The sequence below is a fragment of the Mytilus californianus genome, unplaced genomic scaffold (genome assembly GCF_021869535.1).
Source record: "Mytilus californianus isolate M0D057914Y unplaced genomic scaffold, xbMytCali1.0.p SCAF_6, whole genome shotgun sequence".
NCBI lineage: Eukaryota > Metazoa > Mollusca > Bivalvia > Mytilida > Mytilidae > Mytilus > Mytilus californianus.
This window is the reverse complement of record NW_026262712.1, coordinates 113,096,320-113,213,507: the sequence shown is the minus strand read 5'-3', so window position 1 is coordinate 113,213,507 and position 117,188 is coordinate 113,096,320. Positions and strand designations below refer to the sequence as shown.

Below are 117,188 nucleotides of genomic sequence, written 5' to 3'. Positions count from 1 at the left end.
GAGTACCTATTATTGTCATATCACAGTCACGAAAAAAAGGTCTGTACGAATGAAATGTCTACCTCATTAGTCCGAAAGTATTAAAAGAGAGTTCAATTAACAATATTAAACAAACAAGGAGATGTATTATGATTGTCAATGAAAAAACTATCCACCATACCCCAAATGACGAGGGTGTTACCAACTGTAGGCCAACATACAACCTTCAGCAATGAACAAAACCCATACCGAATAGTTTTATAATACTTGAATGAGATCAGTCCTGTCGGGTTAAGAATTGTTTTCTGTTGACAATATTTCTTGCTTTTGATTTGATTCGATTTGAAACACGATAAACTTCAAATATATACACTTATCTTCCAAACTTTTACAAATATCGGATGGTCTTCAACAATGAAAGATACTATGTATATCAACGTTACCCTTAGTGTTGACTTTATAGCTAGTAAAAGCATATTATTAATCAAAATATCGGTATACACTTGTTAAACAGGTACCTTTCACTAACGGGTTGTAACACGACGGATGTTGCTAGTGGAGGATCAACGGGCACCTGACTGAAGCCCCGATTTTGTATTTGATAGTGACACTGATAGTTATGGCAAAACATAAAAAAAGGATTGTTATAAAACGACCAAAGTTCATTTGTATGAAGGGAAGTTAGAGGAAATACACCTATAAAAACGCATATATAAATAGAAAAAAAGTTTTCTATGTAAAATTTATCATAGCGTAGGAAGAAAAAGGACTTCAATATTTATGACATAACATGTAGAACAAACATCATGCCGGTCTGTATATTTGTTCACGATGCTGTTTGTCCTGTAAAGTATATGTATGGAATAGAACCAATACTGAACCTCAAAGCTGTTTGTCCTGTAAAGTATATATATGGAATAGAACCACTACTGAACCTCAAAGATTATGTGTTTGTTTTTAAAGATTATCGCGTAAGATTTCTGTGAAATGGGAAAGGTGTTACTGACTTTTCCCGATAAATAAGTAAAGGGACGATAGTTGCCAACAGTAATACTAAGGGAGTGTATCAGTGTTCGATAGAGATTATGTTTAGGTGCATAAACTTCTTACAATCAATGTTAAAAATTCAGGAACTTTATAAAGTCCCTTTAAAACAACAGTACTCTAGATCTGTATTGGAAAAAAAAGTATGTACTAAATCATATTTAACGGTTTTGAACCATTCAAATTCGAATGTACTTTTTACAAAGAAGGTAAAAGGATTCGGCATTGTGAAAATGGCTACTAACTCCTTGTATATATCTGTGACATTTCACAAAGACAACGAAAACTAATAATATCCTGTGTCAAGTATGTCCAATGTATCCATACTGAAGGACATTTACAACCTTGAACGTGACCATTAGAAGGTTGATTATGAAACGTTTATTCAGTGTGAATGTGAATATATAATTAAAGTATAAAGTGAATTATAGTGGATACGTGGGTCATCTGAATGACCAATGTTAGTCGGTCAGCTATTTTCGATTTGTGAACAAAGAGAGAGGCGAAAGATACCATAGGAATATTCAACTTTCTTGTGATTATAAAGTAACAATCGATGCTGACATTACATTAAACATTAGTGAGGCGTTGTCAGATTCAAAGAAGATTTTGTTTGTTTGATATAAATTAAATTTTAAGTAAAAAAAGTTTAAAACTTAACACCTAAATAATCGAAACGAAGAAAGCCATGCAAACTTGTCAATATTTTGCACTTTTTTAAATTTCTATATTGATAAAATTTGAAAATAATTTAATTGATTGATTGATAGTTACTCATTTGGCGCAAAAAAGCCAAATCGCGATTATTTGAACCATCAGTGATTAGCCTTTTCGGCATAGAATATGAAAGGAATAAAAATAATGAGATATGTCAGATTTTAAAACGTCAGCTAAATTCAAAACGTGTTTGCAAATATTTATGCCAATCTTAGTCCAAAATGTCTTACAGAATATTGCAATTATTTTATGACACTGTGTTAGAACTGGTTTCAAAACTTCGTAATAATTCCAGTAATATACGTCTATAGCTTACCACTGACCTTTGATGGAATAACTTGATTGACAAGTTGTGCTATGATACTCGCCTGCGGCTCGTTGTCATATCTATGAGATATCAGTCGTGATATGCTTATCCTAACGGTTATAACCTATAATTGATTTCAAACTTATGTTAAATGTCATGGAAATCTTTATTCGTTTGAAAAATGATCTTTTTGTGTAATATTAGTACGGACCGGGATATTTATTTAATTTCTGCTCAATCTATTTGTTTGTCTGCATTTTTTAAATTTCAATACCAGTAAAATAAATGAGCCAATCAAGTTAATTATATTCCAAAAATATAGTGTTAACCAAAAATATTATCATAAAAGGCTAACGAAAGGTGTAGAAAACTTGACTATAGAAGTTGACAAAACGATGTTCTTTGTCAGACAACGAAAACAAAATGTATAAGTAATAAATCGAGCAGAACATTGTACAACACACGAAATAAAACTAGCATATACATCATGAATTTCTGACGTAGAGAGACTTTTTATTATCAGGTGTATTTACATCTTGTTATTTTGTGTTTTGTTATTCTGACTTTTGTGTTGACGTTTCAGTCTGCTTGTGCTTGTTTTTATGGATAATAGATAGTATGGTACACTCAAGTTAATTTTTAAGAGTTTTGATAACAGATTTCGTGTGTTGGATGTGATAAACTTATTATATATATATATTTTTTAATTTTTATTTGTTTGATTTTAATTGAACAGTTTTTTAACTAGGTGTGGTACAATAAGCACAATGATAATTTTCAGTCAGGATTTGGTTGGAATTATGTGACACATGTACAACCATGTATGTTACATCTATAGTAGCCACACTCATATCCTCTTTTCCTCGATTGTGAGAATTATTACCGAATTTTTACTAACCATGAGCAACACCGACTGATGCTACCTCTGGAATATTTAGCAGGAACTAGGAACCGGGGGAGGGAGAGGTGGGTCATGGTGTTCTCTATTTGTCTTTGACTTACTTATTGCGTTGCCCTTGGGCAGCTTCTCCCTCTTTTGTTCAAGAACGTTTATTGTATGAAACATATATAAAAAAAGTCAGTAAAGATACTGGTCAGGCTTATAATTTTATACACACAAGACGTGCGTGTTTTTTTATAAAAGACTCATTAGGGACGCTCGAATCAAAAAGATGGAAGGCCAAATAAAGTACGAATTTGAGGACCTAGATTGTTTTTACAAAATGTAGTCATTCTCACAAACTACTCTTGTCAATAGAGTTCCGTTTGCTATGTTTGATGGATATCAGTGTCTGAGCAAACAATTAATGAGCCAGGGTTTCGTCAAAGAATGTCTCGTCCTTTTTCTCAATTATAGTTCATTGGAAATTACCAATACTTAAGAGATAAACATTCAGTGCCGACTTCACAAATAATACAAGATGGTCTTGAGTTATAGATTCTAAGTGTTGAAGTTATGTATCTTTTTATTTAATTTACAGTTTTCCCTTTATTTGTCTTCGTGCTATTATGTTTCTTTTGGTCATATGACTTTTGACGTGACTCGGTATTTATGCATCCCGTTGTCGGATGTTTGACTTTGAGCATTCCTGGTTCATATTGGTCCTGAAGTGCGATTCGGACACAAGAGATTTTTACAGTGTTGTTTCCATTTTGTTTACCCTTGTTTTTATATTTTACTTAATTTGTACTTTATTGAGAAAGTGTATACTATATACGGGACGTTCTTGTCAATTTACTGTACTATCACCTACAAAAACTGTTTTATTGGCGTCTTTGTCAAATTATCTATCAACTATATAACACATTTTTTGTTGGCGTCTTTGTTTGATTTATTTGTATGTTTGTTTGAAGTTTTGAGTCACTTTTGTTTTATATTTGTGATGTATCGTTACACAGGTTTGACTGCTGGATCCCAATTAATGTCACATTACTCTATAACGTCTGTTTGTGTTGCTCACCCAGTTTTATCAATATTAATGAACTATAAACATTTTTCATACAAGTGGGAGGTGCATCTAGACTTAAAACCAGGTTTAACCCACCATTTTCTTCGAAAATGCCTGTACGAAATCAGGAATATGACAGTTGTTTTTCACTGGTTCCGTTGGTTGATAACGTTTCATTTTATAAGCTCCCCTTTTTTAATTTACCGTGGAGTTCTGTATTTTTGTTATACTTTTTTAAAACGCAGCCTCGTAAGAACTGCATGATTTGCAAACGTTTACGTAAATGAAAGAGGATAAACTGGACTCTAAACACACCATGACCTTTCAGCTGCTCTGGCTTAGACACGGCTGTTTGTCTGTAAGAGGGATGTATAAATACACAGCCACACTCTATTGAACTCAATGATACGTTAACTGTCATTGCAGTGGGAATATTGGCGATCTACAAAATAGCCGTACTCAAGATACCTGTTCCAGATTAATAATAAGACAGTAAAGTTTTTTTTATCAACGGGGATCTTTAAAAGAGATTTTCTCAAAAATAGGCTGAAATTTTCTTTTTGTGAAATTGAACATGTAATTGTCGACTATGCGTTTGACTCCCTTTCTATACAAAATTCAACCAACTTCTGTTGACCTGTAAACGTAAAATGACCGGCTGGATTGACTTCCCGACTTTCTAGTGAACATCTGTGGACGACAAATGGTAAATGTTCGTTCTAGATCTATAAGACGAAAAGACATCACATATATGTATAAAGATTTGAACAGCACTCCTGAATAAAGATGTACATGATTGATTGTTTGTTGCTTCGCGTCCACTGGCAAATATTTCATGGCTGTTCAGAACGAGAACAAATTAACAATGAATACTATAGGTACGTCCTGTAATAGAGGCCATCCGAGATAAAGGTCGGTGAAATTCGGACTGCCACTGGAAAATGAGGGATTATTGGATAGGGACAGAAATTATGCCTTGCAACAGGTCACCTACAGACCCCTCAAAAAGTTCTTGCAAAGGTTCTTAACGTGCAGAGAGCGTGGCACCCTCTATACACGAGACATCGGATTTGACGTCCCCATTCTGACCAGACGTGGCTGCGTACTCGTACATCCCGCATAACCAAACGGACGTCCCATTTAGGCAAGAAGTTTACTGCCAGTAGGAAGAAGACCAAGAGTGACTATATTTCTATTCCCCAGTCACATTTGTGGGGTAGTTGAACACTACAAATATGAAATAATAGCGTAAAAAAGGCTAATACCTCGTCACAGCAAATGGCCTTCGTCAGTGTCGATCTTTCTTCATTGTTTGTTGCTGAATATTTGCGTTGTTTTGATTTTGCTATCAGCTGAATCTTTTAATACTTTGATCTATCTGTGAAATTATCAACATTTTCACCAAATATTAACTTTTTGGATAAAAAGGGGTAATAAATACAAACAAAATAACAACAATATTTGTAAATTACACACTCTGAATTGTATCCTGCAGGGTACATGTACATATAATTATATCAAAACATTTTTATACCAAATATTGTATCACATTTCAAACAATTATTCGTTAAATATTTAGTTCGGGCATAGAATTATTTGTTTAGCTGAAATAAGCACCATAAATTAAAAACATAAGATATCAAGGGGGCAATGGGGAAAATGGAAGATACCGAGGGCAACACAAAACAATAAGCCGAGGAAAGACACCAAATCGACAAACCAAAAAACAAAAACTAAAGACTAATCAACAAAATTACTTGTAAATAATATTGTGACCCTTGAGAAACCGTATTTACAAATAATTACAAAGAAAAAACCTAAGCAACACAAACATGAAGAACCATTTAAATGAAAACTACTTCCCGTAATTTTTAAAAGAAAAGATAAATATAACAACTGACAGTAGCGCTTCCTTAGTAACATCTTCTTCCTTAGTTACGTCAGCGAAAACCAGAAAAATAAACATATAGCATAATAATACAAATATTAAATTTAATTAATCAAAGCTGACTTCTAATCGTTTAACACTTCCCCATAAAACTATTCCAGAATGGTTATTTTTAGCACTGCACGGATATTGATACGTTATACTAATGCTGATTTGTTATCATTTTTATTGTAGTAATTTCTTTTAAATTGAGTTAGTTCAACTTCGATATCCAATGCATGTGCATGCTGCTATCAAAAAGGGGGGAGACATAAAGGGGGCAATTCAAAACCTAACGTCGAAGAAAAACAACAACATTGCTAAAAGAAAAACGAAGAAACGACAGACAACACAAAACAGCAAAAAAAAGATTGAGATACACAGAAAACAGCGAGCGAACTTCACGTGTAAGTATATGACCTTGTAAGACGGAAGTACAAGTCTTAAATTTGTGTACAATAAGCTTTTGGGTCGTGCGTATGCATTTTTATTCGGTTTAAAAACAAATGGAGCCAACATTATTTGAGAACAGATCACGTGTCTGGTATCTTATAATATAGATCATGGCTACATTTTGTACCCAAATGACTCATGTGATACAAAGACCACATTAAAAACACAAAATTTAACCATTAAATGTCTACTAATACCCAGCAGAATATGAATTTAGAGTGTGGTTAAAAAAATCTGTTCAAAATTAAATTTATCGATCGTTATTCTTATTCAGAGACATAAACCCAGAGGAAACCTGGTGTAGACAAATATGATCCAGCTTCTCTAGTTGAAGGTATGACTCCCTTTTACGTAAATGCCGCAACGGGTGTCTGTGGCTGTGCGAGATGTAAAAATTAAAAAACTGTCCTTTGGAAGGGATAACAGAGGGGAGTACTATGCTTTAATCACGAAAAAGACCACTCAAGCATAGCATCGTCAAGAGCAGACTCATTTGGACCCTTTTGTCAAAATTTTACCAATCCTGCCGTACTTTCGATATATTTTTGAGGCAGTCAAAATTCCGTTATCTTATATTTCCAATCACAAAAAACTATTATAATCAATTTTAATTTCATGCTCATTTTATATCATCGTTTTTACGTTTCTCCACAAGATATTCGGTTTGCTGTTGGACAGTAGAGCATCAACAATCAATAATTATATAAACCTAAAAGATATGGATAGCAGTTAGGGATAAATATACTAAAAGTACGCCATGTATTACTCCATGCTCCTGTCGTCTTCATCGGACGGTCAATATATCAGTTCATCATTATAGATTATCAGGCAAAGCACAGAAATACCAATAAAACGCCGTTTCTTTAAAATATATGTTCGAGCGTTTCAAAACATTCTTGTCACTTACCGATATCCTTCTCTTTTTACTTCGACCCATTTTACATAACTAATTATATATGTATAATCTTGAAGACCTATATTGACCATAATTAAGTAAGTCTAATATATCAAACTATCCATTGGTTTTAGGTGTAGTCCTATACAAAAGATATATTGGTAATACGAGAGAGAGAGAGAGAGAGAGAGAGAGAGAGAGAGGATTTATGTGTAGTCCTATACAAAAATTGTTTTCAATTTAGGCTTGTCCTATACAAAAAGATATATTGGTAATACATAATATATATATAGAGAGAGAGAGAGTTGCTGTAAGATATGAACTTTTAAGGTCAGAGTTGAAAACCTTCTAGCAATTACTTATAGGATGACAAGCAGCAAAACAAACTGTTGCTTTTTAATAAAGGTTAGTTCCTAGTATCTGATGAGGTTATTGTCCTTTGTATAACCCACTCATAACAATTACCATCGAACTTGACACGTATAACTAATTACAGATATAATCTGATACATAGTTGACGTAGGATTAGAAAAAATATCATACAAATTAATGGTAACGAAATGACATAGTTGAAGCAACATACGTTGTTCATCTAAATAAATTTCTTATTTTAAGTCCATTCATGCTTAAAGTGAGTTTAATTAATTGTTATGCTTATTGACAATTTTTATGTGTATATTTTATACTTATTCTCTAGAAGTATGATATAAGATAAATTTTTTTGAATATTGTTGAAGACGGTGTGTTTTCTTTCATATGTTTTTTCTTTTTCTTTTACTATTTAAGCGTTGGAATTTTATACAAACCCCACAACATCTTTTTATTCGTAAAAGCAATTAAAGCCTAAGTCTATTACCAACTACAAAAAATTCGGAGGGTAAGAATAATGTGCTTCACAAATATTCTGCTTTACATGCAAATCCACCCAATGTTTGACTGAGGTATATAATGTGTTTATTTAAATATTTCTCGTCATGTAGTAAAGCCCATGTGGGATGTATAAATGCGCAGTCACATCCAGTCAGAATGAGGGCGTTAAAGAAAAACATTCTGCTGGTTATTTTTTCCACTATATCATCTAATGTCTTGTTTTTCACCCCAAATGGAGATTGTTTGGTTGTTGTTAAATTGAATTTCAGATATTCCATTCATATTGAATCCATTAGCATAATTCTTTCTATGCGTTTAACGCAAAATTGTACCAATCGATTTAAGATTATAAATCATTATATCTGTTCTTACAGTAAGTTTTGGATCTTTAATTCATTATTGCCAATAATATGCAAACGTGAAAAAAAAACCATCTCCCTGCGATTTCTTCGTAGATTTTAGAAAATGGAAACCCTTTGTGTAAACGTTCAAATAAGACCAACAAAGTATATGTTATCAACCTTTTAAAGACTTCGTCAATAAACGTATTTACACTTTTGGTATTTAGTTATATTTTGCCTCTGAATGACCTTAGATCTACTCCGAATCACCTTTTGACGTCAGGCAACAATCACTTTTTAATTGTGACGTCAAATGTTTTGAATTATGATGTCAAAGTTTACGGGAACCTGTGTGATTTTACGTAATGGCGGACAAATTTGCATACAAGTGTAAATACGTCTATTACTTTTATGTTTTCTTGGATTCCCATAAAACTGAACGAAACGCACTTGACGAAGCCCAAAGCAAAAGAACAGCACTTCTATTGCTGTTCTTCATTTCAATGCTGGAAGACAAACACGCAACGCCAAGGCAAAAAATGAAAAGCCACGAAAAGACAAGAAAACAGTCTACCAAACACAACATAGAAAACTATAGACTGAGCAACACAAACCCATGAAAAAACAGAAAACTATAGACTGAGCAACACAAACCCATGAAAAAACAGAAAACTATAGACTGAGCAACCCAAACCCATTAAAAAACAGAAAACTATAGACCGAGCAACACAAACCCATTAAAAAACAGAAAACTATAGACCGAGCAACACAAACCCATTAAAAACCAGAAAACTATAGACTGAGCAACACAAACCCATTAAAAAACAGAAAACTAAAGACTGAGCAACATGAACCCATGAAAAAAACAGAAAACTATAGACTGAGCAACACAAACCCATTAAAAAACAGAAAACTAAAGACTGAGCAACACAAACCCAGGAAAAACCCGATAATTGAACATTTTATTCGCTTTTCGAACGACGTGTATAGAATAAATAATACACTGTAAAATATTGTTTTTCATGTTTAGGGAAAAGGTTAATATGATTAAACTAAAATATATATATAAATCAAAGTTTGAATAGAATGAAGTCTCAAAATATAGAAATGTCGAGTTTTTGCAATAAATATCTTGTTTCATTTTCAATCAAAATTTAATCTTATGTATAAATGTGTTGTGTACAATGCAGCTTTATACGGTATTATAAGTGTTAAACAGAGAAAGTCACTTTGTGAAATTAAGACTTGATGGCCGAAACATCATAAATACAAATATCACCATCTCTCAGTGTGCTTTGTTATATCTAAATTTCAAGTTTCAACAAAGATTAATTGGAGGCAACAGTAATTTACCGATGTTCAAATCTCATAAATCGATACACTTCAAGCTAAAAAAAAACAACAACAAAAACTGAGGAAATCGCATAAACTCCTAAAAGTGGCAGGACCAGGTGCGTCGGCAAGGTATGCATCACCCGACATGCAAATCCACGCTCAAAACTAATCGGTTTTCTAAATATCTAAGATCGCGAAAACATGTCGCTGTAGTGAGTTGAGACAAAGACATATCGTATCGGTCAACCAATATTCGTGGTGACAACTGTATAACTTATGTAATGTCGATTTCAGTGGTTTTCCTCATAACTCTGTTAGAGCATAGGTCGTTGGAGCAGTTATTGTGTCAGAAGCACAACCCTATAAATAAAGTACGTTTAGTGTGAACATGTACTAACGTAACGTATTATGTTAGAAGCACAGCCCTATAAATAAAGTAAGTAAAGTGTGAACATGCAATAGGGTAACGTATTAATTGAGATATCTATACACAATACGATTGGGCCCAGAATATCATATTGGTAGGAAATTGGTAGATGACAAAGTTGAAATCAAACTTCCAAGCAAGGACCGAGGCCCATAAACTCGGCAATTAATTAAATGCAGGACTTCGGGAAAGTTCGGAGAGCCGACAACCTTGCTTCGGAAGTTGAGTTAAAATCATCACATTTGTCTAGTTTGAGTCGTCTATCTTGGTCAATATCGATGAAAAGATCCCGATATCAAGTAGACATTCTTGTTTTGGTAGTATCCTTAATATAATGTTCACTGAGAGATACGAGATGCAAACATTCACTGAAATATATCAAAATAGTAAATTAAACACGTCTAAATTGTAACGTTTCCACACTTATTTAAAAAAAAAAGCCATTTAAACTGTATTCCATATAGTTTAAGTTTTCGATACTTTTTCCACGCCAAGAAAATAGGATACTTCATATTGTCAACATAATGTTTAATTGAATCACGTGGCTAGAATGAAATTTGAAAAAAGGGCAGGACAGGAGTTTTGAGTAAAAAAAAGGCAGGATGAGCAACTTGGCAAAAAAAAAGGCAGGATGACAATTTATGTAATAAAAGTCAGGATAAACTAATGAAAAAAAAAGGCAGGTACGAATAGAGTGAAAAATAAAAAGGCAGGACAGAGATTACAACTAAAAACAAATGCAGGACAAATATTTTCATCCCATTTGTACGTTTTTTTACAACTCCTGTACATCGCACTAACATATAACTTCATATTTTTTGTTATCGAATATATTGATTGATTGGTGTTTAACGCCACTTTCAGTACTATTGCGCTATTTCGTGGCGGTCAATTTTTATTGGTGGAGAAAGCCGGGGAGAACCACCAACCTTTGACAGGAAAACTGACATGGTTTGATTAAAATCTTGATGAAGGAAAGACAACTCAGAATGCAAATGAAATTAAGTAGAAATAGTTTCAGGACATAGTCACAATTTCAGCCAAACAATGTATTACTGTTATAGTAGTAATTTGCTTGTTTTTCAAAATAAGAACTTGTGCGGTTGTCCACAAGTCCTAATCAATTAATCCTTACTTTATTCATGCAAAGCATTTTTCGACATAAGGCAAATTTGTATGACTGCAAACAATTCTTAGGTTCTTGATAAATACTGTCACATATATATCCGATATCTCCTTAGAAATGACTATGTTATTGTTTTTGTAAATGAGATTATATAACAATTTACTCTCTTCGATAATCTATAAGTAGATAAAACAGTGTCAATAAATAGAGGTTATCTCTCCTGTTTTTAATCGATGTGGTTTATCAGACATGTAAAGGTACAGATAATTTATTCTGATAATAGTTTTAAAGTGCAGCTGCATTTTAAAAACGAAAAGATAAAGATTTATATGGAAATCAAATATCGTGTATTATCATCGACTAGTGGCTGCCAACCCTGATTAGAAACGGGACTAAGCTAGCTATCATAAGTATTCAAGTGCAGATACACAAACATGTATATCTATATTCTGATATTATCTAATAATTAAGTGCAGCTGCATTTTATAAATAACAGGATGAAATAAGTCGTCGTGTATTTGTACAAAAAGAGACAGAGATATTGTGAAGGATTTAATTTTTGTTTTATCTTCAAAGATAGTTACGACAATACAAGAAATAGAGATTTAGTGTGATCGAGTCATCCAAGTAACACATAAAAACAAACAAATGGCCCAATTTAGAGCTGACACATTGTGTTGACACATGTTTATTGTTGAAGACTGTCCAGATGTCTTATGACGTTTTGGTGTCGTTATGCTACTCTCTCCGGCGTTGTTCGCGTTGTCCGAAGCGCAGAATATACATTTTCCTCCTGCCTTTTGCAGTATTACTTATTTTTAGTTTTCATTTTGCAGGATATTTATTTCCAAAATTCTCCCTCCCTCCCCCGAAAAAATATATATCCTGATTACATGTATATCGGGAATGTCCAGCGAACATCCCAATCATTGACCATAACCCGGTTTGATCCGGGAATATCTTAGATCAGAACATTGAAAAAATATTGGCATCAGATTGGATCAATGAGACGATGTTCTTTACATGTTTTAAAGTAACTACTGATTTAGGATGTATTCGATACAGCCCGATGGGTGTATATAGTTAAGATATTATGGTTAATGCAAAATGGCAGATTTCAATAATTTAGGAGGGAGTCTCCCAGCAATTTGATCTTTTTATATGGTTAAGAATGATAAATTCAAGATAACCATTACATGTTGTAAATAAATTAATTCAATGTTTGTAGTTATATTTTCCAGAGGGTAGTCAACGTATGTACAAACATTGACATTTGTTTTCGTGTTGTTGGCTTGCTTGTCACATTTCCTATCATGATTTCCTTGATAGAGGGTTGCTTCTCACAAAGAGGCTTTTAAACCAAGAGTTCCAACTGATGAAGTTCAAATCATCCCTTTGTAAATTATACGGATCACAGATGTCAACGGATATGTTCCAATTGTCGTAACTACAATCCCATCCAGTTTACCCAAATGTGACTTACCGAATCACCGAGTTTGTATTAATTAACATGAGCAACACGACGGATGCCACATGTGGAGCAGGATCTGCTTACCCTTCCTGAGCACCTGAGATCACGACCAGTTTTTGGTGTGGTTCGTGTTGCTCAGTCTTTGGTTTTCTATGTTGTGTATTGTGTACTATTGTTTATCTGTTTGTGTGTTGGTCGTTTTCTTTTTTTAGCCATGGCGTTGTCAGTTTATTTTCGACTTATGAGTTTGAAAGTTCCTTTTGATATCTTTAGCCTTTCTTTTGCAGTTGTTCTATAAAAAATGTATTGTTTTTCATTTGTTTTCATTTTGTTTTAATCAGTTTTTAATTCTGCCTAGAAATTAAGCTTTGCTGATGTGACTTGATGAATTATAAATGAGACATTTATTTAAAACATTTGGTTAATCAACGATTGTTCGTTGTTGTTTTTCTTTTTAACTATTTTTCGGAGCGGCTGCTGGTAGATGATATTGTCGCATGTAATATCATGGGTTTTTTTCTAGTGTGAATCATGTTATCCCCGTTAGGTACTGTTTATTTTTAAATTTTTAACACATTTGATTTTTATCTTTTATTTCTTTACCCCTGTGAATGACGATATCATGGTCCTGCGAAAATTGACTAAATTCGTACGAAATTCTAGTTTGTTGTTATTAATGCAAACAAAACTTGATATCACATGTACATTATTTGTGTTATAGTTTTTTTATGTGCCATGATCCTTTCTTTTCTATTAAACACTACATGTCATGGACGTTATACAGAGTTTGTCGATTTTGACTTTCGTCGTAATAGAGTTACGGATCTTTGTTTATGAAAAAATACAGATATATTTGTTAACCCTTGTTATTTTTTTATTGTAAATATTGATAAGATAAGCTCATTGATGTTTAAGTTTCATATATTCAAAATAATAAGGACGCCACGAAGTAAAAAGATGAATAATGAATTTAATTCACCTGAAATAGATATACAATGTAAGAAGATGTGGTATGAGTGCCAAAGAGACAACTCTCCATCCAAGTCACAATTTATAAAAGTAAACCATTATAGGTCAAATTCTGATTGTGAAATTCAGATTCTAAATAGGTTTTGATTTCTCATAGATTTAAAATCCTTCAATGTTTTTCCGACGACTTCTCGATAGAATTTTTGTTAACAATAGACAAAGGTCCAATCGAGGGGAAACGTTTATGCCTATTGACCAGTTATCCGTATTTTTTTGTTTACCAAACTTTATAAATTTTTCATAAACATGCAAATGCTATGTTTACTTGGTTTATTGGATAAATACTAATAAGTCTATAGTGTGTAAACATGATGTCTTAAAACTACTTCTTTGTCTATTGGACGAAGCTACAACAAAAGTATCATTCTGCATGTGCCACTAATATTTTGCTATACGGTTTTTAAATGTCATTAAATCATTGAAATATTGCAAATACAAATCATAATTAAAAAATAAATCATGAGGTCTTTGAACACTCGTGCTGCATATATCTTACCCAATTGTTGCTATATTACATATCTTATATATACATATATCTGATGATTTTTGTTCCATGTTATAATCTTGACCAGATAAATTCAATTACAATTTAAAATATTAATTTATTTTATAAAAAATAAGGAGATGTTGTATGATTGCCAATGAGACAACTATCCACCAAAGTTCAAATGAAGTGGATGTAAGCAATTATAGGCAACCGTACACCCTTCAACAATGAGAAAAACCCATACCGTATAGTCGGCTATATAAAAGGCCCCGACATGACAAATATGTAATTTGTGACGAAACAATTTACGAAAAACAAATATGACATGAACCAACGACAACCAATGAAATGCAGGCTCCTGACTTGGGACAGGCACATGTAGAATGTTGGGGGTAAAACATGTTTGAAGACGCCAACCCTACCCTTTACCTGGGACATTGGTGCGATGGCACGACAGAAGAACAAACTATGCAAAACAATAAACGAAAAACAAACTATAAAAATCAGTTGAAAAGGGCTTAATACATCAGATCGATACAAAGCAGAAAAACATCTAACAAAACGCAGATCGGACGTGGCAGGGTATTTATACATCCCTACGAACAAAAACGACACAAAGTGCAGATCCGAGAGTACTCGCAGTTATTGACAGCTAGTTCAAAGCCAATAACAACTAATAAGAAAATCATGTATCTAAGACTAAAATATCAATCAGTACACATCCAACATCCAATGGATTTAATGTTAAGGCGTCATTACCAGTTAGATAAAAAACATGACTTGTTGCAATGCCAAAATATAGGTTTCGGTAAATTATAACTTTATTCATTAAAAAACAATTGACAACATAAGTGTTCCTTAACCAATTTATTCCATTCATAATCACCATTGTTTTACATTGTATTGTTTTCACTTTATGACAAATACGGTTTTGTTTCCTCAGACAAAGCCCTTAAAACGCGTTTTTATGTGCATGTAGATTACACTGATCTGTAAACTGCCTGATACATGTAAGAAGACAAGGTATTGAAAACTAATTTGGTAACCCACATATATCTGCGAACTCTTAGGACACTCACTAAAGAGGAAATCGTGTACAATTATAGGCCGGTCTTTTAATCCTTTTGAAATTATATCAAAGATGAAGAAATGGGTCTTCCCTCTCCATACTAGATACACTAATTACACAAACGTCCTTAAAAACAACACTTAATATTTTTGGGTCTGCCAAATTCTTCACGAAACCTCTTTCCAAAAATTTAAACGTCTATTTTATCAGCAATCAAAATCGGGATTCCTAGTTAACTCTATATAGTGACTTTTCCCAAACTTCAAAGATCTGGAAGAGTATATTCAATCTACGTACATAATCCAGTAGTATAAAAAAAAATTGACAAACGCAAAAACAAATATATTCTATTTGAAAGGGACAGTTCATATTTTGTAAAATAACCGCTTGGATTCCAGCAAAAAAGTTCTCTGTAATTGACATCATCAAGATGCTCGATTCTTTATGATTGATAACATAGTAGTTACCATTGGTGGAAATGAATTTAAACACCCAATCGGCATTCATATAGGAACCAACTGTGCTTCTTCTTCTCACCCACTTTATTGATATGATGCAGACTTCACACAGGGGTTATAAAAGAAGAATGAAAAGGAGCGCATTATCTTGTAACTGTACGCTAAATATATATGATGTCCTGTCACAGAATAATGGTGATTACGATAATTGAATCTATTCCGATGTTCTTAGGATAAAGGATACCATAGATTCAAATTAAGCATGCTTCATAACTTGACTCGCATCTTAAATTTACTAAATTGGTCGTTTGAGATATACATTTTTAAAGCTTACGCCAAAAGAGATGATTTATGATAAAAAGGGGTAGATCCCCTGCAGGGTCGAATCAAGGAATCGAAAATTGGAATTGATGGTTCTCTGCTCAGCATGCGGCACATAGGAATAAGAACGAAGGCAGGTTGAATCGCAGACAGAATAACATGTCGGGTAGGGTAACATGTCTTTCTATGAACCATATAATCTTATGAACTAGAAAGTTAAAAATCCAGCTCCGCGTATCATACAGTCTGTAGTACATAGCCGGGTCCATATTCATATCGCATTAACAAGTTCTCATTCTAATATGCATGTGATAATTCCCATTGGACGTTCAACGGACGTTAAACACCAATTAACCATCATCATAATCAATAACAAATCTTGATTCGTGAAGTAGGATCTGCTTACTCTCTCGAAGCATCTGAGATCATCCATGGTGTGTTTGTGTTGCTCAGTCTTTAGTTTTCTAGGTTATGTTTTATGGACTGTTGTTTGTCTTTTCGTCGTTTTTCGTTTTTTGCCATAAAATTGTCAGTTTGTTTTAGACTTATGAGTTTGAATGTCCCTTTTGTATATTTCGCCCCTCTTTTTCTTCTTGCCCATGGCGTTGTCTGTTTTTATTAGACTTATGAGTTTGAATGCCCTTTTTCATATTTCGCCTCTTTTTCTTCGTGCCCATGGCGTTGTCTGTTTTTATTGAACTTATGAGTTTGAATGTCCCTTTTGTATATTTTGCCTCACTTTTGTTCTTGCCCATGGCGTTTTCTGTTTTTATTAGACTTACGATATCTTCTTGCCCATGGCGTTTTCTGTTTTTATTAGACTTACGATTTATTCTTGCCCATGGCGTTTTCTGTTTTTATTAGACTTACGATTTTTGATTGCCTTCTTGTTATCTTCTTTCTATTGTCTTTTTTGCCTTTGTAGAAAATGTTTTGGATCTTATTGTTTTTCCTAAGTTATCAGATGTCTGGATATTTTACAATCGGAACTTTTCCAACTTGTGTTTTTATAATGCGCAAGAACTGTATCGTATGAAAGCTGTGTGGTCAATTGGATGGTGTGTTAGAATCTATATTAAATAGTACAGAATAAAAACAACTACGAGCAGAACAACTATGCTAACAAGGAGTTAGAATGATTTTGGTTTATGTAATAAGGTTCTTTATTTTAGAAAGTGGATTGTTTTCCTATGAAATCATATTCACTTAGGAAATGTAGGTAGGAACAGTTTTTTTAAATTATTTACTATAAATATAAAAAGGACGTAAGATGATACCAAGGGAGCAATCAAAAATCATACATCGAGAAATAAAGAATCACCAAAAAATACAACATTTTCTTAAACAAACGAAAAACAAAATTAAAGTCCAAAAAACACCTAAATACATACTTTTTTTTTTAAATAATCAGCACATAAAAATCTTTATGAAAATAACAATTATTTAAACTTAAATGGATTTATTGATTTAAATTTAAATCTCGAATCCATTAAATGAAGTCCATATCCCACTGTAGCAGTATCCGCTACCATTTCGTGCCATTCTTATCCAAATTTTGTCATGTTTCTTCAAAGAAAGGACAGCTGACTGTGTCGATGAATGGCTCCATTTACTACCTTCATTCCAAGTATGATTTGCGAACCCAGCAGGATTACCATTCTTTATAAGTTCAGTAGGACAGCTTCCACCAGGGTTTGTATACATCGTCCAGGAAAAGTAGAATGTACCATCACGTGGGCTTGTGAACACGCCAGTTGTTTTATCATAATTGGCCCCCATGTTTGTTATAACGGTGCCAAAAATAATTTTTGTATGCAGTGGCACCTTTGTCAGATGTTTGTGTAATTTGGCTGAGAAAGCTGACTTTACACGATCTATTAAAAGATAATCAGTGTATGCTTTAAAACATTTTAAAAACATGTAAATCCATATCAAAATAATGAAGACATTATATGAATTATACTGTAAAGTTCCGTGATCAATGGACTATCTTACTTATGATATAGGCATCTAGTGCAGGAAATAAAATTAAACATAATGCAAAGTATGTAAAATTGCATTGATTGTAAACAAATTTGTGATTATTCAACACACAAGTCTAATGCACATAATGTTAAAAATCAAAAGCAAAAAGAGGCTTCTTGGAGCAACATTTCTTCACATGCATAGCTTATTAATATATGGTTAAGTTAATCTTCTTAACCATTCTTTAATTACTATTGACTATTGAACATTTTTTTGAATGTAATCATTTGACTTTGTTCTGTACAGACCAATTCCGTAGTTAAAGAACAGAGAATCTGATGTTCAATAGTTGTCGTTTGTTGATGTGGTTCACAAGTGTTTCTCGTTTCTCGTTTTTTATATAGATTAAACCGTTGGTTTTCCCGTTTGAATTGTTTTACACTAGTAATTTTTGGGGCCCTTTATAGCTTGCTGTTCGGTGTGAGCCAAGGCTCCGTGTTGAAGACCGTACTTTGACCTATATTGGTTTACCTTTATAACTTTTGACTTGGATGGAGAGTTGTCTCATTGGCACTCATACCACATCTTCTTATATCTATAAAGAGTTCAAGTGGCTACCCGGTATCTGCCAATTGTGATAACATATTGGTTTTCTCGTTTAAATTGTTTTATCTTTTACAATATCTTAATATACGACATAGTTTTGCTTTAATACGCACCAATCCGCCTGTTACATTGTATCCATAAACATTTTTTTTAATTGTTTTGTTTCCTTTTTTAAAGTGTTCAAAATTGATGGTTTTAATGTTAAATAAAAGTGAGAATGGAAATGGGGAATATGTCAAAGAGACAACAACCCGACCAAAGAGCAAACAACAGCTGAAGGCCACCAATGGGTCTTCAATGCAGCGAGAATATCCCGCATCCGGAGGTGGTCCTCAGTTGGCCCCTACATAAAATTGTGTGCTAGTTAAGTGAAAATGGACATCACACTAAACTCCAAAATATATAAATGAACTAAAATTAAAAAACATACAAGACTAGCAAAGGCCAGAGGCTCCTGACTTGGGACAGGCGCAAAAATGCGGCGGGGTTAAACATGTTTTGTGAGATCTCAACCATCCCCCTATACCATTTGTCAATGTAGAAAAAAGAAACACATAGCAATACGCACAGTAAAACTCAGTTTAAAAGAGGTCCGAGTCCGATGTCAGAATAGGTAACAAAAGAAACTAAGCAAAATGACAATGATATCGATACAAAAACGAACAAAGGACTACTAGCAGTTACTGACATGCTAGCTCCAAACCCCAATTAAACTGAATGAAAGATTATGTCTTCATCATATGAAAATCAAGTACAATCCCTCCCGTTAGGGGTTTAGTAGACCCTATTACCTTAAAATATTGGATGTGAAATACCTGAACGTACAAGATGTCTGCATGTTGATTTATATTTACGAATGATGTCCTTGTACCGATGATAAAATTTAGTAAATGTTTTGACTAGTTTGTGATATTGAAAACCCTGGTGTAATAATTTTTCAGTAATACAGAGATTTCTTTAGTTGAAATCAAATACGTTGTTACATACACTAGCGAATCGAACAAGCTGAGATATATGAACACCATAAGATGGCGACAAGGGAACGTCACCATCTAAAAATGGATAATTAAAATTAGGAAATGAAAAATCATCTCTTTTATCATAAATTTTGGTATAAAGTTTCCCATTAAAGATAAAGATATCAAGATCCAGGAAAGGGCAGTGTTCATTGTTAGTATTAGTTTATTTAAAGTCAGTTCGGCAGGATAAATCTCTTTAGTGTACATACTGAAGTCGTCATTATTGAGAGCCAATATATCATCTAAATATCTAGAAGTGTTATTAAATTTTTGAATCAGATGTTGTTTCGATGGGTCTTTGCTGATTTTAGTCATAAATTGTAACTCATAACAATACAGAAACAGGTCCGCAATAAGTGGTACACAGTTAGTCCCCATGGGAATTCCGATAACCTGACGATATACGGAATCTCCATAGCGAACAAAAATGTTATCTAGTAAAAATTCAAGGGCAGTTATAGTATCAAAGTTAAATACCTCTTTTAACTGCATTGATTGTTTTTATGTTAAGCGCTTAGAGTAATTTTAATTAGATAATGCACTATATAAATATTGTAAATATATCTTACCGGCGCTTGTTTCACTCCCGCATTCATCAGGATTCATAAGATTAAACTGGTATTTTATACTTCTCATTAATTTGTTGTTACTGCAACAATCCTTTAATTGAACAGGGGACCAGAACAAAAGAAACAAGACAAGATACATCATGTATTTGTACCCCTGGAATAAAATATAATGTAATCATTAAGACTTGTAGATTTTCTTACAGATATATTTGCATTTCAAAGTAAAAAAGATTATCAGTGGACGTGGCTTTCGTACATAATGTCATTTTAATGTTTTAGCATTATCAACTTTAGAAACAAGTTCGTCAGTTCTCCGAACTGCGTTTGTTGTCGAGTTTTCGAGCTTCGGTCCTTGCTTTGAAGTTGATTCTATGATACAATTTGATTTTTTTCGTTTAAAGTACCTAAATTCATTGACTTTATAAATAGTATTATTATAAATAGGTGATCGCTGAATACTCCGTTGAATTAAATTCTTACAATTGAAAATATACTTCTGTGTGTGAAAATGTTTAATGTATAAAGCCACCCCATTGGCGAGAGAGATTTACGACTGAAACGTCAACTGCTTACCAATTCGCAGGATGCATGCCATCGCAAAGAGATTATCGCCAAATATTCAAAGTAAAAAAGTAATTGAATATATGTCGCATATGATTACACGTAATTGAATATATGTCGCATATGATGTATTGATCATTAAAATGTATTTGAATGTGTGCCGAAATGATGTTGGCAAAACTGTACTTTTACATTTATATATAAATATTATTTATTAAGTTTTCTATTATACATTACAACTTTACATGCACCCGTCTTACAATTAATACACAAATATTGTAACAATAAAATTTGTATTTTATAACGCTGTAAACAAATAAATATGATTTTACCTCCATATTGTTGACTTTGTTATTATTTGGATGTGTGCCAAAAAGATGTTGGCAAAACTGTACTTTTACATTTATATATAAATATTATTGCATGCAATCTAGTAATTACATGTAATTGAATATATGTCACATATGATGTATTGATCATACGTTTCTTAACTTATAAAAGAAGTCAGTCGTAACCACAATCACGTTCTCTTTTAATCGAATGTGACCTACTGAATTAGACTTATCAACTGTTTGTACTTACATGAGCAACACAAGTGCCACATGTAGAGCAAGATCTGCTTACCCTTCCGAAGTACCTGAGACCACCCCGGTTTTTTTGTTGTGGTTCGTGTTGCTCGGCCTTTTGTTTCGATATACTGTGTTTTGTATACTGTTGTTTGCCTTTTGGTTATTTTTTTCGTTTTTTGCCATGGCATTGTCAGTTTGTTTTCGACCAACATGTTTGAATGTCCTTTTGGTATCTTTCGCCTCTCTTTTCCAGTAATAAATGTAGGAGTCGTTATGTTGTTAACTAACACTGGTGTAACAATGTGATTGTTTTCTTTGCTTACATTAGCTCACTTGGTCAGCGAGACCAGATTGGACTGTTCCCATCACTTGACGCGTGTGGTTGTTTTCTTTGCTTACATAAGCTCACTAGGTCAGCGAGACCAGAATGGACTGTTCCCATCACTTGACGCGTGTGGTTGTTTTCTTTGCTTACATTAGCTCACTAGGTCAGCGAGACTAGAATGAACAGTTCCGATCACATGATGTCTGTGGTTGGTTTATGTTTTTTTCAATTTAATTTTCTCTTCTGAAAGACCATAAGAACAATAATTGGTTGAATTCGTTCTTGTGACTTTAGCATTACAATAATACAATGTCGTCTGCCAAGCAATATGGTCATAGTGTCTATAAATAAAACAAACAAAAAAGATAGATATATTGAAAGTAAAAAATCATCACAGAAACCGCTTTATCCCTTTCCTATTTAGTAAGGTTTTTGTTTTTAAAAGTTGTTTAATAAATTTCATAAAATTATGCGTTTCATTTCGTTAAAACCAACGTTTTACCTGATTGCGGCCATTTTGGAATGATACACTTCCATTAAAAATTGACAGTGTTGTCTGCCATATTGTCAGTTTCCTTGCAGATGGCAGATAGTTTGCTGATTTTTATGCCCAGACTACGATAGAAGTTTTCTGGACTGTCAGTCGGTATTTATGATGTGAACTCTTTACTACATTTACCAAATTACGGTTTTACCCAAATTTTGTGGTGCACTGAAAATAGAAATAGCGATGCATAGTGTTCTATATGATATTGTGAGCGAGGCATGATAGTCTCCTATTGACATATGTTCTTGTTTTATAGAGTGTAACGTCTAATAATATTACTGTATGGATATCATTCATGCTGTAAAAACACGTAAGTCTTGAATGTACTAGAACTATTTACCTTAATGCATGTAGTTTAAATGTTTCGTTGGCTTGCCTATTTTGTTTGTATAAATGTTTGCTCAAGCAATGTAATTAAGATTGACATCTGCAATCAATAGATAGGGTATAATGTATGCAAGCTGAAGTCCCGCCTATATATTGATTGTTGTTGTCAATCTTAATTACAATGCTTGAGCAAACATTTATACAAACAAATCAAGCCAGTCAACCAAACCTTTAAACTACATGCAGTAGGAAAATAGCTCTAAACTTCAAGAAATTAAGGAATGTGATGTCAATAAAATAAAAGAAAGACTGATTGAACATCGAGATGAAAATGGAAATGGAGCTATCACTGAGTTTTTTTAGCCGACCAAGAAATTTTCAAAGAAAAAAAAATTGTTAGCTGATTTACTATATATATGTAAAAAGTAGAGGGTGAAATACCAGTTTATCTAAAAATCTTCCAAGATATGAATCTATATATTTTGTATGCCCCCGTCGTAGGCAACGGGGCATAAAATTTTACCCTGGAACGTCCATCTGTCCGTCATTCCGTCCACATTTCTGTCCGCCCGTCCGTCATTCCGTCCGCCTTTCTATCCGTCCTTCCTAAGTTTGGTTTCCGCACTCGAACTTAAGTTTTTCTCATCCAAAATGTATGAAACACATACACAATGCTAAGAACCTTCACAGACGGAGTTCGGAAATCTTCTGAAACGGATTTTTTTAATTTAACACAATAAGAGTGTTGACCATAAGAGAAATAAGTTTAACAACTCGTGAGAATTGGATATCGCATGATATTAGCTCTCGGTTTTTAATTTAAATAGTAATAATAAACTAGTCTTATTGCTTTACATTTGGTTTATTTGGCCATTTATGGCTTACCTTACAGTAATTTTTTTATGTTATAGGCTGAAATAGGGCATTTTTTTTCTGTTTTTGATTTGCAACACGACGGGTGTCATGTGTTATACATAATCTGTTTATCCTTCCATAGCAACTGAGATCACTCCCTATTTTTGGTAGGTTCGTGTTGTTCACTTTATTTTTCTATGTAATTTTTTTTAGACTTGTTTCTTTTTTCGTCGTGTTTCCTTTTTCTGCCATGTCGTTTTCCGTTTTTCTTTGATTTATGAGTTTGTTATCTTCCATCTCTATTATATTTGATCATTTGATCGTTGAAATTAGGCCGTTGTTTGTCTCTAGATGTTTCACACATTTGGTTCACATTGAACCATGTATGTATTAAGACAAGGTGATGTTAAGTATAAGACAATGAGACAACAACCAAACATTTATTTAAAAAAAATTCCCAAATTACCTTCGGATTTCAACACGGTCAACAACATATTGTGTCTTTAAGATATGTCAGGCTCTTAAGCGAATTTGGACAGACTCATGAATAAATGAAAATATTGCTGTGTAATAATACTAATTAAAAAGACTAGACTTAACATTATGTTGTTTCAAATACGGCTAAGGCAATCTTTGCCAGGGGTAGTAGAAACCTTAGTGTTTCGAATCATTCAACATATAAAGACATTGAATTTAACTAAAAATGACCGCATCAATGATGTTGCATGTCAGCATAGAAGTTGACTTCTTCGCGAATGATAACATCGATCACGAACCTTCTATCAATAATGGCCTCGATCGAGTGGGTATAAAAACTCAAGAAAAACAAAAAAACCTTATTATTTAGTACACCAGACGCTCGTTTCGTCCACGTAAGATACACTAGTAGTTTTTGTATTACAACAGTTGAACCAGACGCTCGTTTCGTTCACGTCAGATACACTAGTAGTTTTTGTATTACAACAGTTGAACCAGACGCTCGTTTCGACCACGTAAGATACACTAGTAGTTTTTGTATTACAACAGTTGAAGCAGACGTATGTTTCGTTCACGTAAGATACACTAGTAGTTTTTGTATTACAACAGTTGAACCAGACGCACGTTTCGTTCACGTAAGATACACTAGTAGTTTTTGTATTACAACAGTTGAACCAGACGCACGTTTCGTTCACGTAAGATATACTTGTAGTTTTTGTATTACAACAGTTGAACCAGACGCTCGTTTCGTTCACGCAAGATACACTAGTAGTTTTTGTATTACAACAGTTGAACCAGACGCACGTTTCGTTCACGTAAGATACACTAGTAGTTTTTGTATTACAACAGTTGAACCAGACCACGTTTCGTCCGCGTCAGATACACTAGTAGTTTTTGTATTACAAGTTGAACCAGAAGCACGTTTCGTTCACGTACGATACTCTAGTAGTTTTTGTATTACAACAGTTGAACTAGACGCACGTTTCGTTCACGTAAGATACACTAGTAGTTTTTGTTTTACAACAGTTGAACCAGACGCTCGTTTCGTTCACGTAAGATACACTAGTAGTTTTTGTATTACAACAGTTGAACCAGACACACGTTTCGTTCACGTAAGATACACTAGTAGTTTTTGTTTTACAACAGTTGAACCAGACGCACGTTTCGTCCGCGTCAGATACACTAGTAGTTTTTGTATTACTGCAGTTGAACCAGACGCTCGTTTCGTCCACGTAAGATACACTAGTAGTTTTTGTATTACAACAGTTGAAGGCCAAATCAAATACGAATTTCAAGAGCACTGAAACCAACATTCCGAAAACATTTTAACCATCTAGTAATGGGGAGGGGAATGACAGCGGAGTAGCAAACGACAATAAATAAATGTACTACAAAAATCAGTACATAAACAATAAGTACAAGAAGGACGTTAAAGTAGATCTTGCGTCTTTTTCTGAGCATCCCTTCTGGACATGTTGCGAAAATACTTTTTTGGTATCAAAATATTTTACCAATTAAATGTGTGAAGTTTATTTTAAATTTAAAGAAAAATTCCGTTTAAAACCAAGGGTAGATAATTATATTGAATTTGATATGACAATTTGTGGGTTTTTTTTCAAGAAAATAAGGCCCCTGACTCCCCATGTTTATTTGATATTTCGGAAGTATTTATGGAAAGTAATTCTCTAATTGAATTTTTTCCAATTCTATCGTTTAATGTTTTCTCAATAAGAAAAAATTAAGTTACCATCCAATATATAATCTATTTAAAATAAGATAAACCATGATTTCACTAACTTCAATGTATCATAACGTAAAAACAAGGTCCGTGACCCCAGTTTTTATATTGGAATTTGACAGTACATTGATCAAGAAGTCGTTTACAGAAGTTTAAGAAAGATCTATCGTCGAACAATTATACACACCAGCTACCTTTATACATGTAAGCAGTATCGAACGATGCTGACAGTTACCGAAAGCAAGCTGAAATTACTAAGTGTGTACCGCTAATGAGAAATTCATTCGTCCTGCATTCTGTTAACGCTTTCCTTGCAAAAACGTTTTGATGGGGGAGTCTGAAATGAGGCAGTTATTTTTATAATTTTGTAATTGTTATCAAACCTACCAATACGCTGACTTTTCCATCAATTGTTTAAGGCCATTTAATGACATGTAGGTATTTGTTTATCTTACATTGGGTGTCTCCTTGACAGTTATATATTATATATGTATATACTAAAGATAAATTGTTTGAAGCAACACTTTTGAAGAATGTTACTCGAAATGTTTAATTTTGTTTAAATTAAAGGTGATAATTCCGGACATATTTTGACAGTGTGATAGTTGTATAAATACTCTGGATTATAAAACCTGTTAGACCCAAACTTTATCATCTTTGATGTTAAGACAACAGATTTATTTCAGTCACATAATATAAATGTTAAATTGTTTTACTTTATATTGGTATCTACAAGTTTTCCTGATTGGTTTTAACTAAAGGCACCTATTGACGAGGTTTCTGACGACTGAGGTCTTTGACTTTTAACAAACACAATGAGATGTGACAGATTGAAGTCTTTGATATATTATTGATAAGTTTTTTGGGAGTCACATGTTTGAGCAGGATCTTCCAACCTTTCGGGAGTACATGGGATCACCCCCGATTTGTGGTTTTTGGTGGAGTTCGTGTTGCTCCGTCTTTAGTTTTCTATTTTGTGTTTTCTGGACAGTTGTTAGTCTTTTGGTAGTTTTATATGGCCATGGCATTGTACGTTTGTCTTCGTCTTATGAGTTTGAATATCCCTTTTGTATCTTCCGCCTCATTTTTAAAACAAGCTTCTTGAATAATAGTCTCAGCGTCTAATACAAAGCAGGATTCAAGATGATATCCATACCACATTAACTAAACATGTTTAAGTTCTTATTTCTCTGATATAGTTGCCACAGGACGTTCATCCATCACCATGGATTCTCAACCATTTCTTTATCTCGGTCAGAGGAATAACAAAAAGTACAGGTAAAATGTATAATAAAATACACAGGTTTGAGATAAAAATTACTAAGTAATACCATATTAAACATTGCTTACTTTTCACTGAAGTTTTAATTTGAATATCATACCATCTTACACTAATAAACCGATCGATGTATACTTTTTTATTATTAACATAATGTCTGTCACAAATTTTGATATAGATTTCATTTCGAATGTAAGAATATTAACCAGTAGAACGGATATATATTTATTTGAAGTTAAAAACATTTTTGTCTGTGTTTTATTTAGGAAGCCAAGTACTTACGGGTCAAAAGTCAATGGTCACACATGACATTTACTTTTAATGTTGAACGTTATTTTTCAAATTACGCAAAATAAATAAAAGCTATGGAAAATCTGATGAATGGAAAATGTTGTTTTTCCATTTTCTATGTCAAGATACATCGAATGAAATTGTATGCGAGTCTCCAGTGGTCATCCTTACACCTGCCATTTGTGATTGTTTTCAAAAATCAGTCATGTTGATTTATTTTAGATTTTGTCTGACTGGTCATTTTTCTACTTAAAGTTTCTTACAACTAATAAAAATATTCAAAAATAATAGCCTTTATATCGATCTGATGAGTTAAACCTTTTTCAACTGATTTTTACAGTTTGTTCTTATGTTGTGCTGTTACACCACTGTCCTAGGTTAGGTGGAGGGTTGAGCGCTCACAAACATGTTTAACCCCGCCACATTCTTTATGTGCCTGTCCACAGTCAGGAGACTATAGTTCAGTGGTTGTCGTTGGTTCATGTCTGTCATATTTAATTTTCGTTAATTGTTTTGTTATAAATTAGGCCGTTAGTTTTCTCTATTGAATTGTTTCATATTTTTCATATCGAGCCGACTATACGGTATGGGGTTTTCTCATTGTTGAAGGCCGTACGGTTGCCTATAATTGCTTACATCCACTTTATTAGAACTTTGGTGGATAGTTGTCTCATTGGCAATCATACCTCATCTCCTTATTTTTATATTAAAATGTCAAATTTGCTAAAACTGGAAATTTCAGGGACGATTATCACACAACGGGTTTCCATTTTTTGTTGTTGTAAATTTTAGGGTAGATAGATCTTGACCTGCTGATTATATTAACCAATGTTATGGTTGCTTTAACTGCTATAGTTTATTTTAGATATACGCAAAAAAAACGAGGATCGTTTGTAGAAGACTTGTTGCCTGAGAACACAGTTATTTCGTAGTGCATTTCTTTGAGACAATGAATTAAAATTTAAAAAATCGCACCGTGGAAGAATTTTACAGTGTAGAGTTCTATTTTGGGACAAATCATATCAAAATTATAGAAAAGCCTATCAGCTGTAACTCAAAATATGGACAATTCTATGTGAAGGGGTCTATAATTCAGTTTGACAGCTTTATATATACATACTAATTGTTGACCTTTTAAAAAAAGAAATGGACAAAATCATTATTTTATACGGAAGCGTATTAGCGCCACACATTATTTCATACGGAAGCGTATTAGCGCCACACATTATTTTATACGGAAGCGTATTAGCGCCACACATTTTTTTTTATATTTCTTCCTTGTTAGCGTTATAACGGAAACCTTTGCTTATTTCTTATTTAAGTTTTAAGGGAATCAGCTGTTATAAATGGAGGAAGCATGTATTAAAATTTACTTATTGCAAAGAAAAATGCTTGAGTGTTTAATACATATCATGGCATAATAATGAGGAGGAGAATACATGTATATATATATTACAAAGAAAATTGAGCAGATTGAAGTTATGCCAAAAAAAAAACCCTGCTAATGTAGCCGAATTTATATATACTTCCAAAGTAAGCGCTCGTTTGAGCATTGTGTAGGATTAGTTAGATTCAAACAAGCTACCCTATTGAAATAAATGTATAAAATGATTTTGTTTTATTATAGTTCTTTACTCTACATTCAAATTGCTACCCAAGCATCTTAAATAGCTACCTCACTAGATTGAAATTTAAAACCCTATGATTTTTACTTAAAGAATTTTTATCATATACTGAGATTTCAACAAACGATTTCTTACATCATAACTCTTTTTTTTTCCTTCAAATTCATTTTGAAGCCGAAAGATCATTTTGCATATTGGACTTTAGAATTTCCAACTGTATGAAATTTGTTTTGCTCTTCTCTACTTTGCCACTTCCCGTAAATCAAAATTATCAAAACATTGGCCCTTCAATTCAAATTTTCCTATACCATATATATTATATTTTCACGTTAAATTTATATAATTTTCTGATACAAAAATCTTTTTTAATTTGTGTATAATTTCGATACAAGTATTCCCTTATTCCTATGTATATTTATTATCATGATTTGGCCTTGTGTTCATGGTCCTTCTCTTAACTAAATCACAACCAAATTTGATGACAGACAGACATGCAAATGCCGACATTTACAAAACACTGCTTTCAAATTATATAATAAACATAAAATGTAAATTTAATATAATAGTTTTTGATTATTAAATATTCAAAACTTAATGAATAATTAAAATCAAAATGTTTGCGTTATTTCACAAAGGTTACTAATACGCTTCCGTAATTTTACCTTAAAATTCATCATCCAAATTTGTTTAACATGTCATTTCACCCCCTTCTTACATTGTAATATTTTATACATAATTTATAAAGAAATAAAATTACAAGGTGTTTGAAAACAATTTGCAAGTTATACATACGCTGTCCACACAATGGACTGTATTTACGAAAATCAAAAGACGATAACTGTGTCCTCTGACCATGCAGGGACTTTCTATACTACATGTAGTTAGTATAGACTGTCCCTGGACCATGTATTACACCATTTTGCCAAATTTCAAAACATTTCGCTTCTTTGTGTTGAAAGGTAACGATTTGTTTTAAAATACTACGGATGATTTCGACGGACGCCAAGTGATGAAATAAGCTCACCTGACCTTTTATCGGCAAAGCCATATTAGGAGTCAATTGGCAAGTTCATCACTTGATGTATTGTCTTGTCGATACATTTTGCTGTGAAGTTTCTCTCTATGTATATTAGTTTAAAAAAAATGCCAAGTGATGACTAAAACTCACATGGACCGTTTGGTGCCACACCCATTGACAAATTACGGTGCACTCAAGCAAAATTGAAAAATAAATACAGTTTATTTATTAATATTGATAATTACCTGATAGTATTCAACAGATTTTTTAATACATGATTATTTTTTAATTTTTTTTTATAAAACAGATTATGAAAGGTACTCATTACTTTTTTTTATATTTTGCTGTCATGAATACAATTTTGCTGTCATGAATACAATTCAGTATTGTATGCATGTTAAAGAAAATCTAAAATATGAAAATATTATTATAAACTGAGGAATTTAAACGAACATATTTAATACGTTGATTTCTACTTTTAACTAAAGGTTTTGTCAGATTTCTATTCTTCGTTATTAAATGCTCTTAACATTGAGAATGTGTTCTTAAAGAAAGATTTAAAACCCATTAATGAACAGTTTTTTTTTTTGAAGAAAAAAATTCCACCGACGTTTCAAGGTTAACTTCTTCTATTGACCGAAAATCATTATATTCAATTCCAAACCCTGACCGATTTAAATCCATTTTATTTATTTTTGCATTTGTATCACATTGAATAGTTACTGCATCAAATGTGAGAATCATAAACAATTGTTCCATCAGTAGACATGCTGATATATCTATATAAACAATTGTTCCATCAGTAGACATGCTGATATATCTATATAAACAATTGTTCCATCAGCAGACATCCTGATATATCTATATAAACAATTGTTCCATCAGTAGACATGCTGATATATCTATATAAACAATTGTTCCATCAGTAGACATGCTGATGTATCTATATAAACAATTGTTCCATCAGTATATAAACAATTGTTCCATCAGTAGACATGCTGATATATCTATATAAACAATTGTTCCATCAGCAGACATGCTGATGTATCTATATAAACAATTGTTCCATCAGTAGACATGCTGATATATCTATATAAACAATTGTTCCATCAGTAGACATGCTGATGTATCTATATAAACAATTGTTCCATCAGCAGACATGCTGATGTATCTATATAAACAATTGTTCCACCAGTAGACATGCTGATATATCTATATAAACAATTGTTCCATCAGAAGACATGCTGATATATCTATATAAACAATTGTTCCATCAGTAGACATGCTGATATATCTATATAAACAATTGTTCCATCAGCAGACATGCTGATATTATACAATTATAGCCTTTGTATGAGGTCGATACGAGGTTATGTCGACCTTAGAGAAGCATATGGACTGAGGACGAAGTCCGAGGTCGATATGCTTCTCTGGGTCGATATAACATCGTATTGACCTCAACCAAAGGCTACAATTGTTATATTATTAATCAACAACTATTGCATGAACAATGTAAAATTGGGGATTTCTAGAATCTATTTTTAGTAACATGCTGTATGCCCTGTGCAATATGCTGTTTTTGACCTACGAAAAGCTAAACACAACAGTATTGGCGTGCAAACTGAGCAAATACAAATGTACATGTGATCAAGTTTTAACGAATCACAAATCCTTAAAAATATTCGATTAATAATATATCTATATAAACAATTGCTCCATCAGCAGACATGCTGATGTATCTATATAAACAATTGTTCCATCAGTAGACATGCTGATATATCTATATAAACAATTGTTCCATCAGAAGACATGCTGATATATCTATATAAACAATTGTTCCATCAGCAGACATGCTGATGTATCTATATAAACAATTGTTCCACCAGTAGACATGCTGATATATCTATATAAACAATTGTTCCATCAGTAGACATGCTGATATATCTATATAAACAATTGTTCCATCAGCAGACATGCTGATATATCTATATAAACAATTGTTCCATCAGTAGACATGCTGATATATCTATATAAACAATTGTTCCATCAGTAGACATGCTGATATCAATTGTTCCATCAGTAGACATGCTGATATATCTATATAAACAATTGTTCCATCAGTAGACATGCTGATATATCTATATAAAAGACAGCTTTATGTATCAAAATATCATAACCATAGCTTTGTAAGATTGAATGATTGGTTGATTGATTCGTTGGTGTATAACGCCACTTTCACCACTATCGTGCTATTTCGTGGTTGTCAGTTTTAATTGATGGAGGAAGCCAGAGTGCCCGGAGAGAACCACCGACCTTCGGTATGAAATCTGACAATCCTAGTCAATTAAAATCGGAGTTGAGCGCATATCAGTGTTGACATGCTAGTGATACAGTAGTTCGACTACTTAGACCACTCAGACAACGAGGCCCTAGCTTTGTAAGAAAAGAAAAAGTGCTATTTCTTAGCCTAACCTACTAGTACTTTCACGTATAGACTGCGTTGATCTTTTGAAACGTCAATCGTATCGTATCTTAAAATGTGTTAATCTTTAACATGAATTAATCAATAACAATCAACGGGTGTCACAATGAGAGCAGAAACTACAGAACCTTCCGCAGCACCGGCGTTCACACCAGGTGTTTGGTTGGGTTCGTGAGAACCGGCGTTCACACCAGGTATTTGATTGGGTTCGTGAAAACCGGCGGTCACACCAGGTGTTTGGTTTGGTTAGTGAGAAACGGCGTTCACACCAGATGTATGGTTAGGTTCGTGTTGCTCAATCTTTAATTTCCTATGTAGTGTTTTTTCTGGAATGATGCCAGTCTGTTTTTTCAGACAATGAAAATATACCCAATTAAACATATTACTTTCCAAACGCGTTCATGCTACATAAAGCTAACAGTCGTGTTCACAATGACAGATGAAGGTATATTGTTTATTACATATTTGAATTGACCAGGTAAAAAATAGCTTGTATGCAAATTTTCGTAAAAAAGTCACCGTGGGATCGAAACTGTATCGTAAGCCCTTAGAGTATGGTATGATGGCATATTTAAACCGTTAGAAGAGACTTAGCTATGCATCGTTGTTTGTAAGAAGACTCGACTGTAAACACTTTATAATTTCATAATATGGATGTTGGGTCATCACTGTCGTCCCTTTTTTTTAAATTAAATTTAATAGACTTAAATCTTTTGTTGTTTTTTTAATGTTATACTAACTTAAGATCAGAATAATTTAGTATTTTTGATAGGGTTGGGACTATATAAAACGGTCTTTAAGATTCCTTGTTGTGTAATTTTACTTAGAATGGCACACCTTTACAAACAGACATGAATACACACCCTACCTGCTATCTTCTTCAGCTTTCTCTTTTCAGACCTCTGTCGTTTTTTTTTTCATTTTTTTTTAATTCTCTCAACTAATTATTTTGTATATTTGTTTCAATTTTTCATCGTGTAATGTATAAGAATGTTCAAGTATAATATTGTTAATAGTATTCAGGAGAATAGTGTCATGAGTACATTGACGTTGTGTCTGGTCCATTTTGTTGCTTTCAACAAATAAAATATGTTTAAACTAAATGACGGAAATGTCATAGGAAACATAGATAGATTTGTAATCCATACATAACTCCTCCTTGTGTGACCATTTAGCGTTTGGTTTCCAACTGTACTGTCAGTACATTAAACAATAAACATGGAGTCAGTATACATGTAACTGAAATTTTGTTGAGAATCAGGTAAAAGTGGGCTGATTAATCAAATAAGTCGTCGAATTAGGTCCAATATCAACAATCTTACGGAGTCCTCTGTTTGAAACTTTCCCTTTTTATATTAGCTGACATATTCCTCAATTAAAACTACCCACAACTTTATATTGTGTTTCCACTTGATGTGTTGTGTTTAAGGATATTAGGGACATTTGACTTAATTGCTAGGCAGCTAGACATTGTTGTTTATTTGCGAGTCCCCAGTAATATCATGACCAGATATAATTTATGTAAATGAAGTTCACGTTTTTAATATAAAATTGCAACTTAATAGAATTTGTCTTAATATTCACAAAATCTTTATAAAAGACTTCTAAGTCTAAATTCAAATGATTGATAAGAATATGAAAAGTGGTTCGTAGTGGGGAAGTGGTTTGGTTTCTTTTTTTCTTTTTTTTTGGGGGGGGGGGGGGGGTGCACCAATCTAACCGACTTAAGAAAATGTTGAGATTTCCAGATATTGAAAAATATATATTGGTTAAAGTAAAACATATACCTGTACACATATCATAATTCATATCGTCTTACACTTCCGGGTAAATACAATTTAAAAACCTTGAAAGATAAAATTAAACTATTGTTATATAATAAATAAGTTCTAGTGTTTTTAAAAAGTTAAACATATTATGCAGACATAAATTAAGGAGTGTTTTTTTATTCTTTTTCCTGGAGAAATTCATGAGCTATAGTGTTTGTGCAAAAAAATATGAAAACATTACTGAAAGGATTGCAAATTTTGGAGGAAAATCTTCATTGAAATAGTGTTTTGCTGATGTCATCATGTTTTACAGGTAGGTGCACATTTGCACATTTTTGTTAATATCTCAGCGTATTATAGCTTCTTATTAGAAAACAAATATATCATGTATATATAATTATGACATGGTGACAAAATGTACCATATCACAATTGAATCTTAAAAATCGTGCAGATGGTACAATCCTACTTTCGGTTTTAAGTTACGGTGGGTGATGCAGTTATTTTCAGTAAAAGAATAAGGGTTTGATAGATTATGTTTGTAATTAAAACATTTGTTTACTTTCATGTCCCCCCTCCAATTTCACGAAAGAAAAAAAACAACATTCAGCAACAAATTAATTCAAAACAAAAAGTAAAGCACGACCAAATTTCATTGAAGAATTTTCAAAAAGTATAGATAATGCATCCTGAAATATACGTCTCACGAGCTTTGAACTACTTTCATTTTCAGGAGACGTGAATTAATATTTTTAGAAAACATGCAATTCTTGTATAATGATACAACTAATGCACTTAAATTTTCCTTGAAATGCTGACTGGGTTTCTTAAGAAATGTAATCCGATCATGTTACCTTTAACTTGTGAAACATTCCTTGAGCTAGTCTCAAGTTAAATTGTTAGTGTTGCTACATATGGTTACGTCAAAAAAAACAAAACAAAACAAAATAAAAGAAGTATATGTTGGTTAAGTTAAATCTAAAGGGTAATATATTGAGTTAAAGTTGATATCAATAGTCCAGTCCAGTGCATGTTCTGATTTTTTGTCATGGATGGATACCCCATATCCTTAGTTTTTCTGTTATACAACAGACCGAATACGGGATTGGAACCAACCAGAACATGCAGAATCTCCTACGGAGCGAGATTCGGTGCTTAGACAAATTATACACATCGCATAGTCCGACATGTGATCACCCAGTCCAGTTGTTAGAATATATCAAAAACGGTATCAATATCAGATAGACATGTCTTTGGCAAATAGATAAAACTGAAATCGATATACTATAATGATCAGTCAAGTCATAATGGCAACCTTAAAATCCGCCATGTTACCTTCCTTATAATCATTCTGAAGAAAAGTGTTTCAGTCATGTTTATGTTATCTGTATTACCATACATTAACTAAACACGAAGTGACCCATTGAATAATTGTATAATCCTTCTGTTGAACACTTATTGATCTTTAATTAAATTATTATTTAAGGTCATCAACTGTCTTTATCGTTACTAATATTGATTTTATTTTTAATAATTTAATGTATATAACTAATCATGTATTTCTATTCGGTAATGGTCCGAATCCCTGCCATTATCTACAAAGTCGTGCTTTTCCCAGACTGTATTAGACGTCTTTACACTAAACTCGTTGGGTTTGTACTGATTGATACTTTTGCCTGGGAGGACATAGTTTGTTTATAAGTTGTAATTGGCTACGAACTATAGCTTCCAGTAACTGCGAGTACTATTAGATATTTTTTTGCGCAAAATACCAATCTACTGAGTCAATATAGAAATAAGAAGATGTGGCTTTTTCAATTGATTTTGCAGTTAGGCCTCATTGTGTTTTGTTATGCCAATACCCCAGGTTAGGGGAGAATTTAGCGATCGCAAAAAGTTTTATCCTCGCTTGATTCTTTGTGTGCCTGTCCAAAACCAGGAGCCTGTAATCCAGTAATTCGTTGATTGTTGTCTGCCATAATTGTTTTTCGTTTATAGTTTTAGCATGAAACTGGCCGTTGGATTTTTCTTTTGAATTGTCTCCCGGGATCTTTTATAGCTTACTATAGCTAACGCTCAGGATAAAATTCGAATATCACGGCCGAGGCCATGTGTAAATTTCCAACAAATCTATGGCTTCCATGAATTATTTCTTAAACATACCACGTATCCTTATTTTATGATAATATACCTATATGATGTTGATACAAATCTACAATTTTGTTTATCTTCAGTTTATAATTCTGGATTTTCTACCGAAACTACGGTTGTAAATTCGTCAAGTGGAGATAACTTACGAAGGATTTGGTTGTTCTGTTAGGCTGTTTGGTTCGAAACCTAAGTCTTATGTTTTTGTATGTAAGGTTGAAAATTTCCACAAGGGGTTTATTTTTTTTATAATTTCGCGTTTGAATTAAAATCGCTTAAATAAATTTGATTTATAAGAAAGAAAAATCCCAAAAAGAAACCCGCGAACATTCAAACCCTGCCAACAGGATTGACTCTAAACTCCTAACCCGCAAGGAAAAACCAACTAACAGTATTATGCATCCTAATGTTTGTACATGATGAATAACATTAAATTCATTCAGCAATAATTGAATAAATCTGTCGAGGTGAAATTATTCATATCAAAGCCGATCAAAGTTCTATGAATAAATATGGTGAATTCCTACTTCTATGCGTTTAATACTACTACTTTGTTGAATTTAAATACAAACCAATTTTTCAATACAGTCACCAATTATGCTTTTTTCCGATAAAATGTATGGTTTAAATGGTTTGATGACACAGTGTAAATTATGTCATACTGTTAATTATCTGATAATGGAATGTCAACCAAATGCTCTTGACTTAAACAGTTTCACAAACGATTCATGCTCAGTCTCGCATTCACATCCAACTTCAGAAATTCCTTAAACAGCAACTTCGATTCCTGGAAACAAGACGTAGTTTTTTTGTGTATTTCCTTTGGCACCTGACAATACTCCTAAGTAATTTGGTTCTGTACTTAATATAACACATGTGTCGGTAGTGATGAATTTTAAGTGGGAGGCAGTTGGAAGCTTTCTTTTTTGTTTTGTAATTTGATGATGATTTTTAAATGTTTTTTGTCTTTGCTTTTTTTCTTTTTAGTTTTGTTTATTTGCTGTTTTTTTTTTTTTTTCTTTTTGGGGATTTTTTATGTACTCAAAGAGAAGCGAAAGTTAGCAAAGGGACAATCAAAATTCAGAAGTCGAAAATAAATCGACAAAACCATCATGATGACAAAAAACGAAAAACTACATAGAAAGGCAAACAAACTACATAGAAAGGCAAAAACCACTCTACAAACTACATAGAAAGGCAAAAACCAGTCTACAAACTACATACAAAGGCAACCATCAGTCTACAAACTACATAGAAAGGCAAAAACCACTCTACAAACTACATACAAAGGCAACCATCAGTCTACAAACTACATAGAAAGGCAAAAACCACTCTACAAACTACATACAAAGGCAACCATCAGTCTACAAACTACATAGAAAGGCAACAACCACTCTACAAACTACATACAAAGGCAACCATCAGTCTACAAACTACATAGAAAGGCAAAAACCACTCTACAAACTACATACAAAGGCAACCATCAGTCTACAAACTACATAGAAAGGCAAAAACCACTCTACAAACTACATACAAAGGCAACCATCAGTCTACAAACTACATAGAAAGGCAAAAACCAGTCTACAAACTACATACAAAGGCAACCATCAGTCTACAAACTACATAGAAAGGCAAAAACCAGTCTACAAACTACATGCAAATGCAACCATCAGTCTACAAACTACATAGAAAGGCAAAAACCACTCTACAAACTACATACAAAGGCAACCAACAGTCTACAAACTACATAGAAAGGCAAAAACCACTCTACAAACTACATACAAATGCAACCATCAGTCTACAAATTACATAGAAAGGCAAAAACCACTCTACAAACTACATACAAAGGCAACCAACAGTCTACAAACTACATAGAAAGGCAAAAACCACTCTACAAACTACATACAAAGGCAACCATCAGTCTACAAACTACATAGAAAGGCAAAAACCACTCTACAAACTACATACAAAGGCAACCATCAGTCTACAAACTACATAGAAAGGCAAAAACCACTCTACAAACTACATAGAAAGGCAAAAACCACTCTACAAACTACATTCAAAGGCAACCATCAGTCTACAAACTACATAGAAAGGCAAAAACCACTCTACAAACTACATACAAAGGCAACCATCAGTCTACAAACTACATAGAAAGGCAAAAACCACTCTACAAACTACATAGAAAGGCAAAAACCACTCTACAAACTACATACAAAGGCAACCATCAGTCTACAAACTACATAGAAAGGCAAAAACCACTCTACAAACTACATACAAAGGCAAAAACCACTCTACAAACTACATACAAAGGCAACCATCAGTCTACAAACTACATAGAAAGGTAAACACCAGTCTACAAACTACATGGAAAGGCAAGCACCAGTCTACAAACTACATAGAAAGACAAACACAAGTCTACAAACTACATAAAAAGGCAAACACCAGTCGACAAACTACATGAAAAGGCAAACACCAGTCTACAAACTACATAGAAAGGCAAAAACCAGTCTACAAACTACATAGAAAGGCAAAAACCACTCTACAAACTACATACAAAGGCAACCATCAGTCTACAAACTACATAGAAAGGCAAAAACCACTCTACAAACTACATAGAAAGGCAAAAACCACTCTACAAACTACATACAAAGGCAACCATCAGTCTACAAACTACATAGAAAGGCAAAAACCACTCTACAAACTACATACAAAGGCAACCATCAGTCTACAAACTACATAGAAAGGCAAGCACCAGTCTACAAACTACATAGAAAGGCGAGCACCAGTCTACAAACTACATAGAAAGGCAAACACCAGTCTACAAACTACAAAGAAAGGCAAACACCAGTCTACAAATTACATAGAAAGGCAAGCACCAGTCTACAAACTACATAGACAGGCAAGCACCAGTCTACAAACTACACAGAAAGGCAAGCACCAGTCTACAAACTACATAGAAAGGCAAACACCAGTCTACAAACTACATAGAAAGGCAAACACCAGTCTTCAAATTACATAGAAAGTCAAGCACCAGTCTACAAACTACATAGAAAGGCAAACACCAGTCTACAAACTTCATAGACAGGCAAACACCAGTTTACAAACTACATAGAAAGGCAAACACCAGTCTACAAACTACATAGAAAACTAAAGTCTGAGACAAGTTAATATTTTAACAGTTTGTATCAGGGTATCAACATGATACATTCGTCGGTCGGTTGATCATATCAGTACATGTGTTTGGTCGGTTGATCATGTCAGAACATGCGTCGGTCGGTTGATCATGTCAGTTCATGCGTCGGTCGGTTGATCATGTCAGTACATGTTTTATTAAGATGTCCTCTATATGACGATTTTAGAAACCTTTTATATTATGTTGCTGAAACTTCTAATGAAAATTTTGATACTTTAGATGATAACCAAAAGTTAGTGTTTTTATTCTCAGATGTAAATATGATACGTGTGTGTGCCAAAACCTGTTATTTGATTTTAAGAAGACGTAGAAATTGTATATATTGTAAATAGTATTTTATTCCATATTGTTTAATGTATTATATCTATGCATTTTAATAGTCTCTTATAATTCTGTATAGAATGGCTCTCATTTTATTTAATATTGTTTTGCAATGTATAAATATCGATTGTACTTGTTGAGAGATGAGACTTTAATAAACCGTTGAAAACATTGAATATAAATATTTCAAGACAATAATCTACACTTAAAATTCCGGGAATGCAAAATATAAAGTCACGTTTGATTTAAACTAACAGAATAGATCTAACTTCCGTGTTTTTATATTCATAATTTTGAATGGTTAATAAAATTTATTACATTATTATTAGTATCCAAAATATACCGGATAAGTTTGTGTCAAGTTTGGAGGATGCATTTCCTCAGGAATACAGGGGAACTCAGTGGTGGTATGACTACACACATTTTATTTATTCAACTTTTTATTTTATAATTTCAACTGCGGAAAAAAGTAACTAGTTGATAAGCTTTTAAAAGTACGGAGATGCGTTTGAAAAGGATATTTATTTAAAGTTTAAAGTATGTTTGACAGAGGAAACTTTAGGTAAGTACAAAAAAGGTACATTGTATCTCTTTCCGCTTGACCGAATTAACTTGATGATTAGTCTTCTAAGTAAGCAATTTGTAACACTATAGTTTTGTACCTACTCCAATTGACAAAAGGAGATGTAAAGTTATAACGAATTTTCAGACAAAAATCATTTAAAAATTGCTAAGCAAAAATTACCTTAATAGTTGTTAACTTCTATGTCATTTGGTCTCTGGCTTCTATGCCATATGGTCTCTGGTCTCATTGGCAATTATACATGTAACACATCATCTTATTTTTTATAAATATTCACTACTTATCTCTAAACTAAAACCACCCTTACAATGTTATTTAATTTGTATACACTCTATAAGGAAATGGACAAGGTCAACCACTTATGTTGGTTACATGTATAAAATAGCGATAACATTTTACGATTAGCAATATACATGTATGTAGTTATTTATAGAACTTAAATGTAGCTGTAACGCAAAAACTCTATAAGGCCGACCCTATGGTATGGCTGGTTTTTTTTAACATAGGCCTTTGGACTTTTTCAAGCCGGCAGTAAACCCAAGGCTAAAGAAGGACGTCCGTTTTGGCTGTTTTGGTTGTATATATACACAGCCCCGTAATGTCGGAATAAGAACTTCAAACGGATGTCCAGCGTTATAAGAGTTGCAAACTCCCGTCTTGTTCTAGATCTCATTAAGGGGTCCTTATGTAGTCTGTTGCAAGACACCATATCTCCTGCCCTTGTCCGAAATACCCTATTTTGCCAGCCGCAGTCTGAAAGTCTTGTCCTGCATTCCGGTGAATCCAATTGTAAGAACCTATATCTATTGACATTGTTGTTTATTGTTGTTGTCCAAAAATAAATATGACAAAGTTACCACTGGACGTTAAGCGAACAACAAAAATGTCAAACAGTGGAAACAGAATTTTTTTTACAGATTGCAAATTGAAACAAAAACCATCTCTTATATATATATATATATGTGTGTGTGTGTGTGTGATTGAAAAATGATTTTACGTCTCCGCGTTTAACTGATTAGGCGAATAGAATATTTGCCATATTTTCATTTTTTCTAATATTGTTTATAACAGAAGATATACTTTTTGCTCATTGTTGAAGGCCGTATCGTGACTTGTAGTTGCTTATACCATGTCATTTGAACTCTGGTGGATATTTGATTCCTTGGCAATCATACCACGTCTTTTTTATATCTTTATATATCTATATACATAGCTTCCTTAGCGACGAATATCCCTTCAACGGTCTGATTGTATAGAGACAAAAATGAAATAACCCATTTAAATTCAGAGACGGTGGTTTACGGAAAATTGAATAGTGTCATTATATAAGTCATCTATTTTTTGTAATATTGAATTACATTTATAGAACATCGAATAAAAATACACACACACAAAATGTAAAATGAATAAGCCGATGTGAATGGACAAGAATATTTGCCATATTTTCATTTTTTCTTGTATTGTTTATAGCAGAAAATATGTATTTTGCTCATTGTTGGAGGCCGTATCGTGACTTGTAGTTGCTTATATCCACGTCATTTGAACTCTGGTGGATATTTGTTTCCTTGGCAATCATACCACGTCTTTTTTATATCTTTATATATCTATAATTCCCTTATTTTCAAAATCGTACACCTAAGTGCTGTGATTGATACATAGCTTCCTTAGCGACGAATATCCCTTCAACGGTCTGATTGTATAGTGACAAAAATGAAATAACCCATTTAAATTCAGAGACGGTGGTTTACGGAAAATTGAATAGTGTTATTATATAAGTCATCTATTTTTTGTAATATTGAATTACATTTATAGATCATCGAATAATGTGATCGGACATGCTTTCAACAGATTAACAACATATTTAATTGATCATGTAACGTTAATTAACGTGTAACCTTACTCTTCACATTGCAGTTATTGACTATTTTAAAACAGAATCCTTTTATTCTCTGATTTTGTAGCATGATCTCGTTTTATTATATGTCGCACAACAATTTAAAATTGAGGAGATGTGAAGATGACTATCCACCAGAGACCAAAAGACAAGAATATAAACAACTATAGAGGTCACCGCGTGGCCTTCAACCATGAGCAAATCCAATATATATTGTATGGTATGTTTTAAAAGGCTCCAGAAAACAGAATGTGAAACAATTTAAAAAGAACAAAAAACGAGACCTATTTAAGTCAGTAAACGGAAGCAAATGGTGAATAATCAATTGTTTAATGTCCAGAGGAAACTATTCATGCAGTTTTAGTTAAGAATAATAAACAATATATAAAAATTTACAGAAGAAAAACATATGATTATGAGAAGGGTTTGCTAATTTTGAAGATACTGAAAAACAAAGACTTATTTGATATGTTCAGAGATTAAACTTCACGACACGTCACCTAAGATTTGTATTTTGCTAGCAAGAATTGTCTCCCTTTAAATATTTTTTTTTTGTATAAGGAATAAAGTCGGCATTTATTAGATAATGGGTATCATAAATTAGTTAACATAGTTTTATTTATTGTCTTCATCAGTAAACAAGTGTATATACATATATGTCTATCTCTTTATGGGCCAGAGCACAGTAAACAAGTGTATATACATATATGTCGAACTCTTTATGGGCCAGAGCACAGAACAGTTGTGAATAGTTCTAACAGGAGCGAACCTGTGTGCGTCCACCTGCTATGCATACATCACCCGTCAGACGATTCCACACTCAGTCAAAATGTCACAATCTGGAATAGAATATAATTAGTAAAATTACAGATAAGTCAACAATTCTGTTATGACTACGAAAACATGTCGCTAGTGAGTTGAGACGTTCGGGCCAGTACTCATAGATCTAGAGGTGGTTTAAATTCAAGCTAAGTTTAAAAATGATTTAGACTAAGTTTAAAATTACACTGCATTTATAAAAGTGGTTTAAATCAATTTTTCAACCACCTTTATGAATACTGTTCCTCGTCCATTTGTAACTCTGTTGGAGCAGTTTTTGTGTCAGGAACACACCCCTGCTAATGAAGACCGTATAGTGTATAGTACATACAACATGCACGAATGTAACGTATCAATTGAGACATGTAAACACCATACGATGGAGCAGAGGGTATGTTACTGCTGAGAAATGGGAAGTTGACGATTGGAAAGATGAAATTATCACGTTGTCATAGATCGTCTGAAGTCGTCCATCTGTGTCAATATCGAGGAGCGACAGGACATCATCAACGGAAGTGAAATTAAAGAACCTTGCTAGATGTTTTTTTCTTCTTTTTAAAAAGGAATATGTGTGAGTTCTTCTTCATATGTTTTCAAACACATGTCAGACAGTAGGGATGCACAATTAGTACCCATTGGAATACCAGCTGTCTGTTAAGATATAAATCCATCAAACTTAATAACTGTGTTGTCGATCACAAAGTTCAGCATTTTGATGATGATGTCCTCGGCGTATTTGATTTTTGACATCAGTGAGATTCTTCACAAAGTAACATTTTTTATGACCTAAAACAAGAAATTTGTATCTACGAACCTTACGAACTTCGAAACAAATACTTTGAACGCTTTAGCTTCATTCTCCTCCCCCTCGTTGATTTTTAATCTCAATCAGTAGAATAAATTATTCAAAGAGGATCGTACCAACGTTCCTGAAAAAACACTAATGCAATGATATCTGGTATAAAACATATCATAGAAACACAGATGTAAACTATACAACAAATAGATAATATGATATCACAGAATGTTTGGTGTCACTGATAACAATCTCAAAATACTTAACCTGCTGATATAGATATTATACCGTCCCACACGCTAACATCGGTAGTCGTACTTTGTAGGAAATTGTTTACAACACCAAGAGGAAACGTAAATTGGTGGCACGACGATCTTGTGCAGTGCCCAGAGTAAATAAAAATTCTGAAAAAAAGAGAAAGAGTTAGCCTTGTTTATTGACATAAGCGAATGAATTAAAATCCGTAAAAAACCAGACACAATAAATTCACAACAACCGTATCATTACATCTTTTATGATTAATCTAAGAGCAAGTAAAAAGACGGGAAGGACAATTCCTAATTTTGGTTGCTTTTATTAATATATAAAAATATTACGACAATCACTTTGTGTGAAATGTCCCTGTTACTTATTTATTTCAAGTAGGTTTATACTTTCATTCATAATCCCTGCATCTGTGAAGAAAAAAAAAGGAAAACGGTGGTTGAATAATTTATGTGTTTTATTAAACAATTTACTGTTAACGTTGTTACAGTATAAAAAATAAAAGTATGTTGTCGAATGGAATAAAACATAATGAGTAGATATAAGAAGATGTGGTATGAGTGCCAATGAGACAGCTCTCCATCCAAGTCACAATTTGAAAAAATGAAACCATTATAGGTCAAAGTACGGCCTTCAACACGGAGCCTTGGCTTACACCGAACAGCAAGCTATAAAGGGCCCCAAAAATGACTAGTGTAAAACCATTCAAACAGGAAAACCAACGGTCTAATCTATAAAAAAAACGAGAAACGAGTAACACTTATGAACCACATCAACAAACGACAACCACTGAACATCAGGTTCCTTTAATTTGATAATGTCTCTGAGACCACATTAAAAAAGCACCCGAGAAAATATAATTTATGTTTTCTTTTCTGTCGTTTATTGAATGTATGAAATTGCAAATGTCATTGTTTGTTTACCATTGTTTGTAAAAGGGTGACTGGTATTTGAGATAAAATTGATGTGTGCATGGTAACAGTGTCAAATTTGAAAATTATCGAGTGAAATCTTTTTTATGAAGAGCAACTTCGGAAATATAGCCAACAATTGATATAATTAACAGTTAAGTTCTATCATCTATGAAACTCGTGGAATCAAGTAACATCGTGGAGACAAACAAAACAGGACGATGGCAAAACAAAAAATAGTAAACGGTACAAAATATGCACAACAGCCAGAAAAAAAATAAATTTACGTGTTTAAAATCATATGTTGAAGGGAAAGACATAACTATAGAGTTAAACAATACAGGTAGATAGATACACGTAGATTTTTTAGTTAGGTTATGAAGATTTCGTTTTTATTTACACTATGGATTTACAACCGTCGGCACAGTGAACCCCTATATTGATCATATTTAACTAAAGACTCATAAATCTTTGTTTACCTATGATAAAATGTTACGTATAAAATGATAAAACATTTGATTAATGGATAAGATGGTATGTAAAATTATTTCCTATAAGAGTAAACATTTTTTAAAAGGGGGACAAATAAATGCAATAGTAGTATACCGCTGTTCAATACGTGGAAATGTAGGTTTTACAATGACTAAAGTAAAGATACCGGTGAAAATAACACGGAACTTGGTATCAACTTTAATAGTACAAACAAGTTTTAATCTATGTTAACAAGCTAAACGATTTCATAATATTCAGCTTTTGGTACTGTATGGGTATTTTTTTTTTTAGTAATAATTGTTTTGCTTTTTTTTTAGCATTTTACATAATAAATTGAATAATATCTGTTTTTATTGGTTCCCATACTTTGTGGATTGTTTTTATTGGTTCCCATACTTTGTGGATTGTTTTTATTGGTTCCCATACTATGTGGATTGTTTTTATTGGTTCCCATACTTTGTGGATTGTTTTTATTGGTTTCCATACTTTGTGGATTGTTTTTATTGGTTCCCATACTTTGTGGATTATTTTTATTGGTTCCCATACTATGTGGATTGTTTGTATTGGTTCCCATACTTTGTGGATTGTTTTTATTGGTTCCCATACTATGTGGATTGTTTTTATTGGTTCCCATACTTTGTGGATTGTTTTTATTGGTTCCCATACTATGTGGATTGTTTTTGTTGGCCCACATACTTTGTGGATTGTTTTTGTTGGTTCCCATACTTTGTGGATTGTTTTTATTGGTTCCCATACTATGTGGATTGTTTTTATTGGTTCCCATACTTTGTGGATTGTTTTTTCTTCCTGTAAGTGATCTTATATCTGATATTGTCTCGAGGTTGTTAGCTAACATTCGGTTCCTGTTTCCATTGATTTACTGAAGGGACTTTACATGTAAGTGTGGTTGTTGTTTTACCAACAAATGAACATTGTATGCTTTAAATAGATTAGGCTGTCCTTTCTGTTTAGTGTCTCAGTTTCCGTATGCTCCAGGGAATAATATTGGACTGTTTGATCGGCAGTGATATTTTGACATTCGTTCGATTTCAAGTGTAGCACTATGCAAGCAAACGTTGTTTCTTAAAACAAATGATATTACTGAACAGTTTTAGACCGTGTATTTTAAAAATAGTTTTGGTCTCTGGTGGAAAGTTAATATACGTGATGTTATGCAGATGACAACAGTAAAAGCCATTTAAGTATTTGTACTATAACATGAAGCCTTGGAATTGATGGCGTAACGATTGATTTTGAATCGTTTATAATTTGGTTCAAGAACAAATAAGTAATATGAGCTCACTTTGGATCGCAGTCTCATTTTTCACTATATGTTCCTTTTCTAAAAGTGCAGGAAACTTAGATCATAGAGCTTCTCTCATTGTTATGGCTCTGCCTTTATCAAGTATCACAGTTAAATATGTCGTTATCTAAAATTATTTATACAATCAGATTTACTTAACTGCTAATCAAGCAAGAACTTAACCTAATATATATCAGACAATTTCATGCAATGAATTTTCTCAAAAATATGCAAGAAAAGTCATGTGCTTTTAGCGTTATCACGACGTGGACGTCAAAATATAGTAACGGGGACATTTCATTAGACATATTAAATCGTTTCGTATTTTCTACATGCAGCTAAGGCTAAAATAAATCTCTTTTAATTTTATAGGAATTTAATGCATTGTCTCTTAAAGTCAGTTAAAAAGTGTTAAAAATTTGAAATAAGGTGGAATTTCATTCAACAGTCTTTGAATTTGTAAATGCATCCTTTTGTCAGTCGGGACATTTTATTGAACACAAGAAAACTAACAATGTTTTGAAAGTAAGACCGCAATTAGATAGTAATGACTTCAGATAGCTTCTTTGGGAAATGTGTGATTTTTTCTGGTATGATCATAGAGAATCACTTACATGATATCTTATATCTTATAATATCGAAGGAAATTTTATTATTATATTTAACATACTAACCTCGTCCACCATAACAATGTGTTACAGGGGGATACCCTTAAAATGTCGTTAAAGGCAATCGAATGAACTAAGTGTTTTCTATAAATGATATGCAGAGCACAAACTTACCTATATTTTATTGATTTCTTTGGTTAATATGCTTTCGAATGATATGTAGAACATAGATATTTATTGTGTAGAAAAAGATCTTGACAAAGAATTGGAACAACCCGCTATCAGTCATTTTTTTTTTCAGACAGGCGCCAATAACGTGCGCAATGTCTGTAGTATCTTCATATAATAGTTTTGATATTGGTGTCGATGGTCCCTGACCCATGGGAAAGTTTATTCCAGAAACACGGTATAATGTGATTTGTTTTTGTCATAGAACACTCAAATGTGTTCCCTAAATATGTTAATGATACGTGTAGATCCTTGTTTTATGAATGGTCTTTTTATGTCCTTAATTACATTATGTTTTAGATTGTTTCCAATTTCTTTTTCAGATCAGATCTCTTCAATGGGATCATGGCTTCAACAGTCTTCCCTTCTGTAAGTAGTCATAGTGATAAATTATATATTATAGATGCAAATTTACAAATAAATGAATGAATTCAAAGTTGGCGCAACCTTGACCAATAATGTAATGTCTTTGTATCTATCTTGGATAATTATGATTAAGGATCAGAATATCCCGTGTGACTTTGTCTGCCAAATATGAAAAAAATAATGAGAAGTGTAAATTTTGAGTATCAATAAACTATGAGAATTAAAGTTTAAAAAAATACAAATTAAGCCTTTTTTGATGAAAACGTTATAAACCATTATAACCAATTGGACTGTTCAACATTTTATCAAAACCAATGTGCCATATTTGAATTTTATAGAGATACTTATAAGGTTGCTAAAAAAATCTTACCTTTTTAAGTGTGTTAATTTAGAAAATTTGATATTGAAATTCCAGTGCGTTTCAATTTGACCTTTTAATTAACCTTGTCTACAAACCTTGGAGATTTCACAGCTTGATAAACGGCACGGACATCTATTGTTGAAGGTCGTATGCTGGCACGAATTTCATTTTGAGGTTGCCGTCTCGTTGACATATACTCCGTTGATTCATACCCTTTCTCGTTTCCATGCATTCTCTATTCTATTTCATATTGCTGGTCTGAATGTAAATGCACAATGCATATAATTTACGGTAAAACATATGCTACATCTGTTTTATGTTTTCTGTGTTAACTAATGCAACTAATTAAATGTAGACACGCATGCTTGACAGATCGACCAAATCTTGAAGCAGGCCGACATTGGGTGTGATGATTTGATACCGGATACACATATTAATCGATTAAAGAGAGACACCAAAAATCTAATGACCATATTTCATTTAACGATTGAAATGATATCACATGACATACTTAATATGGAATTTTAATAAGATAGTACAAAAAGAATCAGTTCGGCTGATTCACATCGTTGCACTTTGCAAATGTTTCTTCTGAAAACCTCATTTCTGTTCGACAATCGTTCGGTGAAATCAGATTTTATAGGTGAAAGACAAGACATGATTTCTTATAAATTTTGATGCTGTGGCAAGAAACCCACGTGAATGGAATAGATGTGCATGAAGAAAAGAAAGGCAAATGTGCAATAGTAAATGTCATTCAATGATTTGTTTTGAAGTATTGCACTTGCCATATTAGTATTTTATATTGATATATTTACAAATTTTGATATTTGAAACATTTACATATTTTCACAGCTACATGTGAGACCACATTTATAAATGAGTTGATCACATTTTTCGATCAAACTGACTTCTGAGTAACGGGCAAACCACAGAATAAACATGTAATGTAAATGGTAAATTATATCATAGCGGGTTTCTATGTTCCCAATGTTGTCATTTTGTTAAGGGAGACGGATTCTTCTTGTTTCCGAATCCCTGTATTTTTATTGTATAATTGTAATTTGTGCACTTTTGAAAATATTGTTTAAACTAATATATTATGTTTGTAAATATGTTTTGATATGATGTTTATCAAACAAAGTTTATCTTTTATTTATAATTTTCATTATAAACAAAACAGCCTCGATCTTTATTCCGGTTCTTGTGTATTTATAATACAAAATATTCTTGATATATGTTATTCCTGAAACGTTTAGTGATTATACATATTCCCTAAACATTTCAGTGATTACCTGTATACATAATCCCTAAGTATTTCAGTGATTACCGTTATACATAATCCCTAAGCATTTCCGTGATTACCGGTATACATAATCCCTAAATATTTCAGTGATTACCGGTATACATAATCCCTCAGTATTTCAGTGATTACCGGTATACATAATCCCACAGTATTTCAGTGATTACCGGTATACATAATCCCTCAGTATTTCAGTGATTACCGGTATACATAATCCCTCAGTATTTCAGTGATTACCGGTATACATAATCCATAAGTATTTCAGTGATTACCGGTATACATAATCCCTAAGTATTTCAGTGATTACCGGTATAGGTATACATAATCCCTAAGTAATTCAGTGATTACCGGTATACATAATCCCTAAGTATTTCAGTGATTACCGGTATACATATTCCCTAAGCATTTCAGTGATTACCGGTATACATAATCCCAAATTATACAAATTTAATGTAACATCTTTACAAATATAAGAAAGACCCTAAGTGTGTGCAGACTTTTCACTTAGAAGGACCCTAAGTGTGTGCAGACTTTTCACTTAAAAGGACCCTAAGTGTGTGCAAACTTTTCACTTAGAAGGACCCTAAATGTTGCAAACTTTTCACTGAGAAGGACCTTTAGTGTGTGCAGACTTTTCACTTGAGTGATAATTTGTACGGAGTGTCTATTGTTCCGGCTAGCCGGACGAATAGTTAAAAATCTCTATTTTTCCGGCCATCAGTTTGCGGATGCGCAAATGTTCAATATCAACAGAAGTGTCATGTGGCGCGGAAAGTGTCCCGGATGAGGTGTCGGATTGCAAACGCGCGTATGCAATGGACGTTTTGAGAATTGGAGATCGTGATTTATATTTAAAGATATCCTAAAGAAAATTAGAGAGAATGTGATTGCTTTATAAACACATTTCTATAGGGGAGACTCCGGAACAATAGCGTATGCACGTAAACTGAGAAGAATAAAGCTTGAAATCAAACTGAAATTGCTGATTTACCCCATTACCTTTACCTGTATCAACTGATGGAGGCAAAACGTATAGCAACAATTCAGGGGAAAACAACTAAATCAAATATGCTTTGATGCGTTATTTCTAAGTTCTACTACAACGGAGATCTATGAACATGCACTGATAGGCCTGGAATGGGAATAGTATACCAGGGTTTGGGGTAAACCCCCCTTTTTATTCTGTTTTATTTTTTTTTAAATCTATCGCTAACAAAATCTTACTTTAGGGGCAGGTAACATGTGCCTACCCTTTTCTCTTATTTCATGTGTGTTAAAAATCACCGAACATTTTGATTAAAAAATCGTGCAAAATCATTTGACGACCTGATTTGAACCAAACTTCAAGGAAACGATAAATTCAGGATCTTCCTCAGGAATCATAGATGTCCATTAAAGCTATATATCAGTGGCCCGACTTTTAGCCTTGCAGTAAATTAATAGGTAGAACAACAAAATAGGAGAGGCATTTTTGCCTCCCCCCCCCCTTTTCCTTTAAAATAAAACAAATCTGAATAAGCTGTATCTTTGTTGTAAATTCATATGCATTTTCATTTGCACAATTATTTGCCAAGACTACTAGTGACTTTAATTCAAAAGTGTATTTGCTGCATATCAGTAGATGTTGATATTCTTCTTTTTATTTCATTTGACAAGCTGTTTATATTTACGGGGAATCGGCGTGTTCCATGGATCGAACATCCAGTAGAAAAATAAATCTAAGTTGGTACTTGAGAAATTTATTCCCATAATAAAAATGTTTGCGTTATTACTATTTTCCAGAACGTTTTATCTTGAGTTTACGTCCGCTCGGAGAACGTGCAAACAATGAATAGTTCCAATTCTCAGTGTTTGCATGTTCGGAAATTTTTTGCCACTACATTCTCCATTGGATGCTACAATAACCACTTAACCCAAAACATATTCATCATTCATTTTTATGTATGGCCGGAATTATAGCATAATAGCACAGAAAAGCTATTCTTCCGGATGGCCGGAAGATTAGACATTTTTTGCTATTTTTTCCGGCTAGCCGGAAGAATAGCCACTGCCTAATTTGTAGTACAATAGGCAAACCTTTATTGAGTTGTTCCAAATGTCTCAATACTCTTCCAATGAGAGAAAAGAATGTTGTCGTGTCAAATGAAATCAGTTTACAACCCCTTTTTATCAGATGGAAAAGGCTGAGGGGGAAAAGCAGATTTTCTTTCAACAAGAATGATAGTGACTTGAAAAAAATATGAACAAAAATGTTCAGTTTGGAAGTCAAAATTTAGAGACAAACTTACTAATAGAATTTTTATCTCGTATTTCTTACTTTTTTTTATTCTAAGAGATATCCATACTTTTATTCATATAACTGTAATCTCTTATATCTTGAAATCCATTCCAAGTTTTTAATTTGGTTACATAATTACAGGACCTATTCATGTAAGATTGTGGTTTTCTAAAATGTTTAATCATTATTTGGTTATATTAGATTAGAACTTGTATTGCACTCATACCAAGGGTAGACCAATATTAAGAGAGTATTGTCACCGTCTGACATTTACCCATACCAAGGGTATACACCAATATTAATAGAGTATTGTCACCGTCTGACATTTACCCATACCAAGGGTACACCACTATTAATAGAGTATTGTCACCGTCTGACATTTACCCATAACAAGGGTACACCAATATTAAAAGAGTATTGTCAACGTCTGACATTTACCCATACCAAGGGTACACCAATATTAATAGAGTATTGTCACCGTATGACATTTACCCATACCAAGGGTACACCAATATTAATAGAGTAGTGTCATCGTATGGCATTTACCCATACCAAGGGTATACCAATATTAATAGAGTATTGTCATCGTCTGACATTTACCCATTCCAAGGGTACACCAATATTATTAGAAGTATTTTTACTGTTAAGCACTAAAACCCATACATAGGTCGCCTCTGGTTAACTGTTAGATAAATACGCAGCCACGTTCGGTCGAAAGGCTGATAAAGCTTCCTGTCATCGTTATTACTATGTCCGAGACCCATCGACCAGTACTACATCATCGTGGATAGCGGGCTGCCAAGCTGACCAACCTGGCCCTGAAAGCAGCCGTTGTGAAGGAAGTAGACTGCAACCAAACAACAATAGTAAAAAACCAAATCAATCCAGCAAAACCAAAATGGCCGTCCTGTTCCAGCTTGACAACAACAAAAACATTTAAATGCTCACCAAACGCCTTCGGGCACCGAGCCGACTGTGCGAGGGCTGTTAAGCCAGTCAAGGTCGTTAAACACTTCCATCATCATCGAAATGGGGACGTTATTTTTCGATGCTTTGTCTATACGTAAAATAAACTGTTGACACAGAACCGTATCGCCTGTATGTAATTTTGACAGATAAATGCAATGTTGATATTAAAATTACAATACTGTAACATGTAAACTATGCAAAAAGTTAAGTACAAAAAATACCGAACTCCAAAGAAAATTCAAAACGTCCGAGGCCAAACATTCACTAGGGAATTTAGATAAACCAACCGCTCATACAACTGCAAACCAAATATCATTGACTTACCGATAGTGATTCCTTTCAAAATGGCCTAATCGCAGACTTTAACATGTAAACTATGGACAAATAAAATCATCTCAATGAATATCAGATGTGCTAATGCTAATACAACTACAAACCAAATATCATTCATTGTTTTGCTATTAGTGGTCCTCTAAAACTGACCTAATCACAAACTTTAACATTTAAACTAAGCAAAAGTTGCAAAGTCAATATACCATGACTGACGGGGCGTGGCTAAAAAGTTCATGGAAATGAGATGTGCCAATGCTACTCCATACTAAATATCATTGATTTAACATTTTTGGTTCACCCTTAAACTGACATAATCACAAACTTTAATTGTCGACGCCGCCGTAGGAAACAGCACGCCTTAGATCTCGTCTATTCAACTTTGTCAAGGCGAGACAAAAAACCAACCTTATAACAGTTGATAAGGGGTCATTTGTTGGCCTTTTTCAAGGCAAATGTTTTGCCCATATTCAACACACCTTAATTCTTTTACAGCTGCAGAGTTCCCTCCCCTCATCCCGGTCGACACAATTTGCAGAAACGTCTTGTTTTATTTGTTGTTTATTTGTTCTCGTCTTCAAAATGCTTGAAATGTTGGTAACTAGACGTTTATCAATACATTGCACTAACTTATCTACTGAACAACAGCAGTTCAATGTATCGTCTTTGGACCTGGACATCGGGCATATCATATTATTGTACTATGCATACTCTAACGATGTAGTTGAATCATTAATGCAATCTGTGAAATGTTCATTGAGCTTTTTTCTTCATGAAACAATCGCTCCCATACGATTTTAACATTTTATAGGATGAGAGATGGTACTGTTTCTGTCTATGATGAACTAACATATCGAGACGTTTTATTGAGTACACCCATACACTTATTTGTTTTGATGACGACTGTGCGTTTGTTTTGTGATTATTAGAAATATATAATTATATAAAAAGCTGAATTAGGTTGCTGAAAAGTAATTAAAATTGTTTTATCACGAGTCGTGAATTTATTTTAATACTAGTATATAGTTATATGACAAAGAGTAGAAACTCGATTTGTATTCATGAGGTGGAGTTCGAATATAGTCACGAGCGGGCGATGGGTTCTGTGCAGGGAGGGTGTTACCAATGTTGCACCAGCCTCATGAGTTAAGAGCCCCGATCCTCCTATAATAGGGTTATCGAAGACCCATCCAGTCCCTATAAGAAGGTTGTCGAATATCCGCTGAGTGCCTATAAGAAGGTTGTCGAAGACCCAACCAGTCCCTATAAGAGGATTGTCGAAGACCCACCGAGTCCCTATAAGAAGGTTGTCGAAAACCCGCTGAGTCCCTATAAGAAGGTTGTCGATGACCCAACCAGTCCCTATAAGAGGATTGTCGAAGACCCACCGAGTCCCTATAAGGTTGTCGAAGACCCACCGAGTCCCTATAAGAAGGTTGTCGAAGACCCACTGAGTCCCTATAAGAGGATTGTCGAAGACCCACCGAGTCCCTATAGGAAAATTGTCGAAGGCCTACCGAGTCCCTATAAGAAGGTAGTCGAAGACCCACCGAGTCCCAATAAGAAGGTTGCTGAAAACCCACCGAGTCCCTATAAGGTTGTCGAAGACCCACTGAGTCCCTATAAGAGGATTGTCGAAGACCCACTGAGTCCCTATAAGAGGATTGTCGAAGACCCACGGAGTCCCTATAAGAAGGGTGTTGAAAGCCTACCGAGTCCCTATAAGAAGGTTGTCGAAGACCCACAGAGTCCCTATAAGAAGGTTGTTGAAGACCCACTGAGTCCCTATAAGAAGGTTGTCGAAGACCCACTGAGTCCCTATAAGGATGTCGAAGACCCACAGAGTCCCTATAAGAGGATTGTCGAAGACCCACTTAGTCCCTATAAGAAGGTTGTCGAAGACCCACTGAGTCCTTATAAGAGGATTGTCGAAGACCCACTTAGTCCCTATAAGAAGGTTGCTGAAAACCCACCGAGTCCCTATAAGGTTGTCGAAGACCCACTGAGTCCCTATAAGAGGATTGTCGAAGACCCACCGAGTTCCTATAAGAAGGTTGTCGAAAACCCAACCAGTCCCTATAAGAGGATTGTCGAAAACCCACCGAGTCCCTATAAGGTTGTCGAAGACCCACCGAGTCCCTATAAGAAGGTTGTCGAAGACCCACTGAGTCCCTATAAGAGGATTGTCGAAGACCCACCGAGTCCCTATAGGAAAATTGTCGAAGGCCTACCGAGTCCCTATAAGAAGGTTGTTGAAGACCCACCGAGTCCCAATAAGAAGGTTGCTGAAAACCCATCGAGTCCCTATAAGGTTGTCGAAGACCCACTGAGTCCCTATAAGGTTGTCGAAGACCCACTGAGTCCCTATAAGAGGATTGTCGAAGACCCACGGAGTCCCTATAAGAAGGGTGTTGAAAGCCTACCGAGTCCCTATAAGAAGGTAGTCGAAGACCCACCGAGTCCCTATAAGAAGGTTGTTGAAGACCCACTGAGTCCCTATAAGAAAGTTGTCAAAGACCCACTGAGTCCCTATAAGAAGGTTGTCGAAGACCCATTGAGTCCTTATAAGAGGATTGTCGAAGACCCACTTAGTCCCTATAAGAAGGTTGCTGAAAACCCACCGAGTCCCTATAAGGTTGTCGAAGACCCACTGAGTCCCTATAAGAGGATTGTCGAAGACCCACCGAGTCCCTATAGGAAAATTGTCGAAGGCCTACCTAGTCCCTATAAGAAGGTAGTCGAAGACCCACCGAGTCCCAATAAGAAAGGTTGCTGAAAACCCACCGAGTCCCTATAAGGTTGTCCAAGACCCACCGAGTCCCTATAAGAGGATTGTCGAAGACCCACTGAGTCCCTATAAGAGGATTGTCGAAGACCCACCGAGTCCCTATAGGAAAATTGTCGAAGGCCTACCGAGTCCCTATAAGAAGGTAGTCGAAGACCCACCGAGTCCCAATAAGAAGGTTGCTGAAAACCCACCGAGTCCCTATAAGGTTGTCGAAGACCCACTGAGTCCCTATAAGAAAGTTGTCAAAGACCCACTGAGTCCCTATAAGAAGGTTGTCGAAGACCCACTGAGTCCCTATAAGGATGTCGAAGACCCACAGAGTCCCTATAAGAAGGTTGTTGAAAACCCACCGAGTCCCTATAAGGTTGTCGAAGACCCACTGAGTCCCTATAAGAAAGTTGTCAAAGACCCACTGAGTCCCTATAAGAAGGTTGTCGAAGACCCACTGAGTCCCTATAAGGATGTCGAAGACCCACTGAGTCCCTATAAGAGGATTGTCGAAGACCCACGGAGTCCCTATAAGAAGGGTGTTGAAAGCCTACCGAGTCCCTATAAGAAGGTAGTCGAAGACCCACCGAGTCCCTATAAGAAGGTTGTTGAAGACCCACTGAGTCCCTATAAGAAAGTTGTCAAAGACCCACTGAGTCCCTATAAGAAGGTTGTCGAAGACCCACTGAGTCCTTATAAGAGGATTGTCGAAGACCCACTTAGTCCCTATAAGAAGGTTGCTGAAAACCCACCGAGTCCCTATAAGGTTGTCGAAGACCCACTGAGTCCCTATAAGAGGATTGTCGAAGACCCACCGAGTCCCTATAAGAAGGGTGTTAAAGACCCACTGAGTCCCTAAAAGAAGGTTGTCGAAGACCCAATCAGTCCCTATAAGAAGGTTGTCGAAGACCCACTGAGTCCCTATAAGAAAGTTGTCAAAGACCCACTGAGTCCCTATAAGAAGGTTGTCGAAGACCCACTGAGTCCCTATAAGGTTGTCGAAGACCCACAGAGTCCCTATAAGAGGATTGTCGAAGACCCACTGAGTCCCTATAAGAAGGTTGTCGAAGACCCACTGAGTCCTTATAAGAGTATTGTGGAAGACCCACTGAGTCCCTATAAGAAGGTTGTCGAAGACCCAATCAGTCCCTATAAGAGGATTGTCGATCGAAGACGCGGTATGGCTATAACATTTGCCCCAGTAAAAAATTCATACGTCAGACAATGTATTGTTAATTAAAAGACTTATATGTCATACTGCAGCAGTACCAAAACAGTATCGCGAAAGTAAATCACATCATAAGGTGTAAAATAATATGCAGCATGTCCACATTTGAGTTAGATATTAAAAACCTGAACCCTACCTGTGCTCTCCCTTAATATTGTGTGCAAGTCGAAACCTGGGACGGTCTATTCACTTCGTTTGGTTGGTTTTTTTTCAGTTACAAATACGTCTGTAAATACCTTCCTGGATTGAAAAAATCCGGAAGAAGGAAGCAATTTGCATAAAATATGCGTTGTATTTTCTATAAATATACAAAATTTTCCAACATTAGTTGAGATTATTTTTAACGTTATAGATACACATCAAAATTATTTATAACATTAAAGTAGATTGTAACCAATAGAGTCGCAAAAGAAGACATTTATACAACAACGTCAATGATAAAAGAACCACCTTTTTATGGTTAATGGTATAGATGAATAAAATGTAATATTCAAACAATTTTATAGAAAAACAATCATTTGCTAATTTAAAATCATCCTGATATTAACTTAATATAGTATTTTTTTGTATTTTTTTCTATCACTAACTTAAAAATGTACATACTGTTTCACGTTTACCAATGCATACATGCTTTTTTACCGGGCCAATGATAGCTGATGAATAAGCATTCTTGTTCTCAATCCTGAGGTAGAGATAGGATGATACCTGAATATAATCAGGTATTAACATTGAAAAAAGTAGGCTGTATTTGGTAGGAGCATTTACCTCAGTAATGTATATTTCTATATAAATAGTTAATCCACATCCATATCTTAATTATGAACAGATAATCAGCGTTACTGGGATTTTTTAAAAATTTAATGTTAAATTGTTTTATCGGTACAACATTATCAAATTATGAGTCTATTATAGAAATCAGGTAAAAATAAAGGTATTTTTTGGTCGAAAATTGCAAGTTGTATATGAATAGAAAGGCTGTTAAAATGTCCAGTCGCACATTCTTACAAAGGTTTTGTTCAAGTTATCCCGCTTTTAAGTGTAGTATGATTTGATGCAGGCTCGAAACTAGAGAGAAGTCAACAGCACTTAGAGATGACATAAGACGATCAGTGACGAGATTCCGGCCTGAACAGTAAAACATGGCGTGATCAAACTGGAGTTGTAAAATCTCACCGAAGTAATTCGTGCCAGTGTTACTCGGTCTTTTGGATTTGTCGCCTTTCTTTTCTTTTTTTTCATCTTAGACATTTTCTCAGTTTTGGTTGACGTGTGTTGTCTTTCCTTCAATTTTTGATTTCTCCATTGGTATCCTAATTATTACATTTAAAGTTTAAAAAAAAATAGACATGTATAATCGACAAATACCATTCGAATTTGACATCCCATAAAATATAGTGCTAACTTACAAGCATTAATGGTGCAAAAAGTCGCCCAGCCTGCCACAACAAAGTTAAAACCTATTAACTTAACATTCAAGTTATATTTAGTTATACGATATACCATTACCTCTGATTACTTGAACTTAGACTGTCACATATATATGTGTAAACTTAAATATTATCCTCAGAATATAAGTTCCCAAGGGACAATATATTAAGTAAAAACTATCCCTACAGATGAAATATAAGTCATTAATGGATATTTTTTACCTTTAAAAGTTGTCCCACTCTAAAAAAATGTATCCGCTACGAAGGATAAAATCAATGTAGATATAATATCCTAAGGATAAAAGTGAGTAGTAAAATAATTTCCCATGGGATAATATTACCAAGAAATTTATTATTTCTAGGGATAATATTTCTACAAAATTATATCCATTTGGGATAATATTTCAGTAAAATTATATAATTTATAGTGAATATTGTTTTATTTCGAGGACAGAATTTTCCAAGCATTAACTGGGTTATTCTTAACCAGATATTCCCAAAATTTCCTACTAAGGACTGTTTTTAATTTTTACGTAAAATGATCCGGGAGATAAAATGTCTTTGAATATTTTATCCTCTAGGATAGAAAATTGCAACATTTTATATCCCACAACACTAAAATAATATCCATCATTGTGGATATTTTTTTAGTGTTGGGGATATAATTTGTTGCAATTTTCTATCTTAGAGGATAAAATATTCCAAGACATTTTATCCCCCGGATCATTTTACAGAGGGGATCAAATTAATTGTTACAGTTGTACATAAATATTTAATTTACTTTAAAATACGATACTATGTATTTACTACTACGAATTGACTCTGCATTACCGGGAATTTCAATGGCAGTGTATATTAAATTGTTATGATCTAATACACACGTACTGTCAAACATAAACAAAACTACCTTTACCCGGCCAATTGATATATTGTAGCCTCGTTCTAATACTATACTGTCCTCGATTTCTTTACAGCTGGCAGACGTGTTTACTGAGGCTATTTTAACTGAGGATATATTTCAGTCCTTAGACCAAGTGTCCAGTAGGGCCATGTCTGAAACTATGGAATCTGTGAAAGGGTTAAATGAAAATGACTTTCTTAATCAGCATGTGCTTAGTGAAGAGAAAGCAGAAGTAATCATAGCAGGCGCAGTCGGTAAGTAAAAACGAAAGTAGATTTTCAAGGAATTCCCTTTGTTGACAAAATACCAAGAAATTAAGTAAACTGTGAATTTCCATAAAAAATTTTAACGGAAATGATTGTTAGGTTTTCTTTAATCTTTTAAAAATGGATTGGGAAGCAAGTGATATAGACTTTTGGACTGGAAATATATTTAGTAAAATTAGTTGTTTTCATGACAACGGAAACGAAAGTGCTCAACTACCGGCAAGCGCAGGTAGGCTTTCAGAGAATTTTTTCATGCATTTGCTGTTTTACCCGTGTGTTAATTATTGTAAATGTACTTATTGTGTTATATTCTCATTTGTTAATTAATTTATTCGCTTAAACATGTGGTGTCCCTCACTCTTTTTTCTTCACACAAAATTTCCCCCGGCACCCTATCCACTCATGTCGGACGACTGCAAGTCAGAACCACGTGTTTGGTAGAGAACATGTTGTACAGAAATGGACTAAAACGGTAACAGGCTCTATATCTGTAGGCCCATTGACCCCCCCTTTTTTTATATATATATTTCACAACTGTGATCAGGGTATACTATTCATGGGAATTGCATTGTTTCAATAATTCCTTATGATGTCAAATTTTTTTGTGTCTGTTTTTCTAATGAATTGGATCGAGTACCAAAGCTGTATCTTTTTTAAATACCTGCATGCCGTATACTCTTGGCAAATATGATAATAAAGAGCAAACATTTTGTAAAGACACTTGTTCACTATCAAAGACGTATGTTGAATTTTAGACAGTCTTTTAGTTTTTTGTGTCGTTGGGCTATTATTTCATAAACATATTCCCATCATCTCCTTTCATTCATATGAAAAAAAAATTGATTAAAAGATGATGTTGTAAAAACGAAAGAGAATAGAATGAAGTTTCATATGGGTATTGCGATAAATGATTATGACGTCTAACGCCGGGCGGTACTAATGGTACCATGGTCAATACTGTATGTAATGATAGACAGGACTGGTGTACATACCTAGTATCCACGTCAGGGGTAAATCAAGGGGGGTACAAAGTAATAACAACACCCCTGTTATTGTAGAAAACTGTGTTTTTAGTACATACTTATGACTTTAGTCCCCCTTTTTGGCAAAATTTTACGGAGATCCCCTCTGGCCTCCCCCCCCCCCCCATTTGTTTTTTAAGGCAAGTTCTGGATCCGCTATGGCACACCATTTGTCAAGTTTGGACATACCCGTCAACCTGACTGGTAGGAATATTTAATGCAGATCAATACTAAATCCTCCGCCTATTGTCTCTGAAAGAGAGAGAGAGAGAAAATAGTACCTGGAAAACGCTTAATTATCGGTTATAATTGTTTGCCATAGTCAGTGGAAAATGGACAGGGGAAGGAAAGTAATTAAAAACTGTTCTACATTAACGCAGAAATAATTAGCTAAGAGAGATTCGCGCAAAATAGAAAACTAAGCAGTTGAGAAGACAAGCATGTTCAGTGGCTGGTGATTACTTTCTGTTACATGCATGACCTATTTTCATAAATTAACCAATAAAAATATATCAAGAAAATTCAATACTATTTTGTACAAATTGTTTGTGAGTGCAGATGAATATATTGATGTAAATGTGACATTCAGGACGGGTAAAGCAGGACTACTTTTCTTTCTTCAATAAAATACAAAGCTCAATAACAATCAAGTGAAGTCGGACACATGACTAAGTGTATAATTACATATCAAGTTTTCGTAATGATATGATAAATATTAGAAGTCAGTGAGAACTTTCTACGATTATGTATCTTTAAGAACAGATTTAACAGGATCTCGGTGATGAATTTGTAATTACCGAATGACTTGTGACGTTTCTCCTTTTGTCGTTAGCTTCAGAACAAAAAACCACGTTACAAGTTCTCTGTCTATTTTCCCCTCAGGGTTTCCCCAAATATTTACTTCCTGGTCTAGAGTACCTTATGTTTGCATTGTTGACAATATTAAGGGTATACAATAATTGACAATTTAAATTATCTCTGGGGTTCATGCCAGAGGGATTTAAATATGTTTTATCTGTTCGGTTGATAACTTTAAATATTTGTAATCGATACCGTTATAAAATAGGAACAGTTTAAAAAGTTATATCAAATAATACATATATATATATCAAATCTTGCGTCCAACTTTAAAATCAATCAGATTACACTTCAATCACCTGCATACCTAACGGTATCTAAATGACATTTTCCACTTTACATTTTATTTTGCAATCCGAACGGTTGTTATCTTATTTTTCTTATGATGACCCCTACACTTTTTCAAATCATATAGGAAATTGGAGAATCTCACATACATTATGATAAATCCTCCTATATTTGTAGATTTCAATGTTATCGTTCTTTTATAATGTTGGTAACAATTCCTTTTTATTTTTTAATGCATTTTAGGCCCGAGCATACCCAATAGTCATACTAAGTCTTATGCCTATAGTATTGCATGACCCCTTCCATGTCGGTCAGGTTCAGTAGTCTTGACATTTAAACTTTAAGACTGAATACACAGATAATAAATGACTTCCAGAAAATCTAGTTGACAATTCCTTTTTATTTTTAATGCATTTTAGGTCCAAGTTAGATCAAAATATCCTATGGTAAAAATATTGAGTGTGTAAATGCTTATATTATTGACCCCTAGCTTCCATGTGGATCAGCTTATATATTATTGACCACTTCCATGTGCATCAGGTTCAATCTTGACATTTAAACATAGTGAGTGACTTTCAGAAAATCTAGTTGAAAACATACATTTGTATGTGGTAATCTCGTATCGAGATATGTTTATCATTGTGTGCAAGGCAATTCCATAAGTTCAAAACTTATTATGTGATTTGGGGTTTTAATTATGTCTTTCATTTGAATGAAAATAATCATTATCATTTTTATCATTATTTTTATGTTAGTAATGCCTTTATTAAAACGAAGATTTCGATATTCTGTCATTGGTTGGGGCAATGGTCAACACTGCTATTTTTTTTCTCTTTCTCACATTTATTTTATAATATACTTGTTGTAAAATACTAGCATTAGCATAGTAACTACTTGTTGAGAGCAATTATGCTTTCCATGTATAAACATGTCTTTTTAAATATACACTTATTTTGCACATGGGAAGTTTTAAATAGTGTTTGAAAGACGATACCCCGAAAATTACGTTTTTAAATGTCCATAAACAGTCCCATTGTTAGTCCATAGAGCTACAACTTACACAGGTTGTTTAGTAACTCTATATATTATATATCTGGGGTTCGGGTTATGGTAGAAGTTTATTTCATTGGTAGTTTGTATACACATGATATTCAACTATTCTATGAGAAATATCTGTCGTTCAAATTTCTTTTATTATACATCCGTATATATTCAAGACTTGAATTGTGTATGCAAATATTCAGTGGTTACATATAGTTCGTTTCTTCTTAATAGTCTGGCTTTACAAATCTGCATTTTTAGCTGATCTGTTCCAAAGTGTCAGTGCATCTTGGTCACAAACATTCTTCGATTTTCGAGTTTCAAAGTTGCTTCTTTTTTTTTCGTCCACAAACAGACACTGTATATAGAATATATTGTCTTGATAATATAAGATAAAGAAAATGTGATAGTATTTCCAATGAGACGAGACCACTATCCACCAGTGTACAAAAATATAGGGTATTGTACAACCTTCAACAATAAGGAAAACCTATACCGTATAGTGAGCTATAAAAGTTCTCGGCATGGCAAAATGTGAAATAATTCAAAAGAGAAAACAGACGGCCTGATTAATAAACTGCCTCGCTGAGCGCAGCTAGACACGCCCGCAGAGGTCCAACCCTGAACAGTTGGGGCAAAAATGGACACAATATTCAAGCTTGAATAAGGTCTGAATTTGGATTGTAATTAAATATTTGACATATTATAGGTTTCTGAATAAATGTAGTCAAAGATCTTGAAATTGGTAACATGAATTGAATTTATATTCAATTAAAGATTTCTTGCTGTTGTGCAATACTTAGTAAATCTGTTGTCAGACTATAAACAAATAAAGTTCAATTAATTCTCAATGTCATATTAGAAATTTATGAAAATAAAAAGGGAGCTTACATCAATAGATATAAACAATTCACCAAAGTTTCATGAGAATTGGTGACAGCATTTTTGAGTTATTGTCCGAAAACTGGAAAATCACCCCTTTTTTTAATGAATAAAACCCCATAACTCAGAAATGTAAAATTTATAAAATTCTAAAGAAAGCTTACATCAATACATACAAACAATTCACCAAAGTTTCATAAGAATTGCTGACAGCATTTTTGAGTTTTTGTCCGAAAACTGGAAAATCCCCCCTTTTTTTATGAATAAAACCCTGTAACTCGGAAACGTAAAATCCAAAATTTATAAAAATCGAAAGGGAGCTCATGTCAATAGATATAAACAATTCACCACAATTTCTTGCAAATTGGTGAAGCATTCTTGACTTATTGTCCGAAAACTGGAAAATCCCCCTTTTTTTAATGAATAAAACCCCACAACTCGGAAACGTAAAATCTAAATTTTATAAAAAACGAAAGGGAGCTCACGTCAATAGATATAAACAATTCACCAAAGTTTCATGAGAATTGGTGACAGCATTTTTGAGTTATTGTCCGAAAACTGGAAAATCACCCCTTTTTTTAATGAATAAAACCCCATAACTCAGAAATGTAAAATTTATAAAATTCTAAAGAAAGCTTACATCAATACATACAAACAATTCACCAAAGTTTCATAAGAATTGCTGACAGCATTTTTGAGTTTTTGTCCGAAAACTGGAAAATCCCCCCTTTTTTTATGAATAAAACCCTGTAACTCGGAAACGTAAAATCCAAAATTTATAAAAATCGAAAGGGAGCTCATGTCAATAGATATAAACAATTCACCACAATTTCTTGCAAGTTGGTGAAGCATTCTTGACTTATTGTCCGAAAACTGGAAAATCCCCCTTTTTTTAATGAATAAAACCCCATAACTCGGAAACGTAAAATCTAAATTTTATAAAAAACGAAAGGGAGCTCACGTCAATAGATATAAAAATTCACCAAAGTTTTATGCAAATTAGTTAAAGCATTTTTGAGTTAATGTCCGACATGTTGACGACGGACAGACGGACGGACAGACGGACAACGGTATACCATAATACGTCCCGTAAACGGGCGTATAAAAAAACAGTAAACGAAAAACAGATGTAGCAGACAGCGACTAACGATAACCACTGATTTACAGGCTTTTTAACTTTGGACAAGCAAACAAAAGAATGAGGCAGGCTTAAGCATGAGTTTGTTGGCTTCATTTACTATCTGTATAGACGTGGTATTATATTCTAGCATAGCTACTTTTAATTTCAAATTTTACATTCGCTAGGATGGTAATAAGAACGATAACTCTTATTGTTTTTACAGACTCGAGCATCCAAGAGCTGACGCAACCTGATGATTTAATGATCCCATTAATGTGGCCAAATGTTTATGGTGACCAAGGTGGTGAAACTCTAGTCGTAGAATACGAAATAGAGGTTCCTCCAGAAGAAACCGGGGAAATGATATACGCAAATTCACCCGGTTCTGCTGGCGATATTTCAGATTTCTCTTCCGGTAAGTTTAGTCTGTCTATAGTGATCAATGTGTTTAAATTCTAGTCTTAAAGAAATCAGAGTAATAATCTAATGGTAAGTTGCCAAAAAAAAAAAAAAAAAAAAAAAAACGGAAAATAATCATGCATCGAAATGATGTTCTCATAATTTCATTACTTTCATGACAGGAAAACGAACAAAAAACTACCAGCTATCGACAGAAACGTTTGCTAATGAAGTCTTCAGACTCTAGAAACGTGTTTCTATAATAGCTATCGTGTATGCTTGTAACCTTAATCCTTTGAAGCTTAGATAGTTCCAGTTGAAATTTACTATCAACGTCTTATTTTCAGCTCGGAATTTTTGCCCTAAAATGTCACTAAGAACCAAAGTACCAAAGGATTCCACGTTTTGAAATAGAATGCGCCAGTATACATATTATGCATATTATATCCGCCCTTTTCTATAATTTTCTTTTTAATATGAGACACAGTAAACGTCTCTCTCTATGCATGCAATGCTAGTCATGTGAATTCAGACTCCCGTCAGTAGAGGAAATAGGTCATGTGAATTATAGGTCATGTGAATTCAGACTCCCGTCAGTAGAAGAAATAGGTCAGGTGAATTCAGACTCCCGTCAGTAGAGGAAATAGGTCATGTGAATTCAGACTCCCGTCAGTAGAGGAAATAGGTCATGTGAATTCAGACTCCCGTCAGTAGAGGAAATAGGTCATGAGAATTCAGACTCCCGTCAGTAGAGGAAATAGGTCATGTGAATTCAGACTCCAGTCAGTAGAGGAAATAGGTCAGGTGAATTCAGACTCCCGTCAGTAGAGGAAATAGGTCATGTGAATTCAGACTCCCGTCAGTAGAGGAAATAGGACACAATTGGTAAATGTTTGGATAGAAGAACTATTCTGGTTTCCTAATATTCTGCAAAAACACGTGTCTTTCGTCAGTTGAGACAAGTCGTTCGTAACAGTCAACAAATTTGTAAAACTAAGGTATAGAAAATCGACACTAAACTACTATAAGTGACAATTTCTTGGCAGAAAAACGGACCGGAAGCTACTATGCGTCAGAAAATATGTTCTTTTTTCTTTCAAGTGTGAAATAAATATGATGTATTGAAATCATGCATCAAACTACATATCCTTGTTTTTGAATAACAAGTAATTGTTGGTCCCTTTAAAAATCTATTTTAAATTAAAATGCTTATTTAGCAAACATATACACACTTTCCGGTCCTTAAAATGGCAAGTTCAGAGCTGTTCGCAGTTTTTTACCCAGATATTCAAATGCATATTAATGGAGTGCATATTTTGCAGTTCGATAGACAAAAAGTCTTGATTTTCCTGGAAATGGGTTTCTTTAACTCGAGGACGCTTTTTTTTTTGTAAAACCTAAATCATGAGTGTTTATCGGCATAATCATCGAATAAAGCTGATTTGGGTCTTCATGAAATTGAGGTTTTATTTTACCATTTTTATACGACCTCAAAAAAATTTGCGTTCGTATAATACCAGAGGAGGGACGACAGCCTTAGGTGCTGTGTGCAAATTTTTGTAGGTCACGTGGTACGATTTTAGCGTCCCTCGACAATTTTGAATCTGGAAAAGATCGATTTGTTCATGTTTTTATATCAAATATACTCTCTTGCACTGGCCGAAAATACAGAAAGTTTTGAAATAAAAAGATTAATCAATTATAGAAGATCACTTTATTTGAAATATTTTCTTTATGTTTTTTTTATCTTTTAGAGTAAATTCTATCAATAAAGAAATGCACTGAAATGGCGGGAAATTTTATTCGATCTCTGCAAAATCACGAGGCACAGATTTTTGAAAATTTTACAAATGTCAGCAAGTGAAAATCATTCAAATTTATGTCAATCAAAGAACACTATTCGAACATTCTAAATCCTCTTAAGTCTCCAGCCGTTGCTTAGTAATAAGTCGCTAAAATATGATTTCCGGTAAGTAAACAATGATATCCAAAATATTTGTCAAATCCGCGAGTAATTATGTTATTTTAGGCATATAAACTCTTATGTATTTTAATTATTTTGAAAACAAAATGAAAATTTTGTTTTATGAATAACCATCATGAAAAAATATAGTTTTTTTTCATAATTGAATCGTGCATTATTTGTGTATTGGATTGCTTAATTAATTGCCTTCCGTCTCTAGTGTTATCTCTGTTTTGTTTACTGACAAATGACGAAATAATGCAATATTTAAAATTTAGTATTTTACAAAACTTTGTCCCGATTAAAAACTTAAAACCGACTGAATAAATTGAGAATTCAGTGATTATCGATGTCGAAATTAGCCCTTGGTAATAAACAGTCAGTTTGGGTATAAATATGTTTATTGCCAAGAAATAACTAACAAATTTGTTTATTATGTATGTACAAAGTATATATGTATATTGCATGATCAGCCCTTTTGCATATTACTTGTTTTTTTTAATTGATTCAAAAAATTTCGCTTGTCCAGGTGTCACTAACGGTGATGTCCACACCACGAGTAGTTTGATATAAATGACACAATACAACAAATGGAAGTTTTTAACGACCTTGACTGGCTATACAGCCCTTGCACGGTCGGTAATGACACAATACCACCCCGACCGATCGATAATACAAGACAAATATGCGTGCCGTGTGCAGAGTGTCGTCCCTCCTCTAGTATAATACTATCATGTCGTCGTCGTCCGAAGACACATTTGGTTTCAGGACAATAACTTTAGTTTAAGTGAATGGATCTCTATGAAATATTACCAGAAGGTTCAATACCACAAACAGAAGGTTGGGATTGATTTTGGTGGTTATGGTACCAAGTTTAAGAATTAGGGGCCAAAAACAAACATTTTTGTAGTTTCCGGACAATAACTTGTGTGTAAGTGTATGGATCTCTCTGAAATTGTACCACAAGGTTGCATATCACAAAGGGAAGGCTGGGATTGAGTTTAGGGGTAATTACCACAAACGTTCAGGAATTAGGGACAAAAAGGGGGCCAAAAACAAGCATATTTCTAGTTTCCAGACAATAACTTGTGTTTAAGTGTATGGATCTCTCTGAAATTGTACCACAAGGTCCCATACCACAAAGGGAAGGCTGGGATTGAATTTGGGTGTATTGCCCTAACGTTTAGAAAAAAGGGGCCAAAAACAAACATTTTTCTAGTTTCCAGACAATAACTTGTGTTAAAGTTTATGGAACTCTCTGAAATTGTACATTTTGCCCGAAAGGATAATAATCTTCAAAATTTAAAAAAAAATTGTAGGGGGGGGGGGGGGGGAGATTTTTTAAATTTGTTTTGGGGGTTCATATTTTTTTTTCTTCAAAACTTTTGAAATTTCAGATTTTTTTTTTTTTAAATTTTGGGGGATGGGGGGAGTTCATACTTTTTTCTTCAAGATTTTTCATACAAAATTTTTTTTGGGGGGCACAATTTTTGTGGGGGATTTTTTTTTCATAATATTTGTTTTTTTTTCCCAAAATTTTCCATTTTTACATTGATTATTTCTGATTTATATATAAAAGCAACAAATACTGATATTGCAGGAGATATACACCAAACAGGGTGTGTAAATTATTATATATAACAGATTAACAAAGTATTGTGCAACAGCAATAAATCTTCAATTGAAAATAAATGCAAATCTTTTAACCAATGTCAATGGGATTAATTTAACGTCTTTAATTTTTGGGGGTTCTAACCTTGTATTACAATTTGGATATTGGGCCCCATTTTTAAATTGGTCCACATTGAGGTCCAAAGGGTCCAAAATTAAACTTTGTTTGATTTCATCAAAAACTGAATTATTGATATTCTGAATCTTATTGTGCATTTAGATTTTTTTTATTTTGGGCCCTGTTTTTAAACAAGTCCATATTAAGGTTTGAAGGGTCCAAAATTAAACTTTGTTTGATTTCAACTAAAATTAAATTTTTGGTGTTTTTTTTTCATATGGTGAATCTAACCATGTTGTTAGATTTTGGATATCAGACCATACTAGGTAAATTAAATGTCCCATTCCAATTCTTTAAGATCTTTGTCTACATTTATTTTGTGTCAGAAACCTATATTATGTCAAAAATTTGATCATAATCCAAATTCAAACAGTATCAAGCTTGAATATTGTGTCCAAACTTGTCCCAACTGTTCATGGTTCAACCTCTGCGGTCGTACCAGACTGCGCTCGGCGAAGCATTTTATTTTTAAAATCAATTCGTTAGTTTTTATACTTGGTAATCCCAGAAATAGTATTCTACTCGATCGATCGTTTAAAGGTCTGAGAAAGCAACCAGGAATAGTCTTGTTCAACATTCTCTGCAATATCGGAATCCTGTATTGGTTGAAATTGCCACAGAAGACATCAACAGTTTTTTCCCCCAGATTTTCAAGATCAGAAAGGGTGCTTTAAGATTAGAAATTTAGTGAAATATTAAAATAATTTATAATAGAAAGCGTATAGCCAAATTCATGTACTACAAATGCATACAGTAACACATTTACCGTTTTTCTCTCTTGAAATTTGTACATATTATCTGGGACTATTATACTAAGTTAGTATGATAGTCCCAGATATTATTCTTGAAGCAGAACACAATAGATTACAAAGAAAGTAATTTGGGTCCAAGTGCTTATTTTGAAAACCAAGTTTTTTATTAGTCCCCTACCGACAAAGTCGAAGGGGACTTAAGGTTTGCACTCTGTCCGTCTGTCTGTCTGTCCATCCGTCAGTCCGGCAAATCAGTTTTCCACACTTTTTTCCTTCGTCCTTGAAGATATTGATTTGATATTTGGTGGATTGTTTTATCATGACAAGTTACAGATCAAGTTCGAAATTTGTTCCGGTCTAATGATTTTGTGCAGAGTTATTGTCCTTGGACTCAAATAATCAGTTTTCCGCACTTTTTTTTGTCGTGCTTGAAGAAATTGAATTGATAAATTGGTATATAGTTTTATCATGACAAGTTACATATCAACTTCGAATTTTGTTCCGGTATGGTGATTTTGTGCAGAGTTATGGTCCTTGGACATAGAAAATTCACCTAAATAATCAAGTTTTCCACACTTTTTTTCATCATGCTTGAAGATATTGACTTGATATTTGTTATATAGTAAACACCATGACAAGTTATAGATCAAGTTAGCATTTTCTTCCAGTACAATGAATTTTTAACCGGTAGGGGACTATGTATTGCCATTCAATACTCTCAGAATGCTTGTTCAAGTGACTTTTTGGTGCCATATTACGATTCATTTATGAAGCATCGTCGTGCAGTTATTTCTGCCGTTTATCAAAACATACAAGTTATTATCATAAATTGGAATTTATTGGTGTTAAAATTTTTTTTTAAATTATTTCACTTGAATCGATGCCCTTGTAGAAGATTTTGTGCATTAAACAAAATATTGCATGTTCATTTAACCATTTGTAAATGATTTTAAATTTTAAGTGAAATCTGAAAGCTTCTTATTAGTAAAATTGAAAACTTTGCAAGGATAAATCAACTGCTTAACTACGTCATTGGAACTCTGGTGAATAGTTGTCTCATTGACAATCATACCACATTTCCTTATTTATATATGTAACCTGTATGCATTTGTAGTGGCAAGAAATTAGTACAAGGTTTTCTATTTCCAATAATTGTATAATTTTACAGAAATTTCATGGCATTCATGCAACCTTCATCATAATGACTAGCTAAAAGGCTCAATATATTTTGCCTCCCAAAAAATGGATGGAAATATCTCTTTCCATTTGAAAGTTCGGTTATTTTTTTCAGAAAAGTATTGAAATGATTTTTTTTTTTTTTACCTTTTTTGCAAACATGTGAAAATCAAGCAGAAATATCTAGAAAAGTAGGTCAGGAAGGTGCATGCTTTTTGCATGTTTCGAGAGTCATGCATATCAACAATGTACGGAAGCCGGTTAGAGTCAGGGTGGAGTTTTATTTTTAAGTCGTTATAACAACTTAGCTCACTTGTTATAATGACTTAGCTTATCTAACTCGTTATAACAACTTAGCTAACTTGTTTAAATGACTTAACTAACTCATTTAAACAACTTAGCTGACTTGTTTAAACGACTTATCTAACTCATTATAACGACTTGGCTAATCTAACTCGTTATGACAACTTAGCTAACTTGTTATAACCACTTAGCTAACTCGTTTAAATGACTTAGCTTACTCGTTTAAGCAACTTAGCTTACTCGTTTAAACAACTTCACTAACTGGTTTAAACGACTAAGCTTACTCGTTTAAACAACTTAGCTAACTCTTTTAAACAATTTAACTAACTCATTAAAACCACTTAGCTAACTCATTATAATGACTTAGCTAACTTGTTATAACAACTTAGCTAATTTGTTTAAATGAGTTAACTAAATCATTGAAACAAATTAGCTAAGTTGTTTAAATGAGTTAGCTAAATCGTTGAAACAAATTAGCTAAGTTGTTTAAACGAGTTAGCTAAATTGTTGAAACAAGTTAGCTTAGTTGTTTAAACGAGATAGCTTAGTTGTTTAAACAAGTTAGATAAGTTGTTATAACAAGCTAGCTAAGTTGTTATAACGAATAAGATAAGCTAAGTTGTTAAAACAAGTTAGCTATGTCGTTTTAACGACTTAAAAATAAAACTCCACCCTGACACTAACCAGCTTCCGTAACAATGACTTTGTGTCAAAATTTCAAGGACAAATCAATTTGGTAAAATCTCTTTTGTATCTAATGCCTTCTATGTAATAATTTACCTCATGTATGGCTGTTCGAGTAAGACTGGCTGGCTCACAGCACCAACTAGGCTGTTCGAGTCAGACTGGCTGGCTCACAGCACCAACTAGGCTTTCCGATTCAGACTGGCTGGCTCACAGCACCAACTAGGCTTTCCATGGCTGTTCGAATCAGACTTGCTGGCTCACAGCACCAATTAGGCTTTCCATGGCTGTTCGAATCAGACTTGCTGGCTCACAGCACCAACTAGGCTTTCCATGGCTGTTGGAGTCAAGACTGGCTGGCTCACAGCACCAACTACGCTTTCCATGGCTGTTCGAGTCAGAATGGCTGGCTCACAGCACCAACTAGGCTTTCCGTTGGTTTTAATATCATATTAGGAGAATTTTTAATTGACATGTGTTGAACCATTTAACCTTATTAATGGGATATAAAAAAAACCTTATTGGTGGTATATAAACCTTATTGGTGGTATATAAACGTAGAATGTTTGTCTGTTTTTTTGACTCCAGTCCTTAAATTTTCTGCACAAAAATAATGGTAAGTAAAATAATGGTCACTTTTGTGTTGTAAATCTTTGGACATTCCTGATCATTACATTTTAATTCCGTTTTGGAAAAAAAAGCCAAATGCAGCATACATAGCTCTTATCTACTAATTTTAGCTCACCTGACCCAAAGGGTCAAGTGAGCAAGTTAGCTGTTTTCATCTCTCCGTCCGTTAACTTTTACAAAAAAAAAACGTTTCCTTTGAATTTATTGTAGCAATTTGAATCAAACTTCACCAAAATCATCATTTGTGTATTAGTTTAAAAGTGTTTCAGATGATCCCACTTACCAACCAACATAGATGACATGACTAAAATTTGAACGAAAGGATAAAATGAAAGTTGTGTCTATCATCTTGAAAAACGCTATAGAGAAAATCTGACAGGGGACAGAAGTGTTTAGAATGTTAAGATCAACCTACCGTCTATTTACACAAAAACTATCAGAAGACTTCTTATATGAGTTATTGTCCTTAAATGAAGATTTATTGTATTTTTTTCCCTTTTTGCCTATTATCTTGAAGACTTTAATAGATGGAGAGAAACTTCTAATAGCAAAAATGATCAGCAAGAAGAGATCTATAAATTTGGCAACAAGGCCAAAATTCACAGTGTTGGTTGACTACTTATATGAGTTATTGGCCCAATAAATCACGATGTTTTTACAATTTTGGTAGTTTTGCTAATTATTTTTAAAACTATAATTGATAAAAAAAAAAAAAAGAGAAACTTTTAATGGCCAAAATTATCATTACTAGGACAAGATCTGAAAATGTGCAAATAAGGCAGAAATCGTCGGTTATTTCCCCTACATGGCGATTTTAACCGATTACTATTGAAAAATGATTAATCAGATCTAGTGTGCATTTATTGTACTCTTTTTTCAGCATTTTTAAAATTTTATACAGTTTTTTAAACTATAGTAGAGAAAGAAGAAACTGTGAACAGAAAAAATCATTAACAGCACAAGATCTACAATTAAGTTATTGTCATTTACCTCCTTATAGGAGTTATTGCCCTTAATTGACGATTTTGACTCTTTGATATGTGTTTTGCAAAAACTATTGAAAATAAAGAGAAAATGTTAACAGCAAAATTTATCACCAACATGACCCCAAGACAAGATCTTCAAATTGGTCATGTTAGTCCTTTTCTTATTGCCCTTGAATGACAATTGTTTACACATTTTTGTATGTTGGCCAAAATCTATAGATAAATAGATAAATTTTATTTCCAATAGAGGACCCATTATAGGCTTAGTCAGTACATTGATTTTTTATATCACACAATTGCAATAGACAATACACAAGAAAATAAAAAAAAAGAAATACAATTAACTGGAAAAAAAAACATGAAATATAAATTGAGTTAATAATACATGTAGTCACGTAAACCAGTATGTTTAGTAGATAATAATATAATAGATATAGAAAGGTGAACAAAAAATAAACGACCAGTAAAACTAAATCAGGAAAAAAAAAAACCCTATAAAATCATTTTTTGTCTGCATTGTTAAAATTGCACATTGATCCAGCCTCTTTAGAACCTTTAATCCTGAACAATATGATTATCTGACACTGTAAGTGAAACGAATTCAGGTAAAATTGACCAAACATCTTAATTAAATTAGACTTCTTTGAATGTTGATTTGGAAAGGTACATGTAGGCCTATTACTCAGCGGTGGAAGGGGGTATACTGTTATCATGTCCCATGGAAGATAGTTTTAAAACTATTCATACTTTAACAGTAAATATACATATACTGATAATGTGTGATTTTTAGAATCTAGGCATAACAAGTGAACTTATACAGGTGTTGTCCTTTTGACATTGTTTACCTGTTCACTATTTATAGTTGGTTCAATACACGCATGACAATTTAGTGTATTACTTCCGGGATTATCCCGCCAAATATCGTTGCTAATGAGACGAAATTTCCCGATAAATTTCACTTAAAATTATGCAAATGTATTATAAAATTTATTTGGAATATTTACAAGTGCACCAGTTAATCAGGACTGTACAATTTGTCTCGATTTAAAAGATAATTTGTCTCTGGAAAACCCGGAAGTAGATTTGACATATTTGTCTGGAAGGCATTATTTTCACAACTCTCCAGTTTATTTTGTTTTACTGGCATTAGATCGTATGAATATCGCAAATACATAGTGTTTGTGAACAATGGAAATAATAGATGTTTCAAAAATTAAGAAAGGTAAGGCAAAAACAAGTCACAAACAGCTGTTGTTAGACGAGATATCAGTTTTAGCAAGTCCAGCAGATTAACCACGTCTTAGGAGGTGTAGAGGTTAAATTTTAATAGGAGATATACGAGTTGTTGATACTTTTCTTTTTGTTTGCTGTTAGATTCATAATTGTTCATACAAATAATGATAATTAATTTTGTTCCTTGATTGTTTTTATTGACAATGCAAAAGTAGGTCATGCAAATTGATTATGAAAGCAGTCAAAGGGAAATAACTCTTATTATTTTTACAGAACCTGAGAACGATAGCAGTTGTGGAGGCAGTGATGGTAGTAGTCCAATGATCTCATACAATAAAGTGGAAGTAAAAACTGAACCAGGATTAGATGAGCAACGTCAGGCAGCTCCTTATCTACCAGTTCAGGCAATATTATCTCCGTATGAAGAAGAGGAGTTAGAAGATTATAATGACACAGTTATTCGTCATAAAAAAAGACGAAAAAGTGATGCAGAATATATTGCTGATGGTAGAAAAAGACCTGGTAGAAAGAAGGGACAAAGTAAATATTAGTTACATGTATATACTCACAAGTGAAGCTCTCTTAAAAAGGGAGTGGGGCGCTTGAAAGCATGCATTTATCAATTAATTATTTACCCTACATATCAGTACATGTACTTTCACTTGCGAAAACAGGATCAAAGTTAAATATTCTCTAAGTACCTTTTTATTTCTAGATGAAAGACAAAAGTATTGAGGGAATATTTTAACAATAACCTTAACTTATAAACAGTAAACTTGAAGAATCTTGTATTGATTCATTGATTTTTGCTTGCTTAATCTGGTACACGTGTATTAGTATATATACACACGTAGATATTTTCTAAACATGAAACTTCTGACACCACCACTCACCTTTGTTATTTATACATATTGCTAATTTGTTTGTAATATGCCATATATGTATATATACAATGATATATATAAGTCTAAATTGAAAACAACGTTCAAACCTATGATTGCGTTGGATAAAAAACCGCAATTTTTATACGTGTGCATGCAAAACAAATTTCTTAGTAGAATGATCTAAATACAGCACAAACAACAATTTCCAAAAGACCAAAAAAGTGAAAATGTATACTGTATTTGAATACGCTAATGAGCCTTAAGGCTCAAAGGTAAAAAAGGAATTTGAATTTAGTATAGGCTTAATCAAATGCAAATGTATTGATTGATTGATTATTGCTTGCTTAATCAGATGTAATGATAACTGATAATTGGAAGAAGAAAAAGAATTATTTTTATAATTCCAGTGGTATTATTCTACATAGATTTAATGGATAATAACTTTTTCAGCTTCCAGTGTGTATCACCTGTGGGAGTTCATCAGAGATCTGTTACACGATCCCAAACAGAGAATAATTAAATGGGAGAATGAACAAGAAGGCATTTTTAGGGTTGTTAAGTCTAGTGAAGTAGCTAAACAATGGGGCAATATGAAGAAAAACAGAGAAAAAATGACATATGAAAAACTTAGCAGATCGTTACGGTATGTGTTGTTAACTAATTGTATGTATAAGTTTTGCATTTGGATTATTTAGTTGTTCAATGGCTAAAGTGTTGTTGTTATAACTGCTTTCACATATTTTGTTTTTCGTTTTTGGCTTTTGACTTGTATGTGTTTTCGAAATTTCATGACTCAAATTAGTCCAAAAACATAGAGTCACACAGCAGTTGAATTACAGACGTAAGACTTGCAAGGACCACAGCCAGCCCCAAATCATACCATCAGAAAACCTAAAGCATGGATCAGCACAACATTTTGTGGCTGTTAAGTAGCAGACCAAACAAACAAATCCTTAGTAATTTGGAACACCTACATCATACATTGTCATATACATTTGTTCAAGGACAAAGATAAAAAGGAGAAATAAAGGCTTTCCTGTATAATACTTGGCCTTAAGGACATCCAACCCTTATTCATTCTTTAAAATATTGTCGTGGATTATCACAAGAAAGAGAGGTCAGAGCCAAATTCAAACATGTAACCAAATCATGCAAATTATTATGAAATATCTGCAATTTTTAAGATAAGCTCAAACCACTGAAAATAAGATCATGTTGAGTAAACCTCAACGAGGAAGTAAAATATCAGATTACCTTGTATGTAAAATATCAGATTACCTTGTATGTAAAACAATCAGGGATACTACTTAAACCAGTGATTTAAGGGTCACTTATGTAAGTTAATATGGAATTATAGAATAGAAAATGTTAACATATTTTGACACCAAATCTTTAAAATCACTTATATACATGTAACACATATAAGTAATTTTGAAAATAAAAATTTAAAACACTAATGTAAGTTTTTGTCCTCGGGCTTCAGCTTTTCCGTGTTTAAAATCAATGATTCCATTATGTTTTACACTAGCATGACTAAAATTGAAATATAACGAAAACAATACTTAAACCTAAAACCACATAATTTCACATATACTTTTTTTTTGCATTTAGCCCTTTCCAACCAACTTTGAGACAATTTCCTATCATAATTGATGTATTCATATAAGTTAAGAATTCTGGTTTACAAATCTCGACGATTTATATTTGCATATTTGCGTAATGTTTCAAGTTGTGAAAATGAATTGCTTGCAAAAATTAGCTGCTTAACAGTCATGACAGTAATGGATAAAAAAAAAAATTGTGGGAAAAGTTGTCATTAACATAATTAAGGAGCAAATTAAAAAAAAATCTGTATAAGAAGATCAAAACAAAATCATTTAAAAAGGTGATTACTGAAATTTTTAAAATACAAAAAAAAGTGATCATGAAATCAAGTAATACCCCTGATTGTTAACTAAAAGCAGTGATGGGCTTGATTTGGAGCTTATGATATTATAGATATAAGAAGATGTGGTATGAGTGCCAATGAGACAACTCTCCATCCAAGTCACAATTTGTAAAAGTAAACAATTATAGGTCAAAGTACAGCCTTCAACACGGAGCCTTGGCCCCCACCACTCAGCAAGCTATAAATGGCCCCAAAAATGACTAGTGTAAAACCATTCAAACAGGAAAACCAATGGTCTAATCTATATAAAAAACGTATATTCACCTGTATTTTCTTGAAGACTGCTGACCTCAAGATGTCTTTTGGTTATTTGTTGTTGGGTTGTTGTCTCATTGATGAAGCCGTACATCAACTCCAAGTCTATCTGTAACTCGTCTATATCAAATTAACATCAATAAAAATTGATTTGGTAGATGCTAGCATATAGCATGTATAGTAAATGTCTGGTTAAATGGAAACATTACATTTTAAAGTCCAAGGACCTTTATACAAATGTTCCGTCAATATTAAGAAATTCAAATGATATGTAAACTTGATCTATGTAGCTCATCAGTGAACATTGTATATTGTCCCACACATGTTGATTACTTTTGCAAAGTTGTGAAAATACATATATGTATGTTCTTGCAAGTTCAAAAATTGTGTATGTAATCAATACATTTTAAAGGTATTAAAGAAAAGAAGGCGATTTTGAATCAATTGATAAACTATATTTCTAGGTATTCAAGAAATGAGAAAAGAGAGATATTTTGATTCAATTGATAATCATGAAAATCAACACGATCAATATACATGTTGTACATGAAATATTTAGGTATTCAAGAAAAAAAGGATATTTTTATATTTTATAGGTATTCAAGAAAAGAAGGATATTTTGAAGATGTGCCTAAAGATGAAGGTTATCCTAAAAAACTTTGTTTCAAATTTGGACCAAAATCTCACGGATGGAAAAGACTTTGAATATGAATGCAATTATGTGAATCAAAGAAGTTAGAACATGTAAAATGTAAAACGAAAGAAGACAGCATGTGAATCAAAAGACATAGGGCTGTGTGTAGCAGCGTGCCGAGAGGATGTGTGGTACTGTTTACGTTGAATTCTCAAAATGTGATAATAAACTGTGCAATTTGTGTCAACAAAGCACCTGTTAGTGAAACATTTATATCATAATCATGGTTATTACAATTAACCAATCAAAACATGAGTCTGTATACATGTATCAGGAAATACTTAAATTAGTGACAAAAGTGAAGACAACATTTCATGGAAGCCTATTGTTATGTTATACAGTCAGGGGTAATACTTATACAAATGTTTTTTTATTAACTGGTACAGGTAAATTATTTTGGAGGTAGAGTTATATCCCTTAGACATTCAAATATTTTTTACTTGTAGAATTTCTCTTGACTACATTGTTCTAATAGAGTTTTTAATTGTCTGTCATTAACAGTTGCCTTTCCTATTCATTAAAGTATAATTTCATGGGCAATGAAAATTTCATTTGTCTTTTATCTTCAAAATACTGGTCATTTACAAGCCTTCATGAGGCAATTTTTGAAGGCCTAAGTAAATTTTTGGAGAAAATTAAGGGGAGATAATTAAAATCTTCAAAAATCTTACAAATTTATTTATACAAGTAAATATTACTTATATTTTCAAGTAAATAAAAATGACTTGTATAAGTATTACCCCTGACTGAGCACTTATTACATGTCTTTTCATGAAAAATCTATCATAAACCATAGCACTTATTACATATGGCTTTTCATGAAAAATCTATCATAATCATGAATTATCTTATATACAAATGGGATAACACATTTGCATTGTCATTTTAATTTGATACCTGTGAAAAAATATATATGTGATAAATATCAACAATAAACACTGCTGATAAGTATTATGTGTTAATATTCATAAAAATAGAAAGTTTTTAACATAAGTGTTTGTTTGTAAGTTGTTTATTTCAGAATATTTTAATATTGATGTATGTTGTATTTTATTCCAAAGTGTTATTCATGAATTCTACAAGTGTGCCTTTTTCTATCATTCCAGGTTTTACTATTAATTTTCCTTTAAATCGTGAGAATAGATGTGTTTTTGTAGAATGAATTGATTTTAAACAAGTAGAGGTTTAAATTTTTACATTGTCTATGAAATATCAAGTTATTGATGCACTTAAGGATGTTTGCTCCTCTTGTTTTTGAATTTCTGCCATATTTTCGAATCATCTGGTTTTATCCATGTATTCCCATTAAAAAAATTTGCCCACTAACTCCTACTTTTCTTTTCATAATTTTATTACATATAGTTTAAAAAGCCATATTTGAAAATCTTATAAAATCCTTGTTATTTTTTCATAGTTTTTGAATCAAAAATGCGGCCAATGTTAAAAGTATGAAAAATCTAGAGAGAATCATTTCCTGCCAAATTTTCAATGGCTTCCTTTCTTTATATACTATCATTTCAAAATAGTCTTTTAAAAATCTCGTTACTTTAAAACAGATTAGCGAACATCCTTAAATTACATAAAAATAAGAGTTATATCTAGTGTATTAAATTTTGTCATTTTTTAAAATTTTTATTGTTCTCACAATAAACATGATAAAAGCTACTTATACATTTAAAAAAGAGAATCTGAAAATATGCTAAATTGGGGATGGGACTAACATATTCCTGCTTTTACTAAGTGACAAATCCTTTGAAATTAAAATCCAACTTCATTCTCCCATAACTCAAATTCATACTTCCATAAAACCTACATGACCTGGGGGATATGGGAAAATTTGCTTCCATTGGTTGATCTAGATCTGGTGTTTTCAATAAAAGATGGAAATTAAAATGCTTTATTATGACTATCACCAAAAAGCAAGCCACACAAAAATTCAGGACTGTGATTTAAATTCCTGTATTCTTTAAACCAGACTCTGCATCATTCTTGAGTTTTACACATACATATTTAAAAAAATTTCAGTTGTAAATCTATTATGAGTTGTACTTAAGCAGTTGTTGACTATTCAAATCTACATACATGTACTTTTCTACATGTTAGATTAAGCATTAGAGCTACCACCTGATTTAAATTGTTAATGAATTCATTATATTTATTCAAAGATTTTATTGTCTGCACACTGTAGTAAATGTTCATAAAGATCTGTATATTTTGTAGAATGAAAATTGTAATTTATTTATAGATGTATGATATTGGTTGAAACTGATTGTGTGTATACACATAATCTGATTAGAGTCTGAAACGTGTGGCCTATGTATACTGTTTGCATGTTTTTAAACTAAACATACAATTTATTTGTCTCTGAATAATTCTTGCCAGTGCTTTTGACTTAAATGTTGGGGAAACTTTACTTAACATATATACATGATATACGCTAAATCACATGATATACCCTAAATCACATGATATACCCTAAATCACAGAATTGAAATTAAATTGTAACATTCCATTAATTCTATGTATAGTATATCATACATGTCGTACTAATATAAAGACAGTCTCAGACTTTGAATTTGTTATAGTGATATTTACAACTTTTTTTTTATCAGGAAGAGGGTACTTGAATACTTTACTAACAGCTAACTCAAATTAAATCAAAGAAGACAATAAATTCTGAATATTAAAATAGAAATGTTCTAGTTGACAGTTTTTTCCTTTTAAAAAATAAATTACCACATGAGAAACACTAAATGTTTGTGAAAAGATTATTAAACTAGATTCTTATGATCCCCTAGAAATTGGGGATACATGTATATAGTATGGAACACTGCAGTCTGTTAAAAAATTCAAAAAAGGCTAAAGAACTCATGATAAATATACACACAGCCATTTAAGGAAGATTACATCAATAAACATGTGAAAAAGTTCTTGTATTTTTCATGGAATAATTTTTGAGGATGTTTAATGGTTTTCCACTACTTAAGTATTTAAATACAAAATGACTGTCAATCTTCTTAAATGGCATTGTTTGGTGTTATAGAAGTATATTTAACACTTTTAGTCTTGAATAGTTGAAAGTGGTTATTTTGTTTAAGCCTGTTCCTGAAAATTAATGGCATTTTGGAGTTAAGAAACCTGTTTTGTAATCACTCTCTATATATGCATACAGTTTTACCTGATTGGTCATTTCAAACCATCTCCCATAATTCATATCAAATCAAAAATGCCCAATCTCCCATCATGTGATTTATAAAAACTCTTAGTCATTTCTAAAGTTACTCATAAACTAGCAAATTATCAGATTGGTTAAAACAGAACATAATTTCCACTTTAATTCACTGTAAGTATAATAAAGGTAAGTAAAACAGTACATTTGAATAAACTTTATGAATTACAAAATTCATTTTGATACTGTCTGACATATGAACCTATTTTTTTATACCAATTATCATATATTGTTACTATTGAAATTGTAAAGATGCTACCAAATGCTGATGTCATAGCAATTACACTAAATGTCTAGCCTCATCCAGATTAACAGTTTGTTATACTTGTTAGTTTAAAATAAATTTGAACTTGTATAACGAAAACTGTTTAAAATTGATTAAAATGTTTATTAATTTATACCCTGTACTTTGTACTAATATTAAAGTTTTTATCAGATTTAAAAAAATCTGACATTGCATTAAAATCATATTACACCTAGATAAACTAATCATTACATGAATTTCTATGCAGTATATCTGTTGTTTTATAGTATATAATTAATGAGTACTTTATGTACAATTGCTGTAAATAATATTGTATATAAAAGAATAAAATATATTAAGTTTTTGTAGGAAATAAAATATAATGAAATAATTTTTTCTTTTCTTCATATTTCAAGTAGTAACAGTTAGAAAATAGTGAATCTATTATGTTTGAAAACGGAATAAAAAAATCGAAATTTGGAAGACAGTACTCAAAGGTCACAAATCAAATACTACAAGAGCTGTGAACAGACAACAGAAAAAGATTTAGAAACAGTTGTTTTTATACGACCGCAAAAAATTTTTTGTGGTCGTATATTGGTATGACGTTGGCGTCGTCCGAAGACACTTTAGTTTTCGCACTCTAACTTTAGTTTAAGTGAATGGATCTCAATGAAATTTTACCATAAGGTTCAATACCATAAAAGGAAGGTGAGGATTGATTTTGGGGGTTATGGTACCAACAGTTAAGGAATTAGGGGCCAAAAATAAGCATTTTTGTAACTTCCAGACATAACTTGTGTGAAAGTGTATGGATCTCTATGACATTGTACCACAAGGTTCCATATCACAAAGGGAATGCAGGGATTGATTTTGGGGGTAATTGCCTCCAAATTTTAGGAATTAGGGGCAAAAAACAAGCATTTTTCTAGTTTCATGACAATAACTTGTGTGTTAGTGTATGGATCTCTCTGACATTGTACCACAAGGTTCCATATCACAAAGGGAATGTTGGGATTGATTTTGGGGTAATTGCCTCCAAATTTTAGGAATTAGGGGCCATAAACGGGCAAAAAATAAGCATTTTTCTAGTTTCCAGACAATAATTTGTGTTCAAGTGTATGGATCTCTCTGAAATTGTACTGCAAGGTACCATACCACAAAGTGAAGGCTGGGGTTGATTTTGGGGGTAATTCCCTCAAAATTTTAGGAATTAGGGGCCATAAACGGGCAAAAAAACAAGCATTTTTCTAGTTTCAGGACAATAACTTGTGTGTAAGTGTATGGATCTTTATGAAATTGTACTGCAAGGTTCCATATCACAAAGGGAAAGCTGGGTTTGAGTTTGGGGGTAATTGCCCTAAACGTGTAGGAATTTGGGGCCAAAAAGGGGCCAAAAAACAAGCATTTTTCTAGTTTCCAGACAATAACTTGTATTCAAGTGTATGGATCTCTCTGAAATTGTACTGCAAGGTACCATACCACAAAGGGAAGGCTGGGATTGAGTTTGGGGTGGTGAATCATAAGGGGGTTCAAAAAATTTGGGGAGGGATTTTTTTTTCCTTTTTTTTCTTTAGAATTTTCCATTTTAAATTGGTTATTTCTGATTTATATATAAAAGCAAATAATAATGATATGGTTTGAATAGGTAAATTAAAAAAATTTAAGTTCTTAGACCACTTTCATTCTGTGTCAGAAACCTATGCTGTGTCAAATATTTAATTACAATCCAAATTCAGTGCTGTATCAAGCTTGCATGTTGTGTCCATACTTGCCCTAACTGTTCAGGGTTCGACCTCTGCGGTCGTATCAAGCTGCGCCCCAGCGAAGCATTTTATTATGAATGAGTTACACCAGTTAACAGGTGGTCAATCGGCCTTAAACGATGTCATCGAACAATCAGTTCTTACTGTGATGTATTAACATAAGCATTGTGACATAGGAAATTTATGGGGTACACAAATTCGAAAGTCCTCTACGGAGATTAGTTAAAACTAAGAAATATTGTGATATTGCATCGTAAGAATGGTAAGGATAATATATTGGATCACATGCCACATCTGACACATTACTTAGTAGTTAAATTCTGGAAGACTTAACTCGCGAAGCACTGAAGATATTTTTGTATGCTTAATTGCTACATAGTCCAATGATCACAAACAACCAATTAGTGAAGACTTATGTTGGCTAGTGTTTCACACAGACACCTGGATGTTGCCCTCAAAGTGCTAGATTTATTTTTGGGTTGCTGTTTCATTTATATAAACCCCATATCTCCTTATATTCAATTTTGTACTCTGCAATATATATGTAGCTTAGGAACCTTAAGAAAAGTCTTGTCTCATATTTACATTGAGTCTTATAGAAATCAGAAGCAAGAATATCAGATCCTACTGTAACATAAATATACACACAGAACCTTTCATCGTGCATATTTATGTGTCAGGTTTATAATTCAGATATCGTCCTGAACAAACATGAAATATTTGCCACTGGACGTTAACCAACCAACAATCAATTAATATAATTCAGATGTATGATGACGCAAAGTAAGCAACAATCAGTCAATCGTTTAGATGCAAGCTATTATCCAGTTTAACCTTCAATGCTATTATCCAGTTCAACCTTGCATGCTATTATCCAGTTTAACCTTGCACATGTTGCATGCTATTCTCCAGTTTAACCTTCAATGCTATTCTCCAGTTTAACCTTCAGTGCTATTCTCCAGTTTAACCTTCAATGCTATTATCCAGTTTGACCTTCAATGTTATTATCCAGTTTGACCTTCAATGCTATTATCCAGTTTAACCTTCAATGCTATTCTCCAGTTTAACCATCAATGCTATTCTCCAGTTTAACCTTCAAAGCTATTCTCCAGTTTAACCTTCAATGCTAATCTCCAGTTTAACCTTCAATGCTATTATCCAGTTTAACCTTCAATATGTTCTGTTGTTTGTTTCTGGTGTTTTATAGTGACCACTTTTAGTGCCCCTAGCTGTATCGTGGGGCCAGTTAATTGGAGGGGGAAGTCTGAGAACCACTAACCTTCAGCAGCAAAACTGGCAATCCTAGCAATTAAGATGGGAGTCGAACTCACCGCAGAGCCACCGAGGCTACACTTCAAATGTAATATTGGTATATCGTAAGTCTTTAAGACAGGTTATGTAAAGTTGACCTGAATAAAGGGCGGGAAATTTGTACTGCCACTAAAAAAAGAGACAAGGTTGGATAGGAACAGAAGGAATGTAACCTCGTAAAATGCCTAAGGCACATATACACCACTAATTGTGCCCTCTCTCTCTACACAAGACATCGGATTTAACGTCCCTATTCCGACCGAACAAACGTTATTGCGTATTTATACATACCACAAAGACAAACGGATACCCTTTATCATAAAGTTTACTGCTGAAAGGGAGAAGTCAAGGTGACCATATCTCTTATACCTAAGTCAACCCTTTGTGTTAGCTTGTAAAGGGCATACACATGAAAATGATAAAAGTTTTCATTACTATGCAACCAAGATGTAATTTCCTTTATACTGTGTTCAAGTTGTTGATACAACTTGTGTATTTTTAATTTAAGCTAAATATTGACAAATTGTTTTCACGGGTTATGTTTATTTTTGCAAGCAAACATTAATATGAAAGAAAACAAAAGCAAGCTGAAGCAAAGAGCAATTATAACTTAAATGTCAGAGGAGAATCATGTATGATGAGGTATATGTTGAAACCTGTATGTACATGTATTTCAGTTTTACAGATCTATGGCAGCCCCCTTTTCTCCACAAGATACGTTATTGTTTATGAGTGTTGTGCTTGTACTTGTGCTTTTTTACCGATCGTACCGGTATTACAGAGTTAAAGGGTTTCCCTGAAATAAAGGTTCCTGTCCTCCATGTTAATAAAGTCTGTTTACCGATCGTACCGGTATTACAGAGTTAAAGGGTTTCCCTAAAAGAAAGGCTCGTGTTTATGTTAAGGAAGTCTGTTTATCGATCGTACCGGTATTATAGAGTTAAAGGATTTCCCTGAAATAAAGGCTCCTGTCCTCCATGTTAAGGAAGTCTGTTTACCGATCGTACCGGTATTATAGAGTTAAAGGGTTTTTTCTGAAATAAAGGCTCCTGTCCATGTTAAGGAAGTTTGTTTACCGATCGTACCGGTATTATAGAGTTAAAGGGTTTCCCTGAAATAAAGGCTCCTGTCCATGTTAAGGAAGTTTGTTTACCGATCGTACCGGTATTATAGAGTTAAAGGGTTTCCCTGAAATAAAGGCTAGTGTCTATGTTTAGGAAGTCTGTTTACCGATCGTACCGGTATTATAGAGTTAAAGGGTTTCCCTGAAATAAAGGGTCCTGTCCTCCATGTTAAGGAAGTCTGTTTACCGATCGTACCGGTATTACAGAGTTAAAGGGTTTCCCTAAAAGAAAGGCTCGTGTCTATGTTAAGGAAGTCTGTTTATCGATCGTACCGGTTTTTATAGAGTTAAACGGTTTCCCTGAAATAAAGGCTCCTGTCCTCCATGTTAAGGAAGTCTGTTTACCGGTCGTACCGGTATTATAGAGTTAAAGGATTTCCCTGAAATAAAGGCTCCTGTCCTCCATGTTAAGGAAGTCTGTTTACCGATCGTATCGGTATTATAGAGTTAAAGGGTTTTTCTGAAATAAAGGCTCCTGTCCATGTTAAGGAAGATTGTTTACCGATCGTACCGGTATTATAGAGTTAAAGGGTTTCCCTGAAATAAAGGCTAGTGTCTATGTTTAGGAAGTCTGTTTACCGAACGTATCGGTATTATAGAGTTAAAGGGTTTCCCTGAAATAAAGGGTCCTGTCCGCCATATTAAGGAAGTCTGTTTACGGATTCATACCGGTATTATAGAGTTAAAGGGTTTCCCTAAAACAAAGGCTCGTGTCTATGTTAAGGAAGTCTGTTAACCGATCGTACCGGTATTATAGAGTTAAATGGTTTCCCTGAAATAAAGGCTCCTGTCCTCCATGTTAAGGAAGTCTGTTTACCGGTCGTACCGGTATTATAGAGTTAACGGGTTTCCTTGAAATAAAGGCTCGTGTCTATGTTAAGGAAGGTTGTTTACCGATCGTACCGGTAGTATAGAGTTAAATGGTTTCCCTGAAATAAAGGGTCCTGTCCTCCATGTTAAGGAAGTCTGTTTATCGATCGTACCGGTATTATAGAGTTAAAGGGTTTCCTTGAAATAAAGGCTCGTGTCTATGTTAAGGAAGTCTGTTTACCGATCGTACCGGTATTATAGAGTTAAAGAGTTTCCCTGAAATAAAGGCTCCTGTCCTCCATGTTAAGGAAGTCTGTTTATCGATCGTACCGTTATTATAGAGTTAAAGGGTTTCCCTGAAATAAAGGCTCCTGTCCATGTTAAGGAAGTCTGTTTAATGTTAACTTGCACCAACGTAACCTTTTTATTGAGATGTATATAATCTGAGGCTTTTTTTTGGTAAAATGTTCTACTACTACTACTACTACTACACACACACACGCACACTTACACAAACACACACATGTATATATATATGACATCAAAGACACTCTTTGACAATTGTGTTGTTTTGTAGATATATCTATAGACATGATCGGAATACATGTACATGTATGAACTTTGAAGATTGTGTACCTGGTATCATATGTCGACTAGTCAGACCACATAGAGAGGTGTATTGTTGCGCATTAAAAAGTAGAAACAGTTTTCAGAAAGTTATTGTTACAAGTTAAAAGAGATAGTTCAAATTCATATGTTGTGCTGAAACATAAAATACTTAGTATGTTAGTATGTATACTTGACAAAGTCAAGTTCTACCAAGGAGTATTTTGATTATAAATTTTTATTCTATTTTATTTACTAAGTACACTTCTGCCGATTGTTTTTAATATTTAACAAATGAAGAATATAAAAATATTAAAAAGGCAGACACAAATATTTGTATTTGTTGTTAATTTTATGTGACTCTTAAATTATGAGTCTTAGGAATGATCTGAAATGTAGAACACCATAGAGGTGTCTCAGAAATCACCATCGACTAAACCAAAAATATAACAAATAAAGTAATATATTATGTCTCTGGTTGCAATTAGAGGAATTCGATGTTGATAGCAGATCATTAATATTGATAGTCCGTTGTATAGAGAGGAACTGTTATTATGATTTGTGCTGTGTTGTTTGTTTTCTGTCTCATTGACGTATAAATACCCCATATGCCCTTTTGTTATGCACATCGTCATATTTTCAAAACGTTAAATAAGGACTGGACACGTGGTCATTAAGCTCATAACGTATTTAAGTACTTATACATCCTTGGCTATTAAAAACGTTAAATAAGGACTGGACACGTGGTCATTAAGCTCATAACGTATTTAAGTACTTATACATCCTTGGCTATTAAAAACGTTAAATAAGGACTGGACACGTGGTCATTAAGCTCATAACGTATTTAAGTACTTATACATCCTTGGCTATTAAAAACGTTAAATAAGGACTGGACACGTGGTCATTAAGCTCATAACGTATTTAAGTAGTTATACATCCTTGGCTATTAAAAACGTTAAATAAGGACTGGACACGTGGTCATTAAGCTCATAACGTATTTAAGTACTTATACATCCTTGGCTATTAAAAACGTTAAATAAGGACTGGACACGTGGTCATTAAGCTCATAACGTATTTAAGTACTTATACATCCTTGGCTATTAAAAACGTTAAATAAGGACTGGACACGTGGTCATTAAGCTCATAACGTATTTAAGTACTTATACATCCTTGGCTATTAAAAACGTTAAATAAGGACTGGACACGTGGTCATTAAGCTCATAACGTATTTAAGTACTTATACATCCTTGGCTATTAAAAACGTTAAATAAGGACTGGACACGTGGTCATTAAGCTCATAACGTATTTAAGTACTTATACATCCTTGGCTATTAAAAACGTTAAATAAGGACTGGACACGTGGTCATTAAGCTCATAACGTATTTAAGTACTTATACATCCTTGGCTATTAAAAACGTTAAATAAGGACTGGACACGTGGTCATTAAGCTCATAACGTATTTAAGTACTTATACATCCTTGGCTATTAAAAACGTTAAATAAGGACTGGACACGTGGTCATTAAGCTCATAACGTATTTAAGTACTTATACATCCTTGGCTATTAAAGTTTAGGGTTTGAGTGATCCTGGTGAAGGTCAATAAAAAAAAAATGGTTTCGAACTCACCAAATTTATAAGTGTTAGAGTCAAATATTATTTTGTCAATGTTCGCCCCTGCACAGCAAATAGTCAAATTTCAAATGTATTAGGATATAACGACCAAGGTTCCTGATTTTATGTTGATCAGTTGACAAAAAAAAAAACAACCTTGGTGTCTCATAAGAATTCGAAATCAATTCATTTTTTCTACATGATAACTGAAGTTATTCACACATCGAAGGTATTTCAGTTTATATAAATATCCTCAATTCGTTTCGATCGGGCGACATATGGACACTGGAGGGTATTCTTAATTACTATCGGTTAAATAAAGATAGCTTCCCCTTAACAATGTTCATTTTCAGAATTAAGATAATATTCTAACATTTAAAGAAGGACAACTCTGATAGTTTTAAATGTTGTACTAATGTTGTATGAATTAATTTTCTTAGTACGACAATTAATAAAATCTCCGATCGTCGAAGCATTAACTTATCGTGAAGATAATATAAAAACATTGGTTTCATCAGAGTAAGTTAGTACGAACTCTTTAATGAACAGTTTTCTTTAGATGGACATATGTTGGACCAGTAAGTTAGTCCTGCAAATAAATATAAGCACTGCTGTGTACTAGACCGACACGCCGAGTAGGATTTTTAATCTACTAGTTCACAAGGAAGACATGTCACACTACATATTATCCTGAATCCAAGTCGACTGGTCTTTGGTTTGATTCCTTTATTTAATTCTTTGTTTATTTAAAGAGAGTCTACGTGTGGGTATCCTCAAAACTTCCTTTATTCCGCTTGCTTAGCGAAGAAGCAGCAAAGAAAAAAAAAACACACAAATTTCAGTCTTTCGTTTGACCCGGCCATGACGTGACGCTACTACGTATACCGAGATCGACCGTGCGAGGGCTACGCAGCCAGTCAAGGTCGTTAAACACCCCGTAGTAGTAGTAGTAGTAGTAGTAGTATACCGAGACCGACCGTGCGAGGGCTACGCAGCCAGTCAAGGTCGTTAAACACCCCGTAGTAGTAGTAGTAGTAGTAGTATACCGAGACCGACCGTGCGAGGGCTACGCAGCCAGTCAAGGTCGTTAAACACCCCGTAGTAGTAGTAGTAGTAGTAGTATACCGAGACCGATCGTGCGAGGGCTACGCAGCCAGTCAAGGTCGTTAAACACCCCGTAGTAGTAGTAGTAGTAGTAGTAGTAGTATACCGAGACCGATCGTGCGAGGGCTACACAGCCAGTCAAGGTCGTTAAACACCCCGTAGTAGTAGTAGTAGTAGTAGTATACCGAGACCGATCGTGCGAGGGCTACGCAGCCAGTCAAGGTCGTTAAACACCCCGTAGTAGTAGTAGTAGTAGTAGTATACCGAGACCGATCGTGCGAGGGCTACGCAGCCATTTAAGGTCGTTAAACACCCCGTAGTAGTAGTAGTAGTAGTAGTAGTAGTATACCGAGGCGATTTACGAACTTAATGAAGATATCGATGAGAGGAATACTAGTAGTTAACTATAAAAGTAAAGATATGTGGTATGATTTGCATTCTTATTTTTCGAAAGACATTTGATTAAATAGGAAAAGTTCTGCTTGATACGACTGAAGTGAGGTGTAGAGAGTCGAAAAGTAATAACAGTTACTGTCAACCGAATTGAAAGGACCACTATAACAGCACGTAATTTATCTAAAACATACAACGAGTTTTTAACACTCCAAAATACTATCCGACGAGATGAAACGATAGATATTCCCCTTTTTGTGTGTAATTTAGGCAGCCAATACATAGTAGGGATTTTCGAAAAAATGAAAGTAAGCCCGAAATTTAAGCTGATATGATTGTTTGATATGAATGCAGAAGAATTCATAATTTGTAAGAACTTTTAAGAACTTACGTGAGGTATTTACGTCATACGACCACAATGTGGTCTGCTTTGTCTGCCGGTACGACCGCAAAACGCTTTCCGTGTACTTAAAGTTTATTTGCCATTCTAGATTTTGACATAATATAAACCCTTTTATTAAATTTTAAATTATTTTCGAAATGTGATATGCGAATATCTTCAATATTCATACATTTATTGAAATTAGAATCAAATGATTTTATCGGATATCTACGGTTTACACCAATATTTACCATAGGATGAAAGAGCATTTTCAATTACATGGCGGCTCTCTTTCTAATTTATTTCCAACGGTTGGGTTCATGCTTTATTATAAAATATAATAGCAAATTCTTTAATAGAAGACAAGGAACTAGTTAAAATGATACTAGCCGACGAGATGAAACGATATTTGACTGTTTATTTTGTGTGTAATTGAGACAGCCAATACATAGTAGGGATTTTCAAAAAATTAAAGGAAGCCTGAAAATTAAGCTGATATGACTATTTGATATTTGTGCGCAGCCTTGAATGCACTAGAAATCATAATTTCATTTTAAAGAACTTCCGTGAGGTATTTACATCATACGACATCACTGTTGTCTGCTTTGTTGGCCGGTACGACCCCCAAAACGCTTTCCGAGTACTTGAAGTTTATTTAAAATCCTAGAAATTGACATAATATTAACCCTTTTATTAAATTTTGAATTATTTTCGAAATGTGATATGCGAAAATCTTCAATATTCATACATTTAATGAAATTAGAATCAAATGATTTTATCGGATTTCTACGGTTTACACCAATTTACACCATAGGATGAAAGAGCATCTTCAATTACATGGCGGCACTCTTTCCAATTTTTTTCAGCGGTTGGGGATATGTTTATCCTTTATTCAGAAAGTTTCAGTGTTGAACGATGTCGAAGTCTGTAAGAACATGGATAAAGAGATCATATCAAAACTTTGATGTTAAAAAACTTGATTATAAAAAATCATAATAAACAAAGGCAATCAATTTCAATCAACGGAATGCTCAATTTCAGGGAACTTTTATATAAAAATATGTCATAACACTCATTCACCAATTCACTACATAGAAACTGGAGTCTATTTACAGACTAGTAGATCAGAGAAGGTATGTCACATTCAGAGAAGTCTATTTACAGACCAGTAGATCACAGAAGGCATGTCACATTCAGAGAAGTCTATTTACAGACCAGAAGATCACAGAAGGCATGTCACTTTCAGAGAAGTCTATTTACATACCAATAGATCACAGAAGGCATGTCACATTCAGTGAAGTCTATTTACAGACCAGTAGATCACAGAAGGCATGTCACATTCAGAGAAGTCCATTTACAGACCAGTAGATCACAGAAGGCATGTCACATTCAGAGAAGTCTATTTACAGACCAGTAGATCACAGAAGGCATGTCACATTCAGAGAAGTCCATTTACAGACCAGTAGATCACAGAAGGCATGTCACATTCAGAGAAGTCTATTTACAGACCGGGAGATCACAAAATGCATGTCACAAAACAGAGAGCTACATTTATAGTCAAACATTGTGGAACAGTAATATACTAAAATATGAAAACAAATCAGTAATACTGAATCACCCTAATTTACGCATATATTTTAAAGCCAATTTGAGTATAAAAGTGGAGAATATATCAAGGAGGCTTCACCGTACCCAAAGGAATAGACAAAAAACAGTAAAACACTAAAGATCGAGAAACACAATGGAGATTTGAGTAGCAATTCAACGAGACACTTAACAAGTAGGCAAAGGGTCAACATAGTTGCTGTCTTAATTTAACAACAGTTAAGTATTTCTGTATATGCTTGGCTTTCAATTTACAGTCTAGAAAAGTTTTGAATTAATTTTACAGAGACTATCAACGATCTGCCATAAATACCAAATTTCCTGTAAGACAAAATCATAATATACAACAAGAGGCTCACGAAGTTCCTGTAAGACAAAATCATAATATATAACAAGAGGCACACGAGGTTACTGTAAGACAAAATCATAATATATAACAAGAGGCTCACGAGGTTCCTGTAAGACAAAGTCATAATATATAACAATAGGCTCACGAGGTTCCTGTAAGACAAAATCATAATATATAACAAGAGGCTCACGAGGTTCCTGTAAGACAAAATCATAATATATAACAAGAGGCCCACGAGGTTCCTGTAAGACAAAATCATAATATATAACAAGAGGCTCACGAGGTTCCTGTAAGACAAAATCATAATATATAACAAGAGGCTCACGAGGTTCCTGTAAGACAAAATCATAATATATAACTAGAGGCCCACGAGGTTCCTGTAAGACAAAATCATAATATACAACAAGAGGCTCACGAGGTTCCTGTAAGACAAAATCATAATATATAACAAAAGGCAGCCGCTCACGAGGTTTCTGAGCTAAAGCAGGCACATGTATTTACGTCTGAGTGCGTGCGTGTGTGAGACAGGGGTTAAACTAGTTTAGAAAACTATAACCCCTTTGAATCTCGACTAATGAAAAAGAACAAAAGGTATATAGTTCTAAAGGAACGCACTGTTTAATTAGTACAGAAATAGAACTTTTCTCTGTAATACCATCATTATAGAAAAAAAAACCATAGTACCATCAATACAACCATTTTTTTACAAAGGGATTTGCTGATTGTTGAAGGCCGTACGGTAACCTTTAGTTGATAACTTCTATGTCATTTGGTCTCTGGTAGAGAGTTGTCTCATTGGCAATCATACTACGTATTTACAATATCGTATTCATGAATATACGGTGAGCGATTGACATTAAAACAAAGATTTCCTGGTACGTATATATTTTATGTTTAACCAAATTAAAATTAAAATTCATTTTGCATGGTGACCTGTTATACTTCATGACATTTGACCATCACATATTCAGGACTTTTGGCCATTGTAAGTTGTACCTGACATTTGACCATCACATATTCAGGACTTTTGGCCATTGTAAGTGGAAGCATAACTGACGAAGACAATAATCCAGAAATGTGCTTCACGTGCAATTGTTGTCTTATAGGAATGAAAAAAAACAGGTTTAGAGTGGACTGTCCTCTCTTTGAAGAATCAAATATGGTAAATGTTATGTGAAAACCGAAACATTGCAATGCTGTGGTATAAATTAATGAGACATCACTCAAACGACACACTGAACCAAAAGACATATAGTCAATTTAATATAATAAGGTCTTCAACATACTAATGTTGCAATTCAGTTTACTTATTTAAACAATCTGATCCCCTTTTCTAAATCTTGGATCAACAGAAAATTGACAAACAGGGAAGGGACATAAAAGCCCATTGAGATTTTTAATTTGTTATACTAATGATTTTGAAACAAACTAATATACATTTACGTCAACTTGTATTAAAAGTACTCTTTCAACATGTTCAACACGACAAAATAACCCCGATCTGACTAATGTTTATTATGGTTTATATTTATAACATCAAATTATGTTCTGTCCCAATTTTACAGATTTATTGAGTAAAAATGTGCATTTGAATAATTATACAAAAAAAACGTATTTTCTGGGTCATTGCGATTATAAGAGGAACTAAGGTTTTCCCGACCAGCTGGTTTATAATTTGCCTATATCAGATTAGATATCACAGATATTCTATTATTTACGATGTCATTGTAACAAAAAAAAGATTATCTTGAAAAGGAAGTGTTAAAGGGTAAATAGCTTGATATAGTTTTTACGATACAAAACCTATTTTAAATGTTTTGAAGATTTGACAGGAGAAATATAGCATGGTTACGTAATGAACAAACTGCGCATTATGACTTCATATTAACAACATAACTCATGAGAATAGTTTGCTATATAGTAGTTCTCTATGGATAAAATGTACATCCAAAGATAATAGATATTATCCATACGGTCTTCAACAAAAGGCAGCTACATGTCTCTATACAATATGTGAAGTTCCTCGGCCGATTCTATTAAATTTTAGCGACAAAATTTAACAAAATGAAACTATTAGAGATCTGCCATCAGCACCCATTTCCGAGAATAATTTTTAAAAAAGAAGAAAGAAAAAATATAACAAAAGAAGCCAATGACGGGGTTCCTGTCTTCGTATATGCACAGAAATATTTGACGGGACTGCATTTTTAAATCCTAAAACTTATACCATTTGCTGCAGTAGTTCTGTAGCTTTATATCTGGATAGTGTTTGCTGTTGAAGAAGTGTAGTATACAGAAATAACAAGTCTATCTTACTCTTTCCGAGTCTGAAATATGTATACTCTATCAAGAATATCACAGCACCAATTAATACGAGTTTTAAACCCGAGTCTGAGGTAAACTGTTGATCTTTCAAGAATGTTTAGTTTATAACGATTTTATTTGCTCATAGATACAAAAAGGATCGGACACAAGTTTAACCAACTTATGAAGTCTTCTCCTTTACATAATATTACAATAACAATTATACAGAGCATGCACAGTTCAGTATATATATATTAAAGGTAATAGTAAAATGAGGCATTTGCACAGTCAGAGAAGAAAAAGAAAGAAAGAAAAAAAAAAAAAAGCAAGCCTAACGCAATTAACAAGGAAAAGGATAGAGAATTGAGAAAAAGAAAAGAAAAGAAAAGAAAAAATATAAATAAAAGAAAAAAAAGAAAAAATAGGAAATAATACAAATATAAAGAAAAAAAATAAATGAAATTCTGTGGACACGATGTTTTTTGTTCAGTCATATCTTATTTGATTATACTACAAGGAATCTTTTTGATTTTTTTATATATCTAAAGACTTCTTTAAAGATTTCACAGTTTTCCTCGTATGTTAAAGTTTGGCTACCCTCAGTGAGCAACTGTAGATTTATTGTCACTTGTAGACGATGAATGTTGGTTAATAGATCGTTCCTTATATCGGCGTATTTATTGCAATTAAAGAAGAAATGAAATGAATCCTCACGCGGAGCGCCACAAGCACAATATGGACTTTGTATTATATTTGATTCAAATAGGTCGTTATTTAGAAATGAGGCTGAACATCGCAGCTGTGTTAAAATTACACTCAATTTCCGCGGACCATACATAAAATGCTTAGGTACAGTCTTTGCTTCGTATGTATTATTCAACAAATAGCGTTTGAACTTAGATAGGGTATCAAGTGTACGGATAGAATTATCAAGTTTGTTCCATTCTCTGATGGACGAGGGAATAAATGCAGAATTTGTTAAGGAGAGTCGACAAAAGGGGACTATTAAGTCATTGCCATTACGCAGTGGATAAATAGTTGTACTTTGTATAGTTGGGGGAATTAAATCACATAAATATTGTGGAGCGAGACCATTGTACATATTATAAAATAATTGGAGTTTTCTTCTGTGCCTCCTACTGTGAAGGGGTTCCCAGCCAGTCTCTAAATATAAATATTCGGTTTTAGTAAATATTGGCAGTCCTGCTACAATCCTCGCAGCTTGCAGTTGAAGTTTTTCTAATTTGTTTGAATAGCAAATACCACAATTGTCCCACACTTCGCAAGCATACTCAAATATAGGACGAATATATACCAGATACATTTTTTCTAAGTTCTGTCTTTTCATCTTAAATTTTAATTTTCTTAAGACTCCTAAATGCTTTGTAATATTTTTGGAAATATTTTCTACGTGCTCATTCCACTTTGCGTCCTGGGAGAGAGTTACACCTAAGTGTTTATGACTTGATGTGTTAGATATTGATCTTCCATTGAAAGAAAAACTTAAATTACTTGGAATCTTAGTATTTGAGCAAATCATTATTTCCGTTTTATCTGGGTTAAAGGACATTAACCAATTTTTTGACCAATCATTGAGTTTGTTTAAATCATGATTAACTACTACCTCTAAGTCTGTAATGTTTGCGGTGGAAAATCCCAGCGACGTATCATCAGCAAAAAGTCTAGTCAGTGAAATTAAATTTTCGCCAATATCATTTATATACAGCAAAAATAAAAGGGGACCGAGAACAGAGCCTTGGGGGACCCCCGCAGAAACAATGGACAATGACGAAGACGAATCTCTAATAACTACTTTTTGTTTTCTTTGAAAAAGATAATTTTTAGTCCATGCAAGTAAATTTCCCTTTATTCCATAAGAATTCATTTTATATATAAGTCCATTATGCCATACTTTATCAAATGCTTTGGAAAAATCACAGAAAACGAAGCAACTGAATTCTTTTTTTTTTCAAGAGAATTTAATATAGTGTTATAAAGTTCAATAAGTTGATGTACAGCTGAATGTTTTGGTAAAAATCCTGACTGATACATATAAATAAGTTTGTTCCTATGTACATGTAGATGGTTATAAATATGTTTGTAGACTACCCTCTCCATTACTTTTCCTACACAGCTAATTAGGGATATCGGTCGATAATTAGATGGTAGGGATGCATCTGCTTTCTTAAATATGGCAATTACATTGGCTATTTTCCATGAAGAAGGGTATTTACCTTGGGACAGGGATTTATTAAATATAATTTTAAGGGGTTTTGCAATTTTTTGGGGGGATATTTTAAGCATCCTGTGACTGATTTTGTCTGGCCCAGATGCTTTTTTAGGATCAAGAGTAAGAAGTATATCGACTATTTCACTCTCTGTTATTTGAATATCACTAATTATACTTTCCGTTCTATTCTCAAATGGGGGCATCTCAACATTTTGTTCCTCAAGTTTTGATATTGACGCGAAGTATTTATTCATTAGTTCACATTTGTCAGTATCGTCATATACAATATGGTCAAAATTTGGCTCATTATTTATATTTTGAATTGGTGGAATTGCGTTATTCCCCTTATTAGATTTTATTAACATCTTCATTATTTTCCAGTAATTTTTAGGACTGGAATTATCCAGTAAAAAATTATCCAAATTTTTTTCAAAATTCTCTCGGGCAGTTTTTTTCATATTATTTACCTTATTTCTTTGTTTTTTAAATCTTATTTTATCACTTTCTTTATTATTTTTTAGAACTGTTTTCCGTAACCTATCGCGAATTCTAATTTCCTTTCTTAATTGATTATTGAACCAAGGTTTGTCATTACATCTTATTGTTATTTTCTTTGTGGGTATACATTCCCTAGCTATTTCCAAAATTATTTTTGTAAATTCATCACACATATCATCGACGTCCTCAAAATTTCCTATCTTGTCACTCCAGTTAGTTTCGTCCAGATTGTTATTAAATTTAACCAAATCTATTTTGTCATATTGCCATATTTCTCTTTTGAATGTAGTTGATGTTCCCTTTGGGCAGTTTATGTATGCAATAGCTGCATCGTGGTCACTTATATCTTTTGAGATTTTTATAACATCAGAATAAGCGCATATAAGATTGTCAAAGCACTAACGAAAAGCACCTTATACCCGAGTATGAAGTACACGTGTTGCTCTATCACAAATGTAACACCAACCGTTACACGCGCTTCAGATAGGAGTCCGAAATATGAACTTTGTTCAATCAAAATGCCATAGTAATTATAACAGCGAGTGTCATACCTTCGTATAACTATGGTCAAAGTTATAACAGCGAGTGTCATACCTTCGTATAACTATGGTCAAAGTTATAACAGCGAGTGCCATACCTTCGTATAACTATGGGGAAAGTTATAACAGCGAGTGTCATACCTTCGTATAACTATGGTGAAAGTTATAACAGCGAGTGTCATACCTTCGTATAACTATGGTGAAAGTTATAACAGCGAGTGCCATACCTTCGTATAACTATGGTGAAAGTTATAACAGCGAGTGCCATACCTTCGTATAACTATGGTGGCAGAATTTCAGTGTATCCATGCATTATAAGCATGCAACATGGATATTGAACGGCGTAGACACTACTAAACAATGTAACATTTAACTGTTGATTATACATAATAGATTGAAAAAGGAGCTGTGAGGTATGCATCAATGAGTAAGCAGCATAATGAGAAATATTAAACAGACGTTTTCAGAAGCCAAATTTTGGTGGTGATGACAGACACATGTTTTCAGTAGTTTTTATCATTATTATTATTTTGAATACTAAGGGTTAAGAAAGTAGTTTCCCTTTTTATTCAGTGTAGTTTGTTACAAAAAAATCTCACCTTTACACACGACGGGTGCCACATGTGAAGCAGGATCTGCTTATCCTTCCGGAATACCTGACATCATACCCGGTTTTTACTCGAGTTCGTGTTGCTCAGTCTTTAGTTATCTATGTTGTGTGTTGTGTACGTTTGTCTTTTGCCTTTTTTTTTTTTATAGTTTTACCATGGCGTTGTCAATTTATTTTCGAATTATGAGTTTGAATCTCTTTAGTATCTTTCGCCTCTCTTTTAGGAGTTTAAGTGATAGCTCAAAACTTAATGTTCAAATTTTCCTCATAAGAAGATGAATTTTTGAGGAGAAACATGTTTTTTCTACAGACCATAATATTATCTGATATTTGCTATTCCTATACCAATATGAAATTAAACAACAAATCATCAAAGATAACAAGCAATAACTTTTTAGACAGAGGGCGTCAACACAAGATTTATCTTTGTAGTCAGAGGGCGTCAACACAAGATTAATCTTTGTAGTCAGAGGGCGTCAACACAAGATTTATCTTTGTAGTCAGAGGGCGTCAACACAAGATTTATCAGTTGTAGTCAGAGGGCGTCAACACAAGATCTATCTTTGTAGTCAGAGGGCGTCAACACAAGATTTATCTTTGTAGTCAGAGGGCGTCAACACAAGATTTATCTTTGTAGTCAGAGGGCGTCAACACAAGATTTATCTTTGTAGCCAGAGGGCGTCAACACAAGATTTATCAGTTGTAGTCAGAGGGCGTCAACACAAGATCTATCTTTGTAGTCAGAGGGCGTTTTGTCGACACAAGATTTTTCTTTGTAGTCAGACGGCGTCAACACAAGATTTATCTTTGTAGTCAGAGGGCGTCAACACAAGATTTATCTTTGTAGTCAGACGGAGTTTTGTCAACACAAGATTTATCTTTGTAGTCAGAGGGCGTCATACAAGATTTATCTTTGTAGTCAGAGGGCGTCAACACATGATTTATCTTTGTAGTCAGAGGGCGTCAACACAAGATTCATCTTTGTAGCCAGAGGGCCTCAACACAAGATTTATTTTCATTTTGTATAAGTTGTTTCTTTGTTCTATATTTCTTTAGTCATGATGTCTGGCTTCATCCGTCATTGGTTTTATATTGACTCATTGGTTCTTCACATTTTTGTACCGTTCTATTCAACCAACAAACACCATTTCATTAGCGTTGTGTCGTTTGCTGGTCCCACATTCTTCATAGGAGGAGGAGATAGAGCTCACTAACACAATATCATTAATGCTAAAGGCGTTTAAAATTTTAAGCCTGGTATCTATGATGAGTTAATTTTTCATGGAGTACACTTATTCCAGAGCTTGTGTTTATTATCCATAGTTCCTTGATAAACGATTGTTGTTTACTTAAAATGTATTAAATCAAGTGTTATATCCTCGAACTGACGCACTCGTAACATTGCTGATCTTAACGGAATATCTGGGTTGGAGATACATGTAACCGTTGTTTGTTCCATTTGTCACATCTACAATTCAGCTCCCTTTATGACTTATCACCGAATTTGACTAATTATTTGGTGTTAATTTTGTTTTGTCAACGCAATGGTGACATTAATAAAGCAGAAACTGTGTACATGTACCTGTTTAAAGGACTTGGGTTCACTTCTGGGTTTATGTTGAGATTGCGTTTTTCTGTATGGTATTCTTGAAGTGTTGATTGTATTTTAGTCGTTTTTTGTTAGGTTGTTGATCTTCGATGTATTCTTTTATATTGCCCAATTGGTTTATTTTCACTAGTGTGAACATGACATGCAATTAATTGTTCGCATTTTTGTCCTTTGGTCTCATAGACAATCATACCAGATCTCCTTATTTTAATATCTTTGACGACAGTTGAATTTACAAGAAGGACGATAACCATCTTATTTTTATCAAAATTCATCTCGGTCTTTGCCATCATATGGTCAAAATATGACCAGGTTATGATATACATTTGTATTTAACTTGAAATTTAACTGTTTAAAGACCTCTTGGAAAGTTTTTAATTTCAACGTCAATGTTTTTAATTTCAACATTAAATTTAATTTAGAGTTGGGAATTAGAATCAACTGTGCTCCTCTTCTTGCTAACTTGTTCATCTTGCTTCTTTTTGATTTTAGAAATTAATTGTCGAAATACGCATCTGATGTTAATTTGATACCGTTAATGTTATTTTTCTTAAGAGGCAGACGTCATACAGGAGTTTCTCAACAAAAACAAAGGAAATGGCATTAACCTATAATTTCAGGTTCCGCTGTATAGATAGTGCCCTGTCAACGAATATTTTGGTGACTATATTAATCGCATCTATCCCATTTAACATGAAATAAGGGATATCACAGATACAGTTACATCCGCTTCATATTTTGACTTTCATCTAAAAATTGACAATCGGATGAGAACTTAACTTACGACAAAAGAGATAAATTTCAATTTTCCCATTGTGAACTTTTCATTTCTGTGTAACAACATTCCTGTAGTGTTTGATATGATATTAGACAAATGCAACGATATTCTAGAGCGTCTGTTCCCTATCATGAGTTTTTCTTTTATAGAGAATCAAATAATTTTCAGCTATTGAACCAAAGGTTCCAGATGGTAAAGTTGAACTTATCCTTTCGAAAGCTTTACGGACTCTTTCATGATTTTGTTGACCCATTATCAAATATCTATGTCAAAGATGACCACGTAAATATATGTTCCATTTGTGGTGCCGCGCCCTCTCTCATCATTTCTCGATTGTGACATCATTATGCATTATGTAACACGACGGGTACCACTAGTGGAGTAGAAACTGTTTACCCTACAGAAACACCCGAGTTCATTCACGTTTTTGGTGGGACTCTTGTTGCTCAGTCTTCAGGTGAAGTCATTTGTAGATTAGTTTGTCGGATCGTTGTCTTACTAATTGGTGATGGTGTTGTCTGTTATGGTTTTTTTTTATCTCCTCCTTTAAATCCTCGCCCTTTTTTGAAGTGTAATTGAAAATTATGTTTTATTGGATTATTGTAAGTTCAGGATTGAATAGGTATTTTAATGTTGTCTAAATACGGCAACATATTAAGTTTTTAAATAAGTAAATAATTAAAGCACCTGGTAAAAATTTTCATAATTTAGTTTAAACAAGGGTATTTTGTCATCTTGTTTATTTGTTGTGAGATGTTTCTTATGATCAGAGTTTCTTCATAATGTTCAATTATGAAGAAACTCTGATCATAAGAAACATCTCACAGTTTCTTCATAATGTTCAATTATTGCTTTGATGATGTCTCAAGTTGTTTTTGAAGTTGGTTTACAGATTGACAGAAGTGCTTTGATGCCTACGTTTATTATAATTGACATGTTTTACGTATCTATCATTTCATTTTCATTTTTTTAAATCCATTAAATAAATAGAAAAAAGAATAATTACTCCATGTCTCATTATGTAATCGTGAAGACCTAGGAGTACGATTAACGAAGTTTTTATTTAGGTTTTTGTATTCACAACTACAAATATTATGGCAAAGATATGTGATTTGTTTCATACGTCATACGGTTTTAAATAAAAAATAAATAGTCAGAAATCTATTTGTGAATCTAATAAGGAAACAATTAAAAAGATACAATGACTACAAAAGCTGCTTCCTTGTACATGAACTTTAGTGTAATTAGTATTTTTGCTGTTGGTCAATTATTTTCATTTTTTAAACAATGACAACAAAAAACTAATTAATATTACAATGGTAGTAAGGAAACGCTTTAACATGCATTAATAAAGTGAGCATTCATAGTGTACGTACTTTACATAATATTAACATGTACTAGTCGCTGGAATGAAAATTTCTTTTTATTTCAAAACAAGTTCTAATAAAAATAATATGACGAGCTTTTTTCGCTTTGTTAACAACATTGTGACAAAATTCCGATATACCTAAAATTGCATGTGTTTGTTTAGATAATTATAAGTATTAAACACTCTTTTTCTAGAGTTATTCAAGAAAAAATTCATGCAAGCCATATAGTTGATGGACATTTTTAGCTTTATTTCATAGGGGAAATGGAACAGCCGATGTCTCACTATCTACCAGAGTTCAAATGAATTGAATATAATATAAATAACGTACAACTGATACGGTGATAGAGCATATTGTTACCCAAGAAAACATTGTCAACCCAGGCAAATAATTTCCCTCGTATTAATCAATCTAAATCTGGCATTTGAACATGAAGTATAATAAAAGCAATTATAGGGCATCTTATGACCTTCAACAATGAGAAAAAAAACTCATACTGCATAGTCAGTATAAAATGCCACGATGGATAATGTGAACCAATTCAAACGAGAAAACTAACGGCCTAATTTATAACAAAACAAAACAGTTTACGAAAAACAAATACAACAGACATGTTTCTCTTTGGTTTTCCTGTTTGAATTGTTTAACACTAGTCATTTTGGGACCCTTTATAGCTTGCTGTTCGGTGTGAGCCAAGGCTCCGTGTTGAAGACCGTACTATGACCTATTAAATTATTTACTTTTTACACATTGTGACTTGGATGGAGAGTTGTCTCATTGGCACTCATACCATATCTTCTTATTTCCATGAACCAAGGACAACCACTGAACTACAGACTTCTGATTTGGGACAGTCACATAGAGTATCCGGCAGGGATAAACATGTTTGTGAATGCTCACCCCTTAACATATGACAGTGGTGTAACAGCAAATAGTAAAAATCACTTGCAATTAGCTTAACTCAAAAGATCGGTACAAGACACAAAAACAACAACATGAAAACAATAGACACAATACACCGATATAAGAGTACTCGCAGTCAATGAAAGCTAGCTCAAAGCCGAGCACTGCAAAGAAATAAATCGTGTTCTCCCAGGGTACTTCAATAAACAATAGAAGCCATTTTCACATGGGCTGTTGTATTTGTTTGCTTTCTCTCGCTAACTCGAAATTCGAATATAGTTTTCAATTTCATCATCAGGTGTTATTTATGTGTAATAAATAATTGTCTTCTAAAATTATTGTAAGTAAAAGATACAAAAGGTATTTAAAAATTATACAAAAACAAAGACTTTATTTTCTAAACGTCTGAATAATTAAATACTGGGTAAAGTTATTCAACATTTATTCGATTTTGAAAATTTAGTTAAAAAAATGTTTGTGTTTATGATTTTTATGTTTGCCATTTTTATAAGTTGTGATTCAAATAAAGAAAAAAAATTACAATGAGTACTAAAGCTGTTTCCTGGTCATTAAGTGTAGATACAATTGACAATACATACTACATACACGACTGTAATTACATTTTTGTTTTTGGTTTATTCTGCCGGGCTTGTTCTTTCTTAAATCAACAATAACAAAAAAAAAGTAATAAAAATTTGAATGGTAGTAAGGAAGTGCACTTACATGTATTAAATGGGGGAAAACCATTCATACAGTAAATATGGGGTTTTACTTAGTGATTCAAGTAAAGTCACAAATTACTTACAAATAAGGCAACTGAAAGTGAAACGCATAAACTAATAAAAGTCGACTTTTTTTATGTGTATTGTTTAAAAAAAAATGAATTTATTTCTTTTTTTTCAAATATGAAGGACTTACATGTATAGATGATATGCTATTGAAAATGAACTTTTTTTAAAACTAGAAATAGGTGTATTGTTTTCAATATTAACGTCAAATGTAATGTAAGTGAACATTTAGTCTTTCAAAGGCCCACTCTTGTACAAATGAAAGACATACAAATATGACCTGTTGCAAACAAATAAAGTCGCCTGGTATCCTGCTACGTAAATGTTGAATTATGGTAACAGTAAAACGTTACAGTTCACTTTACGGTCATATTTGCTGTCCGTTATTAAGCCATATCGTTTAGAATAAAATCAAAGAAAACGGGTTGTAATCAAAATTAAACGTTAATGCGTCAAGGATGAATTGCATGGTGAAACCTTGTCCGTTTGACTTGTACATGATTCAAAATAATATTATCCTAAGCGATCTTTAATGGTACAAAGGTCGATTTGGGTCTATATACTGTGATTGACTGAAAAATCTTCAACAACATGGCGGCGATAGAATTCCGTTCCGGTTTTTATTTGTTCAGGAATTGTCGTCAAACATCAAAAATTGAACATAAGTTGTCCCGCAACGTTTTTATAATCCCAATTCACAAAAAAGGGGACAACGATTTCCCTCAAATTTGTATATCTGATCGTAGAAAAATATGGTGACAAGTAAAACAATCCCTGCAAATCCATTTTTTTTTTTAAAACCATTTACCCTCGGTAGCTCATAAGTTAGCACCTGCCTCATATTATAGAACACAACCGTCGCCAAAAACGATATCTAAACAGTACGTGTAGTTTGTGTTTAGACGTTCACTGGCAAACCATTTTTTTCAGGATGTGCTTGTGCTCTATGTTAATTTAACGAAACTATTATTTGAAATAAGTCTATATTTGTTTAAAAAATCTGGAAAATATTGCTTAAACTGATGTCAGAGCCAAAGTTCTAAAAATCTGCAGTCACAATCTTTACCATTGTGCATTAATATCAGCAATTTATACTTTTCAGCGCTCTACACATTCCCCATGTTCAATTGAAAGATCGACTACATCGTCTCATTAAACAGAGCTTTTCATAAAAACAAATGGTAATTATAAATACACATTCCTTGATTAAGGCCATGGAAAATCTGACTTTGTGAAAACCCACACTGATTTCAACAACAAAGACACCAAAGATGGTGTCATAAACTATGCTTGATACATTTATCGGCATACTATTTGTTGAGTTTAGTGGATTGATATTTTAACATGCAGTCGGTTTTTCGAATCGATACTTATTGTGCAACCCTACTAAACGACTTGTTTTTGTACTCATTGAAACATTCATGCAGAACCTTCTCTTGACAAATAAATAGGAATCTTACAAAATTCTATTATTTCCCCTTCATATATATTGATAATGTCCTGTCATTCAATAATCTACATTTCAGGGAGTGCTGACATCTTATATATCCTAGTGAACTTGATATTACATATACTACCTAAAGTAGACAGTTTGCTTTAGATCTTGATATTTACCTCGATATTGACCTATAGATGGACGACTTTATTTAAGAATCTTTGACAGCCGTGATGATTTCAACTTTCCAATTGGCAACTTCCCATTTCTCAGCAGTAATATACCCAATCATACGGCGTATGCAAATCCCAATTGATACGTCACACCATTACATGTTCAGACTATATGGACTCCATTAACAGAAATGTGCTCTGAACACAAAAACTAACTAATGAGGAAAAACGACTTAAATCAACAATAAATACGTTTTGCAGTCACCATCACAAATTGAATAACAGATACAATCTGTCTGTGTCTTAACTCACTAGCGACATGTTTTTCGCTGTCATCAATCTTTATATACCTAAATAGTCGTCTGATCTATAAATCTAACGATTGTTAAGGTCATGACTTTTTAAATAAATAAAGGCTTTACCTAAAACGAAGATGGAAAAGGTGATGACATCTTTTGGGTAAGGGTTGGCTCATAGCTAAATATACAAAAAACTATGTGTAAAATGACCTTGTAATGTAAATTAGCAAATATAACATGTGTTTGGCGTCATAATGACATAAGAACTGAATGTTCTTAACTTATGCGTTCTTGTTTTACCATAATTTTTTTTATCCATAGAATTAACATGATGTTTGAAGGATTCAAGAATTTAACTATTTTTTGCACCCTCACGAGCCAATTAATGGCTCTTAGCATATCTCATTTTTTTCTAATCATTAATTATTGATTTACACACTGTGAATAAAATAAAGAAAAAATATATATAATACGTTCTAATGCTGCTTCATGTTCATTTATTGTAGTTCGAATTTTGCAATTCTTACATCATTATTATTTAGTTTTTGGTCTACTGTTCAATGTTTTGTTTATTCAGAAAACAACCATAACAAATAGTTTGTATGTAATTAAAATATCAGTGTGAACAAGGAAGTATATTTAAATGTATCAAATAAGGGAAACCCTTTCATACTGTCTATATTTTTTTTTACATAGTGTGTCAGGTATATCAACACATTAATTACCAAAACACATCATCAGAAAATTAATCCCTTGTCAATAATACCATACAAAGTATCTATTTCATGTGATTTGCATTTTATAGAATATAGTGAATCTAATTTTTTTTAGATACAAATAACATATAACACGTAAAACGAAAATGTATATTTTGTTGATTATCATACTGAAAATACATTTGCTCATAAATTAAGCATTGTACAGGGTCATGTTTTTCTCAGTCTCATTGGATGTGTACTGATTGATATTTCAGCCTGGAAAATATGATCTATTTATTTATTAGTTGTTGATACCTTTGAACTAGATATGTGTCATTATTGTTTGTAAGTTATCTGATTCAAGCATTTATCAACTGCCTTTTTACAGTGCGTTCTAATGCGGTGTTCTTACACCACTGTTCCAGGTTAGGGGAGGGTTGAGTTCTCACAAACTAGATAACCCTTCAACATTCTTTATGTCTGTTTAATTTATCAAATACTTTAGTTCATCATCTTCATAATATTGTTTGATGGGAATATTAATAAAAGAAGGTGAAGGTAATATATAAACAAGACAACAACCAACGCCACTTGTGTAAATAGACAAAAACCCTCTGAAGGACAACACACATTCTTAGACTGGCTTGTATACAAAATATGTCAACCTTTAAATCGTCCGGAGTCTGTAAAAGTTAGGAAAAGATTAACCATAGGCTATCAAAGATGTTATCAATCCAAGTCCTCCAAAAGACAACAATAAAACTGCTTTTTGCATGGAAAAACGATACATTCACAAAGTGTTTTTGGAGAAATTCCCACGAAATAAAATTTAAAAATCGTGAAAGACAATTATTAAAATGCATCTCAAGAAACGGATGTCAACATAGGTCCTTTAAATGTTTAACAATACAATAGATCAAATATAATAAGTACTATTTATGATTGTGAAACTTTTCAAAACATAAACATTTAACAGTCTTCTCATATTGTATGTACTCTTAATGAGACACTTTCTATTGTTTTTGTAAACACACTAAAATATTCTGTCGACATACCAAATACATATTACTACATATCAAAGATTTTAAATGAAAATAACATTTATAAATTTCGTGCATCCAAAGCGCTTTGCTACAAATGTAGATTTATCTTCACCAGAAACGATCAAACCCAAATATGTCAAACTCGTGGATATATAAATACGCAGAAACAGAAATATTTGGATCTGAAATTCTTAAATAAAGTCATGAAGAAGAAGACTTTACACTATATTCATCGGATTAGTATAAAGTTATGACTTGCATGGTAAAAAATAAGTTTCGTACTCCCATTCAAAAAGATGACACCTTTGTATCATGGTGTATGTGCCCCACATGTAAAAATCTCCTAATGTAAAGAGCTAGCTAAGGACTACCAGAAAATATGTTATTGTAAATAAAAAAAAACCATTTCCTTTCATCTGTCTCCTTTAGCAAACAGGAATTACTGTACTAACAGGGTCTACTAAGCCAACAATCCTTGCTGCTTTGGAGATATCAGGAGATATATAATAAAAAGTGAAAAATGTTAAAAAATTTAAAAATGTTCTATTAACACGGAATCAACAGCATTGCCATTTTTGAAAGTACACTTTGTAGATTGGTATTTATCAGTAAGACTTAAGAATTCCCGAAAATACGGACGTATGGACCTTTAAAGGTTTGCCAATATTCTTTTAGCATAGCTAAAAATTATGTTGTTATAAATTAGGCCATTAGTTTTCTCCAGTGAATTGTTTTATTATGCTATGGTCAGGTTTGTATTCTTGTCTTTCATTTTTGCCTATGTACTTTGTTTATATAGTGTCTATATGCCATTTTGTTATCGTTTTGAATTTTCCTTAAAGTTCGGTATTTTTGTTATTTTCTTTTTTCATATTTTTCATGTCGGGGCCTTTTATAGCCGACTTTACGGTGTGGGTTTTTCCCATTGTTGAAGACCATACGGTTGCTTACACAATGTAATTGCTAATATCCACTTCGGATAGTTGTCTCATTGGTCATACCACATCTCCTTATTTCAATATTTCGTTGTTTTACGCTTGTTTTTTTTATATAGAGAAAGAATGTAATCATATTAGCATATAGGATGTCAAAAGAATGTAATCATATCAGCATATAGGATGTCAAAAGAATAGCTTTGTCAAGAAAAACATTGATTCAAATCTAAAGTAACCAAAAGATATTATTGAATACTGGATAGGATTTTAGTCCATTTAGATGCCTCATAAATGGTTTACTCCCTTCATACAAATTTATTAATTTACTATATGAAACAGAATAGTCCCATGGTTATTACAAAACATATGAACAAAATATTTAATATAAAAAAGAAGATGTGGTATGATTGCCAAAGAGACAACTCTCCACAAGAGACCAAATGAAGAAATTAACAACTATAAGTCGCCGTACGGCCTTACGCAAAGCCCATACCGCACAGTCAGCTATAAAAGGCCCCGAAAAGACAAATGTAAAACAACTCAATAAGTTATTAGATAATTAGTTGAGTGTTTTGCATATAGCCACGGACATATTTTCTTTGGTGCTGCACATTGTTTTACTGGAACACAAACGATTTTTTTCTAATTACGCTTTTTTTTACAACTATGCAGTACGACAAACCAAATCACGGCTACTTTTCCACTACACTTAATATAGTTATTGATGAGAGATTTCATGTTTGCTGTTCATTGTTGACCCTTACATTTGTCCTGTTACTTTTGATTTGTCTAATTAATGTATTGTCTTCAGAATGTTGATTTTCAAATCCGTTTTTAACCTAATGTTTTTGTATTTGACATACTATATATTACAAATATTGAAGTGAACACAGTCGGAATCCCGTGAAAGTAAACACATTGAAAAACAGGGCGTCCATGCAGTAAGAATCTCCTAGAATTTCATATACAGTAGCATTTTAAAATGAACAACTTAAATAACAATTTTTATTATCAGTTTTCACCAATACAAAAAGGAGTGTATCCTACACTCACGTCATTTGGTCTTTAGTGGATAGTTGTCTCATTATCAAGTATACCACATCTTCTTATTTCTATGTATAGAGTATTTTTCAATGTATGTTTTGATAAAGGACTTTCCGTTTTGAATTTTCCTTGGAGTTCGGTATTTTTGTTATATTACTTTTTACCACTGCTGGTGGAATAACTCCCCGAGGGTATCACCAGCCCAGTAGTCAGCACTTCAGTGTTGACATGAACTATCATTGATATGGTCATAATTATACATTAACTGTTACAAAACTTTGAAATACTAAGGATTTTCTAACCAAGGAATAGACAACCTTAGCTTTATTTGGCAAAACCTTTCGGAATTTTGGCTCCTCAATGTACTTCAACTTCGTACTTCATTTGGCCTTTTTAATCATTTTTTTATTCTAGCGTCACTGGTGAGTCTTTTGTAGACGAAACTCGCGTTTGGCGTACACAATTTTAATCCTGGTATCTATGATGAGTTTATTTACGTCATATCTGGATGTTTATTCTATATCTAATAAAAAAATAACTTTCCTCTCCTTAGCCTCGGCCGTCGGTATAAAATGATATAGAATTGGGAAAATCTGTACAAATGTAGGTGACAATAGTTTAACAATGTTCAAATATCATAATCGAGTACGTACTGAGGTAATTACATGAGACCGGGTGCGTCGACAGAGTCATGCGAGTTCAGACTCAGTAAAATGTCACAATTGGGAATAGGCCACAATCGGTAACATTACATAACAGTCGACTGTACTGGTATCTAAACATTTCAGACTTCGAAAACATGTCGCTGTAGTGAGTTAAGATACCGGTACACCGTATAGGTTAGTCAATTCGTGATGGTGACTTAGTAGAAAAGGATCATATTAAATAAAAACAAATATTTTTACTTAACTTCTAAATGTTGTAGTAACATGTGTGACCTGTATTTCTATCTAACAACATTAAGAAACCTGTCTGAATTTATAAAAGAAATATGACCGAAAACGGCTCATAACTGCAATAAAAATGATTTTCTTACAAACGTGAGTATTTGAAAAAAGGAAGACATTCTTAACAACTGTCAAAATTCTAAAGAAGATAAAAGATGAAAGTGTATATTTTCCGTCGGATACAAATTAATTGATTTTATTGAACAATTTCAATAGACGCGTATTTTCCTTTATGGTAATGTATACTTTTACAGAACAGACGAGGTTTTTACCAAGTAATCATGGTTCAACTTTCAAAATTTACTCGTCTGTCAAACCACGAAACCTATTCAACAAGACAAGATACAAGAGGCTATTTTCGGGGTTTTATTGGGTCCCTGCGAATATTTTGGGTAAATCTGTAACTTTAATCAAAAACTTGTCTTGTTCTTTCACTCTATGTGACAGTTATGCATTGTATGTTACTATGACCTAAAAACACAAATTATGTAGAATATCTGGCATTTTTGTTAAAAATATATCAACTTATGGGATTTTCACGTATCAAATTAATCTACGTATAAGGGTCTTAGTATTCAGGACGTCCTCAAATATCTAATGAAAAACTACTGCATATCGCATATCTCAAATTATACTCTTCCTTTTTACTACATGCGAATGAATAAATAACATTGATACTATGATATGTGTATTGCAATACATACACTAAAAACGAGGCCAAGGACGACAATCAAGTGTCAACATTTCTGTTTCCGGGATAAATAATTCAAACATTAAGCAAAAGGAAATAGGACTAAAATTTTCGATGATTTTTTTTTTCAAAATTTAAAGTATCACAGCTTAATATGTGTACTTTGAGCTATTAATTAGGAATAATGCAGTACTTTTTAACATGTAAACCAAATATAAAATGATAATGCTTAAGAAAGTTCATCACATCAACTACACTTAAGCAGTTATCCCAAATATGAATAGAAAGGATATTCATTAAAAAAATGTATGTGTATATATATTTCAAAATAAATTCAGCAAAAAAACATACTCCTTAATCATCTGTAAGCTCTTTCTGTCATGCTTGGATCTTCAGAAATAATGTAAGAAACATTATCTAACTCGAATATGTTTTGTTTCTGAATTTATTTTGAATATACACCACTGTATTAATGATAATTTTACTGTATATGCGTACTATATATTGGAAGTAAAGCTATATATTTTCTTTTGGGTACAATTAATCAGTTTGTGTATGTATGACGTTTATCAACATTTTTGAGAAACATGTAACAATTATAATATAATTGTCCTCAAAAGGAAAGTTAGCGCTAATAATATATAATAATAATATTTTAATTCTATGAAAAAATATGGATTCCTAAAATTATATTATTTAGGTTCTTTGAAATTCAAGTTCAACTTGGTTCCACAGGGAAGATTATTATTCTGCAACGATTAAAATAAAAATCTATACGTATGGGAATTAATACCCTTTTAACGGTTGCTCTACTTTAGAGTAGATGTTATACACCAAACGGTTATAACCAGTTCAGGAACTCAGCAGGGGCGGATCCAGAACCTCGATGTCTGGGGGGGATTGGGCACCATGAAACCAAAATTAAATATTTGTTTGGATATGTATATATGCGAGTGTGGGTGGTGGTGGTGTCATGTATTAGGGATGATGGTGGTCGTGAGGGGGGGGGGTCTTCATTTCTATATACTTTCATTATTTTTGGATCCATTTCTTTCTACTCTTTTATTTGCTGCCAATTGTTCTCTATTCTTTATAGTTCATCACAGCTTTACTCTGTTTTCTATATTTTTTGGCACATTTTTTTCTAGTCTTTACTTTTTGACCATTATTCTCTAATATGTAAACCCCATTCATATATACCCTCATTCACGGTAAACCATTCATACCCTCATTCACGGTTACCTATTCATACCCTCATACATGGTAATTGAAACAAGAAAAATATACACATATTACTGTACTATAAATAGGTTTTCTAAAAATACAATATCATTTTATTAATGAGTATATATAAGGCACAGACAATTCATGTTTTGTGGAGGGGGAAGGTTTAATAAAGTTCGAAAAAGACTGTTCTGAGAAAGACACATTCCCCAGAAACCGTATACAATGTGAGTGTTTGGTAATAAAGACGTTTCTCATATCGATACTAACATTCTTAATTGACACTAAATATCTATATTCTTTTAAGACCGATTTTATTTGGTAATTTCTTTCCTGATCAAGATTTCACTTGTTAATCGATCTTGATCCTGTAATATTGTATATTGCTATTAAATAAAAACAATACTTCCCAGTGTACAACTTATAATGTTGGATTAATATATATATATATATATATATATATATATAGATTGCCTAACAATGTAATTTTAACACACTATTTAGTATGTAAATATAAGAATGTTTAAAATAGTTACAAAATGATGAAAATAAACGCAATATTTCGCTAGACTAACTAGCTTTATCAAGCGTGCATCTATCCAGGTGAAATCGGATGTAGATGATAAGAAACTTTTGCAGCTCAATGTATATGTTGCACTTGAATTTAGCTGCCTTGAAAATAATACATAATTTGGATGAAGTTCAAGATTTTTACAAAATTGGTAGTTGAAGTTAGCAACGTCCATTGGCCAATATTACAGGATAAAAAGGACGATGCTGTGTACTAAATTATTCTTTATCTTTCCTGTATCTTTTCTCATCTTTTTCGTTAAGACCATCAGGTTCTAAAGTGTGGAGTTGGTGGATCCAAAAATTTTCTCTTCTCCTTCTCGCCGTGGTGTCCCACTCGGTGTTGACTTCTATGATTTGGAAGGTAACATTATCAAAAGAATGTTTCGTTGAACGAAGATGTCTTGTGAGAGGACAGTTTTTGTTGGTTTTGTACCATGAACGATGGTTATTGAGCCGAATATTAAATTTGTCCATTGTTTCTCCCACATACTGAATGCCACATGTGTCACATGTTAATATATAAATTGAGTTCTCCGTTTTACAGTTGGAATTTGAGTAGATGGTATAATTTTGTTTAGTAACGGAGCTGATGAAAGAACTGCTTGTATTGGAAGCTTTACAACACAAGCAGTTCCTTCGACCACATTGTTTGTAGCAAGCGGGAGATGGAGTAGGCTGCTTTGCTAATACAGATGTCACTAATTTGTCACGGATGTTTTTAGGTCTTCTGAAGGCCATGACTGGTGGTGAGGAAACATCCGTGACAAATTAGTGACATCTGTATTAGCAAAGCAGCCTACTCCATCTCCCGCTTGCTACAAACAATGTGGTCGAAGGAACTGCTTGTGTTGTAAAGCTGCCAATACAAGCAGTTCTTTCATCAGCTCCGTTACTAAACAAAATTATACCATCTACTCAAATTCCAACTGTAAAACGGAGGACCCAATTTATATATTAACATGTGACACATGTGGCATTCAGTATGTGGGAGAAACAATGGACAAATTTAATATTCGGCTCAATAACCATCGTTCATGGTACAAAACCAACAAAAACTGTCCTCTCACAAGACATCTTCGTTCAACGAAACATTCTTTTGATAATGTTACCTTCCAAATCATAGAAGTCAACACCGAGTGGGACACCACGGCGAGAAGGAGAAGAGAAAATTTTTGGATCCACCAACTCCACACTTTAGAACCTGATGGTCTTAACGAAAAAGATGAGAAAAGATACAGGAAAGATAAAGAATAATTTAGTACACAGCATCGTCCTTTTTATCCTGTAATATTGGCCAATGGACGTTGCTAACTTCAACTACCAATTTTGTAAAAATCTTGAACTTCATCCAAATTATGTATTATTTTCAAGGCAGCTAAATTCAAGTGCAACATATACATTGAGCTGCAAAAGTTTCTTATCATCTACATCCGATTTCACCTGGATAGACGCACGCTTGATAAAGCTAGTTAGTCTAGCGAAATATTGCGTTTATTTTCATCATTTTGTAACTATTTTAAACATTCTTATATTTACATACTAAATAGTGTGTTAAAATTACATTGTTAGGCAATCTATAATTTTATTTGTGTAATTGAATTAATCTCTGTACTGATTAATCCACACTCCCATAGATTTGTATGTCATGTGCTGCTATTTATAGGCACTTATATATATATATATATATATATATATATATATATATAACACAATGCAATGATTATCACATTATTGAATATACTTCTACACATTATTTTGTACATTCTGTCCCTAGTAAATAATCTTATTATTTGTTTTAACGTATATAAACCAATAAATATATTCGTATTAATTCCAATCAGCATGTACATGTTGTTTACATAAATGCTTTTGGATACAGACATTACACAAAGGTGTCAATATTTACACACCCATCGATAAGTTGTCCTAAATCACGCATGTTGAAGCTGGGGTTAACGACCAGTTTAGGAAGTCAAATCAAGCTGATAAGCAGATACAGTAGCAATAAAACTATGTTAGAATTTTTTTTTGTGACCCCGACTGGGGGAGGGGGGGGGGCACGTGCCCCCTGTGCCCCCCCCGTTAAATCCGCCACTGGGAAGACATGATAAGGTGAAATGCTTTGAAGAAAACCTTTCGGATTTGTCGGTCCTCAATGCTCTTCAACTTCGTTCTTTATTTGGCCACTTGATCTTTATTTATTCGACCGTCACGGATGCTTCTTTTGTGGACGAAACGTACGTCAAAACAATGAGAGGAGACATTTTTTGTCCCAAAGGTGTCAGAATCACTTGATTGATTGATTTATTGTGCTATTTCGTGGCGGTCAGTTTTTATTGGTGGAGGAAGCCGGAGTGCCGGAGAAAACCATCGACCTTCGGTAGGAAAACTAACAGTCCTAGTCAATTAAGATTGGAGTCGAGTGCACCTGCCACGTGCAGGATTCGAAATCACAACCTCAGTGTTCAGGGTTGCGTTCAATATCGTAGCGGCTACGTAGTGCTACGTAGATTTATGACTATTGAACGAGTAGCTAGCCTAGCTGCTATCAATATCTATGTAGCAGCTAGGCTAGCTATACGTTCAATAGTCATAAATCTACGTAGCCCTATGTAGCCGCTACGATATTGAACGCAACCCTGAATCACTCGAAGGTCTACTTTATCTTTAAACGAACACAAATATTATAAAAAAAAAACTGATGGCTTTGATTTTTTTGAATTAGAAATCATGATCCTTATTCTCTGTTGTTTTGATTATAGCCCCGCTGATAACTCTTATTATGAAGAAACGCACTCTGGCGTACTAAATAATATGCATGGTTTTTTTTGTCAATGTTTTTTTTAAAGACACACAAATTGAAAACATTTATGCAAAAGTAATCACAACTTTTTTTAATTTTTCATTTAAATTAACTAAATATATCTTTAAGAATAAGACAAAAATTCAGTTTTGTTTTAATGTTTGCAAATTGTATTGACATACGATGCTCACTGTATATGAAAGCTGGCAGCACTCATAAGTGTTGTGTTGAATGCAGAGTTCAACACAGTGTCTATTGTC

At 33.3% G+C, this 117,188-nt stretch overlaps 2 protein-coding genes and 1 long non-coding RNA gene across 6 annotated transcripts; 1 reads left to right on the top strand and 2 right to left on the bottom strand.

Annotated features, from left to right (window-relative positions):
* Positions 1-17,644: 17,644 nt before the first annotated feature.
* LOC127704509 (collagen alpha-1(X) chain-like) lies at positions 17,645-21,294 on the bottom strand. The gene is made up of 3 exons (XM_052208605.1): positions 21,258-21,294; positions 20,365-20,518; positions 17,645-18,079 (listed from the first exon to the last, which is right to left on the bottom strand). Exons 1-3 carry the CDS (start codon positions 21,261-21,263, stop codon positions 17,679-17,681), a joined length of 561 nt encoding a protein of 186 aa, XP_052064565.1. The 5' UTR covers positions 21,264-21,294; the 3' UTR covers positions 17,645-17,678.
* Positions 21,295-34,313: 13,019 nt separating this feature from the next.
* Positions 34,314-82,765, top strand: LOC127704506 (ETS-related transcription factor Elf-3-like). Of its 3 annotated transcripts, none has more exons than XM_052208600.1 (7): positions 34,314-34,540; positions 48,113-48,158; positions 59,802-59,982; positions 65,429-65,620; positions 75,394-75,660; positions 76,455-76,647; positions 78,804-82,765. In XM_052208600.1, exons 1-7 carry the CDS (start codon positions 34,530-34,532, stop codon positions 78,910-78,912), a joined length of 999 nt encoding a protein of 332 aa, XP_052064560.1. In that variant the 5' UTR covers positions 34,314-34,529; the 3' UTR covers positions 78,913-82,765. The 3 variants fall into 3 exon arrangements, with proteins under 3 accessions (XP_052064560.1, XP_052064558.1, XP_052064561.1); XM_052208598.1 differs by lacking the exon at positions 34,314-34,540 and adding an exon at positions 40,204-40,453; XM_052208601.1 differs by lacking the exons at positions 34,314-34,540; positions 48,113-48,158; positions 59,802-59,982 and adding an exon at positions 60,062-60,223.
* On the bottom strand, positions 44,142-57,692 carry LOC127704514 (uncharacterized). 2 transcript variants are annotated; one of them, XR_007983309.1, is made up of 3 exons: positions 57,537-57,692; positions 46,954-47,080; positions 44,142-44,387 (listed from the first exon to the last, which is right to left on the bottom strand). It is a non-coding gene; the product is annotated as an uncharacterized LOC127704514 (long non-coding RNA). The 2 variants fall into 2 exon arrangements; XR_007983308.1 differs by lacking the exon at positions 57,537-57,692 and having other exon boundaries at positions 46,954-48,106.
* Positions 82,766-117,188: the final 34,423 nt, after the last annotated feature.

Coding starts and splice junctions, on each gene's coding strand:
- LOC127704509 (XM_052208605.1), bottom strand. Junction 18,080..20,364: donor CGGGAGTGAAACAAGCGCCG/GTAAGATATATT, acceptor ATCTTTTAATAG/ATCGTGTAAAGTCAGCTTTC.
- LOC127704506 (XM_052208598.1), top strand. CDS start 40,431: ATGTTTGACAGAGGAAACTTTAG. Junction 65,621..75,393: donor TATTTCAGATTTCTCTTCCG/GTAAGTTTAGTC, acceptor TTATTTTTACAG/AACCTGAGAACGATAGCAGT. Junction 75,661..76,454: donor TGGTAGAAAGAAGGGACAAA/GTAAATATTAGT, acceptor TAACTTTTTCAG/CTTCCAGTGTGTATCACCTG.